The 142,278-nt window shown below is 44.2% G+C and overlaps 1 protein-coding gene across 2 annotated transcripts; it reads left to right on the top strand.

The window, feature by feature from the left end:
* Nucleotides 1-35,854: 35,854 nt before the first annotated feature.
* Nucleotides 35,855-128,524, top strand: Nedd4 (NEDD4 E3 ubiquitin protein ligase). 2 transcript variants are annotated; one of them, XM_075965292.1, is made up of 29 exons: nt 35,855-36,006; nt 43,298-43,460; nt 44,379-44,452; nt 51,219-51,297; nt 51,395-51,433; nt 62,099-62,152; nt 90,641-90,691; nt 91,930-91,991; nt 93,899-94,001; nt 98,818-98,984; nt 100,867-100,984; nt 101,074-101,238; nt 104,228-104,293; nt 106,665-106,784; nt 110,788-110,868; nt 111,126-111,180; nt 111,272-111,330; nt 112,340-112,405; nt 115,339-115,568; nt 117,034-117,155; nt 117,243-117,313; nt 119,898-119,993; nt 120,302-120,375; nt 120,636-120,696; nt 122,260-122,319; nt 123,114-123,221; nt 124,132-124,228; nt 127,342-127,414; nt 127,864-128,524. In XM_075965292.1, exons 1-29 carry the CDS (start codon nt 35,960-35,962, stop codon nt 127,964-127,966), a joined length of 2,664 nt encoding a protein of 887 aa, XP_075821407.1. In that variant the 5' UTR covers nt 35,855-35,959; the 3' UTR covers nt 127,967-128,524. The 2 variants fall into 2 exon arrangements, with proteins under 2 accessions (XP_075821407.1, XP_075821406.1); XM_075965291.1 differs by lacking the exons at nt 35,855-36,006; nt 43,298-43,460; nt 44,379-44,452; ... (1 more) ...; nt 51,395-51,433; nt 62,099-62,152 and adding an exon at nt 70,372-72,157.
* Nucleotides 128,525-142,278: the final 13,754 nt, after the last annotated feature.

Genomic DNA, 142,278 nt, shown 5'->3' with positions numbered 1-142,278 from the left:
TTTGTTCTTTCACATGGTATTTCCTTTCAGGTGTCAGGTTGAGGACTATCTAGGTTTCTGTGTTTCAGGAACATTAAATGCAAAGATGAAGATTTTAAAGTCCCAGATGTGTTAAAATGTACAGAAATTATAAGCCAGGGCTGGAGAGATGGCTCAGAGGTTAAAAGCATTGCCTGCTCTTCCAAAGGTCCTGAGTTCAATTCCCAGCAACCACATGGTGGCTCACAACCATTTGTAATGAGGTCTGGTGCCCTCTTCTGGCCTGCAAGCATACATACAGACAGAATATTGTATACATAATAAATAAATAAATATTTTTTAAAAAAAGAAAGAAATTATAAGCCAGAGAACAGGCCATAGGTCTACAAAGAGGCAGAAAATAACAGAAACTTCAGCTTCTACAAAGCCATGGAACCAGGGTTCGAGATGGGATTTGGTCACTTTGATACAGAATCTGCAAGAACCAATATCTGGGAATATAACATCATATCCATGTTCTAAATTAAACAGCCCACTTACCTGTATATTCATTATATCTGACAACCCCACTATCACCTCTGACCTCGATCCCTGAGTTCAGACAGGTGGAAGCAATCACAAAGTGAATGAAAATTGAGAAAGGAAGGTGAGTAAAATAGAGGAAGACTCTCACATTAGACAGGTAGGTAGTCACTCACAAAAGAGAAAGATTGAGAAAGAAGGTGGGTGAACTGTCCAGGAAGGCTCCCACATAGATTGGACCTACAAACCAAAACTCCAAAGCACTTGAAAATGAAAGTAATCCTGAAAACTATAAATCTCTCACCATAAAAGCAATGAGCCTCCTGGGTGTTGCTTTAAGTATGACAGTCTAAGGAAATTTAGCTGTTGTCTTAACAATTTTAGTGTCAGAAGTAATAGCATGTGTCTGAAGTCCCAGCTACTGAGATGCTAAGGCAGGAAGATTTTCCTCAGCCTAGGAGCTTGAGATGAGCTTGACCAATAGATTGAAACTTCACCCCTGGGAAATAAAACTGGAGACAGAAGGTTCAAGGAGTTCGTTCAATGGTTTATTTGCACGGACAGGTCCTGCCTTTGTTTCATCACCAGCTTTGCTTTGTGTTACATCATAGTCACTGTGGTTCCCTTAGTATGTCCTCCTTCATCCCAAGGATAAGGAAGGGCAGTTCTTACTGCCTGTATCAGAGAAAAAGCTTTTCCAGAATCTCCCAGTTACTCAATGTGCACATCCTCCCAGTTTCATTGGACAAGCGCAAATCTAAAAAAGCCAGTTTGTTAGATTATTGGTTCATTATTCATGGTTGGTAGAGAAGCCTGCTTTCTGCATGTGGTCATCTTGAGGGCCATTGAGATGGCTCAATAGGTAAAGGTACCTACCCCCAAGTCTTAAGTTCAGTTACCAGGACCCATGTGGTGACAAGAGAATGATTTCCACAAGTTGTCCTCTGACCTCCACAGGCACTCTGTGATGGACATGTGCACACACAAATAAAAATACTGCGATACTAAGTTTCATAACCTAAAAATATCAATGATTTCATCTCTGGGAGGGGACCATTAGTGGTCAAAAGGAAAACAACAGCTGAGTAAGATCAGTTTTAAATATTGTGTGTGTGTGAGAGAGAGACAGAGAGAGAGAGACAGAGAGAGCGAGCATGTGTGCTGGTACCCACAGAACCCAAAAGAGAACGCTGGATCTCCCTGAGCTGGAGTTACATGGTGCTGGAAACTGAACTCAGTATCTCTCGAAGAGCAGTACGTGCTCTTAGCTGCTGAGCCCACCTTTGGGAGTTCAGAGCTTGGTAAAGAACTAGTTACAGAGTTGGCTATGTAATATGCTATGTGGAAGAAAAGGAGAGAAGGCAAGAGAAGGCTAAGAGAGCGTTTGTTTGATTTGGGATTTTCTTTTTTGTTTTGGTGGTGTTGTTTTCAAGACAAGATTTCTCTGTATAGAACCCTGGATGTCCTGGAACTTACTCTGTAGACCAGGCTGGCCTCGAACTCACAGACATCCTCCTGCCTCTGCCTCCCGAGATAAAAAAATTCACTATCACTGCACTGCACAGCTTTTTTGTTGTTGTTGATTGGTTGTTTTTTTGAGAGGCTAAAGGTTTGTTAAGACTTCAGTTAGTTCACTGATATAAACTGCTAACTGGTATCCACCCTTCTCTGTAAACTGACAAATTGGGTATTATTCTCATAACTACAAATTGTCTCAGTTTCTATTACTACAGTAAACCACATTTTCTTATTAAATGTATATAGTGGATGTTAATGTATTATTAATGGACATTTAAATAACATTACAAGTTTGTTAATTCAATCATAAATAACGTAAAGTCTTTTTTAAGTGTACAGCTGCTCTGGAGTTAATAATCTCACAGGAGAAGGAAGTAAAGACAGAAAAATTGACATTTCAAGAAAGACTGTCCCAGTGGATGGGATAGCACACGCCTTTAATCCCAGCACTCAGAGGCAGAGGCAGGCAGAGTTCCGTGAATTCAAGGACAGCGTAGCTTACAAACTGAGTTCTAGGACAGCCAAAGATGTTACACAGAGAAACCCTGTCTAAAAAACAAGACTGCCCCTTAAAAGGGCTTTTTCTAGGAAAGAAGGGAAAACAGTTTTATAAATATATCATGAGAATGGTCTTGCGGCAATGTGTAGAGTATCTGTTTGCTTTAGATCCTATACTAAATCGTTTGTATATGTTCTCATTTCCTGATTGTAACAGTCCTGAGAGAATATTTTTCAGATGAGAGAATTGTATTTCAGCGATGAGATGATGGAGGTGGTGGTAGCAGGACTAGAGCAGCCTCCGTCTTGAAGCCCAGTGCTACACCGAATGCTGTACATAATCAAGTCCTTGCTTACACTACCTACCTACTACAGTGCTCTGACCTGGTTATTTCTTTTCCCTTTTCTGCTTTTCAGTCTTTTTATTTTTCCTCATTGCCTTAGATTTTACCTGTGGTTTAGTTTTCTAATTTTTGTTGTTTGTTTAAAATTTGTATGTGTATGAATCTTGCCTGAATGTCTGTTAACACAGACCAGAAGAGAGCACTGGGTCTCCCTAGAACTAGAGGTTCAGGAGATTGTGAGCTGCTGTATGGGTACTGGGAACCAAACCTGGGTCCCTTTAAAGAGCAGCAAAGTGCTCTTAACTGCTGGCCCATCCCTCAAAAACTAATAATGAAATATTTTAAGGAATATTTTTCCACCCTCAATCCAGCCCTAGAAAGGCAACAGCAGGTAGATCTCTTGAGTGCCAGTCAGCTAAAGCTACACAGTGAGACCCTGTTTCACAAACAGTAAGACAACTGCGTAATTGAGGAAATTTGAATAAGAACTGATTACTCATGAATACTGAGGAATTATTGGCTGTACTCAGAGCATTTTGTTTGTACAATAATACCCATCTGTTAGGTATAATGGCATTTGCCTTTAATACTAGCACTCTGAGTTTGAGGTCAGCATGGTCTTTTTTCTTTTCTTTTTTTTTTTTTTTTTTGTGGTAGATTCATACTGAAATACATAGGGGAACACAGAATGTCCTGGGTGTGTTCTGTATTCTGAAATGCCCTAGGGAAGATGAGGTGATGGAGGAAGGGTGGAAAACAGCAAGAATGTTACTTAAAACCATGACAGTTAATTAATCTGCATGTGATTTTGTGCAGATTCATCACGGATCAAATTTGGTTTTTATTCTATGTTTCCATGTAAAACAGGTTTTTTTTGTCATCTGCCATTTTCTATCAAATAGATTTAAAGGGCAGAGCTCAAAATCCAGGCTCCTTTAAAGGTTACTGAGGGTGCTGAGTAGTCAGCTCCTTCAAATCTTTTGAGTTGAGAAGCGGGTAGGACTGAGTGCTAAAGAAAGCCATGCACAGTACATACTTAAGGCCATTGTCATCTTTCAAGACTTGCTGTTTCCTGGATAAAGCACACACTCTTGCCTCTGATCTTACTCAAGCTGGGGATGGAGTTTATATTTTGCCCTGCATGAGTATATATCGTTGTATCCCTATAATTACTGAACTAGAAGCTTCTTTTGGGTGGGGGGTGTTGTTGGTTTGGAGGTTTGTTTCTTGTTTTATTGAGACTGGGTTTATGTATGTATCAGTCCTGGCTGTCCTAGAACTCAGTCTGACCAGCCTGGCCTCAAACCCACAGAAATCTGCCTGCTTGTGCCTCCTAAGTGCTGGGATAAAAGGTGTGCACACCACTGCCTGGCAATGAGAAGTGTCTTAAAGTCTCCTTCCCTGGTATACATCAAAACAGGCCTATTAACTCCTGTAGCAAGGGTACAAAGGAGGCTGGAGAGATGACTCAGTGCATAAGAGTGATTGCTGCTTTTACAGAGGACCTGGTTTAGGTCCCAGCACCCACATGATGGCTCACAAACACCTCCATTTCCGGGGAATCCAGCATAGGATTCTATGAACTCCTGAATGTGTGTGATGCACATAAACTCACAAAGTCAGAGGGAAAAGAAAGTGAGGGGAAGAGAGAGGGAGGGAGAGAGAGAAGGGTAGGCAGTTTGAATATGTCCCCCATAAGCTCATATGTTTTAGTGCATGATCCACAGTTGTTAGAACTGTTTGGAAGGATAGGAAGTATGGCCTTGCTGGATGAGGTGTGTCACTGGGAGTAAGCTTTGAGGTTTCAAAAGTCTATTGTGTTTTACTCAGGCTTTCTTGGCGGGCCTACCACCTAGCTCTCAAATAAATCACATGGAAGCTTATTATTACTTACAAATATCTGGCCTTAGCTTACCATGTTTTTTGCCTGCTTTTCTTAACATTATCCTCTCTACCTTTTGCCTCTGGGCTTTTACCTTTCTCTATTTCTGTATATCTTTTCTTCTTATTCTGTGTCTGCTGTGTGACGGGTGGCTGGCTCCCTTTCTTGCTCCTTCATCTCCTAGATTTCTCCTATTAAATCTCTCTGACTGCCATTCCCACCTTTCCTTCCTCCTGCTTTGCTATTGGCCGTTCATTTCTTTATTAGACAATCCGGTGTTTTAGACAGGCAAAGTAACACAGCTTCACAGAGCTAAACAAATGCAACATAAAAGAATGCGACACATTTTTGCATCATTAAATATCCCACAGCATAAATAAATGTAACACATCTTTAATACTCTACAGCAGTCTTTGCCATCCCCAGTTAACTCTCCCCCTTTCCTTCCTCCCTCCCTCCCTCCCTCTCTCTGCCTTGTGCTTGTGGATCAGACATAAGTTCTCACTACTGCTCCAGCACCTTGCTACCTGCTGCCATGCTCGTTGTCACGATGGTCATGGATGCTAACCTTCTAAAATGGTGAACCCCAAATTAAATGCTTTCTTTTGTAAGTGCCTTGGTCATAGTATCTTGTCACAGCGGTAGAAAAGTAACTAAGACTCAGAAGTGGGGAAGGAAGATATTACACTAAGAAATTGTTCTCTGTAATTTTAAATAAATAGAATGAGCATTGTCTGAGATTCCCAGACTAGATATTCAATCCAAATCATCTATAGCCAAGATGCCTGCTTACAGATCTGCAGGGGAAGATTTGGATGTGTTTTGAAATATGTTACTTTCTTTGCCAGCCCCAACAGATGGTCATCCTTATTGCTTTTAACAGAATTTTTAACTGATGTGACAATAGCCATATGGTCGTTCTGGGAGGAGGCTAAATATTTGCATTAAACTTATCTTTGATTAAGCCACCATTTTACTGTATAAGTCTAAGAACATCTTCAAACTGAAAGACAATTAAGTGAAAGTATTTTGTGTTTTTAATATGATGCCTGGGGCTGGAGAGATGGCTCAGAGGTTAAGAGCACTGGCTGCTCTTCCAGAGGTCCTGAGTTCAATTCCCAGCAACCACATGGTGGCTCACAGCTATCTATGATGAAATCTGGTGCCCTCTTCTGGTGTGCAGGCATATATGCAGGCAGAATGCTTTATACATAATTAATAAATAAAAATAATAATAATAATTGATGACTGAGTCCACAGCATACAGTCACAATTATGAATTTGTGCTATCCAAATGTTTTGTTAATTTTTTTTTTTTTTGGATTTTCGAGACAGGGTTTCTCCGTAGCTTTTTGGTTCCTGTCCTGGAACTAGCTCTTGTAGACCAGGCTGGCCTCGAACTCACAGATCCGCCTGCCTCTGCCTCCCGAGTGCTGGGATTAAAGGCATGTGCCACCACCGCCCGGCTATTGTTAATTTTTTAAATAAGTGCTTCGGTTTTTCCAATAAGATTCAATGTAGGCCTGTGTTTGACTTTAACAGTCAGATAAACTCCTGTCCTCTCTCCCCTCTGGATATGGTGGTCTTATGGATAGAAGGTGAACACCTTAGGAGAGGAAAATTAACTAACATTTCTTGAGCACTGTGCAGAATCTTCCATTAACTTAGTACAGAATACCAAGTTTGAGGCTTTGAATGGGCTCTCAAAGTAAGAAACTATTTCCTCCTGCTTCTTAGTAACCTGTTACCCACCTCAGGGAGCCCAGGTTACAACCCACAAGTTGAGAACCAATACTCTAAAAGGACTAGGAAAATTAGGAATTATATTTATATATATATATATATAAATTCATAGTTTTAGTAATATTATACCCCACTTCAGGTACTAATTTAGTTTTAGTTATCTACTTCTAGGTAAAAACCTACCTCAGTTGCTTTGTCATTTCCCAGCTTGTCAAACTATTTTTTGCTTTGTTTTTTATGAATGTAAGTGCTAGGCCAGATGTGGGTGGTACCCACCTTTAGTCCTAGCACTTGGAGAAGGAGACATGTGAATCTCTGTGAGGCAAGCCTGGACTACATCGTCCAGACCATCCAGGGCTACATAAAGAGATACTCTCTGTGGAGAAAAATGCTTAGCCTTGGAGATTATGGCAAGAATAAGAGAATGTCTAAGATTTAAACCCAGAATGGATACCTCCCAAGACTTTATCAAGTGAACATCACTAAGGAGGCCATCCCATAATATAGAAGTAGGTTGTGTTTCACTCTTTTATTCTTGGCACTTTGGGGGCCCATCACCCAGCACCCAAATAAATCACTCACATGGAGACTTCTTTCTTATGAATGCCCAGCCTTAGCTTGGCTTGTTTTTTGCCAGCTTTTCTTTTTTTTTTATATATATTTATTTTATTAAGTATACAATATTCTGTCTGCATATATGCCTGCAGGCCAGAAGAGGGCACCAGATCTCATTACAGATGGTTGTGAGCCACCATGTGGTTGCCGGGAATTGAACTCAGGACCTTCGGAAGAGCAGGCAATGCTCTTAACCGCTGAGCCATCTCGCCAGTCCCTTGCCAGCTTTTCTTAACTTAAAGTATCCCAACCACCTTTTGTCTCTGGGCCTTTTCCTTTTCTTTCTTCTGTATATCTTACTTCCACTCTTAACTCTGGCTGGCCCCTAGCATCTTCCTCTCCTTGTTCTCTTGCTCTTTTTCTTTCCAGATTTCTCCTTCTATTTATCCTCTCTGCTTGCCAGCCCCACCTACCCTTTCCCTTATCTCACTATTGGCCATTCAACGCTTTATTAGACCATCAGGTGTTTTAGACAGGCAAAGAATCAACAGCTTTACAGAGTTAAACAAATGCAACACAAAAGCAACACATCTTTACATCATTAAACAAGTGCTCCATAGCTTTAAAAATGTAACGTATCTTAAAATAATATTCTACAACATAATATCCTATAACATGCCCAACCTAACAATGAACAATTCTCCACATAACCAAAACAGACAAATGAATTTTAAAAGGCCACACAGGATCTGAACAAGAATCACAAAGAAAATAAGAGACTGTAAAGGTCAGATGGGAAAGTTGGTTGGCAGCCTCAATAACAAATTATATCAGGCAGAGGGAAAAATGTGGAGGGGGGGGGGTCTCTGCAAACACCACAGCCAGCAGAGTGTTGATTACAAGAGGCAAGAAGGAAGTCCAGCTCAGCAAGACTCAGTAGACAGCAGTGGTTTAAACTCTGAGAGCCTGACACCAGCTCAGTTATTTTAGCCATATTTAAGCACAGCACAATTTGGAAAAAAGTTTCCTGGTGATAATTAATTCAGTCCCATATACATAACAAAGCTTAAAACATGATTACATTGAAACTCTTGTAAAGTACAAGTGACATCTTCCACAAAGATAGGGTCTATAGATTAACAGAGGAAACAGGCTCAAGATAAACAAACTCATGATAAGGGTCTTGGGAAGGATAGTGCCATAGATTGGTTGAGACAACCCTAAGATAAAGATCTGGGGGCACTGGTATGGCCTGGCTATACAGATAATGCAAAGGTTACCCAACTTAAAGACATCTGTTTCCAGTTCTCTGGGCAGAAAACGGGTGGTACATCTCTCTTTGAAGGAACAGCCCTGTGTGTTTAACATTCCTGGTTTCCCTAGTGCTTATGTGTGAGCACAAGGACCTACAGCTTCCTACAAAATAAATAAATAAATAACAGCCTGAAGACAGATCTTTTGAGTTGTTAGTGTCTGACAGAAAGAACAAAAGAGAGGTTAAAAAAAAAAGTATGATGAGAAAATGCAAGAGCTTTGGGATACCCTTTAAAAATTAAAATATTTAAGATCATTGGCATACTTGAGGGAGAGAAGAAGTAAAGATGGGGGCATAGAAAACCTTTTCAGTAAAATAACAGTAGAAAACTCCCCAAGTTTTTTTAAGACATGACCATCCAGGTAAAAGAGGCATTTAGACCCTCAAACACACATTACCATAAAAGTACATCACTATGACATATTATAGTTAAATTGTTAAAAAAAAAAGGACAAAGAAAGTAATATAATCTACAAGAGGGAAATGTCAAGTAATAAAGTCAAATACATCAGATTAACAGCAGACTTCTTAGAAAGAACTCAAGTACAAAGAGGGCATGAAATGATGTATTTTGGGTCCCAGAAGAAAATAACTACCAACCAAGATTATTGTACCCCAGCAAGGCTATACTTCAGTTGAAGGAGAAGTAAAGACCTTCCATTTTAGGAATAAATTAAGGGAATTCATGACCACTAGACCAGAAGTGCAGCAGATCCTTAAGGGAATCCTATTCCCAAAAAAGAAGGAATTTAGTAAGCACTGTCATTAAGAATATGAATAAATCCCACTAGGAAAAAGATATTACTAATACAGTAAACCATCAGATTTATGAGATAGATAGGAAAATATATTCAAAGCCTCATGAAGAATATCATGAGATGTAAATGTATATGCCATATGTTGGAACAGCACCTAATTTTATAAAAACAAAATGCTAGTGGATATAAAAAGTAAGTTTAGGCTACAATGTAACAGTGGGTAACTTCATTACCAAGGATGATTTTGCATAACTCTAGAAAATGTCTCGAAATTCATGTCAGAGCACAAAGACTTCAAGTAATCAACGAAACCTAAGCAAAACCATGCTGGAGACAAAGTAAGACATAAGGAAAACATCTCAAGGTATTGGCACATGTAGATATTCTAGATAAGACTTCAAAAGTAGAAAAACAAAACTTGACAGCTGGAATTACATCCAAAGGTTCTACCCAGCAAAGCAGATGCTCTTCACTTTGTCAACCTACAGAATGAACCGGCCTGTGGCGGTTTGAATGAGAACGGCCCCCATAGGCTCATGTATTTGGGTGCTTTGTCCCCGGTTGATGGAACTGTTTGGGAAGGATTGTGAGGTGTGGCTTTGCTGGAAGATGCTGGAGGAGATGTGTCAGGGGGCAGGGGTTAGAGGTTTCTAAAGATTCCTGCCATTCCTAGCATGCTCTCCCCACTGCTTGTAGGTCCAAATGTGAACTCTCAGCTGCTCCTGCTGCTATGCCTTTGTCCTGCTATCATGGACTCTAATCCTCTGGTACCATAAACCTAATTAAATTCTTCCTTTTGCTAAAAAAGGAAAGGAAAGAGAAAGCAATGTAAGTGCTAAATAGGACAGAATTGATTAAAATAAAATAGATGACTTGAAAAAGTAGTCTGGGGGCTGGAGAGATGGCTCAGCAGTTAAGACTACTGGCTGTTCTGCCTTGGTTCAGTTCCCAGCACCCACATGGCAGCTCTCAACTGCCTGTAACTCTATCTCCAGTGGTTCTGACACTGTTGTGGAATAATCTTTTTGTACACTGTGAATATGTGTCACTCTGTTTGGTTAATAAAAAGCTGAACGACCAATAGCTAGCAGGAGTTTCAGGGCAGAGAGAACACTAATAAGAAGGTCAGGGTTGCCAGAAGACACAGAGGGAGCAAGATATACTGGAAGACAGGTAAAGCTACTAGCCATGTGGCAATAGGTAAATTAATAGAAATGGGTTAAGTTATAAGAGCTAGTTAGTAATAAGTCTAAGCTATGGCCAAGCTTTAATAATATTGGTCTTCATGTCATTACTGGGGAGCCATAGATCCCAATGAAAAAGACCGACTTCACAACACTCTCACACAGACATACACACACAAAATACCAATGCACATAAATATAGATAAATAAAAATTAGCCTTGCCAGGCAGTGGTGGCACAGACCTTTGATCTGAGCACTTAGGGGGCAGAAGCAGACGCATCGCTATAAATTTGAGGCCAATCTGGTCTACAAAGTAAATTCCAGGCCATCCAGGACTGTTGCACAAAACAAAAAAATAAAAGAAAAGAAAAATTAGTCTCCTTATGGACAGGAAGCATAGCTCGGTGATCGAGCGTTTGTCTGGCATGTGTGAGGCCTGTATTCATTCCCAAGCACTGGAAACATCCCTCTCCCGGGAGCATTATCCTATTGTTTATGTCAAACTACCTTCAGTTTCTCCTTCAATTCCCCTCTTTCTTCCTTCCTCCCTCTGGCCCATCCTGATTTCTGCTTTCCTTTCTTATTCCATCCCTTCCACCCCCCACATCTTTTGAAGCCAATTTAAAAAGAACACCAAGCAGGGTAACAGAATCTGCGAAGTATTTCATGCTGTGCTGCGCCTTCCTCCGCTCTGGCCTTCAGCCTCATGTCTCTTGAGCAGAGTAGAAGCCTTTGCGGGCAAGAGCTGCCCTCACCTGAAATCCTGGTGAGGGTCAGGACTAGAGAGTGAGGGCTGAGCAAGAGAGAGAGCAGCAGAGGACCTAAGCCCTGCTAGGTGAGACCCCTTTTTAGGTCAATGGTCAGGTCCTGCGCAATTCACAGGCCTGCTCAGTGATGTCTGTGATGTCAGTGTTAGCCTTGATTTCCTAGATTTGCCCTTGAATGCTTCTTAGAGTAACGTGAAAAATCAGATGTCATAGAGAAACCTTTAGTTCACAAATTGCACAAAAAATTGCTGAATTAGAGGAGTCTGAGATCATGTCTCTAGTCATGGATCAGAAACTACCCTTGATTTTTAATTTTTTTTTAATTTTTTTTATTTTTTATTTATTTATTAAAGATTTCTGCCTCCTCCCTGCCACCGCCTCCCATTTCCCTCCCCCTCCCCCATCAAGACCCTCTCCCTCATCAGCCCAAAGAGCAATCAGGGTTCCCTGACCTGTGGGAAGTCCAAGGACCACCCACCTCCATCCAGGTCTATTAAGGTGAGCATCCAAACTGCCTAGGCTCCCCCAAAGCCAGTACGTGCAGTAGGATCAAAAACCCATTGCCATTGTTCTTGAGTTCTCAGCAGTCCTCATTGTCTGCTATGTTCAGCGAGTCCGGTTTTATCCCATGCTTTTTCAGACCCAGGCCAGCTGGCCTTGGTGAGTTCCTGATAGAACATCCCCATTGTCTCAGTGTGTGGGTGCCCCCCTCGCAGTCCTGAGTTCCTTGCTTGTGCTCTCTCTCCTTCTGCTCCTGATTTGGACCTTGAGATTTCAGTCCGGTGCTCCAATGTGGGTCTCTGTCTCTGTCTCCTTTCATCGCCTGATGAAGGTTAATATTCAGGAGGATGCCTATATGTTTTTCTTTGGGTTCACCTTCTTATTTAGCTTCTCTAGGATCATGAATTATAGGCTCAATGTCCTTTATTTATGGCTAGAAACCAAATTTGAGTGAGTACATCCCATGTTCCTCTTTTTGGGTCTGGCTTACCTCACTCAGGATAGTGTTTTCTATTTCCGTCCATTTGCATGCAAAATTCAAGAAGTCATTGTTTTTTACCTCTGAGTAGTACTCTAATATGTATATATTCCATACTTTCTTCATCCATTCTTCCATTGAAGGGCATCTAGGTTGTTTCCAGGTTCTGGGGCCTGAGGATACTGCTCAGTTGGCAGACTGCTTGCCTAACATTGACAAAGCCCTGAGTTCAGTCTCTGCACGAACTGGGAGGTAGAAGCACCAAGATCAGAAGTTCAAGGTCGTTGTCAGCTATATATGGAGTGAAAAACCAGCCTGAGATACTTGAATCCTTTTCTTAGAGGGGCGGGGGGGGGGGGGAGGAAAAAGAAGAAAAAGAAATGGGGAAGAAAAAAGCCATTGAAAATAATTGTAAGGATGTCTTTTATCATGTAGGAAATTTATTGGAAAATGCATCAAGAGGGATTTGTACCTGTTTGAGCTCTCCAAAACAGGCCACGGCTGAAGGAGCCTGTGGTGTCGGGTAGGCGCTGCTTTAGTTTTTCTGCAGCTTGGCTGCCATTTGCTGTACTTCACAGTTGTATTAGGTAAGTACAGAGCTGCACGCTGTTTTTCAGTTTGACCACTAGATGGAGAATCTATCTTCTCTATCAGCCAAGACAAATCTTGAATTGTGTCTGTCTAGTGCAGTACTGGAGGCTGCTCCTAAGCAAATACACGATGCAGACAACGCGAGAGTCACATTCTAGTCAGCAGAGAAAGATGGGAGCTCAAGAACCTGTATCTCAGAGCAGCCTGGAGCTTTAAAATTCTCATTTTACACTTCTAAATTTGCAATTTTTATATTTTAATTTACTTTAGTCTATTTCTTTTCTTTTTCCTTTCCTTTTTTTTTTCTTGGAGACAGGGTCTTTTTTTGTTTGTTTGTTTGTTTTCGAGACAGGGTTTCTCTGTAGCCTTAGAGCCTGTCCTGGAACTAGCTCTGTAGACCAGGCTGGTCTCGAACTCACAGAGATCCGCCTGCCTCTGCCTCCCAAGTGCTGGGATTAAAGGCGTGCGCCACCACCACCCGGCCAAGAGACAGGGTCTTGATATGTCTTTTTTTTTTAATTTTTATTTATTGTGTGTACAACATTCTGCTTCAATTGATATGTCTTAATATGTATCTCTGGTTATCCTGGAACTCACTATACCAGGCTGGCCTCAGACTCATAAAATCCACCTGCCTCTGCCTCCTGAGTACTCAGATTAAAATCATGTGCCACTACTCCTGGCTTACATCAATCTATTTCTAAATTTAAGACCTTGGTACTTTTCTTCCTATACTATCCAGACAGATTTGAAACTGAAAGGCTCAAGCAATCCTCCTTCTTCAGCTTCCTGGATAGCTGGGATGGACAGGTGTGTGCCGACACACTCAGCTTCTGTGTGTACTATGAATGCAAAATGTAAACAAGATATGCAATGAAGAAAAGAACAATTCCAAGATGTTAGCAGACTTTTGGATGACATCATACCTGGTTTTGAATGTCAAGTAGTATTCCTGTAGGGTGAGGTGAAGATTGTCACAAAAAATACAGAGCAGAGAGTGGTGTATTAGTCAAGGTTCAGACATGGTAGAATGAGCATATATATTAAAAGGGAATTGTTAGAGTTTCGTTAAAGTGACTTACATCTGTGGCCTGAATAGACCAACAATGGTTTTCTCCTGACAAAAAGGCCAAGAACCGGTAGTTGTTCAGTCAGTGAGGCTGGATGTCTCAATCGCTCTTCAGTCTGGTTGGGATCCCAAAGAAGTAGGTTCTAATACTACCTCAGGAAACCCTCAGCAGCAAGACAGATGAACTTGCCAGCCAGCGTGAAAGCAAGCAGGCAAAAAGCCAAAGCTTCTTTTTTTCATATCCTTTTACATAGGCTGCGATCAGAAGATATGACTCAAATGTAGGGTAGGTCTTCCCCCCTCAAATGGTCCAGTCAAGAAAATCCCTCCCAGGAGTGCTTTGTTTGGTACTTAGGTTTTAGTTGATTCTAGATGTAGTAAAATTAACAACCAAGATTAGCCATCAGAGAGAGCATAAGCATACATTTTCAGGGTAGGAGTGAGATTTGACAAATAGTAGATATTTGGAGGTGCAGAGACTGTAATTAATTTAGTCAGCCGTGGAACTGCTGCTGAAGGCTTCTGTGAGGTACCAGTGCATGATCGGGCCCTGCTCTTCCATGTTCCATCCTTGGGATGACTAGGAGCTGCCTTTCCACACAGCGTCAAACACTCCCCACTGGAGTGACTACGATGTGGATGTCTTGTGGGCAGAGAGTTCATAGCATTGTGCTTGCTGCATGGTGGTATGATGGCTATCAACCGGAGAAGACCACTTCGACATGGGTCTAAGGCAATAGCAAGTCTTTGTTAGCCAGCTGGTGACTACACTGGGACTGGGTGTTCAGGATCCCAGTGTAGCCCTGAGCCTTTCTCAGGGTGAGTTTTAAGCATACAGGCCATATTCTGAGTTGACATACTTCAGTTAGCAATAACGGTTACTCAGAAACAGAACTACAGATGCCAACAAGCAAGGTTAGTTCATTTAGAGACTTTCCCAGAACTATGGACTTTGGTGGATTAGGTCTTTGTTTTTGTTTTGGCTGGTGGTGCTGTCTACATGCTGAATTTTATGGCCTGAATGGTACTTTCCCCATCATGGAGTCAGTCATGCTAAGGTCTGAAGGCATGTTATAGTAGCTGCTCCGAAGGAAGATGCAGAGCCTGGGAGGCTAGAGAAGTGAGAAGGCATTGGACCAGCTTAGTAGAGGGTAACACGTAATGACTGATTGAACTAGGAGGCTGCAATGGGGATGATGCAGAGACATGTGAAAGGCAGGCTCAGATGTGTCAAAATAAACAGAAGATGAGAGAAAATCCAATCCTAAACTGATTTTCCCTACCTTTTCCTCATTATAAAAGGTATTCATACTATTAATTGGAGATGCTTAAAAAATACTGCTGGGTGTGGTGGCTCACATCTTTAATCCCAGCACTTGGGAAGCAGAGGCAGGCAGATCTCTATGAGTTCAAGGAAAACCTAGTCTACAAAGTGAGTTCCAGGACTGTAGTAGGATCTGCTGGCTACATTCTTGCCACCCAGCTCCCGGCCGCTTGGCTGGCTTATGCCCCAAAATAACAACACAGAAACTGTATTCTTTTTAAACACTGCTTTGCCCATTAGTTCTAGCCCTTACTGGCTAATTCTCATATCCCTATCAACCCATCTCTAATAATCTGTGTAGCACCAGTCTTACTGGGAAAGATTCAGCATGTCTGACCTGACAGCTTGCTTCATGGCATCTGCCCTGGAGAGCAGCGGGCTGGCATCTGTCTGAGGCGTCTTACCTCACTTCCTCTTCCTCCCAGCATTCTGTTCTGTTTTCTCCACCCACCTATGTTCTAACTTATCAGGGCCAAGCAGTTTGTTTATTAATTAACCAATGGCCTTCCTCCATCACAGGACAGTCAGGGCTGTTTGACAGAGAAACCCTGACTCAAAAAAATCAAAAGAAAGAAAAGAAAAAAGAAAAGAAAAAATGGCATTACCTGAGCATCTAATGTATATTGCTCCAATATAAATTAAAAACTGATTACTTGGGATCTGGTGTAGGTGTACAAGACCTAATACATTTATCATGTACATATTATCATGTACAAGACATGATAATAGCTAAGAACACCGCACACGAGCAGAGAGGCCAGCAAAATGGCTGCAACATGATGAACACAGTACCCTTGGGGGCTTTGATAGCGGTTTTGAAATACGTTGATGTGCTTTTTGTTTTTGTATGTCTTGTTCGTGTCTTTCCCCCTAGTTTAAACATTACTGTCTTCAAAAGTTTAGGATTTTTACAACAGGAATGCAAAGATTTACTCTTTTCCTCTAGAACCTCATTTCAAAAGTAAAGATCTTCAAAGCGAGATCTCTCCATTAGATTCTAACCAAGAAGACATTTTGGGGAATGTAGCTCAGCTCGTAGACTGCTTGCCCGGTGTGTACAAAGCCCTAGGTTCATTCCCCAGCACCAACACTGTATAAAACAGCGGTGGTGCATACCTGTAATCTCAGGAGACCAGATCAGTCCCCCTCAGCCCCTTAGTGGAGACCAGCCTTGGATACAGAAGACTCTGTCTCAAAACAGCAACAACAGAGAGCTTACAGAGGAGGGCAATAGTGAACAGATAATTAGATGCACGAGAAATGGAGGCAGGGAGAAAGCAGAGTGGCTGCTGAAGTTCTATTAAAAAGCGGTCACAGCGGCAAGATCAGAGGGGCGGGGAGGTGATCCTAGGAGGATGTGCATCCACGACGGAGCGCAGCAGCGTCCAACAAGTACCGCTCCAGCTCCAGACCTCTCCCAGCCCGCTCACACTGGTGTCTCCAAGGGCTGGGTTGCAGCTTACAGATCATGTGACTTGCAAACATCAAGCCCCAGAGCAGAGAGCTGGATAGGGCAAAGGCAGGATTGGCCTGCAGCGCACAGATTCGGAACATGCTTGCTGAGTAGAAGGGCCAACTTGTCCTGTTTGAAATGTACAAAATATCCTCAAATATCTGGAGATATCTGAGGCATGGAGTAGTATAGTTTTTAATATAAACCATAAGACATGAGGTCATGGTAATTTCCTGTCACACACACACAAAAAGGCAATAAAAACCCTTCCTGGTTAGGGAGGAGGAGCCTAGAGAGAAGGCCAGCAGCGTGGAATTCTCCAGTTGGGTGAAAGGGAACCTTCGAAGAAAGGCAGCTCAGGCATTCTTTCTGTTCGGGGACTTGGAAGAAACACCCCACACCAAAGTAGGGTTGTTGCAAACAGAGCCGCAGGGCTGGAGTGGGCTGGGTGAGCAGAAAGGAGCGTGGCTGCGGCTCGTGAGCTTTTAAGGGTCCCGAGTATCCTAAATAAGGCCCACAATGTTACTGGGTTTGAGATCCCAGCCTATGCCTCAGCAAGCCAGACTGTGCTGCCTATCCTCAATAAGCCAGTTAAAGCAGCCAAATGAATGATAAGATTTTTACTTAATGTGGCCACGTTGAAAAAAAAAGAGACAAAGGGATCTAGTGACCCACTCAAGTTTGCATTGGGGTCTTGAAGTAAGGCTGAGTTTTAAGTAGAAGCCAAGCTAAACAGTCCTGGGCAGGCTGTGGTTCGTAACCACGGTCCTGTTATTGCCTGGCTGACAAATTGCTAATCTCTTTCCTGAAATTTTCCTTCTGCCTGGCCCAGTCTTTAGATTTTTCTCTTCTCCCAGCATGAGGTTCCTGGGGGAATTCCAGTTTATTGGGGCCCATTCTTCCAGTAGTCTGATGACCAGAGTGAAAGACACAGTGTCTCTTTAGAATGTCAGCCATCCCTGCTAGGCTGGTTACAACAGGGCCGGTGTCTTTGAGAGGGCTCCGCAATGACTGTGAGGACCTGTGAGACCCAAGGGACTGGATTCAGTCCAGGAGGGCTACACCCTAAGCAAGAAGCCGAGGCCAGCACAGGAGGCATCCACAGCAGGACATAGCAGTCTTGCAGCAAATGGTACCCACAGTAGAGAAAACACCTCTGCCTGCAAGGGGCAGAGGGCAAAAGGTGAAGCAGACCTTCCTCTCTACGGTGCAGAACCAGGTGATGGCGTGTATCACCTGCCTGCTGCCTGCACCCAGTCTGAGGTGTAAAGAGAAAGAACAACCGAGGAGTACCTAAAGACAGACAAATCTGAACGGTCTAAATAGGAGTCCTGGCTGCTTTTCTAAGAGAAAAGGTCTAAACTAGAGGAGTCCTTAAAAGAACAAGGTGAAACTTTCCATAAAATAGAATTGGGCGGGGGGGGGGCTCTCTGTTTTTACTGACATACAAACCCAAGTTAAAATAAATATCTCTGCACATGGGTCATTTAACCATATACTTTAAACCTGATGTGTGTGTACACCTTGGGCAAGTATGCTAGCCCTGAACCTAATCTTTCTTTCTTTCTTCCTTTCTTTCTTTTTTCTTCCTTCCTCCCTCCCTCCCTCTCCCTTTCCCTCCCCCTCCTTTCTTTCTTTCTTTTAGACAGGGTTACTCTGTGTAGCCCTGGCTGTCCTGGAACTCTCTCTGTATACCAGGCTGGCCTCGAACTCTTGAACTCAGAGATTCACCCGCCTCTGCCTCCTGAGTGCTGGGATTAAAGTGTGCACCACCGCCACCCAGCAAGGTCCTGAATTTAAACACACACACAGCTGTGTCAATGTGCACGTCTAGTCCCAGATATTCCTAAAGTTCACTTAAAGCCAACCTGCTCAACATGGTAAGATGCCACCTGAAACAAAAATCCCAATACACGTGCCCACATAATAAGCACACACAGAGAACTTTACACACACGTGAGCACACGTGCACGCATGTGTGTGTGCACACACACTTTTCAGCCCTTCAATCTCCTTTGTTCTTAGATCAGTCTTTCCCTTAGGTGATGCATGTCATTCTGATGGGTCAACAGTCATCGGGCAGCAATAACATTTTGGGAGAAAAACAAATCTTGGCTTAAAATTTTTTTGTTTTGTTTTGTTTTTCGAGACAGGGTTTCTCTGTGGCTTTGGAGCCTCTCCTGGAACTAGCTCTGTAGACCAGGCTGGTCTCGAACTCACAGAGATCCGCCTGTCTCTGCCTCCCGAGTGCTGGGATTAAAGGCGTGCGCCACCACCGCCCGGCTTTGGCTTAAAATTTTTAAGTGTCATCCCAAACTGCGTGAGCCTCACGAAGACATTTGATCTAGACCACTTCCCAGGTGGCCTCTGTGTGGAATCTTTTATGTCTCTTTTCCCAAGCCCTGCAGGTTCACTGAAGAGGCCTTGAAATTCGGTAAAATTCTCATATTGCCTCATCGGTGGCTCACTTTCCTGTTCCAGCTGCCACGAGCCCTTAGGAAGCTCAACCACAGAACAGAAAGCCTCCGCTGATGTGGATAGCCTCTGTGCAGCTTTCGGAGGACCTCAGGCAGGTGCATGCTGGATCCTTACCTATGGTAGCAGGACCTTCATTTGTTTCTTGCTCCATTTATGAAATGTTCCTTCAGAGGCCTCCCTGGTGAACATGGCCCACCTTTACATCAACAGCAGTAAGCAGAGGCTATCATCTGTCTTTCTCGTCGTGTAGTTGTGTGCAAATGCATGTGTGTATAGATACACATTCCTGTGCATGTATGTGAAGGCAGAGGTGGACACTGGTGTCCTCAACTGCTTTCTGCCGTATTATTCTGGGGTGGTGTCTTTCACTGCGACTGGAGCTCAGCCATCTTGCTAGGCTCGTTGGCTAGCTAACTCCTGAAATCCCATCTCTGCCTTCCTGTGATAGAATTAGAGGCTCACACTACCCACGCTTGGATTTCAAGGTGGGTGCTGGGGATTCCAAGTCAGCTCCTCATGCTTGCACGGCAAACTTTACTCCCTGTGCCATCTCCCCAGTCCCTGTCTTTCTTGTTCTAACAGCAACAAGAAGCCCTTCAAGGCTGACTCTTTGGCTTGAATCTCTTCCCTGCTGGCTAGAGAAAGGATATGGGCAACTAAGTCCATTTCTCCAACATTCATGTGGCCTCTTTCCTCCATGGCCCAGTCTCCCAAGCTGCCCTCTCAACGATGAAGGCTGCTCCTTCGAACCTCGCTGGAGCATTTGTCTGTCTCTGAACGCAGCCCTCTAATCTCCCCACAGCCTCCAACTGTGTGGCCCAGGTTACTCTCTGACTGTCCCTGGCGCATCCATGACTTTCTCTGGAAAGATTCAGCATTTCCAGCTGTTCAGAATCCAAGTTCTTCTTCCGCAAGATTTCTGGTGTCTGTCCCACGTGGCACACTGCTGTGCATTTCCTCTGCTCCGTCCCACCCCAGGCTGCTCCAGAAACTCACGGGTCTCATCCATCTGGGTCACACAGACCAAGGGACACTCACTCATTCAGGGTCTCCGAATCTAAGATCCACTAGACGCCATTCCCAACCCTCTGAGCTGCGCCTAGGAGTGTGCTGCCCTGGGTAGTTCGTGTAGAGAGCAGGCAGATGACGGCTGAACCATCAGCCCTCTCTGTCACCGCAGATTTGACCAGCAAGGCCTTGGAAACAGTCCCTCTTAGGTGCTTCAGCTCCCTTGACTTCCTGATTTCTCCCTCCCAACCCAGGAAATGCTTCTGTGGTTTTCCTGCCCAAGAAGAAGGCAGGGGAGCTGTCTGTGAGTCACTTCATTGTCCTTACTCTGCGGCAAATTCTCCTAAAGTTGAAAAGTTCGATCCTCTAATATGATGTAAGCTTTGCAACCAAGCCTTTTTTGAATTATAAATAAGATCTTTTATTTTTCTTTTCTTTCAAAGGCTTGACTCATACAAATCCAGAGTGCTGTGATTTGAGATTCCTTTGGCAGGTGTGAATACAAAAATCCACTCAGACCTTCTTTCCAATGAAATGATTTCTTTGTAGACAGCGTCTGCTCTCCTCAAACAATGAGTGCCATTGTGGAGTAGGTGGAAATATGCACAATGATTTTAGGAGACAAAAAAAAAAATTCCTCTCTAAGGGGCCCCGCGAGATGGCTCAGATGATAGAGAGCACTTGCCAAGCAAGCCTGACGGGTTGAATTCTGTCCGGAAGCCCACATAAAGGTAGGAGGAGAGAACCGCCTCTGCCAGTGAGTCCCCTGCCTCATGTGCACACTGTGTGCTTGAACGGACATGCACACATTATAGTAACACATTTTAAAAATGTAAAATTCTGACATCTCCTAACACTATCCCAGGATATCTTTAGAAACAAGTTTGACTACAGCTTTGCTTTGAAATGATTGCCGATATTATAGCTTTCTTCTTCCTCTTTATTTTCCTTCAAGAGTACAGGCAGGATGTCAGAGATGTTTAATGGACCTTTTCCCTACTGCCGAGTCCTGCAAAACCACATTCACTGGGAAAGTAGTAGCCTTTTGAATTATGAAACAATTATATATATATATAACATTTCTATATAAACAGGCATGGATGTTTTTGACAGAGAGAATAGAAAATAAAATATATGTGTTTGTTTAGAATGGGTGGCTGCATTTTTTTATCTTCCTTACTCCTTTTCTTGCCCAGCATAAGCGATTTTTAGGGGGCTAGGGAATGACTTTTTTCAGAGGAATGTGAGCACTTTGGAGAACATCCATCTAAAAGGTCTGTTTAGCTCATGGAACAGATAGTGGTTTTATAAATAATCTTCTCTGGAATACGGAACGAAACCAAAGTGGGAAAGGAAAGAGTGTGGTGGGCATTGACAGGCTTGTCTCTCTGTCTGCCCTGCCTTCTCTCTCTCTTTTATATTTATTTAATGTATGTGTGTACTGTGTGCCTGCAGTGTCCCTGGAAGCCCAAGAGGGCACTGGATTCCCTGGAGCTGGAGTTACAGGCAGGTTGAGCCTTGTAGGTGCTGAGAACTGAGTCCAGGTGCTTTGATTTTGTTTTGTTTGTTTTGTTTTGTTTTTCGAGACAGGGTTTCTCTGTGGCTTTGGAGCCTGTCCAGGAACTAGCTCTTGTAGACCAGGCTGGTCTCGAACTCACAGAGATCCGCCTGCCTCTGCCTCCCAAGTGCTGGGATTAAAGGCGTGCGCCACCACTGCCCGGCTCCAGGTGCTTTGAACGAGTAGCAAGTGTGTTAAACAGCCGAGCTATCTCTCCAGCCCCCAGACTTTTCCCTCCCCGCCTCTCTTTTTGTTTGTTTGTTTGTTTATTTATTTATTTATTTTTCTGTCTATTTATTTAGTTAGAGACAGGCCCTGAGGTAGCTCTGTTGCCCCGGTACTCATTATGGCCTTGAACTCAGAGATCCGCCCGCCTCTGCTTCCTGAGTGCTGGGATTAACAGCGTGTGTCCTCACGCCTGGCCTGACTTGTCTTTCTTAATGATGTATTTTGGTCTTTCCTCGATAACGACATTTTGGTAAGAAAGGCTACTGAGGTAGCTCGGCAGGCAAAGGTGCTTACCTGCAAGCCCGATGACCCAAGTTGGAGGCCCTGGACCACGTGGTGAAAGGAGAGAACGTGTTCTCACAAGTCTTGACGTGACCTTCACAAATGCACCCTGGTGTACACAGGCACACACAGACGTGCGTACAAAATAAATAAACGTGATTTTTAGGATGGTTTTCAGAGAGAAGACTGAAGGCAACTGTGCCCCTCTTCTGAGGGATCCCACCACAGAGACACAGACTACAAGGGGCATCTTTCCCCATCTAACACTCTCATTTCTCCACAGATGCGAGTCAGGAACAAGGTCATAACTGCTTCTACTTACAAGTAACCTTATTTTGGGTCTCAGAAATGAGGCAAGAGGAATAAGAATTCACGTACAACAAATTTAACAAGCAGCTTGTGAAGTGTTTATCTGTTCCTATCTCTCCCACCAAACGTCAACCAAGTTTGAGTATCTAGATAGGGTGTTCAGCTGAATTTGTGATTCCCTGTAAAACCCTAACGCAGTTTGATCACAAAACGCCTCTCAAAAAACAAACTGGAAGCCGGGCGATGGTGGCGCACGCCTTTAATCCCAGCACTCGGGAGGCAGAGGCAGGCGGATCTCTGTGAGTTCGAGACCAGCCTGGTCTACAAGAGCTAGTTCCTGGACAGGCTCCAAAGCCACAGAGAAACTCTGTCTCGAAAAACAAACAAACAAACAAAAAAACCCTGGAATTTAATCTATGTTTGGTTAAAAACAAAAAACAAAAAACTCGAAGACAGTTTTCTAATGTTTTTTAGACGTTAGAAGCTTATGTAACTTTAAAATGTCCTCTTCTAAGAAGGAGAACCCTAAGAGAGACATACATGGATCCCCTGGGAAGGAGAAATAGACAAGATCTCCTGAGAAAATTGGGAGTGTGGGGGTGCGGTGGGGTGGGAGAAGGCAGGGCAAAAGGGGAGGGGAAGGGGAGGAGGGGAGGGAGAAGGAGAACGTGAGGGAACAGGATGATTGAGATGGGAAAATGACAGAGAGGGAGAGCAAGGAAAAGATATCTTGATAGAAGGAGCCATTATGGGGCTCGTGGAAAACCTGGCACCAGGGAAATTCCCAGGAATCCACAAGGATGAACCCAGCTAAGACCCTAAACAATAGGCCTTCCCCTGTAATCAGACTGATGACTACCTTAATTGTCAGAGAACCTTCATCCAGCAACTGATGGAAGCAGATACAGAGATCCACAGCTAAGCACTGGGCCAAGCTTCTGGAAACCAGTCCAAGAGAGGGAGGAGCAATATATGAACAAAGGGGTCAAGATCATGATGGGGAAACCCACAGAAACAAACCTGAACTAGTGGGAGCTCTCTGTCTCTGGACTGATATGGGGGGGAACCTGCATAGGACCAAACTAGACCCTCTGAATGTGGGTAACAGTTACATGGCTTGGGCAGTCTGTGGGGCCACTGGCAGCGGGACCAGGATCTATCCCTAGTGCTTGAACTGCCTTTTTGGAGCCCATTCTTTTTGGAGGGATACCTTGTTCAGCCTAAATACAGGGGGGACAGGCCTTGATTCCGCCTCAAAGTGATGTGCCAGGCTTTGTTAACTCCCCATGGGAAGCCTCACCCTCTCTGAGGCCCGGATGGGGGCTGGGGTAGGGAAGGTGGGAGGAGCAGGAGGAGAGGAAGGAGTGGAACTGGGATAGGTATTTAAAATGAGAAAAGATCGTTTAAAAAAATATATTAAAAAGAATAAAATAAAATGTCCTCTTCATCTTAACTAAAGCTACATACACAGAAAGAAGCCATTGATAATGGCATATACCTGCCATCCCAGCACTCAGGAGGCTGAGGCAGGGAGGATCACCACTAGTTCAAAGACAGCCTGCTCTACCTAGTAAGTTCTAGGCCACCCAGGGCTACAGAATGAGACCTTGTCTCAACCTTTCCCCACCAAGAAAGAGACACCCCATAGACATTTCCTATAGAACAATGGCAAAAGCCTTATCTAGAGATAATGTTGTTTTTATTGACACTTTTAAATTACTTCAAATAACAACATGGAAACACAAGAACATTAGGAGGAATCATTTTATAATGTGTTTGCTCTATGTTACAATACAGCAAAAGCAAGGATCTTAAATGCTTAATTTTAAATTAGTAAAACAGATGAACGAGTAATACCAGATTAAGAAGAAGAATAAAAATAACGGCCAGGGGAAAAGAACCCACTCACAGCAGCTTTTACCCTTTTAGGGAACAATATGAGGGATTTTTGCCGCTCGAATTTTTGCTTCCCTTTCTCTTCCTTCCTTCCATCCTTCCTTCTTCATTTCTCTTATGAAGACAGGTTCTTTATAGTTCAGGTTGGTCTGGAGCTCTATATGTAGTCTCAAACTTACAATAATCCTCCTGCCTCAGATTTCAGCCTCTTGCCAATGTTTCGTTCCTAACTTCTTAATGTTTCAAGAGATAACTCACAGACTAGACCTAACTGCTGCTCATTCTATTTTTATATTTTACTCTTTGATAATTTTATACATGTATGCAATGAAAGATGATCATATACTCTTCCCATTTCCCCTCTCCAACTCCCCTGTTATCCTCAGCAACACCTACCACCCCCTCCTGACTTTATGCCTTATTTTTAATAGGTCACTAAGTCCAGCCAGTGCTGCTCATATCTCATGGTGTGGGGCCGTCCACCGGAGCATGGAAAAGCTACCAGCGGCCACACTCTCAAAGGAAAATGATTCTCCCTCCCTCTGCTACAATCAAATGCAGTTGCTCCTCAGTAAGGCATGGGGCTGGAGAACATCTCCATCTACTAGGAATTTGGGCTGACTTGATCTTCCCTAGGTCTGGGACAGGTAACTGCAGCTGCTCTGAGTTCATGAGTTCAATAGCCGCATCACATTTAGGAGACAGCATTTCACAGCGTCCTTCCCTGTCTTCCAGATCTCACATTCTTTTTTGTTTGTTTGTTGTTTTTCGAGACAGGGTTTCTTTGTGGCTTTGGAGCCTGTCCTGGAACGAGCTCTTATAGACCAGGCTCGAACTCAGAGATCCGCCTGCCTCTGCCTCCCGAGTGCTGGGATTAAAGGTGCCACCGCCCAGCCAGATCTCACATTCTTTCTGCCTCCTCTTCTGTGATGGTGCCTGAGCCTTGGCAGGGAGTTGACAAAGATGTCCCATTCAGGCTGGGCACTGCACATCTTCTCGGCACTTTGTCCTGTCACGCATCTCTGCCTTATCACTGTCCGCTGCATAAGGAGGTTTCTCTGACCAAGGCTGAGTGAGTGTAAGTTCAAATATTTAGAAGGCAGTTTAGCAATGTGACCATTTAGCAAAATGGCAATAGAAGACTCTACCCTAGGGCCTAAGACTTTCCCAGCCATGGGCTTTTGATCAGAAGTGTGGTACCAGGCATGAAATGCCCTTCTGTGAACTTCAAACTCAATTAGAAAGCGGTTAGTTACTGTCCTGTGTCGGGTCATGCCACTGTTTCACATCCTGCCTCTCAGGTCAGTATTGTGGCATGCAGGCCCACTGCTGGCTAAAATCATTGATGCTTTCTTCCCCCCTCAGCAGCCTGCATAGCACCCTCTGGCAAGGTAAAATCTAGCCAGCAAGTGGGAAGTTTCCTGGTCGGTTTGGATTGATTTTTCTATGTCCTGCAGCCAAAGTGAAAGGTATTTGAGCAAAGGAGTCTTACCAAGTAGTTATGGTGGGCAGCCAGAGCAGAGGCAATGTATGTGCAGTTTGGGTGCTTCTGAGGCTCCTGAGTAAATAGCTCAACGGCAAGTGGCCCATGCTTCTTCCTGTGACTTCTGTTTAACCACCTATGCTGTCTGGGAGGCTCTCCTGTTGGAACTCTTTGAAAATTAGTTTCCTAACTTAGTGGGCTTCCATATGGCTTTTTCTCGTACATCTTTGGATCAAGCAGGTCAGCCCTCTCTCTTCTCCCTCCCCTAGACCCCAGCCCCACTTAGCCTTTTAGCTTCCAGTATTCCTTCTTCTCTTACATCGAACATATTCTACTACCAATTATCTTTCTAATTGAGTTTGAGATGGCAGCCTTCAGTATGGCTTTTTTATAACCCACTGAGTTAGCCCTCCCCATCCCAATTTCCTCCACAACCCCCCTTAAGCCTTTTCACTACCAATACTTTTGTATAATCTGCTTCCCCTCCTTCAGCATATCCCCCTGCCAATGGCTCCTTTCTGGTTTCTTGGATGTCAATTATGCTCCAAATTAAACAGACAAAAGCTCTGAAGGTAGGATCTGCGCGAGAGAGAGGATGTGTGGTGTTTGTCTTCCTCATTCAGTATAACTTTTCCAGTTCCACCTAGGCATCTGCAAATTTACTATTTCATTTTTCTTTACAGCTGAGTAATATTCCATTGTGTACTACATTTTTCTTTTTTTTTTCTTTCTTTTTATTTCTCTCTCTCTCTCTCTCTTTCTCTCTCTCTCTCTCTCTCTCTCTCTCTCTCTCTCTCTCTCTCTCTGTGTGTGTGTGTGTGTGTGTGTGTGTGTGTGTGTGTGTGTGTGTGTGTTAGAGATAGGGTCCTGGCTGTCCTGGAACTCACATTGTAGGCCAGGTTGTCTTCAAACTCACTGAGATCTGCCTCTCTCTGCCTCCTGAGTGCTGGGATCAAAGGCGTGCACCACCATGCTTGGTGAAGCACGTTTTTCTTACCCATTCTTCTGGTTTTGGGAGGGATACTGTAAACACCCCAGAATCACTCTAACAGAAACCGAGTTTATGTTATGTGGTCATATATAGATCTCAAGGGTCTGGGCCCAGCCTGCTAGTTAAGGAGTCTATTTCTGTGATAAACAGCATGACCAGAAGTCACCTAGGGAAGAAAGGGTTTATTTTAGCTCACAGCTCTGAGGTCCCACTGCTGCTCCGAGGGAAGTCAGGGCAGGAATCAGGCAGGGCAGAAATCCCGAGGCAGGAGCTGAAGCACAAGCCATGGAGGAGTGTTTACTGGCTTGCCCTCTGCGACTTGCGCAAGCTGCTTTCTTTTTTTTTTAATATTTATTTATTTATTATGTATACAACATTCTGTCTGTGTGTATGCTTGCAGGCCAGAAGAGGACACCAGACCCCATTACAGATGGTTGTGAGCCACCATGTGGTTGCTGGGAATTGAACTCAGGACCTTTGGAAGAGCAAGCAATGCTCTTAACCTCTGAGCCATCTCTCCAGCCCCGCAAGCTGCTTTCTTAAGCCACTCTGGATCGGGGTGGTATCTCCCACATTGAACTAGGCTCCTCCACATCAATCGTTAATCAAGAAAATGTCCCACAGCCTTTCTTACTGGCCAGTTTTATGGCTTCATTTCTTGGTTTAGAACCATCTTCTCAAATGCCTCTAAGTTTGTGTCAAATTGGCAACAACCAACCAGCAATGTTAAATCAGGGAAATGTAATGAGTGAGCGGCAATTCTCTCTGAGTTGGTTTAATATCCTGGTAAGGATGCCTAGCTCTGGTCTTTGTTTTTGGTAGTGATGGGGAATGAACATCAGGCAAGGCCTAGATCCAGTTTTAACACTCTGCTGAGAAGTCTTTGGACAGAAGTACGGCATAAAGCAAATGAGACAGAGATGTCTGGATTGTACCAGTAGTCCTTTAAAAAAAAACAAAAAACAGGACTGGGGTGTTAGAATTGATTTGTTACATGGGACAGAGAACCAACCCCCTCCCCAATTCTATTCCCTAAGAGAGAGAGATGATACTCACTTCACAAAGGCAATAGGAAAAGCATGACTGCGGGGGGAGGCAGCATCCAGAGCAGCTCCTTGGCTGTCCTGAGGGCGAGAAAGCAATAGTGAATATTTTCATGAAGTCATATTTATTAAAAATGATAGGATTCTGGCCATTGAGATGGTTCATCTGATAAAAAGCTCTGGTCTGACCCCTGGGATCTACATCAAGCAGGGAAGAACTGGCTAAGTTAGACTCTGGTCCTCCCTGGTGTGCCATGGCAAGTGTGCACTCCCCATAATAACTAAATACATCTTTTAAAGATTAAAAAAATGCCAGGTGGTAGTCACATACAACTTTAATCCCAGCACTCTGGGAGGCAGAGGTAGGCAAATCTCTGAGTTAGAGGCCAGCCTGGTCTACAGAGCAAGTTTCAGGACAGTTGGGGCTACACAGAGAGACCCTATCTTGAACTCCCATCCCCCCAAAAGATTAAGAAAATGGTAGATTCTGGAGGAGCAGAGACTTGGGGGACTCATGATAAGTTGGTGATAGACTCGCCCATAGACTGGGTTTTCTGTTCTCACACTATCAGGTACTGCTTGCTGGTTTAGGAATCTTGCCTCCTGGTGTGGAATAGAGAAGGCGTGTCTTCCGGGAGACGCATGAGGGTTCTGTTGTGCTAAAAGCTATGACCATTTACCCAAACGTTTTCCCATATTGTGTGCGAGCACACAAAGAATTACTAGATCAGGGACATAGCTCAATTGGTAGGATGCTTGTCCAACATGCATGAAGCCTTGGGTTCCATTCCTCAGTATAAAGTGGGTATAATGGTACATAGCTATAATCTTAGCCCTCAATGGTGGAGACAGGGGGATTACAAGTTCAAAGTTGGCTTCAGCTATACAGGGAGCTGTGGGCCAGTCTGGGAAACATGAGACCTTGTCTCAGGGAAAACACAAAACGTTATCATGTTGCCAGTGCTATACTGTACTTTGGGTCTTAAGCATCTCCCACAGGACTATGTGGTCAGGCTGGGTCTCCATCCTCAGTCTTGTGCCATTGTAAAGGTTTGGTCCCCAGGGTACGATTACTGGGATGTGGAGGAGCTTTTGGGAGGTGGGGTCTAGTGGGGGTCTTTAGAACTCTAGGGATGAGCTCCTGGGGGGGGGGGGACTGTGGGACACCCACCCCTTTCTCTCTTTTCCCTTTCTGACCATGAGTTGAGTAGATTCGCTCCACCATGCTTTCCCACCGCATGTGCTGCTTTAACACAGCCCAAACCACAGGCCCATCCAGTCCTGGATGGAGCCATCAACACCGTGAAGCTTTTCCCTTTACATTTATTGCAGGCATTTGTATACAGATAAAGAGCTGATGCTGGCTACAATGACGGGTAATGGTTGTGCCATTAAAGAAGACCAGCAGAGGAGGTGCTGAACTCGGGGTGTGTGTTTGGGGGCGTGGTAGTGGAGGGGGTGGGGGAAGAATGCACTCTGCGGGCATGTCTCAGTACCTGCATGTCCAGTGCTAACTGTAAACGAACACGGACGGCAGCAAGCACAATTAATGATTCATACCCCCTGGGGATGAAAATTTGAGTCACCAATAGGCAGCAGCCCAGATCTGCTGAATGCTGGCCAAGGGTGGGGACGCTTGGAATGGGTGGAATAGAAGGGAGACGAAGCGTATCAGTGCTGCCCTGAGACCAGTTTATATGGGGGATACAGCAGCTCATCCCCTGAACCGTAGCCTATTGAGTCCATTAGGACACAGGCTGTGTGATCGGCTGGACCAAGTCAGAGCAGAACTGGGTGTATCAGATTCCTCTGTCACTCTGCTGTGTCCCCTCAGTAAACTTCCTGAGGCCCTTGTTGAGGACATCGGCTATGTGGAGGATGAATCTGGAAGCCACTCACTTGCACTGCTCAGCCCAGCTCTTCTTCCTCTTTGCCCTTGGGCCTCTTTGCCTCTGCCATTCAAGATGCCTGCAGTTGCCTGCTCAGCCATTCTACACATAAGCAACGTTGGAAATATTAGGGAGTTCACACCCTAGTCCAGCAGAGATGGAAAGTAACCAGCAAACATTCTTCCTGGGAAGGACGGTTCGGAGATATGTGCTAGACCTAATTGAAAAATCTCAACTCCGCTCAAGAATACAAGCTCCATATCACAGAACCTTTGCACCAGGGTGGCTCTCTGCCCTGCTCTACCCATCCCAGTCCTCTACTGGAGCTTGCACCAAAACATGCTGTTAATCGTTTAGTTACTGATACTCTGTGTGGACACTGTCATGGTTTGCAGGGTCTACCCAGTACTGTAAACACACTCACGGCATGAACTTTAGATTACAGGCTTCCACCACATCTGCAACTTGGAGAGTAAAGATGCGCAGCTGGCCCTTGCCCTTGAAAGTCAGTGCGAGTAGATTCAGTGTCTTACTGGTGGGAACGGTGTAGCAGAGAAAACTGAGACATTGTAACTTTTGTGTTCGCCCATGAGAGCAAAAGCCAGGCAGTGGTGGTGCACTCCCAGAATCCCAACATTTGGGAGGAAGAGGCAGTTGGATATCTGTTAATTTGAGGTCAGCCTGGTCTACAGGGTGAGTTTCAGGACAGCCAGGGCCACACAGAGAAGCCCTATTTCAACAAACAAACAAACAAAGCATTGGCAGTCTGGGGTGATGGCTCCGGGGCTAAGAGTCCTTGCTGCTCTTGCAGAGTACTCAAGTTTAGTTCCTGCAAGTCATATTGGCATCTAAAACAGCCTGTAACTCAAGCTGCAGGGGATCTGACGACCTCTTCTGGCCTCTACGGGCACAGGTATACAGGTATGCACGTACATGGGCACGCACACACACACACACACACAAATACTTAAAAAAATAAAAACAAAATAGAACCAGTAACAAACTGACATTAGCTATGGAACTCAGCAAGATGGAGGTGGAAGGTGGGGGAGGGGGGCTAGAGAGAGATGCTCTGGTTCATTTTCTATTGTGCAGTAAACTGGTGGAGGGCAGAAGAGAGGGAGGGCAGGGAGCATGAATTGAGGGTTACTCATCTTTGGGAATGTACTAGGTAAGAACACCATCTCCAGTCGGTTAAAGGCACACGCCTTTAATCCCAGCACTCCGGAGGCAGAGGCAGGCGAATCTCTGTGAATTCAAGGCCAGCCTGATCTACAAGAGCTTGTCCTGTTACATAGAGAAACCCTGTCTTGAAAAACAAAACAAAACAATCAAACAAAAAGAAAGAACACCCTCTCCAGAGACAGGGAGAAGACTGATGGAATTTTCAGATGCACTGGGTTTGAGGGTTCTTTATGGGATTCTGATAGGGTTAGCTAGTATGAAACACAGCACTGGGGCTTAAGAGATACATTGAAAAATGGGGAGGCAAGATATTAATGTGAAAACGTGTGTGTGTGCGCACGTGCACGTGTGTGTAGGTGCACATAGGAGGCCGGAAGACAGCCCCAGGGGTTGTTCCTCAGGAGTGATCAATCTTGTTTTCTGAGACAAGGTCTCTCATTTGCCCACTGAGTAGACTGAGGTGGCCTGCCAGCAAGCCCAGGGATCTGCCATCTCCACCTCTCCAGGACTAGATACAATCCCTAACTTGCTTGTGTGTATGAACTCAGGTCTTAATGCTTCAGCAGCAAGCATCTCCTCAGTCCTGCTGTGAAATTTCAATTATTTATTATTTATTTAATTTATTTATTTTTAATCTTTTGAGACAGAGTCTCTCTACATAGCCCAGGCTGTCCTAGAACTCACTATGTAGACCAGGCTGGTCTTGAACACACAGAGATATGCCTGTCTCTGTCTTCCAGGGCTGGGATTGAAGTCATGCGCCATCAAGCATGGTAAAAGTTTTTTGACAATGATTTAGTATTCTGGGAATACCCTGCCAGCTTTCCCCTCCCACCAGGCAGCAGGGCTTTCTGAATTACCACCTTCTGGGCAGAGAACAGAATGGTGGCTCCCTTTGTCAGTTTTGATAAGAACCTTTGAAGTTCCTGGTAAAGTAAGTTCAAGAGAAGGCTTTTCTTCTTCTTCTTCTTCTTCTTCTTCTTCTTCTTCTTCTTCTTCTTCTTCTTCTTCTTCTTCTTCTTCTTCTTTCCTTCCTTTTATTTATTTATTTATTTTTATTTATTTATATTTTTAATAGCCTGGATTTTGAGAACTAAGAGTCAACAATGACCCCAGGCAGCTCTTGCCACCTAGCCTGACGTTCCGAATTTGATCCCTGGGTCCACACTGTGGAAGGAGAGAACTGATGCTTTGAGTTGTCCTCTGACTGCTACGGCTACACGCCTGTGCACACGTGTCCTCTGATAGCTACAGCTATATGCCTGTGCACATTCACACATCTGCTCATCAATCAATCAATCAATCCATGGCAAAAGAAACGACTTAGTTGACTTCAGCTAGGTGTCTGCATTATGTGGGAACTGAGACAGAACAGAAACATGGAAGATTATGGACACAGGAATAGAGAAGCCACGTACCAGCCGAGAATGGAGAATTCTAGTACAAGAGCATGGGCTCAGTGGCTGAAGTGCTTGCTTTGCAAGCATGAGGACCTCAATCTGATTTCCATAAACTTCTGAGAAGATAATGTACATAAAAGAAACTTCACGCGGAGTTTACTTTCTTACCCACCCAGTGAGTTCCAGGTCAGTGAGAATAAAAAATAAGATAAGAAGTGGGGTGGACATAGGAGAAGGACAAGCTGTTGGGTTTCACATTGAAGGTGAACATATGGTTTCCATACACCATGTACACCAGCACTCACATTGCACGCACATGCGCACACGCACACACACACCAATCTAACCCAACTAACATTTGCTTGAGGCCTTCCCATACCTTCCTGCAGTTTGTTCTGACTCTCACCAGAAACCCCAGTGACAGACAGTGGAAGGACATGTCCTGACTCCTTGTGCAACCCTAGTGGCTCCTGATTTTATCTTACCTGACTGGAATCCCATCCAGGGCACCTCTGGAACCACCCTAGAATCTCACTTAACAAAAAGAGAGGGAAAAAAATTCTTACCAACCCTGTGAGGTGTAACGTGAGACTACCAGCATGATGTGTCTACAGCTCAGACACTTAGGCAGTCCTTTCCTTGAGAAGCCCACACCCTTGCTCTCGAGAATGCTTTATTCTCTCTTCTTTCTATTTTTAATAAACGCCAATTCTGCTTCATACAGGTTAATCCTGAAACTATTTTCTGTGGTTTGGCTGAGGATCTGGTTTTGCCTGAAGCCAGGTCTCTGAAAAAACCTCAGGCTGCTGCAGGTGACAGTGTGAAGCTGGGAATCCATCCCTGCCACTAGACAGGAATGATTACATGGGAATACCAATGTGGAGATTGCTTGGTTTCCAGTCAGGTAAGCTGAGGTTCTATCCCCCAGGTTCCAGTGGGTTGCAGTTTGCTTCCTAGAAAGGCAAGGAGCTGGAGCTTTTCAAGTACTGATTTCAATGCACTTCTGTTTTTTTGTTTTGTTCTGTTTTGTTTTTTTGGATGTTTTTTGAGACAGGGTTTCTCCGTAGCTTTTTGGTTCCTGTCCTGGAACTAGCTCTTGTAGACCAGGCTGGCCTCGAACTCCCAGAGATCCACCTGCCTCTGCCTCCCGAGTGCTGGGATTAAAGGCGTGCACCACCACCGCCCGGCTTTCAATGCACTTCTAAGAGAATAAAAAAAGAATGATTTGAGTTAAAAATCTGAAAAACTTGAGTCAAGAGTATATACATCACTCTATTAACAATTACCATAACCGATTACCACATACATTAGGGTTCTTCAGAGAGTATATGAATATGTAAAAGGGACTATTATGGAGACTCCAGAGGCCCATGTTCAATCCCTAGAACCCACATAAAGATGGCAGGAGAGAAGCAACTCCACAAAGTTGAGTCTGACTTCCACATTCTCGCTGTAGCACCCCAAGCATGAACATACACACCCTTCACCACTTCCATAAATAGCCCATAGAGCTGAGGAAGAATACATCGAGAAAGGGGTTCTCAGTGTAGTATTGGACCACCAGGTAAGAGCTTCTCTCTTTCAGGAGCCGGCTTCACGGGGCCCCTCCCAGATTTCTGTGTGGGGGGGGATAGTAATCACTCTTGTTCATCATATGGAAGCACCTGCCAGGTTAACTCTTCCTTGTGATTTTCATTGGATGGAAAGAAAAGAACCATGATTCAAAAACTGGGATTTGGAGTTATCACTACCAAATGCTGCAGCTCTGAATCTCATGTGGAGTTCTCAATGATCCTATTGCCAATTTCAAGCTGTCGATTCTTCCATCGTTACATGTTAACACCAGTAATGGAATTATTTCTGATCTTGTTTGAAATAACTTGAATGACCTGCTTAACATTAAATATAAAAATGTACACAGTGCCATGTACATGTACACACGATGGTGCGTGTCTTTAATGCCAGCACTCAGGGCAGTGGCAGGCGGATCTCTATGAGGGGATTCTCAGTCTGTGTAGTGAATTCCAGGCCAGTGTTACACAGCGAGACCCTGCTTAATTTAAAAAAACAAAATAACACAATGAGATATTAGGAGGAATTATTACTCTCAAAATAAGAGACATATAGAATATATTTCTCCCGCCTTCTTTTGAGATAGGTCTCATGAAGTAGCTCTGGGTGTTCTGGAACTCACTATATAGATCAAGCTGGCCTCTTGAGTGCATTGACCACTGTGATTATTTTATTCTTATTTATTTATTTATCATTTATTGCTTATTTTATTCCTAACACCTAAGGACACAGATAGGTGAGTTGATAAAGGGAAAGAATTGATTCTACAAGTGCCTATTTGTTTACTTATTTGTGAGGCTGGGGCTCCAACGTCGGCCTTGCCCATGCTAGGCATCATTCTCCCAGGAATGTACATTGCTAGCCCCGTGATAGCGTTTAGATTTAAGTAAGCCAACAATCTGAGTATTCAGGAATACTGCGCCCATATTTACCTGTCACATCTGTCCTAACACAAATGATAAAGTGTGGGTTACATATTAACAGAATTCTGACAGCTAATATGAATGAAATGGATTCTGTCAAAGTTCAATGAAATATTATATAAACAATCAATCGCTCACCCCGTCAACATTTTAAACGGAGACTAGTAATTCAGGATTCGTTTAATTCTCTTTGGGATCTGTAAAAAAGCATTTATTTTATTTATTTTGTGGGCACGCGTGTCGGTTAAAAAACAACTTGCTGGCTGGAGTCAGTTCTCTCCTTCCTCCATGTGGGTGCGGGGCCTCGGGCTCCCTTGTTGTCAAGCTTGGTGGCGAAGAGCTTTTACCTCCTGAGCTATCTCGCGGGCCCTGAAATCAGATTTGAGAGTCTATATTTCCGAAACATTTTGCAACTATAGAAATACAAGATATCATTTGGGCCTGTAATCTAGGATCAGGGGGGTGAGTCAGAAGGAAACTGAGTTGAAGGCTCGCCTGGGAGACACACCAAGGCCCGTCGCAAAACATAGCGGCTCCCTTCCCACCCCCACCCTTTCTTTCTTCAGGGCCTTTCGGCGGTGCAGAGGCTCAGCTAAGCACGTTTGGACGGCTAACTAAGCCTGGCGGCTGGACTTGGAGCAGACTTCCCCCACCCCACCCCACCCCCACTCCCACCCCCACCCCCACATTTAGGCCTGCGCATTCTTTCCCGGGTCCTAAAGTGGCTTTTGATCGGCAAGAGCACGCTTTCAGACATGGATTTAGGATGGGACTTAAATGCGCCTCATCTCTAGGCTCTAAACACAGGCCCGAGTGGCGGCGGGCTCCCAGGGAGACCTGTTGTTGAGCAAAACCGCAAGGTAGTTTCTCTGCGGAAGAGCGACGTCCCCCATCCCCGGCCTCCCCCCGCGCCTGCAGAGGCGGGGGCTGCGGGTTTCAGCCACCAACCATTCCAGCCCGCGCGCGCCCCCGCCGCAGCCCTGCCACGCGCGCGCGCGCGCGCCGGCCGAGCTCCTTGTGTCTGGAGTCCCGCCACGCCTGCTCCAACCCAGCCCCCCGCGCCCGAGCCCAGCCACGCGCGCAGCCGCGGAGGGCGCCCCGCCCCTTCCCGCCGCGCGCCCCTGCACCCCCGCGCGTTCTCGGGGTGGGCCTCAGCCGCAAGGCCGCCTCCTCCCCTTCCTCTCCCGCCGCTGCAGCCTGGGAGGGGCGGTGCGTCCAGCGTGAGCTCGGACATGGCAGCCGAAGAGGCGGAGGCGCCGGGGCTCCCGGAGGACGAGGTGCGGGGCGGCTGCGGGCCGATCGGGGGTCCCCCATCGAGGCGTGGGAGGCCGGTGATCCGGGCCCGGGCTCGACCGCTCGCTCTGGAGCGGGACACGCGGGGAGGGAGAGGTGGGGAGAGGCGCGCACGAGGCGGCTGCGGGGAGCAGGTCCCCGCTGATCAGGGCCATCGCCCTCCCTGGCGGCCTCCGGGGGCCCTGGCTGCGGCCTGGGCGCGCGCAGCCTTTCGGGGAGGGCGAGGGCTTGGGTGGGGCGACATCCCGGGGCCCAGCATCCCGCTCCTGCCGCAGCGGGAACCGATGGAACTTAGCGACTTTCCTACGATGGCTTCCCAGAGGCCCGGGTGGGAACGCGGGGAGGTGGGATTCCTTCGACTCCGCGGCAAGTGTCAGATGTGGGGAGTTCACACTTTGTTTCAGGCCTTTGTTAGGGTTTTTTCAAAAAATGAAGGCAAAAGAAGTAGAAATACTTGAAAGAACCCCCCACAGCTGTTGGCTTTGAAAACTGCAGCCCCAGGATTTGAAGCAGGCAAAGCAGTCTCTTACAGTCGAACAACTTAATCGCGACTTTGCCTCGCGCTTACTAAAAGTGAGGCCCTCTTGGGGAGTGCTTCGATGGAGCTGGCGGTTGTCTCAAATGGGTGGGGCATTAAAGGCTTCGTGTGTTTAACAGTGACCCTTTCAGATTGTGCGTGCTTGCGTGCGTGCGTGTGTGTGTGTGTGTGTGTGTGTGTGTGTGTGTGTGTGTGGCGTACGTGAATCAAATCTGCGAATTCCTGTTACTTAATCTAGCGATCACATGTAGCTTTTTATCAAGATTGAACCCGATTAGCTGGAAACCCCCAACCCCCTAATTTCTGTTCCTTTCTCAGGCACCTCCAAACACCGTTGTAATGGTTGGCGCCCTCCTATTCCCCCCACTTCCCCGAAAGCTTCTTGTTTATAAACAGAGAGCACTTTATTAATGTCTAATAATTATTGCAGGGTATTTTGAGAACCTTTTTTTGTGCTGCAGTTAGAATTTGATTTCTTAGACGATGATTGTATTTTTTTTTAAAACATGGGTGGGATGGAAGCCATATTAAGTGAGATAAGCCATCTTAGAGAGATGAGTATTTAAGATTTTACTCCCGTGAAATCTAAAAAGTTTCTGTCGTAGAAATTGTGAGTAGAGGGGCTGGAGACATGGCTCAGTGGTTAAGAGCGCTTACAAAGGGCCAGAGTTCAGTACTCAGCACTTTCATGGGGCACCTCAGTAATGCCAGCCCCAGGAGATCTGATATCTTCTTCCACTCTCTGTAGCACCTGTGCAAGAGCGCGGACACACACACACACGCACACACACACACACACATGAATAGTTCTCTATTTAAAAAGTGGAGAGTAGATTTGTGATTACCAGAGACCCAGAAGAGCAGTGGGGGAGAGAGGCAGGCAAAGGCAAGAATAGTGGGTATTGAGTCATAGTTGGGAACAGTTAGTTCTGCTGGACTGTTACATGCATGCTGGGTTGAATGTCTGTATTCTTCAGAATGTTCCAGGAAGGGCTGTAGAGATGGCTCAGTGGTTAGGGGCAGTTGCTAGTCTTGCAGAGGACCTGGGTTTGGTTCCCAGCACCCACATGGTGGTTTCCAGCCATCTGAAATGATGCCCTTCTGACCTCTGTGGAAGTCAGGCATGGACACGATGCGTGTGGATCCACTCAAATAAGTAAACCTTTAGAAGAAAGTTCAATTCTCAGGCGATGGCGGGCAGACGGATGGTTCTGCTAGCTCCGTGGTCCCCAAGCAGTGCTCAGCCTGCTCTAGCTAGGTGTGACAGTCTGACTAGTCCCCATTGTTGTGTCGAAGGAGTTAGAAGGAGATCATGCATTGCTGCCTAACCATCCAGCGTGGAGGACCTCAAGCTGGCATCCCACCCTATCCTTGGGCTTTCTGCTGCTTCCTGGAGGCTGGCTCTCCCAGATTGCTTTTCTCACCTCCTTCCAGCAGAGCCAGCTGATCACAGACTAAATACTGCTTAAGTTATCTTCACCATCTCTTTTCCCCTTCTTGGCCCAGTATCTATATTCCTCATTATCACTTTCATCTGCCCAGCTGAACTAAAGATCGGGGCGGCAGCTATAGTTGCTTAGCAGCAACTGGGACTGAGAACTCCACTTTGTCAATAGCCCCACGATGAAGGTCTAGATGTGCATCCCGTGACTCAGATTTCCTTCCATCTTTTTTTTTTCTTTTTTTGGATTTTTTGAGACATAGTTTCTCCGTAGTTTTTGGTTCCTGTCCTGGAACTAGCTCTTGTAGACCAGGCTGGCCTCGAATTCACAGAGATCCGCCTGCCCCTGCCTCCCGAGTGCTGGGATTAAAGGCGTGCGCCACCACCGCCCGGCTCTTCCTTCCATCTTTTTGTGTCTACTTTGTGCACATTAAGGAAGAGAATGAGGCAGGAGAATAGAGACGGACACGGTGGTGAGCATCCTTCTTTGCGGTGGTAATTGGGTTATTAATATTTACTCAGCAGACGTTCATTAAGTGTTCTGTGTGCATTGTGCCAAGCACCAGGGAGTCTGAGGGAATAAAAGACTGCAGGCCTCCAAGGAGTTTACTGTCTGGTGGAGAAGACAGAAGACGGCTTGCTTTCTGGTTGTAATTGGCAGCTCATTGATGTCATTTGACAGTGATTTTCTGGTTTATCACAAAACTAAAAGGGGGCTTGGAATACATACCATACACCCCCTCCCCACCCCCACTTTATTTAAGGATGGAAACATGGCAGCTGGGTTACCTTTTGAACTCATAGACAAGTCTGGGAGTAGGCAGCCCTCTGCTGTTGATTAAAAGTGGTTGGGCTTAGTTGGTGGAGTGTTTGCTTGGTGTGCCCGAAGCCATGGATATACTGCATATACTAGATGTGGTAGCCGTGCTTTTAATCCCAGTCCCAGGGAGACAGAGGCACAAGGAGTTCTGTGAATTTTGAGACCAGTATGGTCTATATAGCAAGGCCCAGGACAGCCTGGGCTTCATAGAGAGACCTTGTCTCGGGGGTGGGGAGGAGTCTAAGGTCATCTAGTGGGCCATCGTAGCTCACATCTGTAATTGCAGCACTTGGGAAGCTGAGAGCCAATCACCTGACTGTAAGACCAACCAGAGCTTTACTGTGCGCCGTCTCCAGATGGCTCAGAGTTAAGAGTACGGCTGCTCTTCCAGAGGTCCTGAGTTCAATTCCCAGCAACCACATGGTGGCTCACAAACATCTGTGATGAAACCTGATACCCTCTTCTGGCCCGAATGCATACATGCAATCAGGACATTGTATGCATAATAAATAAATAAATCTTTAAAAAAAAGGAAATGGATTTGAACCGATTTGAACCAAGGAGAAAAATGAATAGAAATGGCATGGAATGTAGAGAATTGTAGTTTAATCTTCCACAGCGATTAGGCACTGACTTATGGCCAGTGATTATTAAAGCATGCTGAAGTTGGATCCAATTCCTCTTCCACTTTATGATGAGTTTTAGGTCTTCCATGTATCTCCTGTGGAAAGAGGTCCTATTTGCAGACATTTTACCATTGGAGCATTAGCCTACATGAAGAAGTGTAATGTAATTTGCACAGCTTGCTCCGATGGTCACTTGGAATTAACAGCAGTGGAAAACAACACCCATCACCCTTTTCGTTTTTGAACAGGGTCTCACTATATAACCTGGAACTCTTTGTAGACCAGGCTGGCCTTGAACTTAGAGAGCTTCCCATGAGAATGCTGGGATTAAGGGTGCCAGGCAGTTCTCACCAGTCTTTGGTCGGAGAGAAAGGAAGAGGACCTGGGGATTGTTACCTGATGTCCTTCCAGCCTTCTTCCAGAGGGGCACTGCCAGGTCTTTTGAAGTTGGTAACTGTTTCCTCATTAGTTAGTGTTTGTGAGAAGTAGGTTGTAGGGAAGTTTCTGTACCCCAGCAGCTCCCAAGTAACCACTCAGAGGCTTAATATTAATTAAAAATGCTCGGCCAATAGCTCAGGCTTGTTTCTAGCTAACTCTTACATTTTTAATTAACCCATATTTCTTATCTATGCTTGGCCATATGGCTTGGTACCTTTTTTTCAGTATGGCATGTCCATCTTCTCTCTGTGATGGCTGGTGATTCCTCTAACTCCACCCTTCTTTCTCCCAGCATTCCCTCTGTCCCAAAAAATCGTATCGGCCAATCAGCTTTTTATTAAATTTGAGTGACAAATCTTTACAGTGTACAAAAGGATTATTCCTCAGCAGTAGGTTTTTTAGATGTACTTACTGCAGATATGGATGGAGATGGAGTCAAAAAGGTCACCACTTTGTTTCTTGGCTTTTCCTGCTGACAGGCATCCATGTGTGAGTATTGAATTTTCCTACAAAAGAATTACAGTGTTGAGGGCTGGGGAGAAGGCTCAGCAGTAAGATCCTTGCTGTTCTTGTAGAAGACCTGAGTTCAGTTCCCAGCACTCTCATAGGGCAGCCCACAGTTGCTCGTAACTTGAGCTCCAGAGGACCCCCATACCACCCTCTTTTGGCCCTCAAAGGGACCCACACAGAGACACACACATATAATTAAAAATAATAAAAGTAGACCATAGCAAAATAGAATGCCAGTGTCCGAGGCTAGAGATATTGGTTTATTGGCCATGTGCCTGCCTGGTTTATGGGGGTGATGGTGCACACCTGTAGTCTGGGAGTAGTGGCAGGGAGATTAAAGCTCAGGATGTGTCAGGCTGCATTCTGTGTGTCCGCATGCGCTCTACCAGTGTAGCTGTGTCTCCAACCTTGCTTCCTTCCCACCCAACTTCATAGAAATATTACAAAACTCTCGTAATTCTTTCTGACATTTTAGAATTTAAACTTAACGTGTGTGTGTGTGTGTGTGTGTGTGTGTGTGTATCATGGTGCACGCATGGAAGTTAGAAGACAACTTATGGGGGGAGTCAGTTCTCTTCTCCCACAGTGTGGGTCCCACCCAGGATGTGAACTCAAGTCAGGCTTGGCAGCAGTACCATGGAGCCATTTTGCTAGCTCTTGTGAACTTTTAACATTTTCTTTTTCACTTTAGTCTTAATTGAAATTTTGTTTATTTTCTTTTTTAAAAAATATTTATTTATTTATTTATTATGTATACAATATTCTTTCTGCGTGTATGCCTGAAGACCAGAAGAGGGCACCAGACCTCATTACAGATGGTTGTGAGCCACCATGTGGTTGCTGGGAATTGAACTCAGGACCTTTGGAAGAGCAGGCAATGCTCTTAACCGCTAAGCCATCTCTCCAGCCCCTGTTTATTTTCTTTTTTGGTTTTTCGAGACAGGGTTTCTCTGTGTAGCCCTGGCTGCCTTGAAATTCACTCTGTAGATCATGTTCGCATTGAACTCAGAGATCCTCCTGCCTCTGCCTCCTGAGTGCTGGGATCAAAGGTGTGCCACCACTGACCAGTGAATTTTGTTTTTTCTTTTCCTTCCTTCCTTCCTCCCTTCCTTTCTCCCTACTTCCTCTCTCCCCCTCCCTCCCTTCTTCTCTCTCTCTCTCTCTTCCTTTCCCTCACCCTCTCCCTTTCTCTCTCTTTTTTCTTTTCTTTTTCTTTTCAAGACAGAGTTTCTCAGTGTAACAGTCCTGACTGTCTTGGCACACACTCTGTAGACCAGGCTGACTTTGAACTCAGAACTCAGAGATCTGCCTCTGTGCTGGGATTAAAAGAATGTGCCACCACTGACCAGCAAATTTTGTTTCTTATGCATGTTATGTGAGATAGTGAACAGGTGCCATCTTTAACTTGTTGTTTTCTCTCAAATCATTTGTTAAGACCACAAAAAATTCAAGGTGTTGGGGATTGAAATTGTGTTGGATTTCTATATTATTTTGGGGAAAATAGACAACTTATTATTAAATACTTGAACCCACAAGCAGAGAGAATATCTCCATTTATTATATCCCTTGTGTCCTTCAACAGTATGTGTAACCTTATTAAAGTCCGCATTTTTATTAATTTTATTTCTGTTTCTTGTACAATTTAAGTACTTTTGGGGTGGGGAGGCTCGATTTTACTGGGTAGCCCTGGCTGGCCTTGAACAGAGTTCTGCCTGCTTCTACCTCTTGAGTGCCGGTATTAAAGCCATGCACTAACACGGGGAAGGCTCTTCATGAGGAATGATCTAGATCGGGTTGGCCTGTGGACAGTCTGTAGGGGTTGTCTTGACTGTTATTGTAAGAAGACCCGGTCCATTGTTGGTGGCTCACATCTCTAATAACTTACTCTCAAACAGCTTTAGTGTCTTAGTCTTACTGCTGTGAAGAGACACTATGACCAAAAGCAAGCTGGGGAGGAAAAGTGTTTATTTGGCTTACAATAATCCACATCACAGTCCATCAGTGAAGGGCGTAGGGCAGGAACATAAACAGGGTAGGGACCTGGAGGCAGGAGCTGTAGAGGCCACTTACTGCCCTTGTTCTTCATGGCTTGCTCAGCCTGCCTTCTTACAGCACCCAGGACCACCTTCTTTTTTTTTTTTTTTTTTTTTTTTCGAGTCAGGGTTTCTCTGTGGTTTTGGAGCCTGTCCTGGAACTAGCTCTTGTAGACCAGGCTGGTTTCGAACTCACAGAGACTCACCTGCCTCTGCCTCCCAAGTGCTGGGATTAAAGGTGTGAGCCACCACTGCCTGGCCCTACACCCCGATCTTAAGGAGACATTTTCTCTATTGAGGTTCTCTCTCAGATGACTGTATCTTGTGTCAAGTTGACATAAAATTAGCCAGCATACATAGCAAATAAAAAAGTTAGATGTGATGTCTGTGTGTATATAAATAAAAGAGAATGAACAGTGTTACCAGGCTGTGCACCAAGTTTATGGAAGTATGTGTTATACCAAACTGCCCTGCAGATTCCTTAGGCAGGGGTCCCAAACAGTGTGACAGTGGGAAAGGTGGCCCAGGGCATGCAAGGCCATGTTTACCCTCTCTCTGATCTTGACTGTGGATGTGATGTGTTGAGTAGCTGCTTTGAATTCTGCCTTGATTTCCCCTCCACAATGGACTGAGGAATTTGTAAGCCAAGTAAATTCCCTAAGTTGCTTTTGGTTGGGGTATTTTTCCCCAGTAGCCACATGTACAGACAGACTCACATCCAACTTTTTATTTGATAAGCCATTTGAGAGTAAGTTACAGAATTTGTGTTGTTTCTTCCTAGATATTTTGATATGTATCTCTTTAGAAAGTATAACATTTTTATTAATTGATTGAGAATTTCATGCAATCTTTTTATTTTATTTTTATGGGTATGGGAGTTTTGCCTGGATAAGACAGAAGACGGTGTCGGATCTCCTGGAAGTGAAGCTACAGACGGTTGTGAGCCACCATGTGGGTGCTGGGAGTTGAATCCAGGTTCTCTGGAAGAGGATCACTTGCTCCTATCCGACGAGCCATATCTCCAGCCCCACAATGTATGTTTTTAAATTTTTATTTATGTGTATGGGTGTTTTGTGTGTATGTATGTCTGTATACCGTGTGTGTTCCTAGTGTCCATAGAGACCAGAAGAGGACTTCAGATTCTGGAGTTGAAGTTATAGATGGTTGTGAGCCACCATGAAGGTGCTGGGAATTGAATGCAGGTCCTCTGGAAGAGCAGTTAATGCTCTTAACTTCTGAGCTTAACTGCTCAGTCATTTCTCCAGCCCCATAGTTTTCTTTTTGTTTCTTCCCTTATTTATAATTTTGGGGATATGATCTCACTGTATAATCCTGGCTAGCCTGATTAGCTGGTCTCAGATTTCAAAGAGATCTGCCTAATGCTCCCTCCTAGGGATTAAAGTGGTATACCACCACACCCAGCTATATATTTGTATTATCTTTGGATCACATTTACCCACTAACTCCTCCCCCAGCTTCCCTCAGAAGATATGTTTTTCTTAAGATGAAGACATTCTCCTATAAGATCTCATTCCACTATGATATACAAAGTAATTGGTATTTGACATATTACAGTGTGTTTGCTATGCTATTATTTATACCTATTTGATGAGACTTTAAGAATAATTACCTTTTGTTGGTCGTTATTACAAATGACTGAGCTTTTGATTTTATGTTATGAACACAGCAACAGTGGTAACTTCATTGGTTATAGTTTGTCGTTAGATTTTCTTGTAAAAATCAAATTCTTACTGAATGTAATAACTAGCTCTTTTGTATGTGATCAACTACAGCTAAAAATAGCAATTTCTGTTTTTATTTTCTTTTATGTAGCTTTTAATCAGGTTATTTTAAAAGATTTCTCTAATTTTAATATTATTATTGTATTAGATTATTTTGTATTTGATAACTCATAATGATCTAAAACTAAAACAGAACGTTGTGTATCTTAGGATAACACGCGAGTTGTGAGAGTGAAGGTTATAGCTGGCATAGGCCTGGCCAAGAAGGACATCCTGGGGGCCAGGTAAGTATAGTATATGAGTTGAGATTTTAATTTGACATTTCTTAGTTTTTTTCTTGAACTTCGATTAAATGAAAATTTGAATGATAATATTAGCAAATTTTGATGCACAGTGAAGTTATAGTTCTTGGTATCTGAATTACTGAATTTGTCAAATTAAAGACAGTGATAAATATGGCTTTATTATTGAGTTCTGCTTCCAGAAATTTATAAGATTCTGTTTCTCCAAATCCTTTAGCCGATAGCAACCATAATCTCTGGTGTAACACCCGATTTTGTGTTACACCCTCCGTACAGTTCGCGCGCCACTGTACCGTACGCGAGTCGGGCAAGGGCCTGGAGATTGGAAGAACACACAAAGAGATCTGGGTCATTCGAAAGGAGATCAGCCGAATGCCATTTATTCAAACTTGGGGAAATCCTTATGTATCTAGCTGCTGCACAAGGATTTCCGCCCAGGCAGGTGGGAAATTACCATACCAACGATGGAGTCAATGACCTACAGCTAATCACCAGGCGGGGCAGGGGAGCACAGGAACAAACAGAATGCTTTAGTTAGCTGACCAGAAACTGTCTACCCAGGACCAAGGGTAGACCCGGGCCCCACACTCTGGATACAATATAAAAAGTAGTTCTCTGAGCATAGACTGCACAGAGCAGGACAATGCTAGTGGGGATCCACACCTGCAGAAAAGAAGTGGAGAGTCCTTCCCCATTGTGGAAATTAGTCTGAGCCAGGCGGTGGTAGTGAACGCCTTTAATCCCAGCACTTGGAAGGCAGAGGCAGGCGGATCTCTGTGAGTTTGAGGCCAGCCTGGTCTACAGAGGGAGTTCCAGGGAAACCCTGTCTGGCAAAAAAAAGACTGAAGCTGCATAGAATCACAAACTGGAACAGTGGAGCAGTGGTTGTCGTCTTCATAGCCTGAAGATCTGGAGATTTGGAGCAGTGGGGCCTGTGGTGGAGAAACTGCCGGAATGAATCTGAAGTAAGCCTGGCAGTAGTGAGGATTCTGCAGGAAAAGAAGCTGGACTCGTAGCTCATGTCAAAAGATCTGAGCAGAGAGTCATTGCCCAACAGAGTTTGTGACCCTTGTCCAAATAAGATAGATAAACAGGAAAATCACAGAACCCAGAGTCTCTGTAGCTCAGTTTACAGTGTCCATGGTACAGCATGTAATCACCTGATCTGTAAAGAGCCAGGGAAGTGGAACACACTGAGTCAATAAAGAACATGTGAACAGGAGGTGGTGGCACACGCCTTTGTTCCCAGTACTCGGGAGGCAGAGGCAGGCGGATCTCTGAATTTGAGACCTGCCTGGTCTACAGAGTGAGTTCCAGGACAGCCAGGGCTACATAGAGAGACACTGTCTCAGGGAAAAAAAAAAGGAAAAGAAAGAATATGTGCTCATTGTTAGTCAAAACATTACAAGTCTCAGGAATGAAGTAGAGGCCTAAATAAATAAATAATGAAATAAAAGGAAAATTCTGCAGCTAAAGTACAGTATCTGAAATTAAAATGCTCGGATGGTTGTGGTAGCAGAATGTGGAGCAAAGATGAACTGAGCTTACATCAAGAGGAGTCTTTGCCAATTAGAAGATGGTAGATATAAAGGAACAATCTGTCATACTAAGATTCAGAAAGGATGGAGAGCTAAATAATGAAGTAAAACATTTTTGAAGAGTAAGTGTTCAAGCCAGACAGTGGCTGTGTGTGCCTTTAACCCAGCACTTGGGGCAGAGGCAGGTGGGTCTCTGAGTTCTAGTCTACAGAGTGAGTTCCAGGATAGCCAGGGCTACTCAGTGAAACACTGTCTGGAAAAAAGAAACAAACAAAAAGAATAAGTGAAATCAGTGATACACATAATTTTTTATTATCGAAAATATCGGGCTGGAGAGATGGCTCAGCAGTTAGGAGCCTGTACTGCTCCTACAGAAGACCATTTCCAGTGTACTGCCTGTGACCAACTCCAGGAGATCTGACGCCCTCATCTGCCCTCCACAGACACTGCACCCACATGCACATGCACAACTTAAGTCTTTCTAAGGAAGAAATGTTAAAACAACTTATTCCTGGTAAAGAGAATTGATGCCAGATGGAAACTCAGATTCTCAGAAAGGAAAAGAGCATCAAAAACAATAAATATCTAGAACCACATTTTTTTTTAATTAAAATTTTGATTTATGTGTGTGGGTGTTTTGTCTTTGTGTTTGTACGTATATGTGCCTGATGTCCACAGAGGTCACCAAGGGTGTTGAATCTCCTGTAACTGCAGTTACAGATGGTTTTGAGCTGCCGTGTTTGTGCTGGAATCAAATCTGGGTTCCTTGTAAGACCTTATACTGGGCCCATTGGAATCATGGTTCACAATCTTGTCTTACGGATTTGTATTATAGATTAAAGGAGTACTCATGGCAATTACAGCTTATACTACTGGGCTGTACATTGTACGTGTGTCTGCTGTGAACCTGTGTGGAAGAATGTTGTGATAGAATGCATAGGTAAAGGGAATCATTAAGGGCATATAATAGAAGACATAAACCATCCGCAGTAATGCAAAGAATTAAAAGTTTTTCAAAAGCAGATTTTTTTTTAAAAATATTTATTTATTATGTATACAATGTTCTGTCTGTGTGTATGTCTGCAGGCCAGAAGAGGGCACTAGACCTCATTACAGATGGTTGTGAGCCACCATGTGGTTGCTGGGAATTGAACTCAGGACCTTTGGAAGAGCAGGCAATGCTCTTAACCTCTGAGCCATCTCTCCAGCCCCCAAAAGCAGAATTTTTTTTTGTTTTTTTGGTTTCGAGACAGGGTCTCTTTGTAGTCCTGGCTGTCCTGGAACTTGCTCTGTAGACCAGGCTGTCCTCAAACTCAAGAGATCTGCCTGCCTCTGCTTCCTGAGTGTTGGAGTTAAAGGTGTGCTCTATTGCGCCTGGCTGTAAAAACAAAAATTTAAAAATAAAATTCTTGAGAAAATTAAAAAGCCAGTACAAAACAAATCATTTTTTTTTTTTTATAAAGGAGGCAGGACAAGGAAAGGAAGACATAAGGAGTTGCAGACTTGTGCCCAGTCGTGCCAATAATTACATGAAACATTAGTGGAAAGAAAGAAACATAAAGTAGAGGTTATTGCAATAAATTAGAAAGTAAGACTCATTAGACATGGTGTCCCATTCTTATAATTCCAGCATTCAGTGGGATTGTGAGGTCTAGGCCAGCCTATGCTATATAGTGACAACTTCAAAAATCCAGGGCTGGCGTGGTCTTTGTTAAATCCCTGGTAGTGAGGGATGTATGGGGGCAGGGAGTGCAGAAGGGTCCTGCCATAAAGTAGAGGGTGTGTCGGAGAACTTGAGGGGCTGAAGAGACGGCTCAGGGTAAGAGTTCTAGAGATTGGAGTTTGGTTCCCAGCACCTGCATCAGCTGACTCACAACTATCTATAACTCCAGCTCCAGGAGATCTATCCACTGCCCTCTCTGGCTTCTGCAGGCACTGTGTGCGTACATATAAATAATGAAACAACTCTAAAGAAAGATATACAAACAGTGACACACCTAAGTTGGGGGAAATGGATCCAAAACTGGGATGATAAAGATTAAAGTGAATACATTGAAATCTGATGAAATAAGGGTTCAACATGAAACTGTTATCAGAAATTTGTAATAGTTAGAAATGCCTATATGCCTGTCAATGGAACTTGGAGATGTAGAGCTCAAAATTTGACAGAATAAAAGGGAAAATACAAAGTTTATAATAATGGATAACAACACTCAATGCCTTTCAAAATTGTTAAACCAGATACATTAAAAACCAAAATCACAGAAACAGTTTATAGCTTAATAGATCTCAGAGGGAAGAATGAAGTGGCCCTCACCTGGGAAGTGATAACAGGGGAGGCCCTCGGAGTATAGATTGTGTTAGTGTATATACGTGAGGGCATTGCAGGCTGAGGACTTTGCGGTTCAGGGCATATATAACCCACGTTAATTCCTATCACAGCGTTCTAAGTGATGGAGTTTCGAGCAAGTTGCCGTGAGTATCATGGTGTTCTGTCCCTGAGCTGTGGTCGCTGTGACGGGTCTGCACATTCCATACTGAGTGTGGGTTCAGTGGGTGCTCATGTATTGACCAACTGCAGTGTGTGGTCCCCAAAAAGTAAATATGTAAATCAGCCACACTGAGGAAAAGGAAGGAAATAGAAGTCTGTCTTACTGTATTATTCTGTGTATGTGTAAACATGCCCATGCCATGCCATAGCATGTAGATGGAGGCCAGAGGACAGTTCATATGAATCAGTTCTGGGGGAACTGAACTCAAGTTGTCAACCTTGGCAAGGGCCTTTACCCACTGAGCCCTCTCGCTGATCCCAGACTATTACCAATGTATTGCATAAAGACCTAAGAGGTAGGTCAGATGAAATGTTCATACCAGTCACACATCTGACAAGACCTTTAATTTTAACTATCTTTTATGTCATATAACTCAATAGTAATAAAAATAAAAAATTGAATTAAAAATGAGCAGAATCACTGAATGCGACAGACAGTATAAAATATCTAAATAACAATCTCTGTCGGGGTAGGTTAGAGTTAGATTTCTTTTCTTTTTCTCTTTTGAGATGGTTTCACTATGTAGCCTGGCTGACCTAGAGCTCCTATGTAGATCAGGCTGGCCTTGAACTCACAGAGATGTGCCTCCTAAGTGCTGGGATTAAAGGTCACCATGCCCAGCAATTTTTATAGTTTTTATTTAACATTATATAGTTAGTTGTAAAAGCTATAGATAAGATTAGAAGGGAAATGTAGAAAACAGGAGGCCAGGGGATTTCACCGTGAAACTAGCAGATGGTAGAAAAGACAGAGAAGGACGGAGGACATAGGTCAGCTTGCTGAGAATGCACCAAGTTCTGAGTTTGGTCCCATCAGCACCAAGTGAACTGGATGAGGTGATGCCCGCCTGTAATCCAAGCACTTGAGATGGAGGCAGGAGAGTCGGACATAGAGAGGTTAAGGCCATCTGGGCTACAAATAACCCATCAGGAAGAGAAGAAGAAAAAAAGGAATTCATAATGGTATAAGAACCGAGAGATGAGTGTTTCAGAGCATTTTCAGAATAGATCTGAGGACAGAGACAGAATCTAGACCTTGTGGTTCTAGAGAGCCATGGGCATGAAGGGAGGAAGGGGGAGGTCACTGTGTTGGTTGAGACTTGTTTTCTGTGGAGCAGGTGCTGTAGTCTCAGCCCCGGCCATCCCCCTGCTGTGTAGTCTGCACAACTTGGAGAGAAAAATAATAGCTGACCGTGATCCACAAAAGCTGTTTTGAACAGTGTTTGATGCGGAGTAACTGCTGTCTAAGTGTTATTACCAAACATTCTCTTGTAAAGTTTAGCTGAGAAAGGAAGAGAAAACATGTTCCACTTTGCTAGAGAAAGGAGGGGGAGTCAGGAACGGAGGAGTGTCAAAACACATTGATATACCTCGATAAACTAGGTCAAAGGGAAAACTGGAGGATAAAGGAGTTGGTGGAGGGCACTGGACAAGTGAATCCGCCCCACACAGGAGGAGGACCGAAGGAGGTGGGTTCTAATTAGTGCCAGTGTTGGGAGTGGGCTTTGTAAATCAAGATGAGAAGGTTTGTGAGGAGACGGGGTGGGGGTGGGGGTGGATAGTAAGTGGTGAGAAGGGTCAGCACTAGCTCTGAGATACTCGGAGAGAAAGGGAGATTTGACTGTGACTGGCTAAGATGTCCTCACTCGTCTCTGCTCTTCAAAGCCCATGTGTCTCAAGATGTCCTCTTTCGTGTCTTCCTTTAGTAGGGTTCCCGGGACTGGAGAGATGGCGCAGCAGTAAAGAGCTCTTCTTCTCTTGCAGAGAACCTGAGTTTGGTTCCCAGCACCTTGTCAGGGAGCTTTGTAACTCTAGCTCCAGGGGACCTACATATGTCACACACACACATACACACACACACACACACACACGCACACACGTATCCCACCATGCTTGGAAAGGTGTAATCATTTTTAACTGCAGTTCGTCCTATTTTAATGTAATTAAAGATTTAACTTAGTTTGAAGACTTAAAATTTTAAGGTTTATTTATTTTCAGTTACGTGTATTTGTGCATGTGTGTGTGAGCTGACGTGTACCGCGTGTGTGCAGGTCCTTCCTGTGTAACAAGTTTTTTTTTTTTTAAAGATTTATTTATTTATTTATTATGTATATACATTCTGCCTCCATGTATGCCTGCACGCCAGAGGAGGGTGCCAGATCTCATTACAGATGGTTGTGAGCCACCATGTGGTTGCTGGGAATCGAACTCAGGACCTCTGGAAGAGCAGCCAGTGCTCTTAACCACTGAGCCATCTCTCCAGTCCCTGTGTAACAAGTTTTATACTGTGAGAAGGTTTGGAAACAGCTGTGGTCTTGAAAAGCTAGTTTTACAACCCCTCAATTAGCCACCTGCATTCAAAAGGGACGGTAAGGATCAAAGACATTTTTAAAATATCTAAAAAGTTTGTAAGACACCAGAACTGTGGGTAAGAGATCTGCATTCTAAATTCCTGCCTGTTTTACTGACTTGGTATGTAAACTTTTTAACAAAATGTAAGTTTCTGCAAATACTTAGCCTGTGTACAGATCCCTGAATTTTAAGGATACGAAGTAATAGAAATAATAAAATAGTAGCAGCTGTTAAGAACAGAACTCTGGAAATCTGGTCACGTGAGCGGTTGGGCCGAGCCGCCGCTAAGCGCCTTTGTTTTTAACAGCGACCCGTACGTGAGAGTGACGCTGTACGACCCGATGAGTGGAGTCCTCACCAGCGTTCAGACGAAGACCATCAAAAAGGTTAGGTTTAGCCAGCTTCCACAAGTTTTTAATAAACTTTGTTTTTTAAATGACAAATTATTAAAAAATAAATTACACTATGTTTATTGTCTTTTAGTCTTTGAATCCAAAATGGAATGAAGAAATACTATTCAGAGTAAGTATGCATTTTATTTTATTATAAAAGAAAAAAAATATTTTTTCTCCATATTAAATACTCATTTACAATATTCTAAAATACATCTTGGAATTTGCCTAGGCTTTTGAATTTTGTTTATTATTCATGTGTGTGTGTGATGTATGTGTGAGTGAGGACATGTACTTGATGCAGTACGTGTGTGGAGGTCAGAAAACAACCCTGAACTTGGCTCTCTCCTTCCCCCTTTTTATGGGTCCCCAGGATCAAACTCAAGCTTCAAGCTTGCATAAAATTTTTTTTTAACCTGCCAAGACATTTCACTGGGCCCAAAATTTTTAAAAGAAAATTTTAAGGTTTTTTTTCTGAGACAGGGTCTCCCTGTGAACTGTGGCTAGCCTGGGACTAGCTATATAGACCAGACTGGCTTTGAACTCACAGAGATCTATCTACCTCTGCTCTCTGAGTGCTGGGATTAAGGGTGTGTGTGGCCATGCCCAGATACCCAACAATTTTTTTTTTTTTTTGGTTTTTTGAGCCAGGGTTTCTCAGTGTAGGTTTTAGAGCCTCTCCTGGCACTAGACCAGGCTGGCCTCGAACTCACAGAGATCTGCCTGCATCTGCCTTCCGAGTGCTGGGATTAAAGGCATGTGCCACCACCGCCTGGCCCCAGCAAAAATTTTAAGGAGAGTTAAAATTAGGGGTTGGAGAGATGTCTCAGGGGTCAAGAGCACTTGTTGGTCTTGCAGAAGACCTGGGTTCAATTCCCAGCACCCAAATGGTGGCTCAGAGCCAGCTGTCACTCCAGTTCCAGGGGATCCAGTGCCCTGTTCTCAGCTCTGAGTATGCCAGGCACACATGTACTTATACACCTAAAGTAAAAATAGATCTTTTAAAAGAGAGTTAAAATTAGGAACCCTCTGAAGACATGCTAGGACCACTAATCTTACTGTGAGAAATAAGTGGAGGCGATAGTGGTGAGAGATGATCATGAGGCTGGACCGCCCCGCCCCGTCCTTATCAACTCAAGTGAAGCAGACACAGTGCTCTTCCTCCACTCCGCAGAGCCATGGGTGTGGAGACTGCTGTGAGGCCTGTGGCTCGGTAGACGCTGCCTTGCAGGCCCTTTCTTGACCTGCCAGCCTTCTTACTCCACTTCAGATTCCAGCCCCTTACCCCAGCTCTCAGGAGACTCTGAGGGACTTGTTTCTCAAGTCCTTACCATTCCACGCAAGGTGGAGGTGCATTCCTGTAATCTCTTGGCGGAATCCTTCCTGCTTGTATTTTAATTAAAATAATTTTCCTGCCTCAGTTTCCCCATTGCTTGTGAACTCACATGTGGCTAGTGTTCTTTTGTTTATTTATTTGCTTTTTAAATGTTTTTTCAAGGTGGTCTCTCTTGTGTAACACCCCTGGCTCTCCTGGAACCCACTCTGAACTCACTCTGTAGACCAGGCTGGCCTTAAACTCTGCCTCCCAAATGCTGGGATTAAAGCCATGTGCCACCACCGCCTGGCTGGTGTTCTTAAAAAAACATTTTCCCATTTTCTTTCTTCTTCTCCAATGTGCTCTTCACCTGTCTGACCTAGCTCACACCCAGGGTCACTGTGACTCTCATCTGCCAGGCTCCTCTAATCTCCTCCCCTTGGTGCAGTGCTCTTCTGGGTAAATATTTGTTTTGTTTTATTAAAACAAGAAAAAAATGTATGTGGCTGCAGCTGTGGAACACACGGTTTCAGTCAGGGACAAGAAGCCTCCTGTCTGCATCGGACAGGCCGAGGTTTGTGCGGTTTCTTCAGTTCTCATGAGGGAGACGGAAGGGAAGAACTTGCTGAGGATGGACACGGGAGCCTCTCTGAAGGCCTCGCACCAGCAAAGTGCTTCTGATGTCCATGGGAGAGACAGCTCTCCTTCCACTCAGCGTTGCAGGACCAGCATTTGAAACCGGTCTCAGATTTTGGATTCTTTAAGAAGTGGCACAGACTTGGTTAGAGCCATTTGGAGAAAAGTGAAACTAACTTTTGGTTTTCCTCTTTCAGCCAGAGGCTGCCTTGGACGGGTTCCTTGGCATGTGTATGGCTCAGGAATGTTCAAAGTCCTCCCAAGTGGCTCAGTTACTTACTTAAAATTTATTACTTAAAATTTATTATTTTTCCTTACTGTATTTTGCTCAGAAGTTTGTGCATTTTTCAATGTACAAAAATTTTCTTTGTACATTGCTTTTCTCCTTTTTTTGAGAGAGGATGTCACTCAGGCTCCGCCCCTAGAGAGCTGCCTGCCTCTACCTCCTGAGTTCTGGGATTAGGGGTGTGTGTCACCATGCCTTGCTCTGCCCTTCTGTAGTATTAGCTTCTCATTGGCCTCATAATGGCAGTCATGGTTTTGATGAATGCTGATTTGTCTTTTTTGTAGTTTTATTTATTTGTTTATTTTGGTTTTTAGATACAGTGCTTCTCTGTGTAGATTAAAAGCAATTTCTTTATTTTTGATTCATTTATTTCCATGAAAGCGCTAACATAAAGATGTTACAGAAAGGAATGAACTAAAAACTAAAATTCTTCTGTTCATCTTCATCTCTACTTGTCTTGAGATTATTGGTTATTCTTGCTTTTTAACCACAAGAAAATGTGAAAATTGACTATAAAAATATCCTTGATGACTTCAGAATATAGGACAATCTTTTTTTTAAATTAATGCTTTAGGTTAGCATACAAAATAAATCATTCCATAGTGGTATGTTCAAACATGTGTCATCGTTCCGTGTTTTCTTTTATCCCCCACGGCCTTCCATGGCTCCCCCTGCCCCTGCCCACTGCCCGGCTGGCACTCTTCCTTTCCCCAGTTACTCTCCCTTTTCCCTTTCTGCTTTCTGAATGCAGGGTTTCTAGTGCCTTTTCCGTTTCCCAGTCCCCTTAAGATCTCTTCTTACTTCCTGGCTGGACGAGTTGATTCTTTGGAGTTTAATTTTCTGGGGCTCTATGTGTGAGTTATTGGTGTCATCTGGCATGTGGCTGACACACATTTTACCCGCTCCGCAGGATCTCTTCACTCTGGCAATGGTGTTCTTTGCTGTGCAGAAGCTTTTTTAACATCATAGAATCCCATTTGTCAATTTTTTTGATTATTTCTTACATACTTAGCATCTTTATCAGCACCAGAAGATCCTGGCCTGCACCTTGAAGTATGTTCCCTGGGCAGTTTTAACACATCAGGATTTGCGTTAGGTCTGTAATGGATTTTTTAATTGATTTTTGCACAAGACAAGAGATAAGGGCCTGTTTCATTGTTCTGCTTTGGGAGTCCACCCAGGATTAAAGAACTGCTTTCTCCAGAGGATGTTTTCAACTCTAGTCAAACATTGGGTGGCTCTTTGTGTGGGTTTAGTCGTCTGATCCATTCCCTTGACCTGCATACCTGCTTAGGTGCCGGTACCATGGCAATTTGTTATGTAACAGTATTCCTTCGGTATAGGGTTGATTTAGCTGTTTGAAGTCTTTTTATTTCTACATGGATTTTAGGATTTTTTTTTCTAGTTCTGTGAAGAATTTCATTTGGTGGGGCTGGGATTGATTTTTGAAGATTGCTTTTAGTAACAGCCATTTTCACAGCAATACGTCTCTGGTCTTTGAATATGGATGATTTTTTTCTGTTTTCTAGTGCCTTCGGTGTCTTGAACTTTTCATTGTAGAGGCCATTTACCTCATAGGTATTTAAAATTTCTGTTTAGATCTATTTATTTCAATTTATATGTTCAAGTGTTTTCCTTGCATGTATGCACGTAAAGCACATGTGTGCCTGGTGCCCCTAGGTCAAAAGAAGGCACTGGAATCCTCTGGAACTCACTTTGATCCACCATGGAGGTACTGGGAACTGGACCCAGGTTCTGCAGGAGCAACACATGCTCTTAACTGCTGAGTCAGCTTTCTCTAGCTCCACGGGTTTTTTTTGTTTGTTTGTTTTTTAATTTTTTTTTTAAATTTTCTGCTGGTATCTAGAAAATCTACTGTTTTTTTCATGTTGATTTTTGTAGCTGCTGCTTTGATGAAGTGTTAACCAGGTTTAAGAATTTTCTGATGCACTCTTCAGGGCCTTTTAGGTAATGGTCAGTCACCTGCAAGGAGCCACAGTTTGACTTTTTCACTGTTTACCTTTTCTTTCTTCCTCTTACTGATGGGGCTGAGACTTCTAGCTCTAAATAGAGTAAGAGTGGAAAGTGGGCACCCGAGTCTGGCTCAGGATTTTAGAGACTACGCTATCAGTTTAGCGTAATGTCAGCTGTAGTTTTGTCGTGACAGCTGTATTATGTTAGGCTATCTTCTTTCTCGCGGTGTCTTCAGGGAACCTTGCCAAAGGCCTTTCTGCATTGGTTGAAAGGATCACATGATTTCTGCCATTATCTCTGTGTATGTTCATTGATGGAGATGATTTTATGACCTCTACCCTTAGGTCTGCGTGTGTGTTCTGATGAAGCGCATTGATTTGCATGTTTTGAACTAAGCATGTATCCCCAGAATGAAATCAGCCTGGCCATGGTGCACCTTTTTGTCGTATTCTTGAATTTGGTTTATAGAAATTTTAGGGGTGTGCGTGTATGTGTGCCGTGTGTGTCTGCCTGTCTGTCTATATTCATTGCAGAATTGATCTATAACTTTCTTTGTTTTATCCTTTTCTGGATTTGGTGTTGGGCTAACACTGGCCCTGCAGAATGAGTTTGGTGGTGTTCCCTCCCTGACTACTTTATAGAACAGACTGAGGAACACTAATGTTGACTTTCCTTAAAGGTTTGTCTGAATCCATCAGTGGGTCTGTCTTGTTCTGGACTGTCTTGGTGGGTGACTGTTTATCGCTCTTCACTCTTGATTACATGGCTTTGAGTATTATTAAATCTTCATGTCTTCATGATTCAATAATAGCAGATCAGATATGCCTAAAAATTTATCCATTTTGTACCAAATTTTTGTTGAATTATGTTTATTTCAGATCTTTCTTATTTAAAAAATGCTTATTTATTTATTTGCGTGTATGTGTGTGTGTGTGTGCGCGTGTGCACATGCCTTCCACACTGTAGGTGTGCTGTGGCAGTCAGAAGACAACTTGGGGTCAGTGCTCTCCTGCCATCTGAGATCAAAGCCAGATTGTCAGACCTGCATGCAAGCCCTTCTATCTGCTGAGCTGCCCATCTCACCAGCCTCTTTCTGGGTTTCAAGAAAAGATTTATTTTTATTATTTTAAATTATGAATAGGTATATATGGGAAATTGAATGGGCCAGAGGATTCCCTGGAGCTGGAGTAACAACCGCATGTGAGCCACCTGATGTGGGTGCTAGGAACTGAGCTCGGGTCCTAGAAGTGCAGCAAGTGCTCTTAGCCACTGATCCAAATGAGGACCCTCCCCCCCCCCCCCCGCCGCCCCACTCTTTAATGTAAGCGCTCATACCTGTAAACTTTCCTCTTAGACCTGCCCGAGTTGCACCCCAGAGGTTCTAATAAAGTGGGCTTTCAATTTCACTTGACTCCAGAAGCTTTCCGATTTCTTCAGTGATACAGTGGTTATTCAAGAGTCTCTCCGAGTGTTCGTGTAATCGCTCTGTGTGTTTTTGCTTCTGATTTCTAGTTTAATTGCACTGTGGCTGATAAGATGCAAGAGGTTATATTGATTCTTTTGTATTTGGCAAATCTGGATTCATGGCCTAGAAAGTGATCTATTTTAGAAATGGTTCCATGGGCTGCTGAAAAGAATGTGTATCCTGTATCTTTTGGATGGAATATCCAGTAGATATCAGCTAAGTCAATTTGATCAGTGGTAGAGTTTAACTCTGAGCTATCTGTGTTGATTTTTAGTATGGACAATGTTTCCAGAGGTGAGGGTTAGGTACTGACCAAATAACCTACTATTACTGTCTGACAGTTTATGTCCTTTGTTTTATAGAATTGGGAACCTAGTCTTTGCTGTAAATATATTTACAAGTATTACATCTCCTTGATGAATTGTTTCCTTTTTTAGTATGTAGTCATCTTAGAAAAAAGCTGACTAATTTTGGTGTGAAGTCTATCTTGTCAGACACTGGAAGAACTGCCAGCTTCCAGTCTGTTTTATCTCACTCAGTAGACTGTGCCCCATCCTTGGTTTCACGAAGGATGTGGGCATTTGTTTGTTTGTTTAAGAAACAGATCATTAGATTTAGGTTGGGTTTTTTTTAGATTTATTTATTTATTATGTTTGTTTGTTTTTTAAAGATTTACTTATTATGTATAGTGTTGAGTGTTCTGTTTGCAGGTTTGCCTGCACACCAGAAGAGGGCATCAGATTTTATTATAGTTGGTTGTGAGTCACTATGTGGTCACTGGGAATTGAATTCAGGCCCTCTGGAAGATCAGTCAATGCTCTTAACCTCTGAGCCATCTTTCCAGCCCTAGATCTAGTTTTTAAAACCACTCAGCCAGTCTGTGTCTCATTATTGTTGACTTGAAGCCAGTTACATTTAAGGTCATAATAGAGTGACCTGTACTGAGTCCTGTAATTTTAAGGTTGTTTTTGTGGTTGGTTGGGTTGCTGTTTGTTCTTTTCTTTTCCTGTTCCTATCAGATCTCCCTGGTTACCGTGTTAGACATGATGGATTCCTTCCTAGCTCTCCTTTGTTCATATAGTTCTCTCTTGACAATATTCTTTCCTGTGCTCTTGAGATGGGGTTTCTCTGTCTAACAGCCCTAGCTGCCCTGGAACTAGCTCTGTAGACCAGGCTGGCCTCGAACTCCCAAGTGCTGGGATTATAGGCATGTATCACCACTGCCCAGCTTTTCCTGTGCTCTTATGAGTGACTCTCTTTCCACCTCTTATGTAAGGTGTTCCTTGAAGCATCTTCTGTAACACTGGCTTGATGATTGTGAATTGCTTGTACGGAAATGTCCTTATTTCTTCACCAGTGTAAAAGTAGATGATGTGGGATGCCAGCTGGCGGTTCTCTGCCCGTACATTTGTTAACTTAGATGAAGTGGGCCAGTTACTTTAAAGTACAACTATCAAAACTTACAGAGAAATAAGTTGTCCAGATAGTCCTCTATCTCTTAAAGAAATTGAACTTTAAGTTAAAAGCATTCAACGAAGAGTTCAATCCCAGTAGTTCCACTGTTAACTTCTGTCACACATTCAACCAGTGTCTAATGAAAAATTGAAGAGGAAGGAACGTCCCACAGTTTGTTCGTACATGAGGCCAGCAATGCTCTGTTACCAAAACCAGATGTGGACGATGAGAGAATAGAACTGAGTATTGTTAGTATTCTAGTTTCATTTCCGTTGCTGTGATCACCCACCCTGACCAAAAGTAGCTTAAGGGGGTAGGGGGTAATTTGGCTTACACCTCGAATAACTGTTCACATAAAATCCATGTTCAAGAGCTGAGAGAAATGAAGTAGCCATGCTGTTTGCTCTCATCTAACTACAGCTTTCTGTAGTTCAGGTACACAGCCTAGGGAATGGTACTGCCCACAGTGGACTGGTGGTGGTGCTGGTGGGTGGGTGTGTTGCTGGGGATTGAATCTTCAGTTTTGAAAATGCTAGGCAAGCACTGTACCACTGAGTTTATGTCCAGTCTTATTGCCAATCTGTCCCAAATGATTTCAAGTCTTTAGTCTGACATCTTCGTGGATCCACAAAATCAGAAAATGTCACTTAAATGTGACTTCTCATATCTCTTATAGATACCAGTACCATCTGGATAGGTAAGAAAGAACTTAATAGATCCCTGGAGCTAATATCCCTTGGTGGGTCAACAGATTTTGCTTTTCCCCATCACTTTGTGTGTTAGTACATGTGCACACAAAGACCAAAGGACAATCTTGGGTATTGTTTCTTAGGCATCCACCCTTTTTCATTGGGAAAGGATCTGTCTCTGGCTTACAGTGTACAGTTAGGCTAGGTTGGCTGGTCACTGGGCCCCAGGGATCTGCCTGTTTCCTTTGCCCTGTGCTGGAATTGGAAGCACACCTTACCAGACTGGCTCTTTTACTTCTAGGGATTGAGTCTAGGTCCTCAAGCATTTTACTGACTGAGCTCTTTCTGCAATCCAGAAAACTTTTCCTAAAGGTCCAGGATATAAAAATGTAGGTTCTTGGGGCTGGGAGAGAAAGTCAAGGCTCTAGTGTAGTTGCTTGTATATACATATACAATGTAAGTGTAAACCTGGTTTGATGGTGTTAGGTAGAGGAGGAAGTATAAGATGTAGCCAGTAGAATCAGAAGTTCAAGACCAGCTTGGGCTGGAATGTGATGGTACACCTACAATCAGCTATTCAGGAGCTAAGGCAGCAGGATCACATGAACCTAGAATTTTGAGATTAGTCCGTCCAACATAGCAGAGCCATGTTTCAAACATGTAAATAGACACAATAAGACCATTTTAAAAATATAATTATTGCCACGTACAATGACATATCCCTGGAACCCCAGTGCTAGGGGCATAAACAGCTTGATCAGCCTGGCTAAAATGGGAAGTTGCAGATTCAGCGAGAGATCCTTTCTCAAAAAATAAGTGTTTGAAGAAGGTACCTGACATCCACTTCTGACCTCCACAGACATAGTATAGGTAAGCACATTTGCATACACACGCACACATGCATACAGCACAGAATCACACGTTATATTTTGCCTAGCCCTTGTTTTAGATCAGTAAGACTTACTTCTTTGATTAGAATCTATTCAGAAAGTCTTTCTCTTCCTTCCTTCCTTTCTTTTTTGTTTTTCTTTCCTTTTTTTTTTTTGAGACAGGGTTTTTCTCTATAGCCTTCACTGTCCTGGAACTTGCTCTGTAGACCAAGCTGGCTTCAAACTCAACAGCGATCTGCCTGCCTCTGCCCGAGTGCTGGGATTAAAGGTTTGCACCACCATGGCCAGACTTGTTATTTTTTTTCTTCCCCACCCCATACCCCCAGCTTAGGACAAAACCCGGGGCCTTGCCCAAGCTAAATCCCCAACTCCTTTATTTTTTTTTCTTCCTCAGCTTTTTATTTTCTTCTGTATTTTGAGAGACCACCACAAATTCACCTTAAACCATTTCTATTTGAGCCCAACAGCCCTTGCTTTCTGGGAACTCATTCTGTAGTGTACTGGTTTGCATTTGTTTTCTGCTTGTGAGTGTCCTAAGCATCTCTAAGGATGCTGCTTATAGTTTTCTTTTGTTATGTTAGCTACTTCCTTCCCTTTGGGAAGCATCTATGGTTTAGTTTTACTTTTATTATTTTACTTACGTGTATGTGGGTGAGCCTGTGTACGTTCGTTGTACCATGCAGGAGCCTGCAAGGCCAGAAGAGGGTGTTGTATCCTTGGAACTGGAATTATGGCAGTTGTAAGTTGCCACGTGTATGCCGGAAAGTGAACTGGAATCCTCTGGCAGAGCATCGAGTGCTCTCAACCACGGAACCACTTTCCAGCCCCTAACAGCTATGATTTCTGATGATCTAATCATACTTAGCAGTTATAAAATGAAAAACTTCACATTGCTTCTGTATATAAAGTGCATATACATTCAGAGATTACATTTTACAGTTTTGGTTGCTGTTTATATTTTGTGTATCCTGAACTGACTACCTTCCTGAAATCAGATACAAAGAGATCTCAAGTCATGGTGTGCGTGTGTGTGTGTGTGTGTGTGTGTGTGTGTGTGCGTGTGTGTGTGTGCGTGTGTGCATGTGTTTATGTGCAGCCGTGTGACCATCCAGAGGTAAGGATATTACATGAAATGCTCTCTCATTTGTAGAAGGGGCCCCCTTCATTTTTAACATTTTGTTCTTTGACTGATGTGATTGTTATCTTTGTCAACTTACTCAAACGTAAAGTCTGCTGCACAGTGGTGGCACACACCTTTCTTTAATCCCAGCACTCGGGAGGCAGAGTCAGGAGGATCAACTGAGTTTGAGGCCAAACTGGCCTGTGGAGTGAGTTCTAGAATAGCCAAGGATTCACAGAGAAACTCTGTCTCTAAGCACCCCCCCCCAATACAATCTAAAGTCACTTGGGAAGGGTGTCTCAAAGAGAGATTAGCTAGATTGGGCTGGCTTGTGGGCATGTTTGTGGGAGATTGTCTTGATGATTAATTGATTCAGGAAGATTCATCCCACTGTGAGTGTCATCGTGTCCTATGAAGGGATCTTAGTCTGTGTAAGTATAGTGTCCAGGACTTCATGCTTGTGTAGCGAGTACTGTATCCACTGAACTCCTTCCTAAATACATTTTTTGTTTGCTTTTTGAGACAGAGTCTCACTGTGTAGTCCTGGTTGGCCCGGGACTTACCTTGTATGCCAGGCCAGCCCATAACTCATAAAGATTTGTGTGCCTCTGCTCCAGAGTGTTGGGATTAGAGGTATACACCATCATGCCCTGCCTAAGTGTATTTTTATATAACATCACCTCTGGTTTATTTAAAAAAATAGTTTTGTTTATGTTTGATGTTAAGTAGATTTTAACTATTGGAATATTTCAGCAAAAATGGAAGACATTAGCTTTGAAAAATTCTACATATTGTTGCAACAACAAAAGTGTTTGAACTCAGGAGACTGTGGGTGACATGAGTCTGGACTGCCTGTGTAATTTAACTGCATAACTGGGTCACCAAGCTGCCACTTTTGAAGATGTTTCTTGGCCTCTGGGGCTTGATGTCCGTGGTGTTAATGAAAGGCTGTTTTTCTCACTTAGGTCCTTCCACAGCAGCACCGGCTTCTTTTCGAAGTGTTTGATGAAAATCGGTTGGTAAGTCGAGTCACGCCGCATGAGTGTGAAGGATGCGTGAGAGTGGTGGGGGAGGAGGGTTCAGGAGCCTGTGAATGGAGAGACGGAAGGGCTGCTTATGGAGGTGCAGTGTTTTTCTCTCCTCTTTCCTGGAGTTGATCCTACCATTCCATTCTGTTCCTAAGCTGCTCTCTTGGCTGTCTAGACGGTAAAGTTTCCCTGAAAGCCTGTGTGGCAGAAGACGGAGAAGGGGAAGCCCCTCTTCTGTTTTCCAGGCCACGTCTGCTGACTCCTACGCTCTCTGCAGTTGTATATCTATGTTATACATATACATACATGCAGTATGTATATCTATGCAATGTTACAGTGCTCTCTCCTCCCACCTCCCTGTGTGTGAGTGAGTGTGTGTCCCCGCCAGTTTCAGTGGAGGTCAGAGAACAACCTCCGAAGTCAGTCCTTAGGAGCCACACAACTTTTTTATTTTGAGACAGGGTCTTGTTGGCTTGGAGCTTTGCTAGGTAGACAAGACTAGCTATACTTCTGAGTGTCCTGGAACTTGCCCAGTTCCACCTGCTATCTTCCAGTGCTGGATTTGTAAGTGTGCACCACTACACCCATCCTTTTATGCAGGCACTGGGACTAAAACGCAGCTCCAATGGTAGCTTTTCTGGAGTTTACCTGGTGTAAGAAGGCTGCTTGTTGGTTCCCAGCTGCTCAGCAGCTCAGCCCTGAAATAACCACACAGAAACTATATTATTTACAAGATTAGCTCTAACTTCTTATTGGCTAACTCTTACATCTTAATTTAACCCATTTCTAGTAATCTGTGTCTCGCCAGGTGACTGTGGCTTACTGGCTAAAGTTCCAGCGTCTGTGTCCAGTGGGGCTACATGTCTTCACCCTGACTCCGCCCTAAGTATCCCTGGCTGTCCTGGAACTCACTCTGTAGATTAGGCGAGCCATGAATTTGCAATGACTCTCCTATTTGTGCCTTCTAAGTGCTGGATTATAGGCCTGAATCTCCGTGCTTAGCATGGTTTCATTTTTGTAAAATGATCACTCTGCCTCCTGCCTTCCAGAGAAAACATCTGGAAGCTCTGTAACTTTCCTCTTTTTCCCTCTTTAGGACGCCTTTTCAGACCTTCCTCCGGGTGGCTTACATTTATATTTTCTACCTGTAAGGTCTGAACATGTGGATTGTGTTAGTTAGCTTTCCAGCTCATTGACAGAATATCTGAGAAAATCTACCAAAAGGAGGACAGGCTTATTCGGCTCATGCTTTTAGGGGTTTTAGTCCATGGGCTCTTAGGACTGCTTGGGGGCCTGTGAGAAGAGGGAGCATCATGGGAGAAACGTCTGCTAGAACAGAACAGCTTGCTTTCGTGGGCGTGAGATGAGGGATGGGGGCAGGGTTACTTTCCTAATGGAGTCCCTACCTCCGAACCCAGCTGTGAATGTGTAAATGAATCCATTGATAAGGTCAGTGCTCTTGTGATGCCCCCTCACATCCCGGCTCTGAGCACTGGTGCGCATGCTCCAGTCATATCCCAGGTCTGAACACTGGAGCGGATACTCTGGTCACATCCCGACTCTGAACACTGGTGCAGATGCTCGGGTCACATCCCGGCTCTGAACACTGGTGCGCATGCTCCGGTCACATCCTGGCTCTGAACACTGGTGTGCATGCTTGGGTCACATCCCGGCTCTGAAAACTGGTGTGCATGCTCCAGTCACATCCCAGGTCTGAACACTGGTGCGCATGCTCCGGTCACATCCCGGCTCTGAAAACTGGTGTGCATGCTCCAGTCACATCCCAGGTCTGAACACTGGTGCGCATGCTCCGGTCACATCCTGGCTCTGAACACTGGTGTGCATGCTCCAGTCACATCCCAGGTCTGAACACTGGTACGCATGCTCCGGTCACATCCCGGCTCTGAACACTGGTGCAGAAGATCCATCTTTTGCACATGAGCTTTCGACACACTTCAGATACGAACCTTAACACACATAAAAGTAGGGTCAAGTAGTCAGTCTGTTTTGGTTATTATATAAACACCGAAAGAGGAATTAAATAATCTGACTCACTTTTTTAACTAACAAAGGACGTGAGAAATGGCATAGTGTTAAAAGAGCGGGCTGTAGAGTCATGAGAGCCAGAGTGTGGATCTCAGTACCGGGATAGCAGACCAGGGTCCTGCAGATGCCGTGCGGAGGCCAGTGCCCTACTCAGAGGGGAGTGGAGACAGGAGGATTGCTGCCGATGGCTGACTTCCAGTCTGCCAGCAAAGCTATGAGACCCGGACTAGGGAGGAATAAGTGGAGGATGATAGAGGACATCACTCTTCTGTGTGTATCTGCACATACATGTATCATTAACTCACATAGACACACGTATACAAATAAATAATTTTTAAATGAAACTGCTTTTTAAAAAATAAGCTATTGTTATATGGTGTAACTTTTCAAGAAATGAGAATTGAGTCTTGTTTCGATGTGCCTTCCTTGTCACTGATTGATAGACGTCCTTGGTGTCTTCTTGGCTCAGCTCTGAGTGAGTCTCTAGGTTGGGGATTTGGGAGCTGAATTTCTGGTTACTTTGACATCACTGTTCCTTTCCCTGCTGGTGTTCATGCTGAAGTGGCTCTGCCTGGTCCTTGGGTATGTACTACTTTATACTTTATTTAAGTTATTTGGATGTCGTCCATAAGGAAGGTCAGCGCCTGCTTTCCCCTTTGCCTGGTTGTCTAGTCCTTCCTTCCAGGGACTGTCACAGGGTGTGACTGTTTCTTCACTCCCAGCATCACTGTTTGTCAAACACTGTGTGTTTGGTGCTCTACTGTGTGCCGTGCAGAGCTGGGAGGAGAAACTGCCTTTGGTATTGGTGATTAAACACTTCTAGGTGATAAATGTGGCACTTAAAACTTTAGCACTTTAAAAAATGTTTTTATTCTTTTAATTGTGTGCGTTTGTACAGCTGTGTGCAGTGCCCTCAGGGGCAGAAGAAGGCATTAGATCCCCTGAGGCAGGAGTTACAGTCAGTTGTGAGCTGCCCAGCATGGGTGCTGGGAACTGAACTCTGGTTCTCTGCAAAAGCAGTGTACAGTCTTAAATGGTGCATTATCTCTCCAGCCAGCTCCAAATAATTAATAAATTTAAGGTAAGGGGCCGGAGAGTTGGCTCAGAGGTTAAGAGCACTGGCTGTTCTTCCAGAGGTCCTGAATTCAATTCCCAGCAACCATATGGTGGCTCACAACCATCTGTAATGAGATCTGGTGCCCTCTTGTGGGCTGAACACTGTATACATAATACATACATAATATACATAATAAATCTTTTAAAAATTGAAGGTAAAACCAAAGCCATGTATTAATGAGGATGAAATGGATCCACTCCAAGAACTCTAGAGTACCGTTAGAGTCTTGGCTCTGATTGGCACATTAGTGGTAACCCCAGACAAATCAGAAAGTGTTCCCTTTGGAAAATTAAGATCCAGAAACAGGATATGGAAGTGCATGCCTGTCATCCCAACCTTTGGGAAGCAGAGGCAGGAGGATACAAATTTCAAGATTATCCTCAGCTACATAAGGAGCCATGGAGCGAGCTTGGGCCCATAGGAGATCCTGCCTCCAAAAAAATCAAAATTTCAGAATTAATTATTTAAAATAAAAATGAAGATGTCAGTATTTGCCCTGCCTGTCTCACATAAGATAATGGCTCTAAAAACACTCAGAAAAATCTCCCTTTCCCCCTAGACAAGATCTCGCTATATAGCATTCGCTGTCTTGGAAGTCATTATGTAAGCCAGACTAGCCTCGAACTCACAGACATCTGCCTGTCTCTGCCTCCCCAACAAGTGTTGGGATTAAAGACATGTATTAATAGTCCCAGCTGTTGCAGTTTAATTTAATTTACTTACTGAGGCAGGGTTTCATGTATCCCAGGCCGACTTCAGACCCCTTTGGTATCTGAGGATGATCTTAAACTTCTACTCCTCCAGTCTCCACCTTCCCAGCGCTGGGATTATAGGTGGCATTTGTGGATTTGCAGATCAAATTCTGGGCTTCTAACATGTTACACAAGCAATCCACCAGCTGAGTCTCATCCCCAGCCTCAGAAATTTCTTCATGAAAGTACAGATTTAAAATGTCATTTAAGGGCCGGGCGATGGTGGCGCACGCCTTTAATCCCAGCACTCGGGAGGCAGAGGTAGGCGGATCTCTGTGAGTTCGAGACCAGCCTGGTCTACAGAGCTAGTTCCAGGACAGGCTCCAAAGCCACAGAGAAACCCTATCTCGAAAAACCAAAAAAAAAAAATGTCATTTAACATTTAGCATGGTACCTGCTTTTGTGTTGTGTATCTGTGGTGTCGATCCTCATGTGTGCTGGAAATAGATATTTCTCGAGAAGTGAATGTGAGCATCTGTCAGGGCCAGGAAAAAACTAGAGTTGTGCTGAGCACCACTCCCTCCTCAGCACACAACTGAAGCCCAGATGTCACCTACAGTGCGGTGGGAGCCATAACCACCAGGTTGGGCATCCAGCAACGGACCTCCACCACTGTAAACGTCAGTCATACATGACACTTGCTTTTGAGAAAAAATAGGGCTACATTCATATATATATGAATATAATGTATATAGCTGGTTTTAAGGCTTGGGGTGATGGTGGTCATGGCGGTTCATGTTCTTAGTTATATTTGGAGGGGTGATATGCCTTCAGGATGATGTGCCTGAAGACAACGCAAGAAACAAAAATAAGACAGTGCGCAGGAACCCGTGTGTCAGCAGTCTCAAAAGCACACCTGCGCTAAGACCTTAGTGGTTATTCTCACTGAGGTCTGAGAGAGGGGGAGATTTTGAGGGACTAGTTTACAGGCTTGTACAAACTGACAAGGGGAGCTGAATGTAGACAGAATTTTTCTATTGAAGGCAGAAGTAGATCCTTTTGGAGGCTGGAGAAACGGCTTAATGGTTTGGAGTAGATGCAGAGAGGATCTGAGTTCAGCTCTTAGCACCCATGGCAGGCAACACACAACTGCTTGTCCCTCCAGCTCCAGGGGACTCCTAGGCCTCTGAGGATACCACACTTACATTCGTATGCACAAACACGCACACACACATGCCGAATTTAAAATATTAAAAATCAGTCTTTAAAAACCCAAACAAGCCAGCTAGTGCTGGCACAAGCCTTTAATTCAGCACTCGGAAGGCAGAGGCTGGTGGATCTCTGTGAGTTCAAGGCCAGCCTGGTCTAGAGAGTGAATTTCAGGACAGCCAGGGCTACACAGAGAAACCCTGTCTCCATAAACAAAAACAAAACAAAACAAAAAGATTAAAAACAAAAAAACAAAATTGCCTCTTTGAGAAACCTGCCTTCTGTGTTGAGGCCTTCAGCTGATGGATAAGGCTCGCTCACACTGGAAGGCTGTCTGCTTTACTAAAAGGCTGCTGGTCTTCAACTGCACATCTTCAGCAGTGTGTAGACTGGAATTTTAACCAAACAGCCAAGTGTCAGAATGTGGTCAAAGGATAGGTACCGCTACTTGCCACAGTAGATCCCAGTCCTCAAGGTTCATCTACAGTTAGCGTCACCTCGCTAGTGCCCGACCACACAGCGTACATGATAACTTTATTCTATGTGGAAATAATCAGTGACCAAACAGCTCAGAGTGAGGATCCGAGCTCCAGACCTCAGGCACCATCCATTTCTTTCCAGACTGGATTTCGACAGGACAAGCTCAGGGTCCTCCCAGATGAGGCTGCCAGCACATCTTGTTCCCTGGCTTGAGGTCAGAGTTGACACTGGCTCTTCTAACTGTACTGTGTGGCTCCCTCTGCTTTAGACCTGAGCTCACGATGCAGGCTATTCAGCATTTTGGGATTTCAACACATGACTGTCTCCCCGACTCTTCTTTGGCTAACTTCTCTCTAGATTCATCACGTGTCAGTCATTCGTTGCTTCTCATCTGCCTGTAGAGCTTTGGAAGTTGCAGCTGCGTTGTCTTTTTGTTGTTGAGACATCTCATGTAGCCCAGGTTGTCCTCAAACTAACCATGTACTGGAGGAGGATCTTGAACTCCATCCTTCTCTCTCCACTTCCTGAGTGCTGGGATTACTTTACCACCATACCAGGTTTATAGGGCACTAGGAATCGCATCTAGGGCTTCACGCATGTTAGATAAGCACTCTACCAACTGAGGCTTGGATCAACATAAACAAACAAAAACCCACCAAAGTAAAAGAGAAAAAAAAATGGGTATTCAAGGTGGCTACCGTGACAGTATCTACCCATCACCCTCCACCCCAGCTGGAGTAACTTGGTGCCTGTTTTATGCTCAATAGGATCAGAAGGGGCAGGGGGAGCCTGGTTATGGTCCTCACAGTCTAGAAGCTCAAGATCTCTTTGCTAAGCTGTTTGTCAAGGAGAAAACATCTGGAATTGTTTTATATTAATAATCAGACTTTTTTCTCGATAACTGTCCCGAGGCCTGTGTACTTCGATCGTACTGATTATCCAATTACAAGTGACCCATTTAAGATGGCAAACTCCTAATTTAATCCAAAAAAGAAAGTTAGAAGGAAGAAGCAAGGTTAGGACTTTTCCTTTGTTACAGAAAGAGTAATAATAAAGGAGTATTTACTGAAGTCTGTAAGGCATAATGGCTTGTATTAAACTACAGCATAATTATCGTATTATTAAACTATTATGCACCTTCTAAAGTGTGGTGCGTTATTCCAGTCAAATAAAATTTAACAAATTCTAGGTTGTTATGTCTTAACTGGTTAAAAATACTCTTAGAAAATTTGGATTAAAAACAGATCTAACTTAAGCAGTTTTCTTTTTCAAACAAAGTATGAGTATATGTTTTACATATTTGTTTTTACTTAGGAAAAAAAACTTACTTAGAAAAATACAACTTGGGTGTAGTACCATGTGGTGTAAACAACCGAACCATTTTCCTTTTACTTTTCCTATGAATGAGCCAGTATATATTTATTGCTGGAGTTCTTGCTATAAAATTCAGGTAAGGGGTTTAAATATACCCTAGAGTATTATTTAAAAATAAATTTGTTTCTTTCAAATAGAATACCAACCTTGGTCTCTGACATTTGGGAGAGAGATTAAAATATTCAGCTTTTATTGCCGAGTAAGCTGAAAATACAGTAAAGGTTATGTAAACACAGATCAGAAATATATATCTACATATACACAGAATCTGGAGGACAGGCCATCTACTGTTCGCTGCTGTGAGAGTTTTATCAGCACTTGTAATTCTACCTCAAAGGCAGTGCTAGCAGCAGGCAAAAATGTAAACAAGTGCCCGCTTTGTTTATGTAATGAAATATGTGGCGTGGTTTGTATTTCTTTATAGGTATCTAACAGCTGCATGGCTTGTTTCAAAGCACCGGTAGGGGCCAGCAGAGAACTCCTTCAGAACAGAATTGGCATTGAGATATGTTTATTTGACGTGTTAAATCCTCTTTAGACTTCTTTACCACAACACTCTCTCTTTAAGTGAATGAATTGCACACAGAGGAATAAAATATCCAATGTGTTCAAACTATATTGGGGTATAGCTTTTCTGTCTAATCTGCATATATTTTAATGGAATGTTTGCCTAGGCCATTTCTTGGCAGGATTTTAATAGTCAAAATATAAACGGCATCATTTAAAGACTGTACTACTTGGCTGCAAAAAGCCTTAAAATTACAGGACAAAATGGTTGGTGACAGCTTCTCTTTGGCCTTTTTTTAAAATTTCCCCCTTGAGGAGGTTGTTCAGTGTTTACGGCAGTGTTACGAGGCTCATTTTGTAGTTCAGCCTGTCAACTTTCACTTTCATAATTGTGTTTTGCTAAAATATTTATCTGTTTTATTTAACACCAAGGTTCCTCCCCCCAAAGTTTTCATATTTCCAAATGTATTTAACTGTTTGCACTTACTCTTTAAAAAAAAATTACAGTTCATATTCCCCGCATTAACTAACCTGACTAAATCCCTCAGTATGGCTACTATTTGGAAATTCAATCTTCAATTTGATACTCAATCACACGGGTTTTATTCCTACCCACTTCCTGTAATCCTATACCTTTGGGTGAAAATATTAGTGGTCAGGATCGCTGGGGAAAGCACAGGCACTGAGATTTCTGGAGTTAAATGTTCGTTTTGTAGGGCTGGGGTGAAAAACACGGTTTCAAGTTGAAATGCAAGAAGCTTGTTGTTCTTGCGTTACTCATTCATGCAAATTGGCGAAGGTATAATTGAAACAAGGTTGGCTGTGTTTGAGTCAGGGCTGCAGCTGAGCTCAGCTTAAAGGTCGCTGGAAATCAAGTGCTTTGTCAGTGAAGGCGTTCTGACTACGGGCGATTCTAGACACTTGGGAAATGTCAGTGCCCGGCATGGGTCGTCCTTTTCTATGAAATCGGGTATCTCACGTTGTCCTAAGGTTCAAGACGCCTCCTGACCAGCTTTTCTCACGCCACCGATGGTTTTTCCTCTCGGTGCAGCACAGCTGCTGCTCACACGTCTACAGACAGAGATCTTTGTTTTGACTCTCAGCCCTGAACATGCTTGGAAATGAGAACAAATGGCACAGAGTTTACGATTGCACTTCGCAGCCAGGAGAAGCAAGACTTACCCACTGTCGGAGCCCTCCGGAGATGACCTGGAGAGACCGCCCCGAATCTCAGTGGCCAGCGTCGTTCAAATGAGGCTGACCCCCAGGCAGACACCACTGGCTCCGTGGATAGAGCAAAGATCCTCTGAAAGCAGTGGCAAAAAAAGCAGCTGCCTGCAGATCTCGCTGCAGCCCAGGTACGGAGGGGATCTTCCATCCAGCACTGCTGTGGCCGACAGGGATGACGCTTCCTTTACCTGTGTTTTGAAGGATGGTATTTGCAGCAGCGCCAGGGTTGATGGGGAACTGCCCAGTGCCAGTGATGGCAGCCTCTTAGGTGCTTCTGCTGTGTGCGGCGGCAGCATCAGTCACTTCTCAGCCAGCGACAGTGGGTCTTACAGCAGCAGTGGCAGTGACTATGGGTCGTGTGCAAGCATCACAAGTGGAGGCTCCTACACCAGCAGTGTTGTCAGTGACAGTAGCGGCTATGAGACCTTTTTTAGTGGAAATTTACCTTCCGACAGCACCTCCAACAGCAGTGTGCCAGTCAGCTCTATTCCCCGTGAAGTTCTGTGCCGAAGTCCCAGTGGCCTTCCCTTCACCCAGGAGGACCTGGATCATGGAGCAGAGATTATGAAACTGCCGGTGAGCAGGAATCCAAAAGTCCCACTGAAACGCTGCACGTCCTTGGTCATTTTCCCCAGGAGTCCTTCAAACACCCCGCCAGCATCCCCGACAAACAGGGGTGCCTACCAGACCTCACACCAGTTGGTTGTATCTCCTACTGAAACTGCACATCATGAAGATGGCACTGGCACCAAAGGCTTTCTGTCGACAGCTGTCAATGGGGTTCGATTGTCTAAAATGGTCTGTACTCCTGGAGAAGCCAGAGATGTACGGCCTCTCCACATCAAGAGCTCACTGCAAAATAAAATTGTCATTTCGAACAATAGGCCCAAACAGACTGTGTGTGAGAAGCTGCCTGAGGGATTTTCCTGTGTGTCAGTGCACTGGACCCAGCAAAAACCAACTGTGTCAGGCTGTGAAAACTCACGTGGTGGCTGCATATCTGAGAGGTCAGAGCTCCAGCTCCAGCCCGATTCGGACCATGCCATACTCACGCAGAGGGCATCCCCTTGCTCACCAGCCACACCAGACGTGGATTGCCATAGAAATAGCCGTGGAGAGTTGGAAAGACCAAATGCACAGATAAGCAAAAGCCATGCTGCCTTACAAAGAAGTGTTTCACTGGGAGGGACGTACCCGAATGTTTCCTGTCTGTCCAGCCTGAAGCACAATTGTTCCAAGGGGGGACCATCTCAGTTACTCATAAAGTTTGCGTCTGGGAATGACGGTAAAGTTGATAGTTTGTGGAGAAAGGGACACTCGGCAAACGAGCTGTCTGGCAAGGTAAGTGTCTTTCGGTCTTGCTAAACACTGATTTCGTTCGTGTGACTTACTGAAACTGTTGGTTATAACTGGTTAACAGCGTCTGTTCTTACCTTCTGGCCCTTATCGTGGGAGTATGTGGAAAGTATCAACTTTCTATTTGTAAATCTGAAGAACTCTCTGTCGTTTTCCACGTTTTTTTAACCAGTGGATAGACTACTAAAAAAATACCTTTCCTTGCTGATTTAAATCATGAAATTCTTCTAGAACTGGCTGGGTCTTATAACACTCGATTCTGGTGTGTATTTTTTTTTTCATGCACGGCCCCATGTGCTCTTCCAACCTTAAGAAATCGCCATTTCCTTCTCTCCCCTCCATAATCATTGTGAAATAAAGCCACGATAGAGTTCCTTCAAAAAAATGTAAGCCCAAACACAAAAATGTGACTGCCTGCTTATACACGAACGCAGAAGAAATAAATGCCTTTAAAATGTATGTATTTGTGAGATCGATGATAAAAAGTCTGTTATACTGCGTGTTTTAGAAGAGGAAAAATAACTGGGCTTTGCGTTTATATATATACCCTAACCACAGGAACGTTGTTCCACCCTGTTTTTTTTTGAGTTCCCGGTTAGTGCCGCCTCTCAAATGTAACTCACTTTTTCAACACTATTGATTCCTAAGTTTTATGAGTTTGAATTGGTTTAAACACTAGGTCATTCCTGTAATTTCCTATTTACTACCCTAGTTTGTTGTTTTGACAGTGTTGCTTTATTTTATTAGTAATTTAACAGATCAGAGCCAGATTGGCTCTCTATGTAACTTGGCCTTTCCAAAGCATTTAAAGTGTTTTGAACTAAAGTTGCCTTTAAAATTTCTGTATTTGGAAGGTCTTGCTAAATTCCAGGAAATTTAATTGTTTTTTTCTGACTACATTAACTCTAGATTGACAGACAGCACATAGGGTTTTTTTTATTCTTTTTTATTTATTTATTTTTTTGAAGGTGGGGAACAACACCTTATCTGTTTTCCTAATACCCAATATCTATATTAAATGTTAGGGGGGAATTCAGATAACTACTAGACAAGTAGAGTTAGAGAATTAGGTAATTGGTTTTTCTCTTTGGAAATCTGTTAAGCTCTGCAGCTACTTTACTGTGGTAAAGAGGGGTTACATTCCAAATTCTGACCTGTGTTACAGATTCTTCTAAAGCAGTTTTTAGGACATTATAGTCAGTTCAATTCCCCACCACCACACCAAAAAGAGGAGGAGAACTGGAGGCTTGAAGCGACATTATAATCTGTTGACTCAATCGGTGTTTCAAACTTATTTAAAAGCAACCTGAAGAAGTCATGAACCTGGAAAAAATTATAGAACTAACCCTAAGACAGTTGTCCTTATGGAAACGTTACCATTTGTTAAGGACGCTTTCCAAAGGGCTTTAAATGTAGCCATTGAAGCATTAAGTGCTGTTGCATTGCTAAGAGGGTATGTTTTCATGGACCTTTAAACTTTCTAGCAAACTAACAAATACTGCTTTGTGACACCTTATGCCTAGCTTTCCCCAAATTCTGTTGGTTGTGAGAGTCCAGAAAGTATCATGTGTCTGAGAACTTTAAATTGTTCTTCAACATGCACTGAACAATTTCCTCATAAAAATCCTAAAAGCAGTATAACAGTTATACTTATTGTCTACTGTGTCTAATTTGATCTCACTGATAAATGGCAAATTGAGGGCTTATACTAATTCCTTTTCTAAACATGGAAGTAATACTGTGTTTATCAATAATGATATATTAATCTAATTATAGTGGTTTATTGTAACTCGCTTATAAATAAACAGCTCCCAAAATATTTCTCATGTCTCCACTTAGTCTGGGTTCATGTTCAGAGATGCTGAGTCTGCATTCACATTTAACAAGTTGATACTGGAACCGCTCTTGGTAATGTCAGCTCTCCATCCTGAGCAGCAGTGAAATCAAATAACTGCTTTGGTTTGAGACCCTGGTGTCTGAGGTAGAGAGGCCTCCAGTTTCTCCTCTCGTGTGTTCAGCTACCAGTTTCCAGCAGCCTAGTGTGGAGTTTATAGGTCTCTTAGAATCCCAGCTCGTAAATGACTAATGTTTACTGTCCAGGGAAGACTTGTAACCTGTGTCTAAGACACAGGCTATCCTTTGTCCTTACAGCCTAGACTAGAGATGGGCTCTTGAAACCTCATCATGATGGCTCTTGTGTTTTCTGAGTGCATTTGAAATACAGTCTTAGGTAGGTAAAGGCAATAACGATGGCCCATGACCCACCAAGAGAGGTTTGGTGTTTCATTGATGACTATAGTAGTCTGTCAGCTTAATCAAGAAATAGATTGAGGAGCTAAAGGACAGTTCTGAACTTAGTTTTGATTCTAAAATCTGGAGTTAGTTTGTTTTTAGTTCCCTTTCCCTGTGTGTTATGTTCCTAATCTCTGTTGTTGTGTTGTTAGGATGCCCAAAGGCTCCATTGCCCTGTTTAGTGAACCTCGAACTCAACCCTGGCTTGGCTGTGCCTTCCGTTGTCCGTCTGTGTTCATGCTTCTGTTAGAAACTTTATTGTTTTTCTTTTTTTTTTTAAATAAAGGTTTTCTGCTTGTTGTCTAGTACTTAAGTACCCTAGATAAATATATCACTTAAGCCTAAAGGAGTAGATCTTAAAATATTTTTATGTCTTAATTTTTATCATTATTAATCTCAAGATGATACAATTCAGTATTACTCTTAAGATCAATGTTTTAAAGATTTGCATATTTTAGCATCCATTATTTTTTGCAGTATTTTATATTTTACATAATTTCATGGACATTATGTCTAGCTTAAAAAACACTTAATCTTTCCCATAAAATGACATAGCCTGGAGTTGGTGGTGCACACCTTTAATTCCAGCACTCAGGAGATAGAGGCAGGCAGATCTCTGTGAGTTCGAGGCCAGCCCAGTCTACAAGAGCTAGTTTCCAGAACAGGAACCAAAGCTACAGAGAAACTCTGGTGGTGGGGGGTGTATAAATAAATATCAATGCTGGAACTATGATGCAACATAGGAATTTGGTCAAAAAAATGTTTCTTAGAACTGAAGAGTTATAATAATGACTTGAGAGGTATTTGGGCCTGGAGTATTTGCTTGGAGATACTATGTATTCTCTGCAGATATATCATTTCACATTCATTTAGCACACATTTAAATATTGGGCATTGACAATAAAAGGTGAATAGAGTATGATCTTTGTTTAAGGGGACAGCAACGTTATAGTAACAGAGACAAACAGTAAAATATAACTATGTCACTGATGAATGTGTGACAAGGAAGCATGCCATTGAAGGGACCTGTTAGGGGTCTGCACAGAGGAGCTGGGTAACACAAGAGCTGGGTCTGGACAAGTGAGTTGAAGTTTACCAGGAAAGTCTAGACCGATATTCTAGGGCGGGGATTCTCATCTCAGTACTGTTTATGTGTGGGGCCGGATCATTCTCTTGTTGGGGGTGGGGCTGTCTTGTGTACTGCAGTGGGCCTATCACACACTAGATGTCAGAGTACCGGCTGAAAATGTCTCAGGCATTGCCACAGGAAATGCCTTCTAGTAAGAAATGGTGCTTTAGGCAGAAGCCTCGGTGTCTGAAGGCCAGAGATGTGCCTGTTGCTCAGTAGGACTCAAATGAGAGGCACAGAGGGCGTGGGAGGAGGTGATGCTTGGGTTAGCGTAGTTGAGAGTCCTTTGTATCCTGTTAACAGTGCGTTGTCAGTAGACATATTTGTTTTATTTAAATAATTGTGTGTGTGTGTGTGTGTGTGTGTCTCAGTCTGTGTGGATGTGTGTCTCTGTCTGTGTGGATGTGTGGATGTGAATGCCTGTGTCCTGAGAGACCAGTGATCTCAACTCCCCTGGAGCTGGAGTTAGAGGTGAATGTGAGCCACCTGATGTGGGTGCTGGGAACCCATCTCAGATCTTCTGTAAGAGCAGTTTGTTTCTTGACTACTGAGCCATCTCTCCAGCCCCATCAATAGGCATCTTTATTCAAAAGTGTTCACTCTTGTGTTTTTAAAAGATAATTATTTGTGGCACCATGGATTTTAAGTGAATCTTAACTTTTCTTACCATGTGTGTTTGGGTAAACACTGGTATGAACTGTCACGTGATAGGGGGTTCAGGAGCTGGAGGACTAGACTGAACGTGAGAGGAAGTGTTACCAGTACACAGAGACAGTCCTGCTGTCGGCTAGGACTCCTGGAGTAACAGGAGCTGCTCCTGGAGAGGAGCCGGCAACCTAGACTGATAGGTAGGAGTGTGCTCGGAGAGCCTCAGGTAAGGATCAGCTCAGCTAGGCCATGCATCACGTGAGACAAGATGGGATCCTGAGGACTGCTGATTTTGAGGAGAGGGTGAATGAAGGTAAAAGGGAGACTCAGTGAGTCAGTAGACAGGCCAGGAAAAGTTGGTGAACTAGAATCAAGGGAAGGGCCAGAAGATGGCATGCACTTCCAACAGACAAGACAACTGTCCATTCCATGGAGTAGTTAGGAGCAAGAGACAGCGAGGAAAACCCCAGGGTTAAAGCCCAAGTTGAAATAATCAAAGAGCTAAGAACAACAAGCGTAGGAGCCGACTACATGCTATAGTCTGAGGGTGATGTAATGTAGACTGTTTGTTACCTAGAAGACTCAGTTTGGGGTGATTTTAAAATGAAATACAAAGGAAGTGTTCTCTCTCTTCCAGGAATAGGAGGGCTCTCTGTTCTTTCACCTTGGAATTAGATAAGAGAGTGTGGCTGGTAAAATCCAGACTGGATGCTGTAGCAATGTCGTGTGAGGGAACAGAAAACTTCCAGTGGGAGCTCAGGGCTGCTGCGCATAGGCACAATCAATCTTTAAGAATATAGTATTTTATTACTATTTTGAAATTTTCATGCGTTCATACAATGTACTCTGATCATATTCATCCCTTGCTACTTCCTCTGAATCCTCCCGGACCCACCCTTACCCCTCCCCCTCATAACTTGGTGTCTTTTTTATTTTTTAATAACCCACTGATGGCAATGGGTGTGGGTCGACAGCATTGTCCTGCCGTTCTCAGCCTCTTGCCTGACATCAGGATGGCTCAGCAAGTAAAGTCCCTTGTTGCTAAGCCTGATGCCCTGAAGTTAATCCCAGGGACTCACATGGTAGAAGAGGAGAATCAACTCCCACAAGTGTCCTCTGACCTCCACATATGGACTGGCACACACGTGTGTGCACAATCATGTACATAGGTAAATATAATAAAACATTTGTGGAAAATAGAACAAAGTAGAGTCTCTCTGTAGAAAGTGAGCCAAGGTTTTTAAGGCTACTTCCTAGAAACTGTGGAGAATAGGCAGCTGCGTCACTTTCTTGTAAGATAGGGAGCCTGCTTGAGCTAGCTGTTGTAAACCCTTCTGGGTCGGGAGGGGTGACAAGACAAGATTAGATCTGGAGAGGCCCGGCCTGGGAGCAGGGCCAAGCAGAGGCTTGGCAGAGTTGCTGGGCGTGGCCAGGCCACGTGCTGAAGTTGGAAAGGTGATTAGCGGAAGGGAAGACTGGGAGAAGGGGAAGCAGGTGTCTTAGCATATCCCCAGAATATCCGAAGCATTGCTGGTGTTTGCTTCAGGCTCTGGTGTCGGCCCTTGCGGGAGCCTGGAAGACTGGAGTCAGAAGATGATAGGGGCTTAGAGAGCAAAGAAAAATGCCCAGAATGGCAGAGGAGCAGATCTGTGACCCATCTGGTTGGGCAGGGGGTCGGTCAGTGCAGGGGCGGTTGTTGACAACAGTCTCACCGTTGCTAAGATGTAAAAACTCACTGGGACCACTGGGACGTAACCCCAGCAGCAGGTCTGAACGTGAAAAGAAAGGTGCCTGTGTGGCATTGAACCCTGTAGCTCAGCTCACCAGCTACAGAGAACACCTTGACCAAGTGAACCCACGGCATTTCTACATGGGGTATTGGATGTCTGTGGGAGGAAGAAAGGACCAGGCCTTCTTGGGACTTAGGGATACTGCAAAGCCATGAGCCATGGTGCTTTCTAGAAAAAAAAAATCTTACCAAGCAAAGACTATTAGTGGCCAATGAAAATGAGGACATGGCCCTACCTAGGTATAGTTGAGGAGAAGGGCTGTGTTGTAAACGCGAGCGCAGCCAGAGGCAACTGGAAGGGTCCAGACTGAACTGGGCCAGTATGGGAAGGGAGGAGGCAGAGCCAAACTCAGAATGTGTAAATTAGGGAAGGGAAGCCCAGCCCCTGGCCTGGAAAGGTTTAGGGTGGGGATGAGGTGGGAAGAGCTGGAAGGAGCCAGGCTTGGCAGATGGTACCATGCACATCTCTTAGTACCGGAGAGCATTCCCTTGAAAAAGATGTTCCTCAAGGCCAGCTGTGATGAGGCATACCTTTTTTCTAATAGAAATGAGTTTTATTTATTTTTATTGTTTTTATTGAACTATATATTTTTCTCTACTCCCCTTCCACCCTCTCCCATGATTCCCATGCTCCCAATTTACTCAGGAGATCTTGTCTTTTTCTACTTCCCATGTAGATTAGCTCCATGTATGTCTCTCTTAGGGAGCTCTTTGTTGTCTAGGGTCTCTGGGATTGTGAACTGTAGGCTGTTTTTTCTTGGCTTTATGTCTAAAGCCACTTACTAGTGAGTACATATTATATTTGTCTTTGTAGTTCTGGGTTACCTCACTCAATATGTTTTCTTTTTTCTTTTTTTTAATATGATGTTTTCTAAATCCCATCCATTTACCTGCAAATTTCAAGATGTCATTATCCCCCCCCCCCCCATAGTGCTCCATTGTGTACCACATTTTCTTTATCCATTCTTTGGCCAAGGGGCATTTAAACTGTTTCTAGGTTCTGAACAACCTAAATGCCTCTTGACCGAAGAATAGATGAGATATACCTTTAATCATCACACTTGGGGCAGAAGCTGGTAGATCAGTCCAGGACAGCTAGGGCTATAGAGAGAGACCCCATCTCAAAAAAACAAAACAAAAAGATACCTCTTAGTGGTTAAGTTCTGCTTCGGCTCACCAGGATGGAGTGGATCTACTGTTTCTGTCAACATATAGTACTGGCTACATTACAGATGTTAGGATGTGGGAGGCTGAAATTCATTATCGAACACAAAACAATTTCACAGAAGAGAGAAACTAGATTTAAAGAATGGATTGTTACTGTTCAAATCTGTTAAGACATGGGAGTCAATAGTGATTCCAGAGCTGGAATTTGAAAGGAAACGGAACCTTTGTAACTTTTTGAATTTTATTATTTCCTGTGGGAAATAAGACATGGTTTAGATTGGTTTCCTGATACTATGTGTAAAATAATTGACACCCAGTTTATACCTAGATGTTTAGACCCTGAGTTCAATCATGAAAAGTGGACACACCACAGAGAGGCTGCCTTTGTGTTTAGTATGCTATGTTTCTTAGTGGTGATGTGAGTTCTTACCAAATGGTGTTGAACAGTATTATACACACAGCTTTGGTTCATGGAAATAATTGGTCATTAACCAAAATCTGCCATTCAGAAACATTGGTGTTATTTTATTTTTAAAATATTTGTTTTTAATTTATATGTATGAGTGATTTGCCTACATGTATATAAGTGCACCATGTCCATGCCTGGTGTCCACTGAACCACCTCTATTTGTGTTACTTTAAATGGTTCTTATGTTAAGTTTTCCCACACAGCTGCCATCTGTTGTCCAACTCTCGAATCCTCAGAACATACTTCTTCTGGCATGCCAGTTACGCTATTGAGACTGTTGGACTCTTCACCTGCACAGTGTGATTAATTGAGACATTATGTGCTGTGACTTCTTTTGCTACCTTAAAGGAGAAAGTTTGAAAGTTATTTTTCTATACCTTTGTTGACTGAGTTTTCTGCCCTGCCCGGTTCCCACAGTCGTTAAGATTTCCCAAAGAAATCACACAGAGGTCTACATTAACTATAAACTGATTGGCCCATTAGCTGAGGCTTCTTATTAACTCTTATAACTTATATTAGCCCATTATTCTTCTCTGTGTTAGCCACGTGGCTTGGTACCTTTTTCGGTGAGGCAGTCACATCTTGCTTGCTCAGTCCTGGCCGGGTCAGGACTGCAAAAAGCAGAATCCTCTTCCCAGAATTCTCCTGTTCTTGTCTCCCTGCCTCTACTTCCTGCCTAGTTGTCCTGCCTGTACTTTCTGTCTGGCTACTGGCCAATCAGCATTTATTTAAAATATAATTGACAGAATACAGACCATTGTCCCGCATCATACCTTCATAGTGCTTCCAAAAGCTGTATATTATTTTTCAAGTATAAATCGACATTTAAAAAAAAATCTTAGGATTGTTTTTTTCCTTTGTGCAGCTTAAGTAACTTTATCCAGGGCTTGGAGAGGTGGCTCATGGGTTAAGAGTGCTTGCTGCCCTTGCAGAGGACACATTTGGTCCAACACCAGGCAGCTCACAACAGGTAGTTCACAATTGACTTTAATGAATAAAGTCGTGGCCCCTTTGGGATGAGGTAGAGAGGATCTTGCTGGCTGAGGGTGACCTGACTGCCTGGCAGGGACAGATAACCAAACTAGGCTATTCATGATGACTGAACGGTCTTCCTAAATGAATATCTCGTCCCGGGGTGAGTGCCAGTGGAATATTGTGATCCTGACTCAAGGATTAGTTTCCGCAGTAGACTGTGATTCATAGCCTACACATTCCACCAACTGGTACCCTAGCGCTCTGTGTCTGAGCAAAAGGCACAGATCAAGTTCTCTGCAAGGAAAACTGAATGGAGAAAGACTTTAAAGGGCATTGCAAACGATCATCATGCTAGCCTACAGTTAGCATTGTTTAATAGCATGAGTTCCTCCTGAGCCTGAAGTTGGGATCCTTCTAATTTTGACTGGGGCTTCGAGTGACTGTTTTAACTAAGAATGGCCTTTCCTCATGACCAAGGCTCAGCCCTCTTACAGGGTCATGGAGCTTAGTGGACATTCAAGTCCATGGCAAATGAATTTAACTAAAATATTTACCAAAAACAGAATATGAGCCTGACGTAAGTAGCAAAAATTATTCTAGGGTTTGAAGAGCTTTTAATTGAGAGTTGGGAGGACAACAAAATTTACAGAAGACCACCAGAAGGGGGGAAATGCTAGAATATAGAGTAAACTCCAGATGCCTAATTCAAACAGCTGACCGTGTGATGGCCCATAGATTTTAAGTTTTTATCACATTATAACATGCTTAATTGAAAAGTTAAATGATACTTCTTTTAGAATTTTCTGTTGTGTTTCTAGAATTCCTCCTGACTGAAATTGGCACTTTTTAGATTGATCATATAATTGACTTTCCTCTCATTTTTTTAAAAATTTATTTATTATTCTATTTTCCAGAAAATTTCCCAAGTTTTCCTTTTAATTCCAAAATTTTCATGGTTTCATTTTTATTATTTTTAATTATTAAAGTTTCAGAGGGGGTTGGTGTTTCTTCTTGTTTGTTTTGAGACAGGGTCTCGTATTCAAACCTGGCCTGCGTGACATTGTGTAGCCAGGAATGACCTTGAGCTGGATTCTGCTGCCTCCACCTCTTGAGCGTTGGTTTTAACCAGACGTGTACCAGCACACCTGTTTCTGCTGTGCTGCTGGTCAAATTTAGGCTCCCTGCTCACTAGTCAGACAGTGTACCAACTGAGCTACATCCTCCTTCCCGGTTCTCCTTTTAGAAACAGAGCCTCACTTTCTAGCCCAGGCTGGCTTAGAATTCACTGTGTACACGAAACTAGCTGCAAACTTAGAGCTGTCCTCTTGCCTCTGCCTCTCAAGCCTGGGGGTGCAGGTGTGAGGCACCATGTTTGTCTTTCTTATTTTCTGATACTTCACTTACTGCTTGTACAATCGCTTCTATCCCTGAGAATCTTTCAGTTCAAGAGTCTTTGTTTGGTTTTGCTTGGGGTGCTACGTTGTTTCTTTACGCTCACTGCAGTTAGTTCCTTATTGGGCACTGTTCACCAAGTGCCTGTTGTTCTTTGTTTATTTGTTTGTTCCTTTATGTAGCCCTGGCTGTCCTGGAATGCACTGTGTGTAGACCGGGCTGGACTCGAACTAACAGAGTTCTGCCTGCCTGTGGCTCTTGAGTGCTGGATGAAAAACCTGTGTTACCAGGACAGGCCGTTATTTACTTTTGAAAGAGAATCAGTCTGAAGTTGCTCGTAGGTTCTGTAATGTGGTGTTTTTCAAATTGGGGGGAGGGGAGCGCTTCTTCAGGAAGTAATCTCTGCAGATCTGCCTCTTGTCGCTCTGGTCAACTTTCTTTCTTCAGAGAAGACACCTCGTATTGTTATCCCGTGTTATACACACAGTGATAGACACAGAGAGGTGCTTTCTTTCTGGGAGATTATAACTATTAACTCAGGGTAAACAGAATCTTAAAAGTGATATTTGCTTAATCTGATTCTCGAGGTGTTGGTGGGATTAATTTGCAATAAATAAGATTGCCTGGCCTTCACATTTATTGTCTGATATACCTAGGCACATTCTGGAAACATATCTGCTCCTGCAGCAACTAATTCAAACATATATCATAATATAAAATGTTATTCTTTAACACATGCAGTGACCTTTTAACATTCTTTTGGGGTGAGGGGTGTTGAGATTAGAGTTTCTCTGTTTAGCCCTGGCTGTCCTAGGACTTAAGTGTGCACGTTCTTGACAATACACTAACTCTAAGCATGCATTCCTGTCTCTCACAGACATAGAACCATCCTATTCAAAATGCATTAGAGCTGGCAGAGGCAGGCAGGTTTCTGAGTTCCAGGACAGCCAGAACTACACAGAGAAACCCTGTCTCAGAAGGAAAGGGTGTGCATTTAAGAGAGGAGCAACATGGCTCGGTCAGTAAAATACTTGTTGAGCAGGCATGAGGACCTGAGTTCGACTCCCAGCACCCATGTAACATGATGGCCATGGTGGCTTATGGATGGGATGCCTGCAGAGAAAAGGAAAGCCGAAGAGGGGTAGTGCCTGAGGAATGACAGCGATGCTGTCCCATGGTCTCTACATAGTTGCACACGTGAAACATGCACCACATGCTTGTGCATACATGTGCATCCCTCAAAGTGTGTTCAAGAGGAGGGCTAGGTGGAAAAGATATCACAATGGCCTCCTGGTGGAATTTGGTGTGGGATGCTCATCGTTGTCTAAAAAAAGCCTCAACTAGGACTTTTAACTTGAAGGAAAGCTTAGTGTGTTCTTCCACAGAGTTAATCAGTGAATAGATTTCATATACCATAAAAACCAGCCAGATGCTTCCGCATGAGAAAGAAGGACTGAAGCTCAGTACCGTTGTGTTCTAACGTGCCCTTGCTCTACCACAGGCTGACAGGACTTTCACCCTGCAGTAGGAAAACCCAACTGGGGAAAGCTGCTTAGAAAAGGTTATTTTGGTAAAAATCACACCAGAAGGAAAAAACAAGTGTCTGGAGGGAAAATTCCATCAGGATGACTACAGCCTGATGAATAATGTTCCCGGCCGAGTAGCATCCATTCGTGCTGCCATTGTTGAGTGACAGCTAAGGCTGGAGAGTATTACCTGGCATTCCTGGAGAGTCGGTTTCCCTTTTACCTGTCTCTCTTTCCCCAACTTGTGGTCAAAGGTGTGGAATTTCTTTGTTTTCTCTGATTACTTTTTCTGTGGGTGCACACGTGTGCACATGCTTGTGGGGGGGCCTGCGGTTGGTGTCAGATCATCTGTGGGTGCACACGTGTGTGCATGCTTGTGAGGGCTGAGGTTGGTGTCAGGGATCATCCTCAGTGGTTCCCACTCTACTCTTGGAGATGGGGGTTCCTCAGTCAAGCCTGGAGTTTGCTGGCATGGCTAGTTTTACAAGCCATTTTGGGTAGGGGGAGTGTTGGAGGAGGCCTCTGCCTCTTTCTCAAGGCTGGAACTCCAGGTGGGTTCTGGAGACTGGAACTATGGGCTCACATTTGCAGGCCAGCGTTCCAGCCACCGAGCCGCCTTCCCAGCCCTCCGATTACCTTATTGGCCTTGTAATCCACCCAGCGTGATTCACCTCCTATAACTCCAGTTATTAATTTCATCCTCGTGCCCCTTAGTGCCTCATAAAAGCTGCCTGTGTCATTAAAAACCATTTTCCACCACTATGTAAAACCTTTTATTTTGGAAATTTTCAAGACATACACAAAAAAAGCAGAGGGGATAATGTAGTGAGTGGCTGCCTCTCAGTTTCAGACACTGTTAACATCTTCAGTCATTTTGTCCCGTCTCATGTCTTCCTTTCTTATTTTATTAATTTTGTTTTACAGCTCCCCTATATCCTTCTTCTATTTGTTGGTGGTTAGGGAAAACCTTACCAAATCCAAACAAACACATTGTGCTTTTTAATATATTTGTTATAGAATACTTTGATAGGACAGCCTGCATTAAAAAAAAAGTCATCTTGTTTGGTTTTTTTAAGATTTATTATTTTAAATGTATGGTTGCTTAGTTGTGTGCACACACACGTGTGTGTGTATTCATTCTTGGTTTGCTGACATGTAGTGTTTAATATATATTAATATTGTATATAATATATATATATTAAACATTGAATGTTACCAAACCAGGGAAGGTTGAGTTGAAGAGAATTCCTTCATTTCCTTCATGAAGCTGTAGATTGGCAGGTCACTTGTGCCTGTAACCTCAGCCCTCAGAAGGCTGAACCGAGCCACATAGCAAGCTCTTAAATTAACAGCATCGTATAGACTGCTAGTGTGAACTGTAGCGCAGTGCTTTATGGATTTCAAATTTGTTTTCCTGTAAACTGTGGATTAAAGTGTAGTTAGCTCCACAGTTAAACAATGAGGTCATACCATGTACAGTGCAGAGAGGCTGACAGATTGTTTCTTTGTTTTACTTTTTGTATGTGCAGTGTTCACGAGTGAGCTCCTGTTTGTAGGATGCACATGCATTTGGAGGCCACAGGGCGATGTCGAATGTCGTCTTCTGTTGCTCCCATTGGACCTGGGGCTCACCTATCGGGCTAGACTGAATGGCCAGCGGCCTTCAGCGACCCTTATGTCTCTAAGTCTCTAGTGCTAGGATTATGGGTTCACATCCAGCTCTTTTCCTTTTAAGATTTATTTTTTATGTGTATGGGTGTTTGGCTTGCATGTCTGTGTACCATGTGTGTGCAGTGCCTATGGAGACTGGAAACAGGCACCATAACCCTGGATCTTGAGTTACAGGCAGTTGTGAGCTACCATGTAGCTTCTGAGAACCCAACCTGGGTCTAGCCATCTTGCTACTCCAACCTGCCCATATTTTTATGTCAGCTCCAGGGCTCCAAATTCAGAGTTCCATGCAAACACTCTACCAACTCAGCTATCTCTCAAGTCTAAATAATTGTTTCAACCTTTTTGAAAAATATGATTTAAGTCTTCTTAGATGACATTTAACTGTTACATGTTTTATCTCAGTGTAAGATCTTTTGAGCTGTAGATTTTACCTGGCCATGATGTACTTTTTAGTTGGAGGTCTTATCAGTAGGAGGTCAGGGTTATAATTTCAGCATACTTGATATTCAGTGTATTATATATCAACTTCATGTATAATTTCACGTATAACCTAATCTGTCCAGCTTCACCAACAATCTGCAGACTCCGTACGGTGGATTCTATGTGTTAGTATAGAAGCATGGCTCACGGTCACTAGCAGAAACAGATGGGTATGTCTAGGAAACACGTGGACCACTTTATAAAGATGAAACCCAGTTCCGACCCTGAAGTGCAAAAACCAGAAAACGATCCCAAAGCATATCAGGCAGTGTGAGGAGCATGGCCAGGCTTGGTAAGCTACTCTGATCATCTTAGGTCCTCGTTCATGTCCAGAATGGAGCAGGCCATGTGAGCCTCGATGATCCAGCCCTACTGAACATTCTGACACTTTGGACTGGGCAAGTAGGGCTTAGGCAGAAAGCACCTAAGACCTCAGGGAGACCCAGTGCCTCCTGTCTGCCGGGTCTCACTTGCTGTCATAAGTGCTGATTTGACTTTACAATCTCAGATCACTGGTTCCTTGTTGGTGCCTTCTCTCCATAATGAAAAATGCCTCATTCGGGACAAAGTAGCTAGTTTTAGCAAAGGAGGGGCTACCTTGAGACAGATTTTATTAAGTGTCACGCCCTTTAAGTTTTTAAAAACTATTTAAACCAGGCATGGTACCCTTAATCCTAGCTCTAGGGAGGTGAAGGCAGCTGAATTTCTGTGATTTTGAGGCTACCCATTGGAGGGATAGACAGTAAGATCCTGTCTCAAAAAAAAAAAAAAACTAAGCCAGGCAGTGGTGACGCACACCTTTAATCCTAGCACTCGGGAGGCAGAGGCAGGCAGATCTCCGTGAGTTGGAGGCCATCCTGATCTGCAAGAGCTAGTTCCAGGATAGCAAGAGGACTACACAGAAAAACACTCTCAAAAAACAAAGCAAAATTACTTGATAATTTGTTGTTTATCTCTAAGAATTGAGTATAAAGAAAAGGCAAAAGAATAAGTTAATTTTCCTTGATTTTATGGTTTTTGAAATGTGTCGTGTCATTAGCCATGTGTCGTCATGTCCCATGCCCTCATGAGCACATCATCTGGTCCCCAGCTGGTGGCCTTGGTTAGGGGGACTATGGAACCGTTAAGAAGTGGAGCCTAGTTAGAGGAAGTGAGTCACTGGGGTCGGACTTTGAGGTTTATAGCCAGGCCCTGCATGGGGGCTCTCTCTCTCTGTTCTGCCACACTGTCAGGATGTGTGAGTCCCAGCCATCTGCCTCCCTTTCTTCTTTGCCACAATGGACCATTTCCTGTCAAACCATGAGACTAAAGAAACCCACCTTCCTCTAAGTTGCTTTAAAAAAAATTTTTTTTTAATTTACATATATAAATGTGTCCCTGCTTATCTGTATGTGCACCACATGTGTGTAGTGCCCACAGAGGCCAGAAGATGGCGTTTAGAGCCCCTGAATTGGAGTTACAGGTGGTTGGTTGTGAGCCACCATGTGGGTTCTGGGAACTAAACCCAGGTCCTCTGTGAGGGCAGCCAGTTCTCCTAACTGCTGAACCATCCATCTATGTTCTTCTTGTTACTTGTGTTTTTAATTTTCTTTTTAAAAATTTTGATTTATAAAGTACTGACATTTGAAAACCCAACATACTATCCTATATTTAATTTTTACCAGTTATTGCAACAAAGTGGAGTGTCTTATCAGGAGGCACAGGGAGTGTCACTGGCCTTGTGAGAACTGATTACTCCCATGCTCCCATAAGCCTCCACTCTGTGGAATTCATTTAGTGCAGAAAGTTATGTGTAACCGAGGTTTTTTGGAAACTTTTTTCTGTCCTGAAATTCAAACCCAGAGTTGTGTGTGCTAGGCCAGCACTACAATGCTGAGCTAGGTTCCTAGCCCTTGAGTTTGAGACTGTCTCACTGTATGCCTTGGACTGATTTTGAACTAGGCTAAGATCTAGTTCATAATCCTCACACTCTGTCTCCCAAGTATGGGGATTTCAGGCCTGCACTCCTGCACCTGCATAGGTTCTTCAAGTTCAGCTTTCCTCAAAACTGTGACACTTCAACTTAACAACTTTTAAAATTCTGATTTTTGAAAAAAATTATACTGGATACTCTTGAAACAAGAGCATTCACCTTCTGTTCATTTTACCACAGTTAGCCTAGGTCCAGCAAGAAACCTCCTCAAAGGAATAAAGTGGAGAATGTCTTATACATATAGCAAAATGCTATGTACACATATACCACAGCTACACAGAAAGAGAAAAGCATTTATAATTATAATAGAAATCTGCTTTTAAAAATGAATTTGGATTTCTCCCTTTTTTATGTCCTAAAAAGTATTTTTGGGAACATGAAATTGGAATCATCTTTGAGTGTTATTTGGTGACCAGACTGTGCCCACTACCAACGACACTCTTCAGGGTCACCTGCGTCCTGGATTCTTGCTCATATTTTCAGGTCTTCCCAAATAATACATTTGCCCCAGTGTGCGCTTGCTCCTGAAGCAAGCCGCTTGCCCCTCAAATGTCGGAAATGACTGCCACAGAGACATATTTGATACTCAGGGTGTGGAACAATTGCTTGGCCAGGGACACGGTAATGAAGATCACAGATGCATTGGCCCTCATAGGAACAGTTATTTTTCCTTTGTAAATGGAAAAACCACCTCGGATTGCCCTGTATTTATAGCAGCCATGTGCCTGTACTTTCCAGGGGAGGCTTCTGGTTCATATCCTTCTCAGACCACCAAACAGATCGTTAGTTTCGGGAAATTGTTCATTCTTCTGGTATCGGAAGTCCAGTTCTTTGCAACTATTTTATTTTATATAGAAGTTCAGAAACTGTTCAGAGTCCAGAGAGATGGCTCGGGTTAAAGACGCTTGCGGCATAAGCTGGGAAAGCCCGGTTCCGTCTCTAGAACCCGCTCCACAGAGTTGTTCTCCACGCTGTGTGCGGTGGTGTGCGTGTACCTGCATGTGCTCACTCCATTCCAGTCATATACATACATATACATACGTGCAATAATAGTTTTAAAAACTTAAGACCTCAATTCAGGCTGAGCAAACGGCTCAGTCGTGAAAGCGCTTGCTATGAAATCATGGAGTTTTGAGTTTGGTCCTCAGAACCCCAGCGAAAAACCGGCACAGGTTTACAGCCCTTACACAGAGGAGCTGGAGACAGGTGGGTTCCTTAGGCGTGTGAGCCAGGGAGCTCCAGACCTACCAAAGAAAGGCTGACCGAAAAAACGAGGCAGACAGCTCTGGAGAAACTTGAGTACGCACGCATGCACGCATGCGCAGACAAAGGAAACTCAGTCCTAATTACTTGTTTTAAAGAAGGAGGATCATGGGGCTGGGGAGATGGCTCCATCAGTAAAGTGCCTGCCTGGGGTACTAGCAGGAGGACCTGAGTTGGAAACCCAGAACCCACATAAAAAGCTGGGTGTGTCAGCATGCGCCTGTCATCCCTGCACTGAGGGGTCAGAGACAGGAAGAGCCCCAGAGTATGTTGGCTGGCCTAGGCCGAGTCAGCCCCAAGTTCAGGGGGCTGCCATCATTTATATTTTTTTATATTTTATATTTTTTAAATTATGTATATGGGGGCTGGAGAAATGGTTCAAATGGTTAAGAGCACTGTCTGCTTCTCCTGAGGATTCAGATTTGGTTCCCATGGCCCTCATGGCAACTAACAACTGTCTGCAACTCCAGTTCCAAGAGAATAGACACCCTCTTCTGGTCTCCCTAGGCACTGCATGCACACAGTGCACTACATACATGCTAGCTAAACAGCCATATGCTTAAAATAAAATAATTTTTTAAAATTGTGGGGGGGGAGTATATACATATATAAGTATATATATATATATATATATATATATATATATATATATATATATATACATACACACATATATAAGTGCAGGTGCCCATGCAGACCAGAAGAAGGCATCGGATATCATGGAACTAGAGTTATAGGCAGTTGTAAGCTACCCAGTATAGGAGCTGGGAACCAAACTTGGGTCCTCTGGAGAAGTAGCAAGCACTCTTAACCACCAAGCACCTCTTCAGCCCCACCATGTATGTTTTCATTCCCTGTGTACAATGTTTTTTTGTTTTATTTTAGCAACTTTCAAGTTTTCCCCATATCTCCAAGCATTTAATAAAGATGTGCGTTTTCATTCCATCTTCATACTTAACAGGTGTAGGTTTGCTGAGTTTATTGAAACTTAAGCTTCTGTTTTCCCAAGCATGGAGAAACTTTGCCTTCTTTTAGTTTTACAAATGATTTCCTGCCTTATTCCTCCCCTTTGTTTCACGCCTGGTAAACGTCACTGCTTATGATTGTTAATGGAGAGAGTGCACTGTGCTCACTGTCACGCCAGCAGTCGAACCCAGCTGGATTACAAATGCTGCCTCCACTCAGATGAGCATTGCCTGCTACCTGTGCTCGGTCCTTTAACTGTGGCCGTCCAGGGATCAGCGGGGTTCAGGTAGACTTCCCGTAGAGATTTGGAGAGTCATTGTCTTTTTCTGAGACATCCTCACTCACTTTGCAGTAACGTTGCTAGCTCTACACTCGGGTTTCCCAGCCCTCACGCCAGAACGTTGCAGATGTGCGCTTTAGGACTGAACAGTTCCACGTGGTCTGTGTAGTTGTGTGACTGTGGCCCCTCCTGCTGCCCCTGCCATTCTGTTCTGCGTTTGCGTGTGTTGCTTTGTCTAAGTACGTAGTCCTTCTCTGCAGAAGGGCTGCTTTGTTGCTGCTGCCCCGTCGTCACTAGACGCTTGAATTTTTTTCATTGACTTTCTCTCGATGCTGCAGTGGATTAAACAACATCTTACTTTATTGTAGGGGGATGATGAGTTTCTCTTTAAAGCATAATAATGAAATTGAATGTATCTGTAATGCTGTTTCTCCTTCCTTTTCCAGACAAGAGATGATTTCCTTGGTCAAGTGGATGTCCCACTCTATCCCTTACCGGTTAGTATAGGTGTTTATAATTTTGGGTTTTGTGTTTATAATTTTTAATTATAATGACCAACATGAGTCTTAAATATATAAGCTCTTTCCAGAAATTCATCTCAATTTTCTATTCACTTGTCTATAAGATTTCCTTACATGAGCTCCAACAAGAAACAGAACTGCTGGGATTGGTTACCAAGATAGAAACAGGGTTTAAGGGGGGGGTGGTGGAATCACCTTACTAAATAGAGCAGCAAGAGCCTAGGCTCACGGAAGGGAAGCAAGAGACTGCGCCACACTGCAAATGTGAAACCCTAAGAACCGAGTTGGAAGTACAGCCAGAGGAAGGGCTTAGGAAGCCTTTTAGAATCAAACGTTTCTGGGGCGCTGGAGAGGTGGCTCAGTAGTTGAGAGAACTGTTACAGAAGACCTGAGTTCAGTTCCTAGCACTCCTCTGGTACAGCCAAAAACCACAGGTCCATGGGATCCAGTGCCCTCGTCTGGCTTCTCATGGATCCTGCGCATGTGTGGTGCACATTTAAAGTTAGAGGAATGAGCATTTAAAGAGGCAGTTAGTAGCAGTACACAAGTAAATTGTGTAGGGAAAGAAATAGGCAGGGTTCTGTTCTCACCGTCCAAATAAGCAAAATAAAGAACCAGATGGAAAGCCTTAGTCAGCATGGGTGGATCAAAGGTAAGTCAGAAGGTAGAGGGGTACAGAACCAAAGAAAAGAAATAGTTTCATAGTATGTGTAGTAGCGCATCCTTGTAATTGTGACATTTGAGAAGCCAACTGACTTCATAGTGAGAACTTTCCTATAAGTTACAAGGCATAGAGAGTAGTTAATGCAAAGAAGCAGAGACGTAATAAAAAGCAAAGGACTGCTGAACTTTTAAGTAAGAGAAGGGAGACTCGTAGCTCCGTGCAGTGTTTAGTGCTCATAAGCGTTCGTGACTGCATTTGACCTACTCTGACTTTCGGGCTGGCATTCTGCATATCACATGTTTCTCTGATGCCAGGGCTCTGCCCACACTGCCCTGTTGCACTCCTGACGACTACCCATCATCTACCTGCTCTGCTGGGTCGCAACCTAGTTCTGGTGTTGCTGCAGTTCTTGTGCAGGAAGCAAAACCATGTGGTTACCAGCTAACCCTCTTAACAAGTTCAAACTGCCTTTTCTCATTCTTCAGTTATGTCTTTCATTATGGTTCATAAATATTCTTGAAAAGTCCCTGATTCCCTTTTCTCATTTTAGACAGAGAACCCAAGAATGGAGAGACCATATACATTTAAGGATTTCGTTCTTCATCCAAGAAGGTCAGTAAATATATAATTATAGCATATTAAGCATAATATTTTTGAGATTTTATTTATTTTTTATTTTATATATATGCATGTCTACCTGAATGTGTACTGCATGTGTGCAGTGCCCAAGGAGGCCAGAACAGGGTGTTGTAGCCCTTGGGGCTGGAATTATAGACTGTTGTGAGCTGCCATGTGGCTGCTGGGAATTGAACCAATGAGTCTCAAGGGATATGATTCCCTCCTCTGGTGTTTGTGGTGACACACACACACATACATACAAAGCACACACCTACACAGATATGTGCATCTAAATAAAAAGAAAATAATTCTTTACAAAATGTAAAGTACTTGGTTCACATTGCAAATAAAATTCTAAAATAGATGTAGAAAGTAGGAAGGAAAAGCCCCCCCATCTTTATCACATAGATAACTGTAATTCCTGTAAAACAAACGTCCAACTTGATATGTACAAATGCAAATTAAGGAAAAATCTAACTACATTGTTCAAATATTAATTAAAAATATTTTAGAAGACTCATATATTCAGAGAAAACAGCATGAAGAGAGCATAGATTTTAAAACCCAAATAACATAATAATTATTCCATTTTTTCTGAACTGGATTACATGGTTTCTTTATTATTTTTTTTAACAAAAAATTTAATCTTTTTGTTGTTGATTTTTCAAGACAGGGTTTTTCTGTAGCTTTGGGGCCTGTCCTGGAACTCGTTCTGTAGACCAGGCTGGCCTTGAACTCACAAAGATCCACCTACCTCTGCCTCCCAAGTGCTAGGATTAAAGGAGCACGCTACCCCCCCCCACACACACCTAGTCAAGTGTAATATTTTTAAAAGATTTATTTATGTGTGTGTGCCCCACATCCATACAATGCTCAGGCAGGCCAGAAGAGGGCGTCAGATCCCCTGAGACTTGAGTTACAGCCAGCTGTGAGCTGCCATGTGGGTGCTGGGAACTGAACCTGGTTTCTCTGCAAGAGCAGAAAGTGTTCTTAACCACTGAGCTGTCTCTCCAGTCTTCCAAGATTTAAATTTTAGGTTGTAAATGAAATTCCTTTTTGTCTTTTGTGCCACATAGCCCAAGTAAAATCGATTTAGAATGTGTGATTTACCATCATGAGTCCAAATAGCAGATCGAGGACATCTGGGAAAACCATAGCATTTGCTTTATTTTTGTTTCAAAATAAGAAATGCATTTGAGCATTGTGTTATGGGCACTTGAAAAAAATTCATTTAAAATGACTCCTTAAACTTATTATTTATAATACAAATATTAAAACAAAATAAAGGAGCCCTTGCTTTATGGTTGTATTGCTGTTTATTCTCTTTGAGAACAGTCCTGCATGTAATTCCTGTAGAAATCTTGGGGTTCAATCTCTTTTCTTCCTTTAATTTTGGACTGATTGCAATGTATGCATACCGGGAATAGCTAAGGAGATATTTTCCTCCTTGTTTGCTTGCCCTGATAGCTGGCCTTTCAACTGCTAGAAACTCTTTATACTACTTTTTTCTTAAAAAAACAAAACAACAGCAACAAAAATTCTGTCTCCTGTCTGCATTGACTATGCTGCAAAGCCACCTGGGCTTCCGCTATGTCTCTTATCACGGATCATGTCCATGTCATCTTACCCCCAACCCCCACAGCTTAGAGCCCAACTGAAGGTCCTGGATTGTCTCTGATCCTACCTCTAACCATCCCAAGCCCCTTACCTGTAATGTAGTGGCCTCCCTTTCTCCTCCTTCCCTCTTCCCCTCCTTCCCACCCCACCCCTTTCCTTTCTCCACCCCTGTTCTCTTTGACAAATATCCTCTTCACAGAACTTGAGCCCCAACTAGTAGATCCTCAAACAAATACTTTCTTCTTGGTATTCAAGTTCCGTGAATAATTATTTCTTTTCCACAGCCACAAATCAAGAGTTAAAGGGTATCTGAGACTGAAGATGACTTATTTACCTAAATCCAACGGCTCAGAAGATGACAATGCAGATCAGGCTGAGGAACTAGAGGTGAGAGTCCAGAGATGTTTGCTTACGCTGCCAAAGGAGCTGTCTGCTGTCTTTCTACATACTTGGTAGAAAAATAATGTTGTTCAGAGAAACCAACACATGCAGTAAAAGTCACTGGGATGTTGATTTCACCAAATGTTCCTTAAGCAGTTTTCCCGCTGGAGTTATTTCTGTAGAGTGGCTGTTGTTGGTCTTAAAGGTTAGAAAATAGGAAATGCAATAGTTAACAATATAAGTGTTTATTATAGTTATATCATTAACTATTTTTAGTTTTTCAAATCCATATCTTAGTCTCCTTAAGAATAAGAAAATAATTTAGTATTTTTAAAGCTAAATATGTAGACATATTACTATATTAAAATTGCTATAATATGTTATTATTGAATTGTCATATTATAAAAGAAATTCTTGGGATATGTAATTCTTGTTGCTTTTCTTGTGTTTATTTGAAATAAGTATAAGTTCATGATTTTCATGGATGGCAAGAATAGCAGACAGTCCAAGCCTGGATAGAGCTCCACACCCTTGGGTGTGTGGAGGAAGAGAGTATTGGGGTACAAAGTACCGCCTTCCTGGGGTCCCCTAGAAGGCAGAGCTCATCTGAAGGGAGCACCATCTATTCAGGCACACGTAGTGTGTGTGTGTGTGTGTGTTGCCTAACTGTTCAAGAAGGTTCTTGGTTGTGTGTGCTTTCTTCCTCAGTCTTGTCTTTGTTTGGCTCGGAATGCCACAAGAGCAATGAAACCAGGACCTCCCTGGGGCCTGGACTCCAGCTCATGTGCCTGGATGCCTTGTGAAGAACGTTCTGGAGCAGGGAGTGAATTAGCAAAGCTTTTGGTATAATAAATACCAGATGCAATAATGAAATTTTGTTTTGTGGGGGGATGTCTGAAAATAGCTGTTTTTTCTAGTCACAAAACACAGGTGACCCCTAAGTTGGTAACTGAACCTTGTTACATACCCTTTCTGAAATATGCATCCACCTCTTTGATTAACCTTGCTTCTTATCTGTTTGTCTCTTTTTTCCTTCTAATAATTTTTTAGATGTACACTTTTTAAATATTCTGTTTGTTGTGTTTATTATGTGTGATTGTTTGGCTTGCATGAATGTACACGTGCTATATGTGTATGCCTGGTGCTCATGAGGTCAGAGGTGTTTGAGATCCCTTGGGACTGGAGCTACAGGTAACTGTGAGCTGCCATGTGGGTGTTGGGAATTAAACCGGGTTCTCTGGAAGAGTAGCCAGTGCACTTAACTGCTGAGCCATCTTTCGAGCCCCTGTTCATTCATTTTCCTTCCCTCCCTCTCTCCCTTACTCCCTCCGTGTGTGTGTGTGTGTGTGTGTGTGTGTGTGTGTGTGTGTTCGTTCGTGTTCCATGGTATACTAGTAGAAGTCAGAGGACAGCTGACAGGAGTCCATTCTCTCTCCTCCCCTGTGAAGGTCCCGGGGACTGCACTTAGACATAAACTTGACAGCTAGATTCTTTATCTGGAACCACCTCACTGGCCCAGATTTTAAGCTCTCAAGAGATTGGGGGTGGGGTACCTAAGTCTGTACGTGGCATAGTAGTGCAGAGGGTATCTTGCATTGTATAATTCTGTTGGAAAGGAAGGGTGTCTGCTATGAAGACAGAAACACTTTGCAGCTTTCGTTCCTGGGGAACCTGCACATGGCTCCCAGGCAGCTCATGCACGGTCCGCTCCTGTGGTGTAGACTGGCTCTGCTTCATGCTGTGGCCTCCCATCGCAATGTTTGGATTCCTTCAGAGTCCACCTTATAATTTCAGGAGATGGGAGCGTGTCGTTTGTTTACGGAAAGGCCAAGGAATTCAGACACACAAATGTGCTTGTTTATCTTCTGGGCAGCCAAAGACCAGAGAAGTCTTGCCTGCTTCTTTGACATCTAGTTTGTGACTAAATATTTAAAAGTCTGCATTTGAAGAAAACGGTTGTAGTGCTGGAGGAGCCGCTTTCTGGGCAGAGTGGCTCTGAGGAGCAGTTATGTAACGCATTTCCTTTGTGCTCTTTGCGCCTCGGGGTTTTACATGATTAGGGTAAAATGTTTGTCTCAGCACTCTGTTTGCTTTCCGGCCCCGCTGACTGCATTAAATTGTAGGTATTTGCATATTGGCTTTCAGACTAGTAATTAGGATTCCTTGACTTGTAGAAAATTATTTTATGAGAAAAATAGATAATCCATGTTTCTTAGGAATCTTACCCAAAAACTGAAAACATTATCTTTCCCAGTAGTATTTGGGGTACAATTGTACTTTCTCAAACTTGAAACCATTTCATTTTTTAAAGCCCTAAATTAAGTTACTTTTTTTTTCATTATTCTTATTGAATTTACGTGGACAACACTAAAGCAGATCTTTAAGAAGAGAAATACACATTTTCAAGGAAATATTCTGGGGCCAGGGAGATGGCTCAGTGGGTAGAAGCACTGGCTGTGAAGCTTGGCAACCCGAATTGAAGCTCCATCCTCAGAATACACGCGATAGTGTTTCTACAGCAGGATGGGAAAAACTGAAGACTAGCCTGGAAGCCCCAGGGCCAGCCAGTGTGTGCACCTCAGTGGCAGAAATAGCAAGAAAGACCCTGCACAGTGAGGTAGAAGGAGAGAACCAACTCCAAAACCGTGTCTTCTGATCTCCACATGCATGGCATGCAAGCGCCCCCCGTACACACACACTTATGAAGTAAAGAGAAAAATTGGTACTATTTCCTACCTCTAAATAGTTTTTTTTAATTTTTATTTATTACGTATACAATATTCTGTCTGTGTGTATGTCTGCAGGCCAGCAGAGAGCACCAGACTCCATTACAGGTGGTTGTGAGCCATCATGTGGTTGCTGGGAATTGAAGTCAGGACCTTTGGAAGAGCAGTCAATGTTCTTAACCCCTGAGCCATCAGCCCCGAGATTTTCTTTATAAGGCTCAATGTTATGATCACATACAGAAAGGAAACAGGAAAAATGAAGATGAAGTGAGAGAGGAAAAGAAGAGAATGGAATTTGAGCAACAGGGAAAAAAATGAAGCATCAGCTTCCATAGAAGTAAAAAGAAAAACAGAGAGGAGTAAGCTAGAAGGGACTTACTTTAGCTTTCTAGGTAAAGTCCTCCACTAAGTGATTCTGTCTCCTTCTCCCCACCCTCCTCCTCTCCTCCTCCTCAGCCCCTACCTCCCACATCTTTTCTTGACCCCCTTTCGTCCAGTGCAGTCTTCCAACAGTGCCGGGGCCTTGTCCCTTTCCCAGCCTGCATCTGCCTGCACATGCGTGCCCCCAGGGTCTTTAGGACCAGCGGAGATGTTCCATCATACCTGATATATGTGGTGTTCGGAATGGAACCCAGGGCCTCATGTGTGGTAGACACGGGTTTGCTAACTGGGCTATATGCCCCAGCTCCTGTTGAGGATTGGGAGTTCTGTTTGTTTGTTTGTTTGTTGTTTTTGTTTTTATTTGATTTTTTGAGACAGGGTTTCTCTGTAGCTTTGGAGCCTGTCCTGGAACTAGCTCTTGTAGGCCAGGCTAACCTCAAACTCATAGAGATCCACCTGCCTCTCTCTTTTAAATGCTGGGATTAAAGGTGTATGCCACCACCAGCTAGCAAGAGAAATTTTGCAATTTTATTTTTATTATTAGGAGTGTGTGTCAGTGTGTCGGTATAAGTACTTGAGTACACATGCATACGGAGCCCAAGGTATTAGAACTGGAATTACAGGCAGTTGTTAACAACCTGATGGGGATTCTCCAAAACAAATTCAGGCCTGCTTCGAGAACGGTATGCTCCTAATCACTGAGCAATGTCTCTAGGCTCTGTTACCAGGTTTTTATTACAAAGTATGCCATTAAGCCGGGCGGTGGTGGCGCACGCCGTTAATCCCAGCACTTGAGAGGCAGAGGCAGGCGGATCTTTGTGCGTTCGAGACCAGCCTGGTCTACAAGAGCTAGTTCCAGGACAGGCTCCAAAACCACAGAGAAACCCTGTCTCGAAAAAACCAGAAAAAAAAAACAAAGTATGCCATTAATATTTAATATTTTTCACTTAATTCTTTACTTTAACTGCCCTAGGGATGTATGCATTTTGTCTCTTTTTAGTCAAATCTCTGTGCATTTCTTTTTTAAAATCCCTTATTTGACTGTTTTACAACGTGACCACAGTGCCTGTAGTGGGGAGAAATAGAAAATGCAGACATGAGTACCAGAGCGCTGTATCTGTCACCACACACCCCTGTGTGGTGAGTGTTTCTCAGTGACTGTCTCGTCTCTGTTGGGCCTCTCAGGATCTGACCTCAGTTGACAGCTCTTTTCATGTCTGTGGTGTTTGCTGATTTCCACCATGAGCAAGGCACGTTCTCTGTGGGAGAGATGATGCCTTGTTCAGTTGCTTGTGCCTTAGAGAGCAGCCAGGGTCAAACTGGTTTCAGTCGTTTCTCATTTCCTCAGTACCTTCCAACGTCACCATCCTTGTTTAGTGATTTAAAAGGTTTGGGGTTTGTTTTTTGTTATTGGTTCTTTTTTTTTTCAGGATGGGGGTTGTTACTGTTTTGTTCTTTTTATTTCTGCCTTGTATTTTAAACTTTTGGCAGGTTTTAAAGCGTCCTCAGTTTAAATGCTTATCATTTTGCAGGAGAGCCTTGGTTACAAAATACTCACATTCTGGCCACGAGAGTTGAGCATGTACTACTTCTGTTTATGCATAATTTCTGGAATTGAACATGTGAAATCCTTCTTTTGTTTCCTTTATTTATAATTTATAAAGCTTTTTAAAAAATGTCAAGTGTAACTTAATTGCTTCCATTCTGTTTTTCAGCCTGGCTGGGTTGTTTTGGACCAACCAGATGCTGCTAGCCACTTGCAGCGTCCACCAGAACCTTCTCCCCTACCTCCAGGATGGGAAGAGAGGCAGGATATCCTTGGAAGGACCTACTATGTAAACCATGAGTCTAGAAGAACACAGTGGAAGAGACCAAGCCCTGAGTATGTGCCCATCTGGATATATTTTGCCGCCACTTTGCATGTTGATGCCATGTCTTGAGCTGGTTCATAGTGGCACAGGGATCCCTAAGCTGTAAGATAACTGTCCCTGAAAAACTGCTATCTTGGCTGAGGTTTTTATTTAAAAAAAAATGATAGTATTTAAAATTATCTGAGGGTAAGCAACCCTGACAGCCCACATAGTGGAAAGAGAATCAAACTCCAAACGCTGTCTTCCGACCGCCGCAAATCTACCACGCCAGGCTCTCGCCTATAGACACACACAAAAGTTACTTGAGCGTTCAGCTGTCGCTCAGTTGATAGATACTTGCCTGCCATCCAGGAGGCCCTGAGTTCCACCCCCAGCACCACATAAAATGGAATATGGCGGTGCACACCTGGACCCTCAGCACTTGAGGGGTGGAGGCAGGAGGATTAGGAGTTCTTAACTACAGCAAGGTTGAGACCAGCCTGGGCTTAGGTATTTTATGTGTATGGGTGTTTTGCCTGCAACTGTGTCTGTGCAACAAGTTTATCCACCTATCATGGAAATTTTTGTGGTGGGCTATTAAAATATACGATTTGTATTCTCTGCAATGTTTTTGTGCTGCTAGAGATTGAACAAGTTACCTCGGTCATGCTAAGCAAGCTTTCTACCACTGAACTATAACCCCAGTACTTCAATTTTAAAGTATAAATTATTTTTAAGTCCTAGAGGAACCGCTAATAAGGATCCCATGTTAAAGACCCTTCTCTGATTTGGTCATGCGGAGAGCAAGAATGAAATGGTACAGAATTGTGCAATGATTTCATTTGGGGTTAAAGGTTTAGCTCACTAATAAAGTGCTTGACTAGAAAGCTGAGGGTCCTAGGTTCAATCCCCAGCACCAAAACAAATGAGCAAACCACAAAAACTGTGCATATATTTTTAGGCTTTTCAATATCGGATGCCCTTCTTTATTTTCATGTGGCCTCCCATAGCTGTTTTCGGTCTTTGGATGTTTGACACACACTTACAGTTTCTCTTACCACTCCACTAACTTCCTGATACTGTACATCTGATACTTACTGAGAACTTTGGTCCTGTCTAGTCTCAAGTCCCTCCAAAGTAGACCCGTGGTCACACTGTCCGGCATAGAGGCATCAGGATCTGTGCGATCTCATTCTGATCACACGGTATCCCAAACTGCCCAGTGTCGTGTTCTTCGTAATTTTTATCTTACTTTGTGCATGTGGCTGTTTTGCCTACATGTGTGTCTGTGCGTAAGACTATGAGATTTCCTGTGACTGGCATTATAGACAGCTGTGAGCACTCTGTGGGTGCTGGGAACTGAACCTGGGCCCTCTGAAAGAGAAGCAGTGCTCTTAACCACTGAATTGTCTCTCGAGCCCCAGGATAGGCATTTTTTTATGTGTCAACTAAAATAATTATATTTAGGAGTCGGGCATAGTAGCACACGCCTTTAATCGCAGCACTTGAGAGGCAGAGGCAGGTGGATCTCTGAATTCGAACCCATAGTGAGTTCCAGGACAGCCAGGGCTACATAGTCAGACCCTGTCTCAAAAAAAAACCCAAATAGTAATAATAATTTTATTTATTTACTTATTTTGGTTTTTTGAGACAGGCTTTCCCCCCTTCCTCCCTGAGTTACCTTTGGTCACAGCACAGGAACACAGTGATGTAGTAAATATCAGCCGTTAGTTACACATTTGCAGGAGACTTTCTCTCCCCCTGCCCCGGTTCCTAACAATATGGTCAGCATATTGAAATAGCTTTTGACCAAAGCCAATAAATTCAATCGAAGTATTTACTGACTGCAGACTCTTTGATTATGGTTCTAACTGTGATGAGGCAGGAGTGATACCCTCTTATACTTCTCCCTAGGGATGACCTCTCAGATGCTGAGAACGGTAATATTCAGCTGCAGGCGCAGCGAGCATTCACCACCAGGCGGCAGATTTCGGAAGAGGTGGACAGTGCTGACAACCGGGAGTCCCCCGAGGTATGAACCCTCTTTTGTTCCTGTTTCCAGCACATCCTAAAACAGTGGATGAGTGTACTTGTGGCTCACGTGGATTCTGTTCTTTTTAGAATTGGGAAATTATACGAGATGAAGAAAACACTGTGTATAGCGGTCAGGCCTTCCAGTCACCTTCGTCAGGTCATGTAGATTCGCAGGCTCACCTCGCAGAAGAGTTAGATACCAGACTTGCTGTGTATGGAAATCCGGCAACCGGCCAGCCAGTCACCAGCTCGGTAAGATGTCTTAGATTTTGTGATGCTTTGTGATTTCATATCATAAATATGCTTTATGTAAACTTTTGTCTTAAGTCATGTGTAATGACGACATGTGGCCGTCTTTTTTTAACTTAACATCCTATTAACAGTATGGAGCAGGGTATGAATAATCCCAGTGTTGGCTGTAGTCACAGAGTCCCTTACTATCCTGGCAAACCCACCAGAAACGTGGAAGCCAGAAGCCGAGTTTCTTAAACATTTCAGCAAGAGAAAACACGCATGGTCGGTGAGAGGGTGTCAGGACAGTGGATTTGGGCTCCTTGTTGGGTAACTGTTAAGGAGGGTCCAGAGAGACAGGACTTCAGTCTGATGCTGTCGGGAAGAGGAGAGACCTGTGTGGCTGGGTATCTCATCTCATCTGGCGTGACACTAACTCAGTGAGTAGTGGAGAAGAGCAGTTACTTACTTGCCAGGATATGGCAGCTGCTTGTCGTTTTGTGGCTTAGCTAGTGTTATTTTATTTTGCCTGGTTCAGGTACAAATTAGAAGACATCTCAAGTTTGCCATGACCCTACCTATGTGTGCCAGGCCGGTTCCTGGGTGACAGAGGCTACTTGTCTTCTTGATTATATGAGGAATTTTGTTTTGTTTTGTTTTCTAATTTATTTTTATGTGTATGAGTGTTTTGACTGCATGTATGTGTACCATGTACATGCCTGGCATCCTCAGAAACCAGAAGTAACAGATCCCCAAGAACTAGAGTTAAATACAGTTGAGAAATACCATATGGGAGTTGGGAACTGAGCTCAGGTCCTTTGGACCACGGAGCCATCTCTCCATCCCCTCTGTGAGGTTTTACCCTTACGTCACAGCTGTTGCGGTACATGTGTCAATAAGAGCCATGTTAAAGAGAGGCGATGGTTTCTCTTGCTGTCTGCAGCAGGGTTCAAGAGCAAAGCATCCCAGCGTACACCACCCTTGTGAGAATTCTGCCTGGCTTTTTCTAATCTGTACCATGAGGCAGGTTCAGTAGAAGGCAGTTTACTCTCCGTGACTGTTTCCTGTGGGCTGACCTAAAGAAGGCACCATAACTAATCACTCACTGGGAGTCCCTCTGTAATAAAGCGACAGAACCCCTTGCTTTCACAAGACTTCCATTCTAGAGCAGGGGTCATCGCTGCGTCCTGCGGGCCAAATCTGCAGCTGCCTGTTGCCATAAATAAGGTGTCATTGGAATGCAGCCATTCCTACTTGTCCGTAGCCACGTTCACACCACATCTCGGAGTCGAGCGGTTAGAGGAACTGGCTTCAGTGTTGGCCCCCAGTGGACAGTGTTTGCAGACTTCCAGCACCTTATTCTAGACTCTTCACCCCACAGTTAGATGTACCTGCATATATGAATATCCGTCAGTTCACCTGCCGCCTCCTTCCCTTTCCCTCTTCCAGCAGCCTGTTCTGTTTCCTGTTGATTTAATTAATTAACCAGTCAAGGACTTATCAGGTTTGCAGACCAGGTATGGGGAGATGGGTCAGTGAAGTGTTGGCCGTGAAAGTAGGAGTCCCTGAGTATGATGCTCAGAACCAATGCCAAATAAAAAACCAGGTGTGATGACATACACGAGTCATGCTTAGGCCATGTATAGGTGTCACCAGTTAAGAGTATTCTCATCTTGTGTTTAAACCTGAGGCAAAACTGAGGCCTACAGTTTCCTCCGTGACTGTTACTGGCTCAGGATATAGTGTCCTAAACATTTTGTATATATTCGTAAACATAAATGTACACACATATATACTTTTAAGATTTTTATAGATTTATTTTTAATAATGTATATGTGTATACATCTGTATGTATCTGTATACGGGTTTGTACACATGAGTGTCATACCCATGGAGGCCAGAAGAGAGCACCAGATCCCTTGAAACTGTAGTTACAGGTCTTTGTGAACTACCGGATGGGTGCTGAATCCCAAAATCTGGTCCTCTGGATGTAACTGTAAATGGTTTATTTGTATGTGTGTTTCTCATTTGTGTTGATTGGTTTGGGATGTGAGAGTCAAACTCAGCCTTCTGCATACAGAGCATGTGTCTCACTCTTGTCCCCTTGCTATCGTCTTATATATTCTTTCTGGTAACTTTTTTTCACTTGCTAATTGGACTGTTTCCATGAATACCAATGTACTTCTTTTAAAGTCACCAAAGCCAATCTTCAGCTTTTGGCATGGCTTACGTACAAGTTGTCCTGAAAGTATCCACTGTTTTCCTGTTGTGATGAACTTAGATTGTTTGGCCATCTTGTTACCATAAACAATACAATTTGGGATATTCTGATTTTATGTATGTGTGTTTATAAGTTTTGATGTCATTTAATAACAAAAACAAGATATTTCAGTCAGTGGTAAGAGCTTGTATATCAAGAGAAAGGGGAAGAGAGACTATGGGGTTTCAAGGAAATAAGTCATTGAAGTGGAATGCCCAGTGGTGGACTGTGAGGCCGGAAGTGACTGGAGCTGAGGAAGAGGCGGGCCCAGGGCGGAAGCACTGTGTTTGGTGCTGTACGTCAGAGTGGTAGCTGAAGCTCCGTTGAAGGCTTCAGCCAGAGAACCAGGGGACTCAATCTAGCCCTCTGGCTGCAGTAGGAAGCCCTTGCCACTGCTGAAGTAATTAAGGTGGCAAATGGTGAGAATTTGATTTAGGGAGAACAAGAACCACACTGTAACCATCAGGAAAGGTAAATGTATTGAGCACTAGTTAGAAAGACCAACTAGGATGAAGGATGAGTTAGCATAAATGTACACAGAGAGAATCCAAGCCCATCTTTGGACAGCCAGCGATCAGAGAACGTGCACACAGAACTCGCCCTTTTGGGGGTGGAGGGAGGAGAGAGGAGGCATCCCCCATGGGTCTTCCCTTGTTTCTTAGCCTCATCCTTCCCAGCATCACCCTCACCCTGCTCCTTGTCTGCACCCTGAGGGGAGACCTAAAAGCCTTACTGTTTCCTCCCCTCAAGAATCATTCCAACCAGAGAGGCAGCTCGCAAGCCTGTATCTTTGAGGAACAGCCTGCACTTCCTGTGGTGAGTTTTCTCCTCTCCCCTGAGCCAAAAACGAAAGATAGAAAGCTCAGTTGTTTTTTAATTATTGCATATCACAACCCTGAGTGTGAGTGACTGCCCAGCAGGGGACTGAGGAGACGCGGGGTACAACCTAAGAGAACTGCCTCTCATGGAAAGCAGGCCCCTGCTGATGATGGTGGGTGGAATTTGGCTTCTGTGCTGCTGGGAGGTGCTGGGCCCCTGCTACTGCACACATGATCCACAGCACCAGCTGTGTCCCGACCTGGCACCCAACAGCCAGACCTGCCCTGTGTGTGTTGTCCCAGGAGGGACATCCCTCAGTCCAGTGTGTGTACCAGTGGCGAGGTTCGAGGTTCATCTCCTGGCACCTCCTTTCCCGTTGGTCTCAGTCCACACTCAGTAGAGACCTGTGCTGATGAACAGTGGTCTCTCACTCCGTCTTCTTCCTGGCTCCCCTCTTATTGTGCCGAGTTCTCACTGCCTTGCGTAGTCACTTTTGTTTGTGACAGGATCTCATGTGCCCTCCTGCCTCCACCTCCCACGCGCTAGAACTACAGGCACAGAGTGCTTTCTAGATCAGCACCCTACCAATGAGCTATATCCTCAGCCTCACTTGTCTTTTCAAATAGAATTAAACTCTGAGGCGCCTGCCTTTTCAGCCCTCCCTTCCCCTTGCCTGCCACCTTGGCTCCTGTCTGCCTTCTTCCAAACGCCTGGCTATTCTCAAAACCCTAATTCTCTTCCTCTCTCATCTGTGTGCACATTCCATTTTTCCTCTTGGGAGGACCTCGCTTTCCCACCAATCATCCCACCTTTGAACGGCAGTCTATGTATCAGTTACGAGAAACAAGGTTAGTGCGTTCACAGGATGAGAGCATGAGGATGCTGAGTCTGTATATCAGTTAGGAGAAAAGAGCTTTGTGCCTTCGTGGGAGGATGACATCGTGGGGATGCTGAGTCTCTATATCAGGAGAAAAGAGCTTTGTACCTTCGTGGGAGGATGACATTGTGGGGATGCTGAGTCTCTATATCAGTTAGGAGAAAAGAGCTTTGTGCCTTCGTGGGAGGATGACATCGTGGGGATGCTGAGTCTCTATATCAGTTAGGAGAAAAGAGCTTTGTGCCTTCGTGGGAGGATGACATCGTGGGGATGCTGAGTCTGTATATCAGTTAGGAGAAAAGAGCTTTGTACCTTCGTGGGAGGATGACATCGTGGGGATGCTGAGGCTCCAGCATCATCAGCTTGAGAGTTGCCTAGGGAACTGGCTCATCTGTCTTAAAAAGATGGTTCCCTACTGAAAAAGATTCCTGTAGTCAGACTTTCTTTTGGGACCACTAGCCCACAAATGACATGAAGACTTATTATTAATTATGAAAGATTGGCCTTTACCTTAGGCTTGTTCCCAGCTAGCTCTTATAACATAAATTAACCCATTTCTGTTCATCTATGTAACCTGTTTCTCTTAATCTGTCTTCTGCCACATGGCTTTTACCTTTCTTCCATTCTGTATATCCAACTTATTCCCTGTCTCACTGGCATCTCCCGCGTGCTTGCATACTTCCTAAGTTCCTCTCTCTCCCCGGAAGTTCCACCTATTCTCTCCTGCCTACCTATTGGCTGCTTAGCTCTTTTTAAAACCAATCAAAAGGCACCTTAGGCAGAGACATATCTTTACGATAGATTCCTTCCATCCTATGCTGAGGATAAGGGTCCACCTGACTTTGAAGCCCACTGGCCTGGTCACATGACACCAAATCATAGAGGGCACAGGGGACTACCCTGTTACCCTGTTTTGGGATCCACATCCTCTCTTGTCTGTTTATGCCAGAACATATGTTAGCAGAGACGAGGTCTCACTGTGGAGCCCCTGGCTTGCCTGGAACTCACATGGTAGGTCGGACTGGCCTCAGATTCACCAAGATCCCTGCCTCTGTACTTAAAGGTGGTTTCTGGGGTAGTGTGCTTCAGTTCAGACATCAGCTGCTTCTCTTAGGAACCATTTCCAAAGTCTTACTTTACCGTCTGCAGAGTGGCCAGCGTTAGCAATAATCTCCTCAGTTTGTGTGTGTGTGTGCACGCATGTGTCCCTAAGCATATGGCTTCTGGTGTTGACATGTTTTATCATGCTCATTGTCTCTTTTCCTTCTTTCCAAATGAATTACTGTTTTGTATATATTTTAAAAGATGATTTAAATTGAAGTTCATTGTTCTAAATTTACAATGTATCATCTGCCCATTTTCTGTTGTGATGAGTGGTTTTAGTTCAAAATAAATTACGGGTCATTTTGGAGTACTGGCAGTGAAGAAAGGCCCCGAGCTTCCATCAGGAGCTCTCCCCGGTTAACACGGAGTTTTTCTGTTATGCGTTAGCTTTTGCCTACTTCATCTGGATTGCCGCCAGGTTGGGAAGAAAAACAAGATGAAAGAGGACGGTCATACTATGTAGACCACAATTCTAGAACAACCACGTGGGCCAAGCCCACCATGCAGGTACTCTGCACTGTTAGCTTGTCTTCTTACAGCTTCCCGGGTGAGCTCGGACTGCACACTTGGTGTCTTGTGTTTGTTCTGCCGTCTCCTGTGGACTCCAGTGTGTGTTATTACATGAGGCAAATCTAATCGGGGCTAGGAGAGCAAAATCATAATCTAGTCCATTGGATGATTACTACTTTCAGTGACTGCTGTTTCATTTGGTGTGCATGCGTGCGCGTGGTGTGTGTGTGTGTGAATTTGAGAGTGCGTGCGTGTGTGGAAGACTAAAGGACATCATGTCTGTTCCTCAGTTGCTCTCCCTTTTATTTGCTGAGTCAGGCTCTTTTGCTGAATTTGGAGTTTTTTCTGGGATCTGGTCTCCATCTCTCAGACACTGGGATTGTAAACTGGCCACCATGTCCTCCTGGCATTTTTGTGTGCTGTGGATCTGAACTCTGGTCTGCACAGCCATGGCAAGCACTTTATCCACAGAGCTGTCTCCCTGAGCCCTTGTTCAGATAGTTTGTTAATGGGTGGTCTTGGTGATGGGTGTCCCTGAAATTTGTAATTATGGACTGGGGACTTCACTCGATGGTTCAGAGCACTGGCTGCTCTTGCAGAGGACACAGGTTCGGTACTTAGCACCTACACGGAGGCTCACAACCATCCATAACTCCAGTTCTAAGGACTCGATGCCTTCTTTTCACCTCCATGGACACTACATGCACTTGGTGCATAGCCATACATGCAAGCAAAACCCACATATAAAATAAAATAAATAAACTTTTAAAAGAAGTTTATAATTGTGACCTCTTCCATGTAGCAGACTGATAATACGTTTATTCTATCTTATTTCCATTTCTTTCACTGAATTTTTTTCTTTTTTTATGGAAGATGGACACCACAGTGTGTGTGTGTGTGTGTGTGTGTGTGTGTGTGTGTGTGTGTGTGTGTCAGTCAGAGGACAACTTAAAGGACTTGATCATCTTCTGCCATGTGAGTTCTGGGGAATCAAACTCAGGTCCTCAGCCTTGGCAGCAAGCTTCTTTGCCCACGCAGCTGTCTCTCTGGCCCTTTAGCCACTCCTGCGCTGGGGGATGTCCGACTGAGTCTTCGTGGGCAGTGCTTGCTGTCTGCTCTGTGCCCTCCTTGCCCCGTAGCTTCTGGGACAGTCATTTTACTGTGTGTTAATTAGCTGAGAAAATTATTATAAATTAGTTATTTATAATAACATAAATTATTATAAGAAACAGTTTTATAGAAAAGTTTATTTAAAATTCAGGGAAAAAATTAAAATGTTGGTGATTTGGGCCTGGAGAGATGGCTCAGTGATTTCAGAGCACTTGCTGCTCTTCCAGAGGACTCAAGCTCACTTCCAGCACCCACATCAGGGCCTCGCCACCGTCTGTAACTCCAGCAAGGGAATCCGATACCTCTAGGCTCTCTTCAGGTCTCTGCACTCATACATACACACCCTCCACATAATAGAAACAAGTCTTTAAGAGTTAGTCTCAAGCCGGGCGGTGGTGCCACACGCCTTTAATCCCAGCACTTGGGAGGCAGAGGCAGGCAGATCTCTGTGAGTTCGAGACCAGCCTGGTCTACAAGAGCTAGTTCCAGGACAAGCTCAAACCACAGAGAAACCCTGTCTCGAAAAACCAAAAAAAAAAAAAAGAGTTAGTCTCATATGTTTAGGACTGGTTTGCAAGTGTGCAAACAGTTCTCTTCACAGGTTAAACTAGCTATTTTAATTATATTCTTTATTTGTGAGGTCTCTATAGTTTTACAGTATGACTTAATTAATGTGCCAGGCCACAGCGGAGACCAGTCAGCTGCCATCGAGCCAGAGTTCAACAGGCCTTCAGCCACAGCTCCCCCCCCAGTGACCCAGCTCAGCAGGCGAGTTCAGCATCTGACACTGGGCAAGGATTCCTTCCTAAAGGTTGGGAAGTCCGGCATGCACCAAATGGGAGGCCTTTCTTTATTGACCACAACACCAAAACCACCACCTGGGTAACTTCCACGCACCTCAGTTTACATCATAGCAAGAGCTGCTTCTGCATCTGTCACATGTGTTAGTGTAGTGTGCTTTCCTAATAGTCCGTGAATTACCTGTAAAAGTCTCGGGTGGGTTTGTTTTTCTGTTTGAAGTAGGGTCTTATGTAGTCCAGGCTGCCCTAGAACTTGCACTCCTGATCTTCCTGCCTCCACCTCCGAAGTCCCACACACGAGGCTTTGTGGGAATCCCATTCTTCTGGGAATGGAAGCCAGGGCTTTGTGCACATAGGTGACTGCTCTCCAACTGAGCCACTCGCCCAGCTCCAGGGAGCCTTAATAATATTATTTGTGCTCAACGTACATTTATGCTTCTTTTTGAGATTATATTGGATTTTATGAAAGTGTTCGTATTTATTTTCTGTTTCTAGTTTCTGGCTCACTAGTCACAAAGGCTTAGAAAGATTTTTAGTAATAGGTTTTTACCTTTATATTTTCTATTTTCAAAGCACTTTCAAGTTTCTATCTCATTTATTAATATTATCAGAAAGACTCCATGAAGGACAGATATTTTGTTGTTGTTGTTGGTAGAATTTAGTTACATTCTTATGTATGACTGCCTACATATATGCTTGTGCATCCATGGAGGCCAAAAGAGTGTCAGATTCCCTGGAATCTGAGTTACAGATGGTTGTGGACCACCACATGGGTGCTGGGAGCCAAACCCTGGTCCTCTGAAGGAACAGCCAGTGCTTTTAATTCGGAGCCCTCATCAGTTTAGTTTAAGCCTTAAAATTGTTTGATATTTAGCTCATCACCAACGAAAAGTTCTCCAAACATAACACTTGAGACTTAGTAACTATTTCAAAAGGTCAGCAAAGCTTAAACAAATTTAAAAGAGCTTGACTAATATAATAATATTGAAGTAATTATACATTCATTAATCCAAGTAAATTGAACTTTGTTCTCTTCTTTAAGATGTGAGTTGATCTTAGTTACTTTTTTTAAGCTACCCTCTGATCTTTCAAAAAAAAAAATAATAACCAGTACCCAAACAGATAACACAACATGTGGTCCTATTTACTTATTCATTTCTTTGTTTGATTATAGCCATGCATTTCTCTGCCCTGTATGTGTCATGTATGTGTGTGGAGGTCAGAGGGTAACTTGCAGAGGTACTGAGCACAGTTGTCAGGCCCGCTGAGTTATCTCACTGGCCCAGATGTGGTTCAGTGGGGTAAAGTGGTCCCAGTGCAAGACATCAGTGCTGATCCCCTGGGACCTTATCTACCTCTCAATGGGACGACCTCACCGCTTTATCTGCTAGGAGGAGAAGTAAGTCACAGGCGAAGGAATTAAGGCTAAGTGGGTAAGATGGCATGTGCCTGTAATCCTAGCACTCGTGAGACTGAGGTAGGAGGATCAGGGCTCCAGGGCCAGTCTGGGCTGTTTGAGTTCTGCCTCAGAAAGCCAAAAACATATAATACTTAATTTCATTATTTTTCCATTTTCATGTATACATGTGTGTGCATGCATGTTTTGTGTGTGTGTGCATCCACACATGTACTTGCTGCCTATGTGCATGTATGTGTGAAAAACAGCGTGTGTGTGTTTGCGTGTGTGTGTTTGCGTGTGTGTGTTTGCGTGTACATGCGGAGGCCTGACTGATGCCAGAAATCAGCCTGCGTTGCTCTTCTAATAACTAGGTGAGGCAGGCTCTCTCGCTCAAGCCCACAGCTCGTCTGTGCCACTGGTCTGCCTAGCAAGCTTGCCATGGGGATCCCGTCTCCATCCAAGGCTACAATTACAACAGGCCATGGTGCCGTCCTGGCATCTGTGTGGGTTCAGGGGATCCAGACTCCGTTCCTCACTCTCTCTTGGCAAATGCTTTACCCACTGAGCTGTCTCTCCCACTCCAAAGAGAGTATTTTAAATATCTGTCAACTTTACAAAGCAATTATAACACAGTGGCTGTCATTATTTTAAAGTATGTATGTTGTTTTATTTGTGACTTAACCAAATAAAGGATGACCCAAGATCAAAAATCCCTGCTCATCTGAAAGCAAAGACTCCAGTCGACTCATCTAATGACCTGGGACCTTTACCTGTAAGTTCTATTGCTGAGCTAACCTGATACCTTCAAATATGGGAGTTATTTAACTATAACTAACATTGTTATTAAACTATTGATTCTTTCTGCTAAAAATATGTGAAAGTTAAGCATATAACTAATGCTATGTTGGGGGATTTTTTGTTTGTATTGGGGGGGTTAGTTTTTCTTTTCTGGTTCTTTTTTTTTTTTTTTAATAATCATCTAAGGTCTGGTGCTAAAATAAAATAATTGCAACAAATGTTTCATTACAGCCAGGATGGGAAGAGAGAACCCACACAGATGGACGAGTCTTCTATATAAACCACAGTAAGTGCCTCGTGATTTCTCTATTGCAGTTCTCGTAGTGCTCAGTTGTAGACATGAGGAAGAGGAACATCTTTTCTCTTTTCCTTCCTAGATACAAAAAAGACACAGTGGGAAGATCCTCGGACCCAGAACGTGGCAACAACTGGACCAGTAAGTCCCTGGCATCCTGGTGCTCTAGGTCAAAGGTGGAACTCAAAGGAACAGCCTCTGCAGGCCCCCCCTCCCTCCTCACTGTGCCTGCTCTTCGCTGTTTTACTGCACACCACAAGCTTGGGCAGTGAGATACAATCAGAATCTGGGGCAATAAGCCGCTCAGCCTGGGTTGACACCTGCCATCTAAAACAGTGCAAACCACAGAAGGGCCAGCCAGAGTCAGGATGAATGGTTTTTAGTCAGTCATTGCAAAGAGCCACTATATAAGCCTTACTCATATTTTATAGAAATATTACAATAGTTACACTGCCCTTGAATCGGGTTAACTACAGAAAAATGACTTCTCTTCTACAGCTGCTCTTTCCATTTTTGTCCTTCAGATTTTGTTAATTCACAAAAATTAATAAAAATGAACGTAAGGTTTTTTAGATTAGTGTCTAGTATCTCGGCATGTAGTCTTTTAAAATAATGAGAAAGAAAGGGAACGCCTGGAAGTCCAAGGGAAAACGCATTTTCCAATTGGTTCCTTTAATGGAGAAAGCACTTTCAAAGCCTTTTCAGAAGTAGAAAATTTTGTTTCTAAATTATCTCTCCCTGAAAGACTTATTTTGCCTCTGGCATGTCGCATTTTAAGAATACTGTATGAGCTGGAAATGGTGGCACACGCCTTTAATCTCAGCACTTGGGAGGCAGAGGCAGACAGATCTCTGAGCCGCGGCCAACCTGGTCTACATAGAGTTTGAGGCCAGCCATTGATACATAGAGCGACTCTTTAAAAAAAAAATTGCGTGAAGAAAATTGCCACAATGACTGCTGACTTCAATTTTATCTTAAAGAGAATTTAAAATAATAATAAGCCTTCTGTGTGCTCTTCTTCAAATGAAACTTTTAATTTCCAAATAATTTTTCCTTTGTATATATTCATAAGTTATCCAGAGGGAGCTAATAACACTGTTCCAGACTAAAACCAATCTAAACTTTGTTTTTCCAAATGTTTCAACTAAAGGCAGTGCCCTACTCCAGGGATTACAAAAGGAAGTACGAGTTCTTCCGAAGAAAGCTGAAGAAGCAGGTTAGTGACATTGTAACTGCCACTCAGCTGGGGGTAGGGGTGTTCTGGGGGAGGAGAGGGGGCTCTTCTCTAAGGAGGGGGGGTGAGGGGAGAAGTATGGTATGCAGTCACAGATACAGTTGCTGTTCTCTAAGCGGGGGACAACACGGGACACACAGTCACAGATAGAGTTGCTATGTTTGAGGACTCAGCGGTCACTTTCTCATAGGGAAAAGGGGTGTATGTGTTTTAAAGAGTTTTAAATTATTTTTTTGAAGATTGATTTATTCTGTTTCTGTGAGTGTTTTGTCTATAGACATGCATGCACGCCACATATGTGCCTGATCTGGTGCCTATTTCCTTTTTTAAAAAAAAAATTATGTGCATTGGTGTTTTCCTTGCCTGTAAGTCTATGTGAGGGTATCAGATCTTGGAGTTGTAGACAGTTGTGAGCTGCTGTGTAGGTACTGGGAATTGAACCTGAGTCCTCTGGAAGAATAGTGAGTGAGTGCTCTTAACCTCTGAGCCATCTCTTCTGTCATAGTATCATGATTTTCAAAGATTATTATTTTAAAGACTGGATATGGTGGTGCAAAGTCTGCACCCAGGAAGCAGAGGCGGGCAGATCTCTGAATTCAAGGCCAGCCTGGTCTATAGAGAGAGTACCAGAGCAGCTAAGTGTACATAGTGAGACTTTGTCTCAAAAAAAAAACAAAACAAAAAGTTAAGTTTTTAATTGTGGGGGGTCCGGAGGTGACCTGAGACATCAGATTCCCCCGGGATGGATAAAAATTAACAGTGAACAGAGGTGAAAATGGTGGTATTGCTACTTATTTTCTTATGTTTGTCAGATGCGTTCATTACACTTTTTTTCCCATTATCAGACTTCAATTATGTTTACAATTTAACCCATCTGCCCATCCTTTGGTGTAATATTTTAAATCCCTTCCTTAGTGCTGGTACCCTCTTCCTTTTCCTGCAGTTCAGGAGCATGACCACTAGGTGGCAATGTTGTGTTGTACTTTCTAGGGTTCCAAGCTGGTGACCTCAAGTGATTCAAAATGGTGGGTTGGATACCAGAGTTTTTCACAAATTTAATAAAAATTTTTAGTGTAAATATTATATTTTCCAATAGAATTTTTAAAATAGAAAAGGACTTTTAAATTCTCCAGAACTTTGGTGATATACTTAAACAATAGCTTTGTGTTAATTTGTGTTTAATTATTTTAAAAAATCGTTTTGTATTTTAGGTGTTCTGATTTTAAAGCATTTGACAGGAAAGGTGGTATATAGTCCAGTTAAAGTGCTTGCTGGGCACTCAGGAGGCAGTGGCAGGCGGATCTCTTGAGTTCAAGGCTAGCCTGGTCTGTATAGAGAGTTCCAAGATAGTTAGAACTATACAGAGAATCTGTATCTCAAAAAAAACCCCGAAGTATCCTTAAAAGATGGGAACTTGGGTCTGGTGGTGCACATCTTTAATCCTAGGACCTAGGAGGCAGAAACAGGCAGGTCTCTGTGATTTTGAGACCAGCCTGGTCTAGATAGAGAATTCCAGGCCAGCCAGGGCTACATAGTAAGAATGAGTCTCAGAAGGAAAAACACAAACAATAAATAAGGTGGAGCGCAATGAGGAAGGCATTGAGTACTGACTTCAGTTGTACATGCACGTACACAATACTGCACCGTCCTTGAGGACGTACATCTGACACCCCAATTTTAGTTCTTGTTTCCCATCCCTAGCCCAACTATGGGGCCTGTCCCAGAACAGGGTACTTACTTGCACCAGTTCCCTGGTAATTAGTCTTTTTTTTTAACTAATTTTTTATTTTTACTTAATGTGCATTGGTGTTTTGCCTGTATGTGTATCTGTGTGAGGGTGTTAGATCTTGGAGTTGCACACAGGTGTGAGCTGCCATGTGGGTGTTAGGAATTGAACCCAGGTCCTCTGGATGAGCAGCTGTGTTCATAACCGCTAAGCCATCTCTCCAGGCCCCTGGTAATTAGTCTTTAAAAACCACTTTTCTCCAGTCCTAACACTGTTTAACTTGCACGAGCAGCAGGAGAGACTGGTACGGTGCCTGTGTGGCTTCTGTGAGCTGTTTATATTAAGTTTCTGTTTTCCCTAAATACACTAGCAGAGTGATGTATTCTCCTAAGCACTTGTCTGTCTTTCTCTGAGCTCACAGAATACTGAGAACGTACCCACTGGACAGTCGTGCACTCAGGGATAAAACACTCAGATACATTATAGTATTTACAGTGGGAGCTGAGGCATAGTTACCTGCACGTATCTCTGAAGCACAGGGCGTACGAGAGATGAAGGAGCCAAGTGTTGAGAGAGGCTGAAAAGCTAGACTTTCCTCTTCTGTTGTCTGCAGTTTCTTCCTGTTAAAGCAGAGATGGTAGTCTATCGTGGTGTTGTTGTGAAGAGTGGATGATTGAACCTATCACATGTAGAGGACAGAGCCTAGGACGGTAGTAAGGACTGGGAGGTGGAGGAGCTGGCAGTAGGCCGGTGGCCAGCAGGAGGTGGGATGTTGGTGCAGTCTGGTCAAACCTATAACAACATGGAATGCACTACTGGCAAAATACTTTCTAGGGTTTATTCTCACTGGCTGTAGCTTCTGTGGACATAAAAATCAGAAGTAATTCGGGGAGAAAGCCTACATTCTGTCCCTGTAGAAAAATGTTAAGACCATACACTTAGGCTAGATGTGGGGGTGCACACCTTTAAGTCCAGGAGGAGGGTGCTGTTGAGTCGATCTTGAGTCCTAGGCTAGCCTGAACAAGTGCAGGACTAACCTGGGTGACAGGAATGGACCCTGTTTCTTGAGCAGGGAGGGTGGGGCTTTTCCTGACGGTTTTACTAAAGGAAAGGGCTGTGGGCACAGAGCGGAGTGTGGTGAGCACACTGGGCTGACTTACACCATGGCTCTCTCTTCCTGGCTCTGCAGAATGACATTCCAAACAAATTTGAGATGAAACTCCGCCGCGCAAATGTTCTGGAGGATTCTTACCGTAGAATTATGGGTGTGAAGAGAGCCGACGTCCTCAAGGCTCGACTCTGGATTGAGTTCGATGGTGAAAAGGGACTTGATTATGGAGGAGTTGCTCGGGAATGGTTCTTCCTCATTTCAAAGGAAATGTTTAACCCTTATTACGGGCTGTTCGAGTATTCTGCTACGTAAGTTCCTTTTTATCAGGTCTCCTTGTGTTGCCCAGGCTAGCCTTGAGTTCGTGACCTTAGGCAATCAGCCTGCTTCACCTCCTGATTAGCTGATCCTATAGCCACGTGCCACCACACCTGGCATAAGTACTCTAAACAACTATGTAGAGAAGATGGGGGAAGTCACAATCTCCAAAATCAGGTTGATGTTAGAAAGCATGGGCTAAGTGATCGGTGTCACAGAGGGACTCTAACTGGTTTGTCAGAGATGACTTTTTACAATTGTGTTTAAATGTATATAACATAAAAATTACCATGTTAACTTGTGTATGTGTGTGTGTGTGTACACTGTGATTTGCACATGACTGGCAGGCCCTCCAGAGCTCCCACCCCAGCCCGCTACATGCACATGGCTACTTGGCTGGCATTTTAGGTACACACTGAATCACTGAACTCTGTACCTTTCCCAGTCTCCTGAAATAAGTCTCCACCCATTAAATACCTGTCGCTCCACCTCCTGGCAGCCACCTCTGCTCTCTGTGAGTCTGACTACTGTCATTACATTAGATACAGGGGACCATTCGATACAGCATTTGGCCTCATTATGTGATATTTCACTTAGTATATGTTAAGTGATATTTCCTTGGGAAATATGAGCAAACTCTGTTCACCCCAGATAGGGGGCCAAGAACAGACAAAGTTAGGCAAACCAATGAAATTATTTGGATTACTCTCAGAAGCAGGAGGGGAGTCTCCAGGCAGCAGGGATGACACAAAGGCAGCTGGGTAACAGAAGGCCACCCTAGCTTGGGTGATGACCCACAAAGGCTATGCTGCTGGAGCTCCCTGCATGACTTCAGGTAGCCCAGTAGTCGGTGTTCTTGTCCCCACAGTTGTTGCTGCTTTATCTAGCCCAGGAGAGGGCTTTGTGGATCTTGTAAGCTTTGATAACTTCCTGGGCCTTTCTTTGTTTTTCATTTCATTTAATGTGTATAGGTGCCTGCATGTGTGACTATGCACCATGTGCGTGCAGTACCCTCACAGGCCAGAAGAGGGCATCAGATCCCTAGAACTGGAGTTACAGGTGGTTGTGAGCTATCACGTGGGTTCTACAAGTACTCTTCATTGCTGAGCCATCTCCGCAGCCCCACTTCCTGAGTCTTATGAGCCCTGCCCTCCTTCCAGAGGGAATATTTTAATTCAATTGAGAGGAAATTGTTGTGCAACAGCCTGTCTTCAGAGTCCAGCCGTGTTAATACCAAGCCATGTCTTTTGAACATAAATATGGATACATTTTGCCTATTCATTTGCCTGTTCTTTGGGGTTATTTCCATCTTTTGACAAAAGTGGAGATTTTTAAGATCATTATTAGATCCATTATTAGAGAAAATAACAAAAGGGAAAATTTTCATAATCACTTGCCTAGGTAAATTATTTTTCTATGAAATAGCAAGAGGATCACAAATGTGGTTTGTCTTCACAGGGATAATTACACCCTCCAGATAAATCCAAACTCGGGCTTATGTAACGAAGATCACCTCTCGTACTTCAAGTTCATCGGTCGTGTGGCTGGGATGGCAGTTTACCATGGCAAGCTGCTGGATGGTTAGCATCGAGTAGCAAACTTTTCTGATGTGGGTTTTGTTGGTTTTTAATTGATATCCAACTTACATATATTTTGTTTCTTACAAGGCTTTTTCATCCGCCCCTTTTACAAGATGATGCTTCAGAAACTGATAACGCTGCATGACATGGAGTCCGTGGTAGGTCTCTCCCCACGCGCGTACTACAGGATGTACAGCTTAATAGGCTTGGCGGACTGGGGCTGGGGGGGGGGTGGCTGTTCCAGTGCTGGGGTGGATTCAGGGCCATGCTGAGTTAGTGCTGTTCCACTAAGCTACTCACACAGCCCAGATACATTGTTTTTAAAACAGAAATTAATAAATTTTAATGTTTCAAAATGCAAATGGGGACTGAGGAGATGGCCCAGTGGATAAGGGGCTTTGTTTACATCTTCTCTCCACATAGAAAGCTGACCATGGCTGTGTGTGTATCTGTAACCTCAGCACTGTGGTTTCTGAGATTTGCTGCCCACGAGCTCAGTTCCAGGGTCGGCCAGAGTCTCTGTCATTGGGGTACAGTGGAGAATGGCAGAGCAGGACACTGGACACGTGTGCTCAGTGGACACCTGCTCCACGCACACACATACGCCGTCATTCACACACAGAAATGTACACATGAGCATTTCCCAGCGTGAGTCCAGTGGGAAGGCCTTTGTAGTGAGTGCTTGTGTATCGATTGCACCTTTTCTGTGATGGCCTTTTCCCAGCCCAGACCTGTGTCTGCCACACACTGACTTTATCCCTGTGCCTGTGCCCATCAGTACATCTTAGATTTCTCACGCACTGCAAATATTAGTTATACCTTCTGCTGAATTATTTCATATTTATCTCTCACATCTACATGTTTTTAGTTTCTGTGTGTGTTTAGGCACCCACATATAAAGAGTCAGTCCTGTGCTTCCATCATGTGGATTCTAGGGCTTGAACTCTGCTCATCAGGCTTACCTAATGAGAACCATCTCCTAGCCAGCTTGCTGCTAAATTTTTTAATTTATGTGTATTTATTTTTATTACATGTGTTTATTTGGGGGAGGGGAGCATTGCTTATACCATGAGATACCTGTGTAAGTCAAAGGAGAGTTTGCTTGTTCTGTTGTGGGCCCCAGCAATTGAAGTCAAGTCCTGCTTGGGGACAGTCGTCTGTACCCACTGGGGCGTCTTGCCAGACTTCACTAGTTCTTTACGCCGTACAATAGTTGTTTATCTTTTACATCAGATTTTGAGTTATAAATATTTGTGATGAATGGCAAAAGTTTAAAGCTGGCACTCCAAAGACAGGGTGTTGTGGGGGGCTCCTTTAAAAAACAGAAGCCGAAGAATCAAGTTTGTCTCTGCTGCTGGTGGCCCCGTGCATTGTGGGTACACATGGGCTCCAATGTCAGTGCGTTAGCACTATGTCCATTGTTGTTCCTTCTTGATATATATAAAAAAAACAGTATGTTTTTTTTAATATGTATTTATTTTTATTTTATGCATATGAGTGTTTTCCCTGCATGTGTGTATGTGTGCTATGTGCATGCCTGGTGACCTCAGTGGCAAGAAAAGGATGTTGGGTCCCCTGAAACTGGAGTAACAGATGGTTGTGAGCTGCAGTGTAGATACTGGAGATCAAACCTCAGGCCTCTGCAAGCGTAGCCAGAGCTCTTAGCCACTGAACCACCTCTCCAGGTCCCAGCTGATTCTTTGTTGTGTTTTTTGTTGTTTGAGACGGTGCCTCATGGAGCATAGGCTGGCCTCAAGCTCCATATGTACCCAGCCAGGGGTGACTTCTGAGGCTCCCGCCTCTGTCTTCTGGGTGCTGGGATCACGGTGTGTGCCACCACACTGGGTTTGTGCTTTCCTAGGGATCAAACTCAGGATCAACTTTGCACATGTTAGGAAGTACTCCACCCCCTGAGCCCCAACTCCAGCATGATTCAATTCAAAACTTTTCTTTAGCGTGAGCCAGCAGTGAACTAGACATTTCAAATACAGTCTCACAGTCCTAGGAGGGAGGTGTCTGGAAATCCAGGAAAATTAGATTTCTTTGGGAGATGTTTTACTTAGCCCTATGATTAGACAATAAAATCTCTACGACCGCTGCTTGCACACAGAGAAGTGGGCCCCGTGTTAGCAGCCGGCGTTGTTTTCTCTCGTGCAGCTTAGCTCCATCCGTCCCTTGAAATGTGCTTAGATGTGAGTGGAGAAGATGTGCGAGTAGCACTTTATCTTTTCCCCAACTCGCTAGATCCTTGGTGCCGTGTGTGCGTGTCTGTGCTCACTGGCTCGCGTGCGTGTGTGTGTGCGTGCGTGCGTGTTTGCATATGGTGTGCACTTCTTGAGGGCAGAGGCCGATGTCAGTGTCTCTTTCCATTTTTCTCCACCTTATTTGTTTAGAGAGGGGCACTCACTCACTGAACCTGGAGCTCACTGATTGGCCAGGCCAGCCGACCGTTGAGCTCTTGGGACCCCCTGTCTCTGCCTCCCTAGGCTGGGATCTCAGGTCTATGCCCTCTGCCCGGCTTTTCATATGGGTGCCAGGGGCCCAAACTCAGGTCCTTGAGCCTGTGAAGCAAGCACTTTACTGACTGCCATGTTCAAGTAACTCTGTATACAGATTTTTTTTTTCAAAGTGCAACTTTTACATGTAGCTCTGTGGTAGAGCACTTGCCTAGGATGTACAAGGTCCTGAGTTCAATTCCCAGCACTGCAAAATTAGTTAATTAAAATATCATTTCCCTTCTAGGACAGTGAATATTACAGTTCACTGCGATGGATTCTTGAAAATGACCCGACGGAGCTGGACCTCAGGTTCATCATAGATGAGGAGCTTTTTGGACAGGTCTGTGGACTCTCAGCTAACACATCATCAAAGCCGGCGCTGTCCCCTAAGTGTAGGCGCCATTGCGCACAGAGACCTCTGCGCTCTGCTTTCTGTTTACTCTGGAAGCAACGGCTGCTCAGCTGGCATCTGTGCTTGCTTTGACGTTTGACTCATTCCGTGTTTATTTTAGTAGGACTAATATTTAAGTTTTCCTAGATTTTACCTTTTGAATAGATTTAAATTAAAGCGCCAGGCTTCTGGTATAACTCACATATACTTTTTTTTTTCATTTTCCTCACTAAAACAACATATCCTGTTTAACTTAGACACATCAGCATGAACTGAAAACTGGTGGAACAGAGATCGTTGTCACCAATAAGAACAAGAAGGAGTACATTTAGTGAGTACTTCATTTATTTCCTACAGTCTGTGCGTCTTTGTTATTGTTTTGTTTGTTTGTTTTGAGATTTTCCTTAATTTGTTCCTTGTTCCCCATGGCCAGAATCTCAGTTTTCTTAGAAAAAGTATACCTCAGCCCTCTCTGTTTCTCTTCAGCTTTTGATAGTCCCAGCTAGTCTGTTCCTAACTGAAATAAACATGTCTTAAAATCGTTTCTTGGTTTGTGTGTGGAGAGAAAATGTTTTATTTGTTCTCTTTTAGCCTTGTAATACAATGGCGATTTGTGAACCGAATCCAGAAGCAAATGGCTGCTTTTAAAGAGGTACGCTTGGTCTTCCACTTGTTGCCCATAACTTTCAAGCCTTGGGCCCCCTTGTGTCTGAGACAGATAAGATGTGGTGGGCTCTGTAAAGCCATTCTTAGTATGTTTATACAGTTATGTGTTAGTTTAATTTTATGTTTTTAAAATGATGTGCATGTGCATGCCCGTGGAGACCAGTAAAGGGTCCCCTGGAGCTAGAGTTAGCGGCAGCTGTGAGATGCCTGACATGATGCTAGGAGCCAGACTCAAGGCCCTCTGCGAGAAGTGTTTACTCCAGCCACTGAGCCATCATTCCAGCCCCCTTAAGCATATTTTTAAATTAACAAAATATTGCTGGGGTAGATAAATGGTTAAAATACAATCATTCTAAGTAGCAAACACCGAGAAGACTGTGGAGATGCCGAGCCATCAAAAGTGCCTGACATTCAAGTGCAAGGGCCAGAGTTCTGATGCCAGAACCCATGTAAACACTGGGTGTGTGCGGCAGCCCACCTGTAATTCCAGCCTTGTTAGGTAGAAACGGGGGCCACCCCTTAAGACCCCCTGTTATGTTTTTTTTTTTTTTTTTTTTGGTTTTTTTGAGACAGGGTTTCTCTGCAGCTTTGGAGCCTGTCCTGGCACTAGCTCTTGTAGACCAGGCTGGCCTCGAACTCACAGAGATCCGCCTGCCTCTGCCTCCCGAGTGCTGGGATTAAAGGCGTGCGCCACCACCGCCCGGCGCCCTGTTATGTTTTTAAAATGGTATGCAGATACGTTTATGTAGACATGCGCACACAATTGTAATATTTTAGAAGCAGACAAAATCAGACAGGATAGAAATACCAAGTGTTTATTAAACTGATGCAAAGCTGACCTTGTTCAGTCTGCAGCCATGCAGATGGCAGTATATTGGAGGGCCAGTGGGGTATGAACTTTACATACTGTATGTACTTGGCTGTGAAAGGAAGAAGAGAGAGGTGGGGTTTTTGTTTTATTTTTTTGTTTGTTTGGTGGTGGTGGCGGCGGCGGCGGCTTTTCGAGACAGGGTTTCTCTCTGTAGCTGTGGAGCCTGTCCTGGAACTCACCTTGTAGACCAGGCTGGCCTTGAACTCACAGAGATCCACCTGCCTCTGCCTCCCAAGTGCTGGGATTAAAGGCATACACCACCACCACCAAAGGCTGAGAGGGGTGTTTTTAAGACTTTGGTGGGTGGAGGATAGTTAGGAGGAAGGAGCTGAGAAAGCAGCAGAAGATGCTGAGGTCCACAGAGGTCCTCCCTCCCTTTTCTGCAGTGGGCGTGGCCAGGGTGGAGGTTGGGCTTTGTGTGTCTCAGTCTTCCTTCGCAGTACTGTGAAGAAGGAATAATGAGGGCTTGAGAAGTAATGGAATGTTTTAATGCAGACACTTTGAGAAATAAAGACAGAGAGCAGACTAGGGCCATCCATTTTCTCACATTGGGACCACGGTGAAACGCTCGTGAGTGTGTAGTGGCATCTGTAGACCCAAGAGTGCGCCCATGCTTCAAGATGCTCAGGCGCAGGAGCCAAGCCTGCTAACCTGCTCGACACTTTCCTTTCCTTCCAGGGATTTTTTGAGCTGATACCACAGGATCTCATCAAGATATTCGATGAAAATGAATTGGAGGTAAGAAGTATTTGTGTGTGGCTGGGAATGTAGTTCAGTGGCAAGAACTCCAGGCCTGAGTTCAGTCCTCAGCACCACAGGGTGGGGATGGGGATGAGAAAGAGGCAGAGGAGTGGAAGGGGAAGGGGAGGCGAGGATACAGCTCAGTTGGTGGAGTGGTAGAGTTTATGGAGAGGAGGTGGGGAGGAAGGAGAGCGCTGCTGAGCATGCCTGAGGTCCTGGGTCCGCCCTCAGCACAGCCTAAGCAGGTGTGGTGATGCACACCTATTGGCCAGCTCTTGAGAGGTGGAATCAAGATCAATACTTCATTATTTTCCTCGGCTACGTTATAAGTTCGAAGCTAACCTGGGACTACGGGCGACCCTGTCTTTAAAAAGAGAACTGAAGGGCCAACAAGATGGCTCAGTGGGAAAAGCCTGACAGCCTGAGTAATCCCTGAGGGAGACCGACTCCCGCCAGCTCGCATCTGACTCTCATGCATGACACGGCACACACACGCCACACCCACATAACCAGCTAAATAAACAGATGGAATAAAAAGATTAGCAAAGAGAAATATTTTATTGTTAAAATAGAGTTTTGGCTGGGCATAGTGGTGCACACCTTTAATCCTAGCACTTGGGGGGAGGCAGATCTCTGTGAGTTTGAGGCCAGTCTGATCTATCTAATGAGTTCCAGAACAGCCAGAGCTACATAATGTGTGATAGATACCCTGTCTCAGAAAAACAAAAAAAAACAGAGCTTTGTACCCGGTTTCTCCTGCTTGAAGTTCTGACTGCACATCTTATCTGCAGCTTCTCATGTGTGGTCTGGGAGACGTGGATGTGAGCGACTGGAAGGAGCACACAAAGTACAAGAATGGCTACAGTGTCAACCACCAGGTCATCCAGTGGTTCTGGAAGGTAACCTGAAACCTGCTTGTCGGTGGATTCAATTGTACCTCTAGAATAACTTTCGGGGTGCATGGCACAGGGGTAACCCAGAAAAGCACACCAGCGATGTGTGATGTGCCTTTGAGTGTGGTTCCACCCTCCCAGATACTTAGAGGTAAGTAGGGAAAGCATGCAGTAAAGGAGCCGAAATAGGAACATTAGCTTTCCACCACCATAATAATTGTAATATTGTAAGAACTCGTAAGAGCTTGTAGTAACCCTCAACGTGGCTCCTTAAATTCTCTTACATGTCCTTGGCCACCCCTTCTCTTCAGACCCCTCTATCTTGGTCCTCTCTTTCCCTCTCCCCTCCTCTTCTTTCTCCTCCTCCTCTGATGGCCCAGTTCAGTCTACTGGCCTTGTTTAGTCTACTACTTTCTCTCCCTGCTCTGGACTCTTCCAGATGTCTCTTGTCTCTGGCTGTGCTCTTCCTCATGTCTCCAATAAAATCCTCCTCAACCACCAAAAAAAACAAAACTCGTACACATATGCCATTCTGTAATACCAACAAATATAATTGTTAAAGGTGTGTGTGTGTGTGTGTGTGTGTGTGTGTGTGTGTGTGCACGCACGCACATCACATGTATGTGGTGCCTACAGAAATCAGAAGAAGGCATCAGATTCCCTTGAACTTCAGTTACAGACAGTTGTGAGCCAACATGTGGGTGCTGGGAACTGATTCCAGGTTGTGTACAAAAGCAGTAAGCATTTTTAACTACTGAGGCATCTCTCCGGCTCCAAGAGAAAAGTTTTAGAAACAAGTTTTTTGAGAATAAGAAGAACAAAACCTTAGTGATTATTGATTTTCTGCATTCTGGTCGTTTTTTTCCAGGATAATTGTCTGTTATTTCTACTCTAAGAGAAGTCTTCTGTTTTTCAGGCCGTTTTAATGATGGATTCAGAAAAAAGAATCCGTTTGCTTCAGTTTGTTACTGGCACCTCCCGCGTGCCTATGAACGGATTTGCCGAACTCTATGGTAAGGATTCTGCATAGTTCTCTCAGAAATGCAGATACTGACTATCATTTTCGTGGGTGGTAGGGTCTTCAAGCTTCCGCCATTTTCAAGATGTTTTGCTTAATTTTAAAAAATTTTAAGTTGAAGACTTGGAAAACAACTTGGTTGGTAAAGTGCATACCTGGCAAGCGCTTGAGTCTGTCCCAGAACTAATGTTAAAAAGTTGGGCTTGGAGGCACACACTTGTGATCCCAGTCCTGGGGCAGAGGCAGTGGTCCCTGGAGTTCACTGGCTGGCCAGCTCAGACTGCTTGGCAAGATGCAAGATAAGAGACTGGGACCCAGAAGGAAGAAGTGGATGAGCAGAGCAGCCCCTGGGGTTGTCCTCCAGTGCACACATGCAAATATGCACGCACGGAAAATTGAGTGAAGGATACACTGGGAACCGGTTGTTACCTTCCATTCTTGTGCACTGAGCTCTCTTCTCTCTGTGGTCCCAGAAATAGTAGTGCCTCTAGGGCCGTGGTTTTCGACTCTTAACGATGGGACCTCTTATTATAGTTCCTCGTGTTTTGGTGACCCTTGCATTACTATTTCATAACTGTAGTGTTGTTACTGTTAGGAATTGTAAACATCTGTGTTTTCTGATGGTCTTGGGTGACCCCTCCCCAAGAGTTTTGACCCACAGGTTGAGAACCGCTGCTCTAGGGTAAGACAGAGTGTTAGCCGACATCTAAGCAATAAATAGTGGCCTCAGAGGATAAGGAAGTTAAATTATCCCTCTTGTCCAAGGATTAACTTCCTGCTATTTCAGCCACAGCCATCACTTCAGAAATAAGATATTTCAGTCAAGAGCTGAGGGGACAGCAAGGAGGTGGTATTACACACATTTAATCCCAGCATTCGGGAGGCAAGAGGCAGGCAGAGCTCTGTGAGTTTGAGGCCAGGTCTACAGAGCTAGTTCCAGGACAGCCAGGGCTACACAGAGAAACCCTGTCTCCAATAACAACAGATGAAAAGGCAGTGATAGCAGTCTCAGGCCTTTGGTTTCCCTGATTTGTTACATTGTTCTCTTTGTTCGATGTTACTACTTTGTTAATTGTTAGTGTGAGGTATGTACATCTGTGGAACACAGCAAATACGGGGTTCAGTAATACCCACTATTCCAGGCATCCACAGACTTGAAGCATTTTCTCTACAGATAAAGAGGAACTCAAAGGATTTCTTTGCAACTTGTTTTAAAAAGGGGTGGGGGCCAGGTTTTCCAAAGCTTTAGCTTTCTTAATCTTGGAATCTTATTTTTCCTTGTGTGGTTTGATGTGAGCTGTGGGGTAGAGGCTCTCAGTAGGTTTTCATTCTTGTGGGACATGGCAGGGCCCCAGAGAAGACCACACACAACTCCTCTCTTAATTTTTCATGTTATTTTATGTGTAATAGTGTGTTCCCTTCATGTATGTCTGCGCATCACATGTTTGCCAGGTGTCCATGGAGGCCAGAAGGGAATGTCAGATCCCCCAGAGTTAGAGCTACCCAGTGTGGGTGCTGGGAACCAAATTCGGGTCCTCTGCAAGAGCGGTGTGGGCTCTTTATAGCTGAGCTCTCCCTGGCCCGGTACTGAAACGTTAAGCTGTGAATCTGGTTGTGGGGGGTGAGATCTGGAGTTATAAAACTTACTCTGAGAATATTAAATATTCTCTCCCTGCCCCTGGCAGCTGCACGCACATTTGGAAGAGATTATGCGCTGTGAGGAGAAGAATGGAAAGTCACAGATCAGGATGTGAGCCTCATTAGCTGGTGGTTGGGGTATTGAGGACTGGAGAGAGCTAAGTGGAAACTCTGAAAGAAAAAGGCAGTTTCTAAAATGTCCATAACGAGAACAATTGTAGATCATGTAACAGGATCATGTGTACATAAAATGCTCCATGCCAGCGGTTCTCAACCTGTGGGCTTGATTCCTTTGGGGGTGGAATATCAGATATCCTGAATATCAGACATTTACATTATGATCATAACAGCAGCAAAATTACAGTTATGAAGAAGCAACAAAATAATTTTATGGCTGGGGGTCACCACGGTATGAGGAACTGTATTAAAGGGCTGCAGCAGTAGGAAGGTTGAGAACCACGGCTCTATACGAGTGTGCACATGCTCAGAAAGATTCCTGAATCGGGTATGTGGGCTCACACTTGTAATCCAGTACTTGGGAATCTGAAGCACCAGGGTAGACAGACGTTTAAAGCCGGCATCAGCTATATTGTGTGTCCAAGCACAGCCTGGACTAAGAGTGAAATCAATAGACGAACAAAGAAACAGGGCCCCTGAAACTGCAGTCAAAGCACTGGCCACCAAGCGTAGATGGCCTCCCACCGTTCTTCCCTGACCTCCATACGCGCACCTTACTTAACACATGTACGCTAAGATACACCAGAAAATGATAATGAGTAAATCTAATTTAAAGTGTTTTAAAGCTCAAGACTGAGACTGTGGCTAAGTAGTCAAGTGCTTTTATGGTATGTATGAGACCTAAGTTTAATACTGGAAAACAACAAAAGAAAATAAATCACCCAGACGGTGGTGGCGCACACCCTTAATCCCAGCACCCAGGAGGCAGAGGCAGGAGGATGTCTGTGAGTTCAAGACCAGCCTGGTCTACAAGAGTTAATTCCAGGACAAGGTCCAAAGTTACACAGAAACCCTGTCTCAAAAAAACTTAAAAAAAAAAAAAACCACCCAAAAAGCCCTCTTCAAACTTATGAGCTAGGATATGAATGATTTATATTCTTCAGATCCATTTTATTCTGTTAACTTTCAAGTTTTACAGTGATGTAATCAGAAAGGAAAAAGAAAAAAAACTTTTCCATAGGAATCAGAAGCAGAAAGAGAGTCCTCACTTCCTCTGTGTACCTGTGAAGAAAATCCTAATTGGAGATGCATCTGGGTCAGGGTTAGCAGATGGCAGGTGTGCCATGGTGGGACAGAGGGGCATGGCACTCACAGGTCAGATGACGGGCAGTGAATCCAGGCACAGGGCAGGCTTCTGTGTGTGCAAGCTCTGCATATAGGAAAAGTGTTTTTGCAGTGTTTAGGGTCTTGTGGGTAAACACATTAAACCACAGAAACTCGTGTTTCCCGTAGGCTCGAATGGACCACAGTCCTTCACAGTCGAACAGTGGGGCACCCCTGATAAGCTGCCAAGAGCGCATACCTGGTGAGTAGCTGTTTTATCCTTGATGGGCGGGGTTCCCTTCCCTGTTGGCCTAGGAGCACCCCTGCCAGGCCCTCTTGGGATGGGTGTGGGCCAGCCTTAGAGGAGAGGAAGAGACAAACACAAACCCAGAAACCCATGCTGCTTGAACTCAAAATCCAGGTAGCTAAGGACAGAGACCCCAACTGAACTGTTGGCTGTATTTCTTACTCCCTTTCCGTGGGTGATGGCCTCTACCCCAAAACATGCTAGAACATTGCATCTTGCCAACACAGTCAAGGAAGCCACTTACCTGGAGGGGTGGGGTGTGGGGATAAGACTGCACAGGGAGTCCGGTGAGCTCCCTGCCTGTTGTGACCTCTGGTAACAATGATGGAACATACTCCTGACAAGTAGCAACGGTATGTCTCCTGCATCACTGTCAGTCCTAACCTGATCCTCTGTCCTTTCAGCTTTAATCGCCTGGACCTGCCACCCTATGAATCATTTGAAGAACTCTGGGATAAACTTCAGATGGCGATTGAAAACACTCAGGGCTTTGATGGGGTCGATTAGATTACTAGGGACAAGCTGTGGCGTCTTAAACACCACAGCTTTTAAGCAAAAGCAAAATTGCATCTTAACATTTTCCAGAGTACTTCTAAAAGATAGTCACTGGCTCTTCCCGGGAGACCAGAGGGCAGTTTATCCATGGTTTCAGCCACCACCATCCTGAAGTGTTCATTTGTCCCGTTACTTCGTCCTGTCGTTGGGGTTCACACGACAGGGCGTTTGAGTCCTGAGTGTCTGAATGCTGACCGCATCTCATCTTGCTAGGCACATCTTTCTGAAACTACTGAGATTCCAACTGTGAAATATCTGTAATGAGTATCTGGTGGGGAAAATTTGATGCTTTTTTGAGATGAAATTTGGACAAAGAAAGTCTTTACTATTGAGTAAACTGCGACAGTCTAGCCCTACTTGTCGCTACGTATCCTGTAGAACTTGCCTAGTGTACCTTCTTGCCTAGATCTTTGGAACAACTTTGGAAAATGTGTCACCTATGTTTTTAGTCACTTGAGTCACTTGCAAAAAAAAAAAAAGAAAAAAAGAAAAAAGAAAAAAAAAGTTCCCCTTCACTCGGGATGTATCTCGCGTTTGTTAGCATGCCGCTTAGTCCAGCGATTCAGAAGACGAGTGGAGCGAGCTTTTCTTTGCAATGTGTAGAGTGTTAGGCCTCCCTCTCGCCTGTGCATCCTCAAGGCTTATCACAGGCTACAGTTACTTTGTGTTAGTGTGTGTAGAATTCCTTCAGATAAAACAAGCTCCACAAAGCAGTGTTTCTAAGCATGCCGTGAAGAACCAAGTTACGTGTATGACTTGCCCTTACCAGCCTTCTCTTCACGCTTGCAGTCACGTAGTACATACGTGTTTACGGAGTTCATTATGTTTACAGGTTAAGCGAATTTCTGTAGTTGCATTTTTATATTTTTAGTACCACATTAGTATAAAAGAATTTGTTTAAAATAACCAAAGAGTAGTTCAATGCATAATTTGTATAAATTTGTTACCAGGTTTCTTATGCTTTCTAAAAAATACTGTTTACTATGAAAATTACGTTTTATTAAAAGTCAAAACTCCTTGAGGCTGATGCTACAGGTGGAATCCCACCGAAACCACATGGAAGTAAGTCTAGGAAGAGAGCCATGCGTGAACCCGCACACGCAGACAGTGCCAGCTATGTACCGGTTCCTGGGGTAAAATTGTCAGCAGTGAGATCCAGTTCTGTTCTTCATCCTCGAGGAACCTAGAGCTATGTTGATGACTTAGTAAACAATGGAAAGGAAGGGTGAGCAGACCAAGGCAGAAGGAAAGGGAAGCGAGGTCCCACTCCATCTGCAGAGGGCATGTGTGCCAAGACTCCTTTTATTCATCCTGACATCGGTGTGATTATACAGAAAATGCCCATTATATATATATACCTATGAAAAAAAACTAAGCCTGCTTTTCAATGTGGTATTATAAATTAATGTAAGCATACGTTATAAACTTTCTGAGATACATATAAATGTCCTGTGGGAGCTGTCAGAACTGTATGGGGCCATTGGCTTTAGCTTGTTGGCTCTGACAAGTGCCTGTCAGCCCGTGGAAGAGATTTCGGTGAGAGTAGCAAAAACAGTTCCATAGGCCACATCATCACTTGGGTCAGGGAAAGTAACCCAGGCCAGAGCATGCTTCCCAAGTGTCTTTCCTGAGTCAGCCGGGCATGAGCGCCTGTGCAGTCCTGATTTTATTATTGGCCATCTGTGAACCTGCACTGCCAGGCTCCAGTCTCTTCATCTGTCAGGTATGAATAGCTGTGCCCACCCTTTTGTCTTTCGAGGCTATAGTAAGTTCTGAAATGCTGAGAGATCAGGCTTTCCTGCCAACCACCAGGGTCTGAGTCAGGCACCCAAGCTGCTCTCCTCCCAGTGATTTAGAGTAGGTGAAGATGAAGAAGCCTGCTGATCCCCAGTGTGCTGGCATAGATACGGATTCACGCATGGACTGTAGCATCCGAGTTCGCTTCCTCTACAGTACAAAGTAACACTAATACGGGCTGGTGTCTTACCTGGAATGTCCCCATTGTATGGAACTAAGGGCGAAACTTCCTGTGAAATAGAATTGTGCGTGGTCATTGAGTCCCGCCTCTGAGAAGTCATCGCAGCAGGGCTTAGAAAACACAAGCTGTCCTTTCGTCAGGCCGCTGTCCTTGGGGGTGGTCCGGTGACTTGACGAGAGTCTGGTGGCCCAGTGGTCTGGAGAGAGCACCACAGCCCTCAGGCCAGTTCACATGAAAATATCTGTGACATTCTGCTGCCGGGGGGCTGTGGAGTCACTTTCACCACGAGGCGAAGGCTTTGTGCTTTTCTAGAAAAGCATTTTAGCCTTCGTTTTTCTCTAATTCTCCTCCCCCCAACAAATGAAACACAAAATTGCATTGCAGATGCAAACCCAATGATAATTGTTTTAGCTTTTTATTTATAACGCCCAAGTTATTCCTAATATCAAGTTAAACACAATTGGTTTTGATGATAAGCTATTTGACATTGTTTTTAAATTCTTTCTTATATGGTAAATGTATATCCAGATTAATGTATCAAAATTTATTGCATAAACTATAAAATCATTTTCAAAATCTCAATTCCACAAATAAAGTTCTATTCTAATTTTAAAGACAAAGCTGTGGCTCGTTTTTTACCTGGAAATGTCTTCAGACTGGTTTGCTTAGGGATGGCTTCAGGTTCTCAAGACAGACTTGACGTGTGAACACCGCCTGCAGTTGCTGACCCTCTGATAGACAGCCTGTCTCCGCTGTCCAGAGCTGCCCTCTGACCACCAGGCAGCCAAGTGTAGGAGGCAGTTTAGTTTAGGGCTCCCCATTTGGTTTAGGGGTATACACAGCTGCCTTTAATAATGAGCTCGGCAGCCTAGTTCCTTCTGCATGTACTGTGTGTTCAAGAACAGCCTGATCTACAGAGTGAGTTCCAAGACAGGCTCTAAAACTACAGAGAAACCCTGTCTTGAAAAAACCAAAACCAAACAAAAAAATCAGGCTGTAGACAAGTCCGTAGAGCATTTTCTTAAATTAGTGAGTAATACATGCAGGCCCCATCCATTATAGGTGGGGAAACCCTTGACTTGTGGTCCTGGGGTCTGTAAGAAAGTAAACCGAACAAACCAATAAGCAACACCCTCCCATCAGTCCCACCCCCAGGTCCCTGCCCTGCTTCAGTTCCTGCCCTGACTTCCTTTGAAGATGAACAGTGATGAGAAAGAGTGAGCCAGATCAACCCTTTCTCTCCAAGTTACTTTTGATTATAGTGTTTTGTCCCAGCAAAAGAAACCCTAACCAGGGCATCCCATCTGCTGTCAACTCAAGGTTGCATGAACTGACCCGAACAGCAACAAGTGGGACTCAACACTGCATGCTCAACTCACTCCTCCCAAGGAAGCCCCTGACGCTTGCTCTCAGTACCACGGAGGGTAAGTTGACCTGAGGTTCAACTTAACTCTCGGGTGCTTCCTTGTTATGTAGGGAAAGGAAAGGCCGGAGATGTCCCTTTTTTATTTGGAGATTGGTATTCTATGCAGGATTGGTTGGTGGGTCCCAGTCAAAACAAGAGTCCAGAAAGGAGGAAAGCGTGAGGGAGAAGGACAGTGGTGGACTTCCAGCCCTGGCATGGCTGGACCATCCATGCAGCCAAGTGGCTCTGGAGCAGACATCTTCCTCTTAGTCCAGTTAGCCAGAGGCTAAATGCATGGCTGTAGGTACAGCAGCACCATCCAGTCCCTTAAGTTCAGTGGAAAATAATTATCAAGGTAAGTCATCTGTGTTCCTGGACATAGTTTCTTTTTAACAAGAATATTTTTAAACGTGTGTGTGTGTGTGTGTCTAGAGTCTGTGTGTGTGCACCACCTGTGTGCAGTGCCCACAGAGGCCAGAAGAGGGCATCAGATCTTGAACTGAAGTTACAGGTGGCTATGAGCTGTATTACATGGGTTCTGAGAGCCAAACCTGGGTCCTCTGCAAGAGCAGTCAGTGCTCTTAACTGCTGAGCCATCCCTCCAGTCCCCAAACAAGTACATTTTACACAGGAGGAAGTCAAGAATAGTCACTCAAACTACTATGGACAGTAAGCACAGCAAACCACAGCTAATCTCCATTTAAACAAACAGGGTTTTCACTGATGATAGACTTGAAAGCACAGCCTAGATGAAGGACTTTGTTAATACTCTGTCCCTGGGCACCAGTCCAAGAGCAGCATAAATATTCTTCCGGGCTGATGACAGTGTGATATCTTATGTTTAGCCTCTGATGGGATAACCACATTCTTGGTGATAAATGGCTAACCACCCGCTGCATTTGCTTCCTTAGTGTTGCTGTTGCTTGAAGTGCTTGAGATTTGGTGTTGCTGATATGTGGCTTTTAGAGCCAGGAGGATTCAGAGACATTGTCACCTCATCTGCCTCTTCAAAAGAATTGTGAGAAGAGAAAAAAAAAATTCTAGGAAGACAGTCACTACCAGGATTCTAGGATCGTCTATTGTTACCCAGGAGCTCTGCTTGCTTGCTTGTTGCATTGCTCTCTGGGGACAGTGTAGAAAGGAACGTGGGGGTTAGTGTCAAAACCTCTAGTCAGAAAGCAGACATGAGGGTGCACATATGTAATCCCAGCACTGGGGAGGTGGATGCTGGAAGATCAGGAGTTCAAGCTCACCTTTAACTGATAAGGAGTTCTAGGGCAGCCTGAACTACATAAGACCCTGTCTCAAAACCAATAGAAAAAGACTTGTGATTAGTCATGTAGACATTGCCAAGGTAGGGACCTTAGGGAGAAAAGAGAAATAACATGGGCTTGGGAAGGAAGCTTTACCGAGACCTGTGTGAGGGTCCCAAACTGCAGCCCTAACCCATGGGCATATATGCGATATGTAATTTTATATTTCCTAATAGCCACATTCAAGCAAGTGAAAAATAGAATGGGAAGTCATTTGCAATGTTTATTGAAGCCACTGTATACTGTATATTTTAATATATAATCCATATACAGTTGGTAATGAGCTAGCTGGTTTTTCACCTTAAGGTGCTAGGCCTTCAAAATTCAGTATGGCCTCACACCATACCACATCTCAGTTCAGACTGGCCACGTTCCAAATAGCCACGTGTGCCCGGTGCTGTGGATCAAACAGTCCTGGTGCTGATGAAGAAGGCGGAACTGTGTAGGAGAGAGACAACGAGAAGCTGATATACTGGATCCACTTTCTCCCTTAGGCTCCAGGAAAACCAAATGCTGAGAACTAAGCCAAGCTCAACCGGTTGTCACTTTCTGCAGTTTCAACATCTACACTGAGAGGGCTCAGAATGGCTATCTGGTTAGAAGCGGTTCGTGTTTCCCCAGAAGCCAGGTTCCTCTTCACTGAGACGTGTGTTTACAAATGGCAACTTGGGTGAGAGGCTAATCGGGGTATGAGGGCATCTCAGTCACTGTTCCATGGCTGTGAAGAGACACCATGACTAAAAACATTTAATTGGGGGCTTGCTTACAGTTTTAGGGGCTCAGTCCCTTATCGGCATAGCAGCAGACAGGTATGGCTCTGGAGAAGTGGCTGAGAGCTACAACCTGATCTGTGAGCAGAGAGGGAGGCCGAGAGGGAGAGACTAAGAATAGGCCTGGCTTGCGATGTGAAGCTTCAAAGCCCACCCAAGTGACACACTTCCTCCCACGGGGCCACACCTCCTAGTCTTTCTATTCTTTCCGAATGATTCCAATCCCCGGTAACTAAGCCTCCAGATATATGAGCCTGTAGGGGCCATTCTTACTCAAACCACCACAGTGGGAAAAGAGTTTGAACCCTCAGCTCATGCCCACATCTGCTGGTGAGGAAAGGGGGTGTGGGGAGAAACCCTTCTAGGGCTGAGGGTGCGGCTCACCTATCACACAGGGAAGTCTGGGTTTGCTCCTCGGTGTCAACTGGGTATGGTGGACACCGCTGCCGCCATCCTGACACTCGAGAGGCAGACACAGGAGCATCCAAGGTTGAAGATCATCCCTGGTTATATAGCAAGCGTGTTCTGGGCTACACGCGATTCAGAGAGAGAGAGATGCTGAGCTGCGGTTGTCCTCAGTAGCCATGCTTAGGGCAGTGGGCATGGTGGGTAGAAACAGGCCTAGGGAAAGAGGTGTCCAGGAATGAGATGGTTTGTCTGTAGGAGCAAGAGACAGAGGGCAGTGACGGAATGCCTGGTGAAAAAACTGTTTGAGGCCTGAGCTCCTGGAGACTGGGGTGGCAGGGGTCACCCGGGAGCAAACCTCTGACATGCAGGGGAAGGCAGAGGCTGTGGGAGAGACATCTGTTTGTTTTTTTGGGTCTGAGGATAATAACAAGATGCGACCAGCCCAGGAGGGCTAATGGGGTGCAGATGGAGTGCTGGCTGGGAGCTGGGTCCAGCTGGAGGCTTTGAACTGGAACCGCTCAGTCATTCTCAGCGGCGCGTGTGGCCTGTGAAGTAAGACGCGGGGCTGCTCACAGATAATTATGAGCTCCTCCCAGCGAGGGAAGAGCAGAGATTGTCTTGGGGAGGAAAAATAGAAACAGACGATTATGGAAACAGCCGATCTGTGTCCCATGGGCGACGGCCCCGGGTGAGAGCTAGCGGGTGGGCAATTTGTTCACCTCTTAGGTGACTCTCCCATTACCTAAGGGCAGCAGGTACGAAGTCAGAATTTCCCGCTAGGCCGGTATGACGTCCTCTGCACACACCTTAACACCTGGGCAGCCTGATGTCCACTGACTGCCAGTGTTCATAGTCTCCTGTGCGCCTTCACCCCCCTCTAAGGGTGTCTGGGCCCCCTACCCAGACCTGAGACTCCCCACCCCCGCCCCGTCACCCCCCAACCCCTGGGCCTGAGCATCCCAGATAAAGACAGTCTTGTTTAGCCTCTAAGGCTAGGAGGTCGCTGCTGTGGGGAGCCCAGCCTGTACCTGCAGAGAACTTAGGGAGGGTCCGTGGACATGGATACAGCACCTGCACAGGACTTATGGAGGGTCTGTGGACACGGCACCTGCAGAGGACTTGGAGAAGGCACACAGACACAGCCATATTACCTCCACGAGGTGACTGGGCAGATAGAGAAATCAACCAGGCCAGGTGGCCCAGGCAGGAAGAACAATGAGATGCTCTCGGAGCCTTTAGGAAGTCTTGCAGAAGAGAAGTCAAGCCCGGAAAAGAGTTATGGTAACCGTACAAACGCAAAGGTCTCCGAAGGGTGAGATCTGAGAGCTAGGGTATACACTCCCACCTATTTACTGCTAGCTGACCTGAACAGAAAAGGTCTTTCAATTCCACACTGAAATTACGTGCCAGGGCTGACTGAGGATGCGGCTCAGCTGGTAGGGAGCTTACCTAGAATGCACCAGGCCCTCCCTGGCTTCCATCCCCAGCACTACGTAAACTGGGCGTGGCAATATGCACCTCTTACTACAGCATTCTGGCGGGGGGGGGGGGGGGTGTCGGGTCGTCTTTGGCTGCCTGTTGAATTCATATCCGTTTGGACTACGTGAGACCCTGTCAGGGAGCAAAAGGAAAGAAATTAGAAGCCAAAGGAAAACAGATTTCCTGGCCCCAAAAGTACCCATAGTCAACTATTGTTCCAGAGTTGGTTACTTAGAAGAGAGACACTTGCCCAAGTTGGAAAAGAGCCCCCAAGGTCTGTGGGAGCCATACTCTACCCCAGCCACCCTGTCTTGGCTCCTGAAGCTGACCTTGGGCCGGGAGGGACAGCCAAGACAGAGGTTCGGGCGAGCAGTGTGTTCTCCACACAGCACAGGTCCCCGGACTGTGCCATCTGCCTGAGCTCTCCCCTAGGGCTTCTGAGTGGGAGAAGTATTTCACAATTCAACACCACAAAACGCTCCTGAATATTGAATTACCCCAAAGATGCTTAGTGTTCGCGGGCACGGGTGCAGAGAGCATATGCGCCTGGCACCGTAACGGGCAGCCGCAAATGTGAGGTTCTAAACGATGTTGGTTACCTAATTGAATATAAGAAATGTTGTCTCTTGGAGGCTATAGAATCCCTGCCAGGGTGACAATAACCATTTTCCTTTGACTCAGCTTCGGTGTGCCCTGCCAGCTGTGTGGGGCAGCCTCATTCGGAAGCCTGTTTGCTAAGCTATGGGGCTTGGAAGTGTTTTCGACTGGTGGGATCCAGGTCTGTTCGCACTTTAAATTGGCCGCGTGCATGCGCACAATGACCCGTCTATGTACTTGGATTGAAAGGGTGACTCGGCCCCTGAGGGAGTGGATAGCTTCAAACCCTAGGACAATCATTTGTGAGAGCCCCAACTGTGGGCCATTCTTCCTGGAGAGCGGCACCCAAGAGCGCTAGCAGGCAGCGCAGCTATTTAGATGGTGCTTTTAATTCTCTTTAACACGTTTCGCCTTTTATTGTCTCATTCCACTGAGTGCCAACGAAGTTGGTAAAAGCGCACACCCTCATTCTCATCTGGGAGTTAGAAAGGTAAGCTAGGCGCCGTCAGGGCTCGCCGTTGCTCACCCACTGAGTAAATGAGAAGCAGGTCTAGAAGTGAGGTCAGTCTCTTTGGGTGGTCTCCGGACTCCGGCTTTCGACAGATTCCACCTCTGAGGAGGCCTAATGCATGCACCTTAATCTCCCATGCTTGACCTGTAGGTGAGGCCGGAGACCACCCTTCAATCTGGAGTCTCAGTCAGGTCCCCTTCCTCGCGACCACATGGGAAGGGCGCAGATAAACTAAGGACAGCTAGACCTTACTGGATTTGCATTTTATACAGTCTTAGTGAGTCCTAAAACGATGACATACATCATAAGGAAACATGACTCATCAGAAACCTAATGGGTTGGGGTGCTGTGGCCTCGGATCCCCAAATATGATTCACAATTTGCTAATGATTCTCTAATGCAAGCTGCTGAGGGAGGGACCTCACTCTGTCCCCTTGGTTCTTTATTCTTTGTGCACAGATAAATTTTTTTCTGATATATCTCTCCTTCAGTCCATGTGTGTGTGCATGCATGTGTGAGCACGTTTGTCCATGCACTTTGTATAGTACACATGTATGTGCATGTTTGCATATATATATGTGTGTGTGCACTATGTGTATGCATAGGTCCATATATTGTGTCTGTACACACATGTATATGTGTGTATACACATGTGTGCATGTGTTCTGTATGTTCACGTCCATATGTGCACATCTATCCACAGTTCTCTGCAGCACAGCTGGTGTCTGGTTATTACAAATCATGGCCAGGCCGCTCATCCCTACACTCTTTCCCCCTGCGCTCTATCCTGAAAGGGTCTGTCTCAGATTATTAGCTGTGGGTTACATCAGCCTTCTCTCCTCAAGAAGAGAGAAGCTGTTTATGTTTCTCAAGAAATTTTATGGTGTAGGTGGTAAGATCTGGCTTCCTGCAGAGCACTGAGAGGCAGACCCAAGAAAGAAAGCAATCCTGTGTCCCTGGCACTTCCTGGTTGCCCACGGCCTCCCTCCCGCAGCTGACATTGATAAAAAGCTCATCAAAGGAATCGGCCAGCCTCACTATGGGCTTTGAAAACATCACTTAGTGTGTGAGGCAGAATCCTATTTAAGATGCAGATCTTTTTTTCTACAGAGAATACAATGTATGTTGTCTCCATCTTGTTGGCTATCACATTCCTAAAACCTCACTCAACACAGCCTTGAAATGAGTTGAAAGCAAGTATATTTTGAAATGTAATTTGACACTCCCGGAGAACTCAGGAGTAGGCGAACAAATGGAAGATGCCCCTATTCTTGCAGGGAATGATTCAACATTACAAAACCACTGTAGCTCCAGATCCAGGGGATCTGACGCCCTCTTCTGGCCTCCACGCACACCTGCACTCACTTGTGCAGACACACAACACAAATTTAAAAATTAACAAATATTTTTAAAAATCTAGTGTGATACTAGCAACCTTTAAAAAGACAAATTGATATTTTTTAAAATATTTATTGATTTATTATGTATACAATATTCTGTCTGTGTGTATGCCTGCAGGCCAGAAGAGGACACCAGACCCCATTACAGATGGTTGTGAGCCACCATGTGGTTGCTGGGAATTGAACTCAGGACCTTTGGAAGAGTGGGCAATGCTCTTAACCTCTGAGCCATCTCTCCAGCCCCAACAAATTGATATTAACGTTTATATATAAGAAACAGAAATTTAGAGAAAGCTTGGGGGAAAAAAAACTACTAGATGTGACTAGGCCAATCCCACATCAAAATGCAGTGCTAATCTATTATTAAAGTCATGATGGTGTAACACCCAAACACTAGTGAAAAGCAAAGGAAAGTCAGGAAATGATTGAATACATAGGGAAAAAATTCATCAATTTTTAAAAGTGATGTCTCAAATCACAGAGCAAAGACGGGCCCTTTAAGGAATGCCGCTATTGAGACTAAAGAAATGGGTAAGAGTACATACTGTTGCTGGTCGGTGGTGGCGCACGTCTTTAATCCCAGCACTGAGGAGGCAGAGGCAGGTGGATCTCTAAGTTCAAGGCCAGCCTGGCCTACAGAGCAAATCCAGGACAGCTAGGGCTACACAGAGAAACCCTGTCTCAGAAAACAAAACAAGAGCATGCACTGTTTCTGCAGATCCCAGCACCACAGCCTTAGGGGGCCCACAGTCATCTATAACTACAGTTCCGGGGTCCGAGGCCCTCTTCTGACCCTAGCAGGCACTACATGCCCATGGTACACTACAGACAAACAGGCTAACACACACACACACACACACACACACACACACACACACTCACTCTCACACACACACAAAGTTGAAAATGTTTAAACAATACTTTCATCTCTCCCCCGCCGTGGGTGGCATTCCTTTTATTAAATTTTTAGCAACCCTCATATTTTATCTTCCTGCTGGTTCCCGCTTCTCTTCCTAACTGTTCATCTAACTTTTCCTTCTGTATTTTCAAGATTTAAGGTGCTAACATTTGGGGTTCCAAAACAGAATGTGGTTCTTCTTACATTGCTTGCTGACTAAATTCAGTGCCTGAAAATCAGCATTATGATGGCCAGCAAGATGGTAAAGCCCCCTGCCACCCAGTCCCATGGATGAATTCAACCCTTGGAACACACATAGCAGACGGAGAAAACTGAATGCCTGAGGATTGTTCCCCGACCTCCATGCTCACACCAGCGCATGCTCACACCTGCTTCTGCAGAGAGCTCACACTCCCAGCGCTCACACCCTCTGGTGGCTCAGGGCCATTGGTAACGTCAGGTCCAGGACATCTGATATAAGCACAAAATAAATACATTTGAAAAATGCATGATTTACTTCCGCCTCAAATCATGTGCAAGTCAGAGGACAGCTTCCTCGAGTCAGTCTTTCCTTCCACCACAGGACCCGAAAATCAAACTCAGTCGCCAGGCTTGGGCGACCTGCATGTTCACTGCTGAGAATCTCTCTCTAAGCCCTCTCCTGGAATCCTTAATAGCTTCCTTGTGTATTTAATCCACAATGGTCTTTACCACATTTCCATTTAGTTTCAAACTCTTTGTAACTACATGTCCATTGAAGTGGTTATGTTCCCTGTAGATCTGTCTCCCAGCCCCGCTGCGTCCTGAGACTCTTCTACACTGGGCTCAGTCATGGGTCCTTTTGCAATTTGCTTCCTTGGTTTTCATTCTTTTTCTTTTCCTTTTTTAAAAAAAGATTTGTTTGTTTATGGATATAAGTGCTCTATTTGCATGTGCGCCAGCTTGACAGAAGAGGGAATCAGATCCCCTTGTAGATTGGTTGTGAGCTGCTATGTGGTTGCTGGGAACTGAGCTCAGGTCCTCTGGATGAATATCTGTCCAATCTGCTTCTGACACGTCTCGGGGTAAATTCCTAAAACACAGACTGCGTATAGTTTATTAAGTCTTGAGAGAATCTTAGCTTTGTCCTCATGTTCAGGTGATCGTTGCATTGAGTACAGACTTCTAGTTAATAATAATTTATTGTCATGGTCTTTGACATTTGTCCCATTGTATTCTGCCATTGATGGCTGTGACCAGCACCCAAAAGCATATCAGCTTTATTCTCCCTTTAACCACTAACGACTTTCACGTTCAGTTTCGGGAGGGTTCATTATATATCTATGTATGAATCTACTCATTTAGAGGTAGGTTCTTACTATGTAGCCCTGGCTGACCCTGGCTGACCTGGAACTCACTATATAGAGACTGGCTGGCTTCAGACTCACAGAGATCTGCCTGTTTTGCCTCCTGAGTGCTGCTATTGAAGGCATGCCTACCACACCTGGTGCATTTTCTAGATTTATTGTGCAAGGCATTCTGTGTGCAAGTGTGAACTGCTGGGGATTGACTCTGGAGCCTCTCGAAAGCGAGGCAAGGAAATGACACCCTTGGCACTAGTGGGTCCTGGGAACTTATGTTATGTTATGTTACGTTACTGTTATGTTACCATAATGCGATTCAACTTTAGAATTGTTTTTCCTTTCATAGTTTTCTCTCCTGCCTATTTGTGGCTCTTTCTGGAACTCGACATTCTAACCTTGGGCTTAATTGGTCCCCTATCTCTTCATTATTGTGTTTTGTTTATGTATTTTACTTTGGAGTTTTTTTTAAAACATTTATTTATTTATTATGTATACAATATTCTGTCTGTGTGTATGTTTGCAGGCCAGAAGAGGGCACCAGACCTCATTACAGATGGTTGTGAGCCACCATGTGGTTGCTGGGAATTGAACTCAGGACCTTTGGAAGAGCAGGCAATGCTCTTAACCTCTGAGCCATCTCTCCAGCCCCTACTTTGGAGTTTTTGAGACAGGGTTTTCGTCCTGGCTGTCTTGGAACTTGTTATGTAGACCAAACTGGCTTCAAACTCACAAAGATCCTCTGCCTGCCCTGGAGGATGTTGAGATTAAAGGTGTGCACCACCGTTCCCAGTTTCCATGGGTCTTAATTTCACCATCTGGGAGTTTTCCTTCTTCTTTGATTGAATTTCCCTTTCAGCAATCTTTATTGCTGTTTTGTTTTTTGTTTTTTCCAGACAGGGATTCTCTGTGTAGCCCTGGCTGTCCTGGAACTCACTCTGTAGACCAGGTTGGCCTCGAACTCACGGAGATCCGCCTGCCTCTGCCTCCTGAGGGCTGGAATTAAAGGTGTGCGCCACCACCACTCAGCTTTTTTTTTGTTCTTATTTTTATTTTTATGTTCTCACAAAGATTTATTCGTGTTGTGTGTATGTTTGTGGGCACATGCATGCGTTCACATGTACAGCCCAAGGCATCCCTGTGGAGATCAGAGGAACACCTGTGGGAGTTGGTTTTTTTCTCTCTGCTTTGTGGATCCCAGGGATTAAACCCAAGTTGTCAGGGGTGGTGAGAAACCCCTTTACCTAACTGAGCCATCTGGACAGCTCTATTTTATAGTATCCTGTCTTGTTTTATGGACACGATACCCTCTGACGACATTTATGGACTCGCATTTTAAGACTCCCATTCCCTGATTTAATTTTATTTCCCCCTGGGATGAGTTCATCACTCTAGGTATTCTGGGAGTGCTGCTTAGATTACTGTCTGTGTTTGTAGGATGAGCTATAGCGAGGTGGTGTGCACTAGTAACCTGAGCACCGAGTCAGGAAGACAGGCAAGGGTGTGAGACCTGCCTGCTCTCCATAGTGAATCCCAGGCTAGTCAGGGCTGCGGGGTGAGACCCTGCCTCAGAACAGCAAAAGGAAAGGGGAAGGAGGGGAAGGATGGAGAGGGGAACGGAGAGGGGGAGAAAAGCAGGGGGTGGTGGGGAGAGAGGCGTGTGGGTCTGCTGCTAGGCACAGTCATCCCAGGCAATACTAGTTCTACAGAGGGTTAATGTTGGTAGGGAAAAGCTACAAAAAGAAATTAAGTGTTTAAATTTTTCCAATGGTATAGACACTAGCTTCCAAGCATCTGTGGGTAAGAAAGGAGAAAGGATGGCAGATCAGCAGATCCTCCCAGCTTCCTTCCTCACAGCTGAGCTGAGGGAGACTCTGTCCTGTCCTCCAGCCTCAGCCTCGGGGACACTGTGTGTGTGTGACTGTAGTCCCACAATCGAGGCCTCCTCCAACCCGAGCTTCTGCTGGCTGCTGGCTTCAGCTCAGGCACAGCCGGCTGCAGCGGCCGCTCTGTTCCAGCAGCTCTGGGCCTTGCGCCTGTGGGGCCGGCGCTATAAATAGCCCTGATTACAGATTTGCCTCTTGTTAACTGCTGGCACTTTATGGCTCTCCATTCAAAATAGGCCTGGCCAGTGTTTAGTCTCTCTGGGGGGCAGCTGTAAAGGC

Source organism: Microtus pennsylvanicus, chromosome 3 (genome assembly GCF_037038515.1).
Source record: "Microtus pennsylvanicus isolate mMicPen1 chromosome 3, mMicPen1.hap1, whole genome shotgun sequence".
NCBI lineage: Eukaryota > Metazoa > Chordata > Mammalia > Rodentia > Cricetidae > Microtus > Microtus pennsylvanicus.
The sequence above is the reverse complement of the archived record's forward strand: the minus strand, read 5'-3'. Positions and strand labels throughout refer to the sequence as shown.

Excerpts from the sequence above, each read along its gene's own strand:
- Nedd4 (XM_075965291.1), top strand. The coding sequence starts at position 70,718 with ATGGCACAGAGTTTACGATTGCACTTCGCAGCCAGGAGAAGCAAGACT. Across the intron at positions 94,002-98,817 it reads ATCAGGCTGAGGAACTAGAG|CCTGGCTGGGTTGTTTTGGA; the intron begins GTGAGAGTCCAG and ends TCTGTTTTTCAG. Across the intron at positions 110,869-111,125 it reads ATGACCTGGGACCTTTACCT|CCAGGATGGGAAGAGAGAAC; the intron begins GTAAGTTCTATT and ends GTTTCATTACAG.